Here is a 103,562-nt window from a genome sequence, read left to right as displayed (position 1 = left end):
ATCAAGGCCAAACCAATAACAACCTAACGGCCCAACATAATTCTAAGTGTTAAATAAAATAAAGCCCAATATCAGACAGACCAAAAACCAATAAAAAAATCAAAAAAATTGTAAGTAATTGAGATGCCAAAACATTTCTCATCAAAAACAACAAACTCATTACTCCTGACACAAAAGCGTTTTCAAAAAAGGTACTACCACAAGTTAATAAGTTTTAAAAATGATAATAAAAACATTACCTACAACCACATCTAATAAAACCAAAAAACAATGGAATGACAAAATGAGAAAAAATATTAATAAACCAGAACTAACAACTAAAGCAAGAAAACAAACAATAACTATACAAAACTTAACTTCTAATTCTATATTTTATGAATATAAAAAAATAACATCATGATTTAAATAAATTTTACATTTCTAAAAAGACCACATTATACAAATTTGGCAAAAAAAACACCAAAAAAAAACAACAAAAGAACAAAGGATAATATACGAACAACAGAACCAGACGGAAAGAGGGGAAATAACAAACCAAATAACAAACTAACAAAACAACCAAAATAAAAACAACCTCATCAAACTTCAGCATGTAGCGCGGGTCAACTGCTAGTGTATGAGAAAGTAGGAGAAAATTTTGGTTTAAAAAAATAAGAAAAACTTACCTTCCCATTAAAAAATATTTCTCAATTAAACAAAGTTGAAAGCAGTGTTTTGAATAAATTATTTAAATATGAAACGATCTATGCTTATATAAAAGTGGATATTTATAAAATTTAGAATTAATAATTAACTGTATATTTTCCTTAATCTCTTTTTCTATATTTTTTTGTAGAATTAATAACTAAAAATTAAAAATAAGTAAATAATATTATAATTTCAAATTTTATGAAATATATATATAAAATCTCCTTATAATTATTTTTAAAAAAACTTTGTATTTGTTTTTATAAATTCTGTAATTTTTGATAATTATCTTTCTACATTATTTTTTTTTAAAACAAAACATTTTATTTTTGTTGTAATCAAATTTATCCTATTAAATATAAACTTTTACACATGTTAAAATCTGAGATTGATAACTTGACACATGTCAAAATATTGCTAATGACTAACTTTGAAAATCCAACTTTATATAATAAGATATATATATATATATATATAAACACAACTATTTAGTTTACTTTAATTTTCATCAGTGGTTTTTTTTTAGAATCCTTCTAATGGGCCTCCTAATAATAAAGCCTCTATGCTTCTTATTTTACCAGATATACATGAGCCTTTACCCTTCTTAATTATGTGAATGGAGTTCGAGACATAGGTGGCTTTAGTAGGCCTGGTTAAGAAAAACAAGGTGAAATTTAAATCATACTAAATTTTAACTTGTGATATACCGCGGAGCTATATTTTTACCAAAATTATTAAATTTAAAATTGTAACTATTAGTTAATTTTATTTGTTTTATCTGATGTTTAAGATTGTATTTATATGATTGTATTTGATTGTTAATTTTAGGATTTAACCTGTGATATACTGCACGACAACTTCTTTTTATGTAATTATAATTTAATAATTTTAAATATGTATAATATTTCAATATTGTTGGTGTTAACAAAATAATCAAATGATGATTTACTCTTGTTGTAGCACCAAATTAATAATATTTTAAATTTATATTAATATTGACCCAAACCGTCCCGCCATATAACCTCGTCCCTTTAGTATATTAGTCCTATTTCCAATAGTTTTGAACCATTGCCTAAAATTTTTTACTCGATGTAGAACGTTATATATACACTTTTTTAAAAAAATCGATTGAGTAATATATGTCTGTTAAAAAGAAATTCAAATTGTAACATATGCGAAAAAACTTGTATTTTATTATACATATGTTTTATATAATAAAATAATTTTAAAAACAAATAAAATCATATAAGGACGAAAGGAGAGAAAGAAATTGGAAAATGGTAATTGGGACTTATTACAGACTGATTTTAGGAAATTTTATTAAATATGATAAATATTATTTTTTAATTTTGTCAATAAACAATAAATGTCAATGGCATAGGTTTGTAAATAGTTTAGAAATCCGAGATCTTTTTACAAACTGTACTTGCAAAATGTATATATAGATATTTTATGAGATATGAAAAATGTTGATTTTGATATGCAGTTCATTCGTACATGAATTTTGTCAAAAGAAAACATATAGAGTATTTTACAGTTTCGTTTCTAATCTTAAACCATTTTCTGTTTGATTATTCATATACGTTTTAGGTATTTTGGATTTTTTGGATTTGTTTCAAATATTTTTGGGTTTTATAGTATTTTAAAAATGTTTTTGGATATTTCAAATATTTATTTAATATCCAGTTTTTGAATTTTTAAATTTAATTATCTATTCGATTAATACATCAATTTGAATTCAGTTTCGATTCTTTTAGATTTGATATATATTCAAATTGCTTATTTTGCTCAGGACTAATATGCACGTTATAGCTTTGTTACTGTGAGTAGAAAGTAAATAAGGAGCTAAAGAAATAAGTCTAACGACATTTTGACTTCATATGATGTCAGTTGGCCAACTCTATCTCACTCTTTAATTCCTAGACAACCAAATCATAACTTGCAAGAACCCTGAATCCATAAATAATTTAAGTATTCAAAGTAGTCTCTTCATACTCACTCTTTCATTAATAAAAATGCTCTTTCATATAATTTTTTGCTTTCACTTTTAGTATAGTAGACATGTACGATGGTGTGAGATAGCTACTAATACATGCTGTCGCATATTAGAGTGGACAATAAACCTAAAGGTGAGTGATATGCTGGAATTAACTCTAGATCTACTCTTTCAAATTAACTCTAAAGATCTACTCTTTCAAATTAACTCTAAACCTACTATTTCAAATTAAGAGATCACTATAGTACTTAGAAATCAAATTCTACTGAGAGTCAAGATTACACAATAAAATTAATAATCTTTTAATTATGCTAAGCAAAATAATTTGTATTAAAATAAAAAGAAAGAAAAGCAAATAAAAGTTTTTTAATTCAAGGGATTAAAACTAGGCCTAAGGAAAAATCTCATGAAATTATGGAATATCAAACCAATCAATAAATCAGGATTCAATCAATTAAAATCTTATCTAGAACTATAAACTCTATTGTAAATTAAATCAGTTCTCACTGCAAATATTATTTAAGTTTAAAACCTGAAAATCCAAATCTCTTTGCAAAATTCAAGTTCAAACCAGCTTTGAAAACGAGTTTAGTTTGTTCACAAAATTATTAATTCAAATCTCTTTGTAAAAAGTAATTTTGCTCATCAAAGATTTTCACAGAAAAATCAATTTATTCTCATATCAATTTACTTTCCTATAGTATTATTTCTAGGTGGTCGATCAAGAATTAATATGAAAACAACCAAAGATGTAGATCACATTAGAATAAGAATCCCAAGAAATCAACAGTTCTAATAAATCATAAAAATCCTATGAGAGGGCAGGGGGTCCTAATCAACTTATCAGGTGATGGGAGTTCTCCTGAGAGGACGGGGGTTCCCTAGATACCGATAACTCGAAGGAATGCGGTCCTAAGGGTGGTAGAGGAGATTGGGGTTCTCCTGGTACCAAAATCTCGACGATGACGACCCGAGGGTGAAATAGTATGGCTCAAAGACGGGTGGTCTAAGAGTGTTATCGGTATGACCCGAAGGTTGCAACCTAGGAGTAGAGGATTTGGAGGCAAAAGTGTCAATGACGTGGGAATAAGCATAGTAACCGGATGCAGATCTCAGAGATTGATGGGGTTCAATCTCAGATTTTGACTGGGAGGGTCAAAATTGTGCTGGCCAGGGGGGGCGGATTTGGGTTGAACAGTGGGGTCGGGTTGTGATGCATACTATTGCAATGGTGGTTGGAGGCAACTGGCAGATAGGCTGCGATGGTTTCAGATTCGAAGACGAATCTATTGTTAGAGGGAAAGAATTATAACGCCCGTATCCAGAGAAATATGAAATATTGGATTTATATCGGGAATTAAAGTGGACCCGACCCGTTTTTTTTTTAAATAAATAATAAATAAGCTACAACTAGTGGTTCCATACCCACTAGCCACCTAACCACAATCACAATCAACAGCGGAAATAACCAATAATAAACCAATATTATATCATAAACAATAACCAAATATCAAACATCAGGAAACATAAAACCGGCAACCTAGAAATGTTTCTAATGACCCAACTCTAGAAACCTAGCAATGCCAGACAACAACCAATCGAGTCCCTAGAACATCCTCCTCTTCATTGCCTTGATTCCACGATCACACTTTGCCTTTACCTGCACCACAAACACAAATTGCAATGCATGAGTATTTAATAAACACTCAGTAAGGCAATCCTCCCATCTACTGGGATATACACACAAGCAATAGAGACATCTATAACCATCAACCAACACTCAACAAACAACAAATAACAAACCAGGACTTTGCATCGACCGACACCAACATGCATCGACCGACACCACATGGGGATGCATCGACCGACACAAGGGATGCAAGTTACACATGCATCGACCGACACTCGCACTGCATCGACCGATGCATGCTCGACATAACACAAAAACCCTAAGGTTTTACGCGCCTTCCTCGCACTTACATCGACCGACGCACAGAGTGCATCGACCGATGCAACATGCCAAGCATCGTGTTCCCCAAAGCTTCTCGCTGGATCTTTGTTCCTGCAACCACAAAACTCGATCCCAAGCCACAAGAAAGCTTTCTAACGTCCCAAATAACCATCTAACAAGCCTAACAACACATAAACAAGAAGATCAGAGAAGCTCTAGCTTAGATAAGCCATGGTCCTGCACTTACCTTTGTCAAGACAAATCTGAACCTTAAACCAACAAGAAAACACCTCCAGGAAGCTCCTACAACGATCCCAGCTACAGATCTCTACAGGAACAACTTCCAATCTCCAGAAATCATCAAGAACACTTAAGGAACGTTTTCTCCCTTTTCTTTTGTCTCAAAAACGGCTAAACACGACTAATGAGACAAAAATCGAGTTAAGGGTTTTTCCTAACCCAAAACGGGGCGTTTAACTTAAGTCAAACCGCAGAAAAACGACCTTGCATCGACCGATGCACCTACTGCATCGACCGATGCAATCCCTAACCCGGAATTTCGGTTCGCGGGTGTTACAATTCTCCCCCACCAATATAGATTCGTCCTCAAATCTCGAACAACCATCGACCAAAGACTCTCGTGCGACCGTCTCCATGGCCTGCACTCCTCCGACCAAACTACGAAAGGTCACCTCTAGGCGATAGACTCACGCTCCAGGCATTATTTGCTCTCGACTTTTGGACTTTCCTTTACTCATAGGCCTAAACCTTGAGTTTTTATTGGTTCCTCATCAGACCTAAGTCTGCATGCCATAATGTTGGCTCCTCATCGGGCCTAAGCCTGCATGCCATAATACATAAGGAAAAATCGAACACTCGTCTCTCGGGTTGCCACCCTACAGCGCGCCCCCGGATCGTCATCCGAAGTCGATATACCAACCATACTCCCAAGCCACAAAGTCTCAGAATATGGAAGTACTAGGAGAACCGAAGTTCCCCAAGAGTCGCGAGCAAACAATTCTGAACACGTCTGAGTCCTATTCCTATCCAGGTTTCCTTCTCGTGGCTCCCGTAAGACATCTCAATGTCCCACCAACCACATATCCCCTCACTGGGATACCTCATGACCACACATGAATCATCTCACTGCCACAAGGGCCACCACAAAGGCAAAACAGATGTCCTAAACAAGACCGCCACCAAGGCCAAACAAATGTCCTAACATGACCGCCACCAAAGCCAAACAAATGTCCAAAACAGGACCGCCACCAAGGCCAAACAAATGTCCTAAACAGGACAGTCACAAAGACCATCTGTTCCGAAGGACCGCCTAAACAGGCACTCTGGCTAAACAGCCCGCCATAAAGGCCACACATATGACTAAACAGCCCGCCACAAAGGCCACACATCTGGCTAAACAGCCCGCCACAAAGGCCACACATCTGGCTAAACAGTCCGCCACAAAGGTCACACAATGTCTCAAAAGACCGCCACTAAGGCCACACAGTAACGAAAAAGTCCGCCACTGAGGCCTCACAAGCCCCTCCAAGGCTCTCTCCACTAAAATGGACAAATTTTAACTCACATAAAACTTTCCATTTTTAACACTTTCCACTTTTGGAAACTCCAAGTTCAGGAAACTTTCCTCCAAAAACCCCGCCTCAAGGAAACTTTGTACCCCGAGCACCACCTCATCTTGTTACTTAGTCGCACAACCAACCACCCCAAGCGACCAAGTAAACAAGAGAGATGGGCTGGAATACTCCATTCGCACTCCAGCCACGGATTATAGATGGGACCAGGCTAGACAAGCTCAAGTCGCGGCTTGATTCTCATACCACTTCTTAAACCTTGCCTTCATCCTCGCCTCAGGCTCCCAAGTCTGCTCCTCAACACCATTACAGTCCCAAAGGACTTTCATCAAAGGAATCTTCTTCTTCCGAAGATCCTTAATCCTCCTCTCCAGAACTCTCACTGGTCTCACCTCCAAAGTCATGTTAGGCTGAAGATCCTCAGAAATCTTAGCTAACAACTGATCATCCTCACGGAGACACTTCCTCAACATAGAAACATGGAAAACCTTATGGAATGCACGCATAACCTCAGGTAACTCCAGTCTATAAGCCACTGGTCCAACACGCTCAATCACTCTGAACGGACCCATATACCTCGGACTCAACTTAGTCTCAGTCAATGACCTGTTCGGACCCCATAACATGGCCATCTTGACCTGTACGCATAACTCCTCTGCCGATCCTGAGCCTCCTTCATGTTCAGCTTGAGAATCTGAATCTTCTCTGAGGTCTCATGAACAAAATCTGCCCCGTAAATGCTCCTCTCCCCCACCTGAGTCCAGCATAACGGTGTACGACACGACCTCCCATACAAAGCCTCATAAGGAGCCATCTTAATACTTGCCTGATAATTGTTGTTGTAAGCAAACTCTACCAAGCTCAAGTGATCTGCCCAATGACCTCCTCAATCCAACACACACATTCTCAGCAAATCCTCCAGCGTCTGGATCGTCCTCTCTGACTGTCCATCTGTCAGGGGATGATAAGCTGTACTCATATACACCTTAGTGCTCATCTCTGCCTAAAACGCTCTCCAGAACACCGAAGTGAACTTGGAATCCCTATCAGACACAATGCTCGCTGGCACCCCATGCAACCTGACTACCTCCTTCACATACTTCTTAGCCAAGACCGCTGCTCCATCAGTCTTCTTAATGGCCAGAAAATGTGCTGACTTAGTCAACCTGTCCACAATGACCCAAATAGCATTAAACGTCCTGGACACTGGCAAACCTACCACGAAGTCCATAGTAATCATATCCCACTTTCACTCTGGAATGGGAAGACTCTTCAGTAACCCTCCTAGAACCTGATGCTCAGCCTTCACTAGCTGACACACGTCGCACCTCGCGACCCAACTAGCCACATCCTTCTTCATCCCGACTCAATGATAGTACCTCTCGAGATCAAGGTACATCTTACTCGCTCCTGGATGAATAGAAAACTTGCTCCCATGAGCCTCTCTCAAGATCTCCTGCCTCAACTCCTCATCCTTGGGCCCACAAACCCGACCGTGCACCAAGATAGTACCATTATCTGAGACATGATACTCAGAATCCACATCCTTTGAGGCATTCACCAGCCTCAAGTCCTTCTCCTAAGCCAACCGCATCCTGCTCAGAAGATCTGTTCTATCAAGCGCTTCCAAACCCAACGGTTCCTGAGACACAGCACACAAACTCAACGCACCGATCTCTCCTACAAGAGACTCCATCTCATGCTCTTGAGCCGAAGCTACCCTCTTCCGACTCAGAGCATCTGCAACCAAGTTAGCCTTACCAGGATGATAGGCTATCTCCAAATCATAGTCTGCCACAAGCTCCATCCACCGCCTCTGCCTCAAATTCAGGTCGGGCTGAGTGAATATATACTTTAGGCTCTTATGATCTGTAAACACATGTACCTTTGGATAAGATCTCCAAATCTTCAGGGTAAAAACTACAGCACCCATCCCCAAGTCATGAGTAGGATAGTTGCCCTCATGCTTCCGCAACTGCCGCGAAGCATAGGCAATCACCTTCCCATGCTGTATCAACACACACCCCAAACCAACTCTGGATGCATTTGTATAAACCACGTAGGGTTCTTCCTGCTCAGGCAAAGCCAAACTGGAGTGGTAGTCAACATCTCCTTCAGGCTTGGAAATCCCTCCTCGCACTCCTGTGACCAAACGAAAGGAACATCCTTCCCTGTCAACTTAGTCATAGGACGTGTTTTGTTAGCAAAGCCCTGCACAAACCTCCTGTAATAGCCTGCCAAATCAAGGAAACTCCTGATCTCTGTGGCATTATGCGGTCTAGGCCAATCCCGGATAGCCTGAATATTCTTCGTATCTACCGAAATCCCATCTGCAGAAACTATGTGACCCAGAAAACCCATCTCACGCTGCCAGAAACTGCACTTGCGCAACTTGTCAAACAACTTCTGCTTCCGCAACTTCTCCAGAACTGCCCTCAAATGCACTGCATGTTCCTCAGGACTCTTAGAATAAACCAGGATGTCGCTATTTGATTTCTTTTTTGATTTTATTCCCTTCCATCATTCTTAAGTCCTATAGGTTTGATCCTATAGAATCTGACCCATTTTCGATGAAGATGATGAAAGACACGTCCTGGAACTCCTGAAACACGATGTTTATCAACCTCATAAACACTGCTGGCGCATTTGTCAACCCAAACAGCATCGCTACGAACTCTTAAACCCATATCTCGTCCATCTACTTGACGAACCACACCGACGCTCCCCACGATGAAGTCATAAGATGTAAGAATCCCCTATTTTCTTCTTCAGCTCTACTAGACTAATAATCAAGTATGCTGACATCAATTCACCACCACCCGGATATCAACACCTCTTGTCCATCCAAGAACCTCTAGTAACTTGTCTCTTAAGGAAACTTCCACAAGATAGCTTATTACAAAATTAGCTTCCCGTTTAGCAATTCTCCACAGCAAATCATCAATACGAGCGTAATAAAACAAACAAGTACCATACGTTTGCATATTCAGATTCACCGCATCGAATGCTTTGCAAGCCGCCAACTCAAACCACTTGCCTTGTTTCCCTTAACAAGCTTACTAAAACCTTGAATCTAGCAATCCTGTCCATCTCCAATGAACTTAATCCAACATCGTCGTAACGATTAGATTATCCTGCAATGAAGGCTTCTCGTGAACGTATGTACCTGGCAAACATGCCTTTCCCGGTTCATACCTGCTGCAACTCCCCTTCCTGGGACTCTAGCACCACCGGCCGCACAATCCTAGCGCAACAGCCACACATTCATGACCACTCTGGTCACTAAACCCTGACCCACTAGTCATCACATCCAAAATCCGAGATTAAACCACCGTCAATCCCTCGAGGTCTACATTCAATCGTTATGTTTATACTCACGTCCTAGGCATTGCTTGCTCCCAACTCCTCCACCCTTAGGTCGCAACCTTTGAGCCATACCGATCTCACTCTCAGACCAGCGTCTTTGAGTTATACCGTCTCACTCTTGGACCACAATCCTCAAGATCTCAGTATGAGGGGAACTACTCATCCCCTCAGGGGAACATCATCCCCTCTGCCACTCTCGGAGCCCCCAGCCCCTTGAGCTATCGGTATTCTAGAGAATCACCGTCCCCTCAGAAGCAACAATCCTTAACGACTATAAACATCTCCCGACCAAAAGTACCTCCTGTGGTCCGAGTATAACATTGCAATGTTACACTTGCCCACTCAACTTCTCATATCAACCTAGATTACCCACTAAACAGAGAAGTATCCAATCTAACTGCATATGACCACCTATCTGCCCCTCTAGGCTCGATACCTCTCGAGAAGAATCTCGTACCGATCATCTACAGCTGCTCCATCCTCCTAACAAAAGATGGATAGTCCTCAACATCCGCAGCCCTCGGCTGCATCCCGCCACATACAGTACACTGGAGCCTGCACTAGTACCCCTCTCGGTAACCGCTCCCACAGCACGCCAACAGATCCGCCAAGCGATTATCTCGACCCTGGGCTCCACCTTCTGCAACCCCACACTTGGGTTCCCAGCACCCCTGGCACGCTCAGCGGATAACCCGCTCTGGTCACTCCTGATACGCTTGCGATCCTACGGCGTACCTCTTCGTGGAACTCTGGAACACACACTCGCTGGCTTCGGAAACCCGTCCGACCACGACCACGACAACGCCCACGTCCATGACCAACAACTCAAACACCTTTAACCACTGCACCTCCAAAAACAGAGGCTAACAAGCAATCTTAACATAACACAAAACCACAAAAACATAAACTCACCGTGGAATCTCATTGAAGGCTCGAAGAGGATGTTCTAGGACTCCATGCCACACACAATTAACTAACTCACATAATTAATCAAGAGATGCAATCCCAAACATCTACAACACAAAGCCTAGTGAACCCAAACCTAGAACCGTAAGGGCCCTGATACCAAACTGAAACGACCCGACCTGTTTTTTTTTTTTTTTAAATTAATAATAAATAATAATAATAAATAAGCTACAACTAGTGGTCTCATACCCACTAGCCACCTAACCACAATCACAATCAACAGCGGAAATAACCAATAATAAACCAATATATTATCATAAACAATAACCAAATATCAAACATCAGGAAACATAAAACCGGCAACCTAGCAATGTTTCTAATGACCCAACTCTAGCAACCTAGCAATGCCAGACAACAACCAATCCAGTCCTTAGAACATCCTCCTTTTCATTGCCTTGATTTCACGATCACACTTTGCCTTTACCTGCACCACAAACACAAATTGCAATGCATGAGTATTTAATAAACACTCAGTAAGGCAATCCTCCCATCTACTGGGCTATACACACAAGCAATAGAGACATCTCTAACCATCAACCAACACTCAACAAACAACAAATAACAAACCAGGACTTTGCATTGACCGACACCAACATGCATCGACCGACACCAACATGCATCGACCGATACCACATGGGGATGCATCGACCGACACAAGGGATGCATCGACCGATGCAAGTTACACATGCATCGACCGACACTCGCACTGCATCGACCAACGCATGCTCGACATAACACGAAAACCCTAAGGTTTTATGCGCCATCCTCGCACTTGCATCGACCGACGCACAGAGTGCATCGACCGATGCAACATGCCGAGCGTCGTGTTCCCCGAAACTTCTCACCGGATCTTTTTCCTGCAACCACAAAACTCGATCCCAAGCCACAAGAAAGCTTCCTAACGTCCCAAATAACCATCTAACAAGCCTAACAACACATAAACAAGAAGATCAGAGAAGCTCTAGCTTAGATAAGCCATGGTCCTGCACTTACCTTTGCCAAGACGAATCTGAACCTTAAACCAACAAGAAAATACCTCCAGGAAGCTCCTACAATGATCCCAGCTACAGATCTCTACATGAACAGCTTCCAATCTCCAGAAATCACCAAGAACACTTAAGGAACGTTTTCTCCCATTTCTTTTGTCTCAAAAACGGCTAAACACGACTAATGAGACAAAACTCGAGTTAAGGGTTTTTCCTAACCCAAAACGCGGCGTTTAATTTAAGTCAAACCGCAGAAAAACGACCTTGCATCGACTGATGCACCTACTGCATCGACCGATGCAATCCCTAAACCGGGATTTTGGTTCGCGGGTGTTACATTTATTAACTTGATCGATTAATTGATTAATACAAAAAATGGTTTAGTTAGTTATTGATTTAGCTAATTTTTGGTTTGATTAAACTAAACCTCAAAATCCTAATTCTCTTAAGACATGATGCCTCTTATCTTTTTTTTTGTGTAGCTCTTTGTCGTTGCTGCTCAGAGAGAAAGAGGGAGATAGAGTTGACTTTGTCGTGGGGTGTGAAGGAGACGAAGAAGGGGAGAAAGTGTGACTTTGGTGTGTTAGGCAAGGAAGATAGAATTGTTAGGGTTTGGGGAAAGAAGTTTCGGTATAGCAATAGTACCCAAATGTAATGAAATTTGGTGGAGTAATACATAAGCCTTGTATCTAGATTCTACTTTTTACAGATTTGGATTTGAGCTGATAATCGAGGAGATATCTGTAGTTTTGTCAGGTGTTTTGTCTTAGACGTGAATTGAGACCAGCTGAGATTGTAAGTTCGATCGTGGTCTCGTCTATTATCTGGTCGGCATGAGATTTTGGCGAAGCTCCGTGACGTCTAGGGGTAGCTTTTCACCGTAGGGATTGGATAGTTAACGGTTTGGTTTAAGACTGACTGAAGGTTTCTGTTCTTTATGTCAGTTTTGTTTCAAGGTCGTTTTGGTTGTGTGACTTGTTGTAGGATGTTTTTGGGCTGTTTCAGATGCAAGGAGAGTCTCTCCTGGTTGTTTTTTGTTGTTTGAATCATCTTGATAAGGTGAGTGCGTGACCATGAGATTATCTGTGCGATTGGATCATATGACTTGTTTTGTGTGATGATGTATAGGTGTGGTGAATGTGTTATTGGGTGTTCTGTTTAATTGCTGGTTTCTTATGTTTTATTTTTGGTTATATTCTTGAATTGCTTGTTTGTATAGCTCGTAGATGGAAGGATTGTCTCACTGGATATTTTTGGTAATACTCATGCATTTCATTGTGTTTATAGTGCAGGTAATGTGTAGCGTAGAATCATGGCGATGAGGAAGAGTATGATCTACGGTTTTGGTTTTGTGATGTTGGTTTTTAATGTTGTGTTGTTGGAAGCTTAGATAGATATACGTTAGGTTGTTGATTATGTTTTATGTTGCACTGTTCATATTGTTGGTTTGGTAATTATCGGTTTATGTTGTTATCTCGAACTGATTATAAAATATTTAATTATATTATTATTATAAAAAGAACAGTTCGGATTGTTTTACTTTTCTTAGAAAAGAAAAAGTTAATCATATTCGTCAGTAGTGGGAACAAAATTGAGAATTGAAGAAGATTTGATGTCATTTTTTTCTATCCTATTCTATGTTCTTCTATTAAAATGTTACAAAATATAATTGTTGGAATTATAAAGAACGATTTAAAATCTTTTACATTTCTTGAACATCTGTAATTTACGTCTTTAATTTTTTTTTGAACCACTTTTTTTTCCTTATGTCTTTTATTCTATTCAATAAGATTCTATTAAATTATTTTGTTCAATACACCTCCTATGTATATCTAACCCAAACTAAAAGAAAAAAAAAACAGATTTGCATCAAAATCACAAATGGTCTTTAATGATTCAATTTCTATTTAATTGAAAACAAATAAATAAACAAATAAATATAACCATAACAAACAAGACCTAATCAAATGATAATATAGATTGCCCCCTATAGAATTGTATTGAACAAAACCGAAGTTTGAATACACAGTTGAAATGTTTACGTAAATGTTCAAAACAATTTTTACAAAACGTTGGGAGTCTAACCTAAAGTAGATGTATCACCATCCATATTTTCCCAACCATGATGTTTCTCTAGAAAATTAAATTTTCCAAAACAATCAAAACGTGAATGAATGTAAACATCTAGAAAGTTTATAGTTAAGAAAATAATCACCTAACTAATACGTACAAACTTGTTGTAATGGGCATAATTATAACCAATAGTATAATATATATTTAAAATGAATCCATCATCACTATATATTTGAAACATTCGCTTACATACGTTTTGTCCAAATTAGAGAGATTAAGTAACTCAAGAAAGATTGAAGTTAACACAAAACACAATGATGATCCTAAGGCTGGCTCTAGCGGCTGTCATCTCTGCCTACGCAGCCGCACAACCAGCCTCAACGTCGTCGTCGCTTGTAACTTATATATTCGGCGACTCTCTAACCGAAGTTGGTAACAACAATTATTTGCAATATTCCCTAGCGAGAGCAGACTTTCCATATTATGGGATTGATTTCTCTGGTGGTAAAGCTACCGGAAGATTTACCAACGGTCGGACTATCGGCGATATCATATGTACATTATATCTCTCTCTTTCTCTTTTTACCTATGCTTCTAAATATATGTGGCCATGATCTATATTTTTGTTTATACATATAACTTAAAGTTAAAATAAGTTTTGATTTTGGTTTTGTTTTTTCGAATTTAAATGATTGTTCGGTTTTTATACCCACTGTTACGCATTATTTATAGTTTTGGTTTTCGATAGTCCTACTTTATAGAAATACGCTAAAACTCCACAAACCATTTCTAATCTATATGTTAACATCTCCAAAAACATATTTCTATGTTTGTTATAGCTACAAAGCTTGGGATTCCATCGCCACCACCATATCTATCATTATCACAAAACGATGACGCATATCTCAGTGGTATCAATTACGCATCTGGAGGAGCTGGAATTCTCAATGAAACTGGCATTTACTTCGTATTACTCCTCCTTTTCTATGCATTGTTTTAAGAATTTAATTTTTTAAAGTATTTTAATATTGTATTATTCTATATTCATCGAGCAGATTCAAAGGCTGACGTTCGATGATCAAATAAATTGTTTCAAGAAAACTAAAGAAGTTATTAGAGCGAAAATCGGAGATCGAGCTGCAAGCAAGCATGTCAATGATGCCATGTACTTCATTGGTTTGGGTATAACTTTAACTTTAAACCACTTGGTTTCATCTATAGCTTCTTCTTCCCTTTTTATTCATTTTGTAGAAAGCATGTGATTATATAATTACAATCACAATTACTAGAACTTGCTTCTTTTTCATTTTGAATAGGAAGCAACGATTATGTAAACAATTTCTTGCAGCCATTTATGGCAGATGGGCAACAATATACACATGATGAGTTTGTCGAACTCTTGAGTTCAACCCTACACAACCAGCTTACGGTATTCCCAACAACTTCTACTTCCATTTTCATTTTGGGATATATTTGCTCTATTTTTCTTTCGTTTTTGTTTTTTAATCAAAAATTTCAAAACAGAGATATTCGAGTGAACAAATTGGTTGTCCTATACTGCCCTTTTTCTTATTATTATTGTTGTTATTAAGGCAAAATTCTATTCTTTTTGTCCTACGTTGGAAACTTTTTGTCCTACTTTGGAAAAGTTCATGGTGTTTAAATCTCGTACGTCAAAGGCTTAAAGAAGTTTGTATATGCATGGGTTGAAGCATTTCTCTATGTTCTTTTCTTCCTAATGGATTTCCCTATTTTCCTAGTAACAAGTTTTTTTGGTCATATTATATCTCAATTTTAGTTACAGTGTCGCTTTGAGGTATGTATTATATAACTATGGTTCCTTAGTAAATGACTACAAATGTTAATTAAAATTAAAAAGGTCAAAGATATTTATTTGATTAATCTTAAGTTTGAGGTTATTGTGTCTATAGTCAAACCATGAAATGACTTAGATTTTGTGGAGCAGACAATATACAAATTAGGAGCGAGGAAGGTAATATTTCATGGGATAGGCCCATTGGGGTGTATCCCATCTCAAAGGGTGAAGTCGAAGACAGGCATGTGTCTGAAGCGTGTCAACGAATGGGTATTGGAATTCAACTCAAGAACGACGAAGCTTCTTCAAGATCTCAACAAACGCCTCCCTGGAGCTAAATTCGTCTTTGCCGACACTTATCCCGCAGTTCTTGATCTCATCAACAATCCCACTCACTACGGTAAAAAGAAAAAAGAACTCTTAGCCATTTCTTGGATTCATAATTTTGGATAATTTTGTTCGATAACGTGTAAATATGTGATTTTACAATGAACGCAGGGTTTAAAATAGCAAACACGTCGTGTTGCAATGTGGACACAAGCGTTGGAGGTCTTTGTCTTCCCAATTCCAAGATGTGTAAAAACCGTAAAGACTTTGTCTTCTGGGACGCATTTCATCCGTCCGATTCGGCTAATCAAATCCTAGCCGATCATCTCTTCTCCTCTCTTCTTTCTTCCTCTTCTCCTTCCCCTGCTCCTAAACCTGGTCACCAGTATAGTATTTACAAAAATAATTAACATTAAACCAGTTTCTAGTTAAATTGGACCTGCTTGCTCGATACATGTGTAATTAGGACAAGTGTGTGTGTCTTGTTAGTAGTTGTTACAAAAAGTATTATTTATTCTGAGGTAACTGTGGTTTTGTATGTTCGTGTTTTGGGTTCCTAAAGATTGCGTTATAAATTAATAAAGAAAATACTTTTTCATACAAACAGTTAGATTTTAATGCTTAGACATTGAGTAATTCTCACTCACAGTGGGTACACCTTGTTTTTTTTTGTTTTTTGTATAAAACTAAAATGTAGTGAAAAAAATTATTTCGCAGAAACAAGCCATTATTCATATATATTGTCTATTTTCACATGCATCCCAGTAATAAAACCATTTGATTAAGAAATGTTATGCTGTAACAACTTAAGAATAAAGAAAAATAATTATTTTATGTTGTATGATCATATAAAAAATCAGACGGCATACCGCATATTACTTTTTAGTATTTTATTGTATTTCAGATGTAATAAATAAGAACTAGAATATGAGTCGGATTGAAATTTCTTTTGTAATTTTGTAATTTTTATTTAAAATATCATATATGTGATTATTTTATTTGTTTTAAAAGTTCTTTTTGGATGAAACAATATGCCATGAAAAAATAACATCTATTTTGTAAAATATATTTATGCTGAATATGATTTATGAAAATAACATCTATTTATGATGAATATGATTTATGAAAATAACATCTATTTTGTAAAATATATTCTAGTAGATCGAGTTAAGTTATGTGATAAAAAAATAATTTTTTTTGTTAATTTAATTTGATTTGTTTAATATTTAAAATTATATCTTCTATTTTTTTTGGTTAATTCTATGACTTAACACATAGTGAACCACATATTAATTTTACGACTAAATATGTAACTTATGTTTGTCATAATCATCTTGACCGAGAAAACCTACCGAATAACAGTATTCCAAAACTTTAATTTAATCTGAGAAATCATATTTCTTGAAATTTCAACTCGTGCTCTAGCAAGAAATCATACTTCTTGGAAATCTTTCATATTATAGTGACATATTATTTACCCGTGCCATAACAAATCAAATTAGCGTGTTTAGAAATTTTAACTTTTTGATCTATCATATATTTATGATATTCTTAAAAATATAAAATTAAACTATTTTAAAATATTTCGAATTAAATTATTTTAAAAGTTTATTATAGTATATAAAATTATACAATTCAACAAAATAAATATATGAAATTGAATTTAATATTCAAATTTTGACTCGTTACTCAGTCAAAATTTTAGTTGAATATATATTTTTTAAAAGAATAATATTACTAAAGCTTGAATATTTTATAAATTGAACATCTTTTTTTTGGTATAAATATGGTGTATTTCAGTGAATGTAGATGTCAATGATTTATACTAAAAGTCTAGAAGGGTTTTAGGTAAGATCTTATTTTGTTTGCTTAATCGGAAATCACGCTTAAGCGTATGATTAATTTCCGAGATTTTATTATATTTTTTTTTCTTTAATTGCCTAGTATATATGATTTAACAGTATATGGTTGTTAAATATTTTATTTCTTTAAGTTGTATTATTCTTTGGGATATTCTCTTTAAGTGTATTTAGGTATAACTAAGGAAGCCAACACATATAATCTATTTTGCAACCAACTAGTGAATCAAATAATAACTATAATTTATAACTTATAACTATTAAGAAAAAAGAAGTTATTCCTGATATACTTCTGAAATATTAAATAAGGGATCAAAAAGTTGAAAGTAGATAATATATATATACTAGATGAGGACCCGCCCGATGTGCGGGTTTAAAGGTTTATAAATTAAATTAAATTTAATAAAAATATATTAAAATTTGTTGTATGTTATTACAAATTTTATAATACACTTATTTATATCCACTTACAAATCTTTTATGTATGTTACTATTAAAAGTGTATTTTTTTACACCTAAATATACTATATGTTACAAATATATTCTTTATCACTATCTAGAAAATATCGATATAAACACATTAAGCCAACCATTTTACTTTTACTTTTGCATAGTTTTTTAATTACTAAAATTCTTGGCTCAAAATATATTTTGAATAAAAAATATACTATTACATAATATACTAATCAATGATGTATAATCACAATAATATATGACTGCCATGGAAAAAACCTCAGGCTCCACCCTCATCCCTTATAGAGAGAACCTTGCGTCCAACCTCCTCCACCATGGAGAGAACCTTGGCTCCGCCTTCCTCCCTTGGAGCGATAACCTTGCGTCCAGCCTCCTCCACCTTCCTCCCTTAGGTAGATAATCTTGTGTCCAACCTTCTCCACCATAGAGAGAACCTCGGCTCTGCGCCCTCTTCATGTGTGGAGATTAAATGTCCACGTCATTTTGCTATCTCAAAATGGATTGTCACGACAACCAATGAAAATAAAAACTTTTTTCTAACGTCATAAAATCTTTTGATAATAACTAATGTTAAATTTCCCAATGTATTCGTGAAATTGTCTTTGACACACCATGATGTAGCCTCTGTCTCTGAAACGCCTCAACCGCCACCTTGCTTAGTGAGCCCATGTCCATTATCAGTCCATGGACCCACCTTTCTAAGTGGGCTCTCGTAGACCCACCCATATTCGATGGCCGGTTTGTTACATTTGGGAGGCTTTAAAAACTTGTTTACCGACCTTACAAATCAACAAATGATCTTTTCCTGTGTTTTGTCTTCACTCGCACAGTTCCGACAATCACTTTCAGGAAGATTACCCATCATGAAGTTCTCTCAGGACCCTTGACCGAAAAAAAAGAAGTGCATTTTGGTGACGTATGTGGTCAAATCAATTCTTTTAAATATTTTGGCAAACCAGGGTGACAGAGTCTTTGAGCTCCTATGAATCTATCTACAACGATTTATGTTTTTCCAATCTATCTATCTATGTTTGTTGTACGCTTGTGTTTGATTAGCCTATTTTATTCATTCATTAGGTTGATGAGATTGTACTCGTTATGTCCTTTTGAGATTGAATGAATAATGTTAACAATTATGTTTGCAAAAAAAGAAGAGTTTATGACCAACCAATCAAGGCAAGGTTGATAAATTAGAAGAAAAATAATTTGGCATAATTAAAGAACCAATAGAAAATTATAAACATAGTAATATATGAATTCCAAATAATTAAAAAATGAAAATATAAATTAAATAAAACAATCCAAAAATACTACAATAAATTTTAAAATACTGTATTAGGAAAAGAAGATGCATGTATTAATACTTTTTTGGGTCAACATATTAATCTTACCTATTCCCAACTGAAAAAGTAGAAAGTATGAGAAAATTTTGGTTTAGAAAAATAAGAAAAATTTACCTTCCCATTAGAGAAAAATTCTCAATTAAACAAAGCTGAAAGCAGTGTTTTTGAATAGATTATTTAAATATGAGACGATCTATGTTTATATAGAAGTGAGTATTTTCAAAATTTTAGAATTAATATTTAACTGTATATTTTCCTTAATCTCTTTTTCTATATTTTTTTTGTAGAATTAATAACTTAAAATTAAAAATAAGTAAACAATATTATAATTTGAATTTTATGAAATATATATAATCTCCTTATAATTATTTTAAAAAATTGTATTATTTTTGATAAATTCTGTAATTTTTGATAATTATCTTTTTAAAAACAAAATATTTTATTTTTGTTGAAATCAAAATCTTCTTATTAAATATTAACTTTTACACATGTTAAAATCTAAGATTATAACTCGACATATGTCAAAATCTTGTTAATGACTAACTTTCAAAACTCAACTTTATATAATAAGATATATATATATATATATAAAGTCGATGATATATCAGGAAAATATCAAAAAAAAACATTCATACAATATTGGAGTATTTTGCACCCAAAAAAAAAACAATATTGGAGTACAGTTTTTTTTTTGTGCACCAACAATATTGGAGCGGTGATGATCATAAAACAAATATTGATGGTAATTGTCTTGCAATAAGTGAAATACATGTAATCAAAGGATTTGAATTTTGTTGGCTATAATTATATGGTATGATTTTGGATGCTACTAATACAATAAGCAAGACTTGTTTTGAAGAAACAAAAGATGAAGCCAAAATAATTGCGGTTTATGTGGATGTTGAACCCATTTTACATGTGAGCAGGAATTTCTTACTAAAAGTAAAGAGAAATTTATGATGAAAGCTAAATTTTGAGCTAGCATGAGAGTTTCATAATATATTACTAATCAGATTTATGGAACAATCTCTAGCTTCTCTTCAAATAAGATTGGCACAGTCAACAAACAATAATAGTACTTTGAAGGGATCATATTACCAACCTTTAAAGTTTGGGGTTTCAAAAATACATCTTATTTTATATCACTTTTCAAAAATACATTTTCATCGTGTCTATTTTCAAAAATATCCCTGTAATATATAAAATGATTAAATTCTAAATCCTAAACCCTACCCCATAAAAACTATACACTAAATATAAAATAGAGAACCCAAACATATAAAAAAATCTTATAATTAATTTAACATATTGTAATTTTGTAAAAGAGGGCAAAAATAAAAATGTTAAAAAAAAAAACATTTTTGAAAATGGATATCTCAAAAAAGGTATTTCTAACCAATTCTCTTAAAGTTTCTCTCAAACATGCATGGAGCACAATAAATATGGATATAAATGATTTAGTCTTTGAAATTAAGGTCTTTTGAGTTACTCCAATCTTCAGTTTTTATATAGTGTATGTATATTCTACATCTACATTACCCATGTGGGCTGGTGGTAATTCATGTTTGGGTTTTTGAATTAGCTGCAATTTGAATTATTTACATAATAATCATAAGACCTTAGAAATATTTACTTTATTTTATACTTTTCTCTGTTTCATAATATAAGATGTTTTAGAGGTTTTTTTTTCATAATATAAGATGTTTTTAACTTTCTACACAACTTTTAGATTAATTCGATGTTTGTATTATTTATTTTATGCAGTCTTGTTTATGATCGGTTCAACATTTTAAAAAGAAATATTTTTTATTATACGTGCTTTTAGATAAAACATCTTATATTTTGAAACGAAAGGAGTATAATTTAAACAAAATTTTGAGAAAAAAAAAAAAACTTTTTATCATGTCAAGATTTAAGACACGTTAAGTATCTTATTATATAAAGCTTGGTTCTCAAAGTTAGTAACTCATCAGATCGTGACACATGTTATTTTAATGATCAGAGATCAAAATTAAAGTTCACCAGATTGTAACATGTGTAAGTTCTAACGATTAAATATCCAAGTTAGTAACTCAACAGATCATGACACTTATCATTTTTAACGATCATAAATCACAGCTTTCAAGTTTGGTAAACCGAAGCATAAGATAATTGTAATCTTATTATATTATAAAAAACTTTGTTAATCATAAAAGGAAAATGAATGTAAATACACCCCTCTATATAAGCAAATCGATGATGACATATTTTTCACCAAACAAAATAATTTCGACTAGCTTTATTTTTCTTGATAAATATTATCTTCTTTGTTTTTTATCAACCTTTTGTTTGACATATCATTGTTTTTGAACAAGTCTCGAAGGCAATTTGTTTGTTGTCTAATCGAAACAACTATATAAAAAGATTCCTAGATAATACTACGTGTTTTCGTTATCGTTTCTTTGAATTTTGTTTCGTTTCTCAATTTCATAACGCATACTACGCAATCTTTGACTTTGAAGTGTTAACAAAGTTTCTTATGCATAATAACTAAGGTTTTTGGGATTAACAAATTTTTCACAGTGTTATTATTATTTCTATTAATTTGCAGGACAAGTAGGATATAAAAAAAGATGAATACACAAATGCAAGATAACAACAGAGATTATATAACACTAGATCAACTAAATAGAAAGCTTTCTTATCATCTAACGATAGTACGTCTTACAAGAAAGTGGGAAGCAAGAAATTTAAAAAAAAACAATGAGCTCATTGGAATAAATTTTCTCATAAAATAGGAAAGGAACTGAAGAAAATATACCGAATAATATTAATTCTAAAACTGCAAATATTCACTTCTATATAAACATAGATCGTCTCAAATTATTCATCTAACAAAATAATTTAGTCAAAAATATTACTTTTAACTTTGTTCTATTGGTCAAACTTTTTTAATGGGAAGACAAATTTTCATTATTTTTTAAAATCAAAATATACTCCTAGTTTCTACTTTTGTTTAGTTTGGAATAGGTAAGATTAATAGGTTGACCAAAAAAAAAGGGAAGATTAATATATGCATCTTCTTTTTCTAATACTGTATTTTAAATTTTATTGTAGTAGTTTTAGATTGTTTTATTTAATTTATATTTTCATCTTTAAATTATTTGAGATTCATATATTACCGTGCTTATAATTTTCTATTATTTTACTAATTATGTCAAATTAATTTTCTTCTAAATTCTCAACCTTGATTGGTTGGTCATAGACATTTTTTTGGGGCAAACATAATTGTTACCATTCGTTCAATCACAAAAGAGATAAAGAGGAGAAAGTCATCAATCTAATGGTTGGATAAAATATGCTAATCAAACATAAGCCTACAACAAACATAGACAGATTGGAAAAACATAAATCGTTAATGATAGATCCATAGGAGCTTGGAGACAGAGACTACATCATGGTGTGTCAAAGAAACTTCCATGAATACATTGAGAAATTTAACATTAGTTACTATCAAAAGATTTTGTGACGTTGAAAAATGGTCTTTAGTTTCATTGGTTGCTAGAGCAAGCCACTTTGAGATAGTTAAAAGACGTGAACATGTTCTGTCCACACAGGAGGAGGGCAGAGTCGAGGTTCTCTCTATGGTGGAGGAGGTTGGACGCATGGTTATCTCCCCAAAAAAAGAAAGTGGAGGAGGTTGGACGCAAGTTTATCTTTCCAAGAGAGGAAGGCGAGCAAAGGTTTTCTCAATGGTGGAGGAGGTTGGACGCAAAGTTCTCTCTATAATGGAGGAGGGCAGAACCGAAGTTCTCTCCATGGTTAGTTATACACTATTGTGATGTAATTTATTTTTTATTCAAAATGTTTGAGCCAACAATTTTAGTGATTAAAGAAACTATGCAAAAGTGAATGTAAAAAGACATATAATAGTTGGTTTAATTTGTTCATATAGACATTTCTAGATGGTGGCAAATAATATATTTGTAACATACAATATATCTAGGTATAAAAATACACTTTTAATGGATAATAAAATATTTGTATATGGATATAAATTAGTTTATTATAAAAAAATAAAAATAATGTACAATAAATTTTAATAGATTTTTATTAAATTTTATTTTGTTTACAAAACTTTAAAATGGCACATCGAACATGTCCTTATTAAGTCATAATATGGCTATCATAAGCTTTAATTATGTTATTTTTTTTAAATGCTTGAAATTTATTTCAACATGACCAGCCGACACTTGCAACCAACAACTGTAAACACTCAACATGTTTCACATGTGTAACAGTTGTACTCCATCGTAGATATTTGTTGGAGCATCTCCATCCGATTGGATACGAGAAGAAGATCTCAAAATAAAGTAATAATACTTTTGAATGTAATTTTGTTATTAAATAAAATTTTGAATGATAAAATGAAAATGACCAAATAAATAAATGGGAAGATTCTAAAAAAAAACTTCATGTTATTTTGATTTGGACATTTAATAATTAAATATTTTTATTAAAATAAAAATACATAAAATAATAAAAAGTGTCATTTAAAATTTAAATAAGTGTTTTTATTTTTATACCAATGATTTTAAAACATAATAAAAATTCCAATTTTATTCCAACTATCTAATTAATTATTAATTTTTAATAAAAAAAACTCTGGATTTTCTAATTAATCATATCAAACCAAAACCATCACCGAACAAATGAAGACGTTTGGTGATATTTGTTTGAGGACACGGAGGATTAACCGGAGGTAACTAGAGACAACATAGTTTACTGGGAGATTCACTACAATTGCTTCTTTTTCCGATGAACGGAGAGATTCCAATAAGCTAGGTTAAGAAGAAGCTCTATGCTTAGTAACTCACTTTCAAACGGATTCTCGAACTCATCGGCGATTGTTGAAGGAGGAGGAGCAAAGACCGTTAATTTCAAAGACGATGCTTTGTTTCTTCTTCTTCATTCCTCTAGAAGCGAGTTCTTGCATTAGAGATGATCACTCTCCATATCCAACATCGAAATCGATTATTTGGATTAGTGTATCGGTGTGACACTCCAATTTTAGAGATTTGCGGACAGGTTTAAAAGAATTGATTTGGCCACCTATGTCACCAAAGTGCATTTATCTTTTCGGTCAAGGGTCCTGAGAGAACTCCACAGTTAAGCGTGCTTATGCTGGAGTAGTCTTAGGATGGATGACCTTCCGGGAAGTGATTGTCGGAACTGTGCGAGTGAGGACAAAACACAGGGAAAGATCATGTGGTAATTTGTAGTGACGCTAACAAGTCTTTAAAGCCTCTCGGACGTAACAAACCGGCTGTCGGATATGGATGGGCTCACGGACCTAGTGAGAGGAAGTGAGGCCCATTAAGGAAGGTGGGCTCATGGAATGAGATTGGACATGGGGTCCACTAAGAGGTGGCGTTCAGGGCGTTACGAGTGGTATCAGAGCCGAACCCAGACGCGTGTGGAGTCGAGTGGGCTCACACCGTCAAGGGGTGACGGTCTTGGTGTGCAACGAGGACGTTGCGATCTGTTAGTGGAGGTGAATTGTGACACACCGATTTTAGAGATTTGCAGAGAGGTTTAAAAGAATTGATTTGGCCACTTATGTCACCAAAGTGCACTTATCTTTTCGGTCAAAGGTCCTGAGAGAACTCTACAGTTAAGCGTGCTTATGCTGGAGTAGTCTTATAATGGGTGACCTTCCGGGAAGTGACTGTCGGAACTGTGCGAGTGAAGACAAAATACAGGGAAAGATCATGTGGTGATTTGTAGGGACGGTAACAAGTCTTTAAAGCCTCCCGGACGTAGCAAACCAGCCGTCGGATATGAATGGGCTCACGGACTTTGTGAGAGGACATGATGCCCATTAAGGAAGGTGGGCCCATGGACTGTGATTGGACATAGGACCCACTAAAAAGTGGCGATCGGAGAGTTACAATCGGATATTCCTATCAAACCATAAATCATTACATAATTCAAGAACAAACTGTTTCGCTGTGAAGTTAACGAATTTGAGAAACAATGAGGTTTCAAAGGTTTTAGAGATAGATATATAAGTGGCGATAGGAAGAATCATATTCTCCGGGGTGATTAATGGTGGTGATGATGAGTCGTTCTGGATGAGTGGAAAGGAGATGCTGCTTTCATAGCCACCATTGTGATAAATAATCAGATTCTCCGGCTTGATAAACAATGGTGATTCCCAGCGATGGAACAGTTTTCATGGCCACCACCGTAGAAGAAGACGACGAGATTTGTTATTGTTGTTAGTATTTGATATGGTTAATAAAAAAACCGGAGCTTTTAATATTAAAATTAATTTGATAATCGCGATAAAATTATAATTTTAATTTTGTTGTAAAATTGTCGGTATGAAAATAACAACATTTATTATTTTAGATTTTAAATGGCTCGATTTTATTATGTTATGTATTTTAATTCCATTAAAAATAATTATATATTAAATGTCCATATCAAAATAACATGGAGTTTTCGGTAATTTTCTCTAATTTAAAAGTATGTGGCAAAAAATGATTTTCATAAGTTCTGAAAGGAGATAGACTCTAATTTTCTTTTCTTTTTAAACATATTTATCATTATTTATTACTAAAACCTCCACTAAAAATTATGGAGATGTTCTTAGTTGACATTCAGTTCAATTTATATAAGAAAATAATACAGTATTTATATTTTCTTTTTTCAATATGGAATATGATTATATATTGAATGTTCAAATAAAAATAACATGGATTTTTTTCGGTAATTTTCTTTAATATAAAAATATGTGGCAAAAAATGATTCTCATAAGTTGTGAATGGAGATAGACTCTATTTTCTTTTCTTTTTAAACATATTTATCATTATTTGTTACTAAAACTCCATTAAAAATTATGGAGATGTTCTTAGTTGACTTCCAGTTCAATTTATATAAGAAAATAATAAGGTATTTATATTTTCTTTTTCAATATGTTATAATATTAGTATGTGCTGTCCGAAACAGAAAATCATAAAATTTTGTCGTAGGACTTATATTGTGCTATGAACTAATTATTGCATTTACCTAAGTCTATTAATTAGGTTAATTAACGTTTCCTAGTATTTTATACTACGTGTGTGTTTTGTAATCAGTGAGAAGCATAGAAAGTTGTCCGTTTATAACTCCCACATATGTGACGAAAAGTGTAATAATTTTATTTTTTCACGATTTAAAAAAGTAATTTTACTATTGTTTTTACTAATATTCAAAGTTTTAACATTTATTCATAGTGATATTGGCTCACACTATAAGAAAACAGTCTGCTTCTGACCATTATTTCTGACCAATTCGGTGGTCAGAAAAATTCCAACCATTTTCTGATTAATTTTCGATAAATTTCTAACAAAAATATATTAGTCAAAGATTAGTCAAATTTTTTAAAAAATTTCTGACCAAATGGAGGTAGTAAGAAATTAGTCACAAAATTTGGTCGGAAACCTTGTGCTTTTCTTCGTCGAAAAGCAATTCTCTAATTTTTGGTTTAAAAAAAAAAAAGAACAAAAACAAAAAATTGGCCTAATCAGGCCTCGCTCAATAAATTTGAGGTCCCTGAAATGTGAAAAATGGATCCTTGTTTCCCATGTTTTCTGGGAAAAGAAAATTTTGGACCCTAAATTTTAGTGAATTTTATTTAAACAAAATAAAAATAAAAATTAGGTGGCCTCATCATGGAAAATGGTTCTTTCTGACTTTTATAACCTTTTTATTTTCAACAGTTTTACATTTAATCCTCAAGTTTTTTTTCTTTTTATAATTTTAAATTATCTAACTGTATTTTATTATAGGAAGTGTCGCCATCAAACTACATCTAGACACATCTAAAATTTTTAAATTTGTTAATTATATATATGTAAAGAGAGAGTATAGTTAAGAACTACTTGTTTTTGTTTTTTATTGGTAAACTAATGTGGAGGCTGAAGATCGGAGCTGCTACGGCTAGAGATGATACTCACTTGTTTACCACAAACAACTACGTAGGGAGACAGATTTGGGAGTTTGACACAGAAGCATGCTCTCCTGAAGAACTCGCGGAGGTCGATCATGCTCGCCGGAATTTCTCGCTTAACCGGCCACGTTTCAAAACTAGTCCCGATCTTCTTTGGCGCATGCAGGTGAAACTCTTTTGTACACACATGACACACGCATACTATTACTAGTAACGTCAACTTGATAATATAACAAAAAAAAAAATTGTTTCATTTGGATTCAAACAGTTTATGAGGGAGAAGAAATTTGAGCAGAAAATCCCACGAGTTCGAGTGGAAGATGCAGATAAAATTACATATGAAGATGCAAAGGCAGCAATGAGAAGAGGAATACTCTATCTTGCGGCGTTGCAGGCTGATGATGGACACTGGCCTGCTGATAACCCTGGTGTCATGTTCTTCAACGGCCCCTTCGTAAGTTCATGTCCTTTAATATAACTACGCTTCCGATCGGATTGCTAAAATCACTTAGACAGTTGGATTTACTGTTTGGAGAACGTCGTGACTTCTGGAATAATGGTTGAACATAATTAGCCTTCATTGTATGAAAGATCTGAGATAGATTCTTTAAAGACGTCTAGTAGAAAAATGATGGATGTAGTTTTGGATTTTAGTTTTAAAGGTTAAAGACGTCTAGTAGAAAAATGATGGATGTAGTTTTGGATTTTAGTTTTAGTTTTGGATCTACTATCTCGTGGTTTTAAAAGCTCCATCCATAGATTTTAATCAAAAAATTGAAAAAAAAAAAAGAAAAAAAGGTGAAGATTGAAGAGAGAGACCTAGAGATTTTTTAGACCACTTGGTCCACCTCGAATAGTAGGTTACTGAGTGTGTTTAAAATACAAAAAAGTTATGATAAATTAAGTTTTTAGATACTCACCATTTTGATAGTAATATGAATATCCCTCTATTATACATTCAAACCAAATTAATAACAAAATTAATTATAAAAAATGTTTAAAACACCCATTTTGAGTAATGAGTATCACTAATAAAAAGATCTTCTGATATAGACTCTTCTCTCAAAATAAAAAAAAGGGGAATTTCAAAAATATCCTTTTTGCAATACTATTTTTCAAAAATACTATTTCTTTCAAACTTTACCAAAAAAAACACTAAAAATTTGAAAAATTTCTAAATTTGTGTGTAAGCTTATTAATATATATACAAATTATCTTTATATGTCTGCAAATTTTTTTTATATATTTTACAAATACAATATAAATACTTTTTAAAAACCTTTTAAAAACTATATAAAATTTTTTTAAAACCTTGTAAACTTTTTAAAAACTTTGTTAAAACCTTTTAAAATGTTTTAAACCTTAATAACTATTTGGATCGAATCTCGATGTAGTACTTATTATCTAGAAGTACCTTGTGAACCATATAAAATTTTATAATTTTTCATATTTATAACGGAGTATTTTTAAAAATGGATAGATGAAAGGTGTATTTTTGAAAAGAAATGCATCAAAAAGGATATTTTTCAAATATTTTCGATAAAATAAAAACAATTAATATTTCACTGTAGTTAGTATATTTTAATTGGTTTTTAATAATAAAGCCAATAATTGCTGGCAAATATCAAAAAAATCAGAAACATCTCTCATTTTAGCGACATTTCTCGTTCTTTTCCTAAATTGTTGTTCAGTTTACTAATTTTTAATAAAGAGAGAGACTCCAATGGAACTGCTCCATCAGCTGTCTCATTGTCCTATTGCTTTGATTTTAAAAAATAATTAATTATATAATAAAATTTAATATGAATTTTTTAAGAAACTCTTTTGGGTTACCAATGGAGTTGCTTTTAGAGTTCTCTTTTAATATAACTTCTCATGTTCGACTTGTTATATGGACTTGTCTTAATTTGTAATAAATGATCGAAAAAAATTTCATTTACGTAAAATATTGAAACCACAGTTACTATGTTTATACATAACTGGACATTTGGAAGAAATCTTCACCGTGGAACATCGCAAAGAGTTCCTGCGTTACTTGTACAACCATCAGGTAACACATTTAATCGAACTGACATATATGTATAATTACATATATATATATAATGACAACACAGTAAGATCTTGTAGAGTGAAGATGGTGGTTGGGGATTACACATAGAAAGCCACAGTTGTATGCTTAGCACGGTCCTCAACTACACCTGCCTACGAATTCTAGGAGTAGAACCAGATCAAGGAAGTGCTTGTGCAAGGGCACTTATATGGATACTCGACCATGGTGGAGCTACCTATACTCCATTGTTCGGAAAAGCTTGGCTTTCGGTATACCCCCGGCCCCGGGTTATGAATATAAAATAAAATCTATAAACTATAAAAATATCTAAATTTGCCTTAATCTTGCCAATTTAATAGGTTCTTGGAATGTATGATTGGTCTGGCTGCAAAGCTATACCACCTGAGTTCTGGATGCTCCCTTCGTTTTCTCCTATTAATGGAGGTTGAATTAAACTTGTGATTCCTTTATGTTTTTTAATTTTTTTGTATTTGTGATGAGATTGGGTGCAACTTTGGTTGATCATATATATGTTTTTATAACCAGTGTAGGTACCGTATGGATTAATTTCCGGGAGAGTTTCATGGCATTGTCATACTTATACGGTAAGAAATTTGTAGCTACACCAACATCTCTCATTCTACAGCTCCGTAAAGAGCTTTATCCTCAACCTTACACACAGATCGTTTGGAGCCAAGCCAGAAGCCTATGCGCTAAGGTTATTATTATTATATTTTTTTTTTTTGTCAAGAACTAGTAGCTAGATACCATTAACTTATATGTTGATGATGTGAAATCGTTCTACTATAAATATATACACAAACTGTTTGTAAACTATAGTAAGAATACTATACGTTTAAGTTAACATTGTTTGCTGCAAAATAATGCTATATGCTGCTACAAGTCCGTACGCTTAAGTTAACATTGTTTTGAGTAGAAATCTCATAAAACTTAGTATTCTCCTATTTGATATCATGATGCAAAATAATACATCTCGTGTTCCTAATCATCTACCTCCAATACTATGCCATGTGAATTTAATATAAATTAATGCAGGAAGATGCTTTCAACCAACAATCAAATCTACAAGTTTTGTTTTGGAAAAGTGTTCATATACTCTCCGAGAACATCCTAAACTGTTGGCCTTTCAACAAGCTCATAAGGCAAAGAGCTATTCAAACCACAATAAAACTCATTCACTACCATAATGAAGCAACTCGATACCTTACCGGTGGATGTGTGTCAAAGGTTTTACTCTAAAATGTTTTTCTCTTCCTATATATCTTTCATTTATTCAAACGAGACAAAATTAAAAAATATAATCTAACTATTAACAAATTTTATGTTCGTATTTGGTAGGTATTTTGTATGCTTGCATGTTGGGTAGAAGAGCCAGAGGGTGATTATTTTAAGAAACATCTTGCTCGAGTCCTTGATTTTGTATGGATTGGTGATGATGGTTTGAAGTTCCAGGTTTGTCTCTCTCTCTTTTTTTTTCTTTCTTTTTTTTGGGAACCTATGGAAAAGAACGAGTAATTGCACTCTGTAACATACTTTGAGACAGAAATTAAGAAGTTATATGCTGATAGAACAAGAGTTAGTTTTTTTACTGTCAGAGAAACAATTACCACCAGTATACGAAATATTTAATCAATTTCATATGTTTTATTTTAGATTGCCTTTAAATATGTAGAGAAAAAGCCTAAAATACCATCAAATTATGTTTTTGTTCCAAAAATATATATCATCACTATATTTTTCTTCACAGAATACTACAAACATTTAAGTCCAAAAATATCACAAACCTTAAAAATGATTTTAAGAGTTTATAATTTAAGAATGATTTTAAAAGTTTATGACTTAAAGTTTTTGCGTTTATTAAGTATTTTGGGTTTAACTTTTGTGTTATTTTCAGAAAATATATTTTAGTGATATTTTTGGTATAAAAAAACTAGTGATGGATTTTTTGTGATATTTTTGGGAAAAAAAAAACTAGTGGTGCTTTTTTTGGAACAAAATTAGCTCATTTTAGTGGTACTTTTGATAATTATCCTTGAATATATAACTTAAAGTTTTTGCGTTCATTAAGTATTTTGGGTTTAACTTTTCTGTTATTTTCAAAAAATATATTTTAGTGATTTTTTTTGGCATAAAAAAAACTAGTGATGGTTTTTGTGATATTTTTGGAAAAAAAAAAAACTAGTGATGGTTTTTTGGAACAAAAACTCATTTTAGTGGTACTTTTGATAATTACCTTGAATATATAACACGCTGCTGCTAAAAGATTCAGTTGTATAGATTCACTGCACTTGAAAAATCAGTTATTTACTCGGATTGCTCATATATATAAACATGTTAACAACGTCTACTGCATGTGTGAAATCTCTGGTCTAGCATAAACAATGCTGCCAATAACATATGTGCATGGGTCTTTATATCTGGACGCCATCTCGCCTATAATCATGGGTGATTGATCTTAATTTTGAAAACCGAGGTAATCTTATTCTAACCGGCCGTCAAATATACAACAACGAGTCTAATTACCAATTATACTCCCGAACTAAAAACACATATAAGTCAGCCATATATATTCTAAAACAAGATAAAATCTGATTATCTTAAACGTACATAAAATAGAAAACTTAAGATTTTGTGGGTTAGTCTAGTACTATTCTAGTATTTCTAGCTCGTTGTGCATATATGATGCTGATTCATCAAAAGCATATATATTTACTTGGTGCAGATTTCTGGTCGTCAATTGTGGGATACAGCCTTTTCACTTAAAGTCATTTTAGCTGGTAATGTTGATGACGAGATTACGTCAACCCTGAAAAAAGGATATGACTTTCTGAAGAAATCTCAACTTACACAAAACCCACCTGGTGACCATCATAAAATGTTTAGAAACATTACAAAAGGTGCATGGAGTTTTCCGGACAAAGATCAAGGATTGCCAATTTCAGATTGTACTGCTGAGAGTTTAGAGGTGATTACAAGCATGCGTCTTCTCTGAATTATGAATTTTTTATTTACTTAACATATTGAGGTTAATTAATTAAGAACTCGCTACTACTTCATTATATGCATCTGTGTGTCACGGCTATAGTGCTGCCTAATGTTTGAAACCATACCATTGGAGTTCACTGGTGAGAAAATGGATGTAAAGAGACTATATGATGCAGTCAACTTGATTCTCCATTATCAGGTTATTAATCATATGTAAGAAATTGGTTAATAATGTTCACTAATTTGTTATAATAATTCTCTCAAAGTTCTTTTTCGATATTAATATTAACAGAGCAAGAATGGTGGCTTAGCAGCATGGGAACCAGCGCATGGGAAAACTTGGCTAGAGGTATTGACCATTTTAAATATATTTTGTTTCAAGATTGGCTTATATATGACTGTAACAAATGGCTAAAATCAATCTCATGTAGTGGTTTAGTCCCGTGGAGTTTATGGAAGACGCAATAGTGGAGCATCCGTAATATTTATATATTTTACCTTTTTCAATTTTATAACGCATTATTTTTCTTCTTTTTTTTTCTTTTTGGGTAAATGTATTGGTTATAAACTTTTTTAGGTATGTAGAATGCACAGGGTCATCGATAGTAGCAATGGCTCGTTTCATGAAACAATTTCCAAAACATAGAAGACAGGAGGTGGAACAGTATATCAAAAATGGAACAAAATTTATTGAGGATGTTCAAATGGCAGATGGTTCGTGGTATGGAAACTGGGGAGTGTGCTTCCTCTATGGAACCTTGTTTGCATTAAGAGGATTAGTGGCTGCAGGCAAGACCTACAACAATTGTGAGGCTATCCGTAGAGCAGTTCGATTCCTTCTCGACACGCAAAACGCGGAAGGCGGATGGGGAGAGAGTTATCTCTCTTGTCTCAAAAAGAAATACATTCCTCAAGTTGGAAACAACAAAACGAATGTTGTGAATACAGGGCAAGCACTTATGAGTCTAATTTTGGGTGGTCAAATGGAAAGAGATCCTCGACCGGTTCACCGAGCTGCCAAAGTCTTGATTTATTCACAATTGGATAACGGAGATTTCCCACAAGAGGTATTAATATCTTAACTTAGTTAAGTTTATGAGACATATTTCAAGTTGAAATTTTCAACAAATCTTGTTATAATCATTACATAAACTATACAGAAAATGTTGTTTCTTTGTTTCTTTCTTCTGGAAATGAGTGGGGTGTTCAATGTCAATTTGAAGTTCCATTCTCCTAATTATAGGAACATCTTCACTCTTTGGTCACTCGCAAATTACACGCAGGCCCTTCGAGGTCTGCACCAGTGAGAACTCCACTCTTTATCAACACAGTCACTTTTCAATCTTGATACATTTTCCTTATTATGTGAACAACTTCTTCACGTGTCTAGTTTTTATATATTGGGTTTGTTGTCGTATCTATTGTCAGTGCCGTGCTTACCCTTTATAAAAATTTATTGGTTTATAAATAATGCGTTACCTAAAATTAATAAAACCAATAGTCATTCTCAGCTTAAGTTGCCATTGTTTCTTGTGACGGCAAACTCTGAAACTCATTTTACATAAACTAAAAACATGATTATGTACTTAAGAGTGTAAAAAGGTATGATTGATATTTTAAAAAAACAATTAAAATCACTATCTGTGTAATGGCAAATGGACATATAAAATAATGTAGTAACTATAAAATCATAATGTTAAATGTAATTTGTTAGAAAAGAGTCTTCGAACTTGGTTAAACACTTTAGCTCGCCGGCAAAACACCGAACTAAAAAAAAGTATTTTTTTGAAAGAAAAAAAATCTAAAAAAGATGATTTCTATCAATTTCTCAAGTTTAGCCGTTAACTTTTTTCTTTTAATATTTCTCTAAAAATTTTCAATTTGGAAAGTTTTTATGTTGCATGTGAAAACATTTTTTTTTTCACTATAATCTCATTTTATTGCATCCAAGGTTATAAAGACAAATACGAATACTTAAATTCGTTAACAAATACGGGAAAATACCATAGTCATAAGCCCAAATGAGGGAATCCAAACTCAAACGAGGGAATCAAAGCCCAAAAGAGAGAATCAAAGCCAGAAATATCTAATCTTCCTGAGATAAAAACTGGCTAGTTGAAAGAACTAAACCCCAGAGACAAACCTCAAAAAGGGGAGACAAACCGAGGAATTAAACCTCAAAATCAAATATAAAAGATTGAAATTTGAAATTTCAGATAATTAAAATCAAAAACTCTAATCCATATGCTTTCGATAAAACATTTCCACTAACAGGTATATGTCGGAGAGAAGCTACAGACAGGAGCCTCAAGCAGAACCGATCAAAAGAAAGCCTCCAAAACTGAAAGCCCGAGAAGGGAGCTATATCAAGCTCACACAGCTACAACAACGACGGAAATGAAAACGGCAAAGCAGCAAGGAAAGAGCACATAACCTAACCCATCACAGCCACTTCAAAGAACCAGAAGAATCTAAAAAGCGAAGGTTCAAAGGACGACCTTAAAATCCGATTGGGGAAAACGCCAAAGAGGAAACCCATTCCTTAACACGGACATTCATCGGCCCAGTCAAAGGCCACCTATACACGCCACGCAAGAGAAGGAATAGTGATCGAACTCACCGCATCGTCTTGTAACTAAACCTGACCCCAACAAGAACTTAGAGAAGGGTAGTAGATGCCTTTGCAGAAAATTACCTTCCGAATGATGAACCCACAAATCGAAACCTTAGCCAACGCAAAACACGAGCAACTCAAGAAGAGGCGACAGAGTCGAAGTAATAGGAATCACAAATTGCAACCCAACAACTGAAACTCAGACATAACCCACAACAAACCACAAACAGAAGCAAAGAGCCCCACATAAGCTAAGCCAACAGAAGTAGAGACAAACAGAGAGATTGAGGCCAACGAAAACACCTTCACAACTCCTTCATCAAAGGATGAAGTCGTTGCAAAGTTTGGATCACCATTAAGAACCTTCGCCGGATGCAGATCTGAAATCGTACCACCACACACGGAACCCTAATCTCAACACCACCGCTTAGCCTAGATTTATCGAATCCCAGAGAAAAACCTAAAAACAAAAAGCAATTAAACTAACTAATTCCCCTCACAGCACCGTGGTGGCCGCTAGAGAGGAAGAAACCACCGCAGGATTCTGTTTTTTTTGAAACCAGAAGAAGAAGAGGAGATAGAAGAGAGCGTTCTCTCGAAGAAGGAAAAGGCTATGATGTAATCCCTGTTTTAAAAATTGGCCGATTTGGCCGATTACACGGCATGGAGTCACTAGGCAATGAGGAACCGCCGCGATTATGCGCAAATCGGAAAAAAAAAACTTGATTTTGATTGATTTTTTACCAAAATATGATGTTAATTAGGTGGGGATCTACTATTTCTATGTCATATACAGTTAAAAATATGATAAAATTAGAAGAAATTGAGTTAAAAAGAGTTTGGCAGCCATAAGTTAGGTTTTAGAGCATCGGAATCGTCTGTGAAGAAGTTGATTATCAAATTACCCTTTTCCCTCTTATTAATAAAAGGAAAAAAAATAGACGAAACACATAACTGGGGGTTGAACCCATGACCTCGGCTACTGTTAATGAGTTTTCAACTAGTTGAACTGTCTAATATCTTCTAAATAACTCGGTAAACAATCTATATAACCATATAAACTATATATTATATTATTAATTATAAATAATAATAAAAACCCTAAAACTACTTATTGATTAATCCCCAATTTATATCCGATTATCCGATTAATCGCTAGATTCTCTCTCACCAGCCCAACTAACGTTCTAGCGATTTTTTTAAAATGTGGAATCTAATGCATGTAAAAACTTTTTAATTTGGTAAATAAATTTTATATTCATACAGAAAATATACAAAACTATGTCGCTGAAGTGAAAACAACTATTTCAGTGACGGAGCAAGTGTTTTTTTCTCAATCAATGTTAGTATTCAACATTTTTATTTGCCTTGTGAAGGCAACAATCGCGTGACAGAAGAGTGATGAGACACCGTTTACACAAACTGACAAATTCTGTTACCTTAAGTTAGTATAAGGTCCAAATTCTTCTTCCCTTTTCCTCTTCTCTCATTAACCCCATAAAGTAAATACAACAAATCGAACTAGGGCTACAAATAATTTCGATTCTGATTCAACCAAATCCAGAATTCGAGTGTTAAATCTTCGAAAAAATCGAATCTTTGGAGATGGGTCTTTGGGATGCACTTCTTAACTGGCTCAGGAGGTACTGTTTCTTCTTTTTGTTTGCTCTCTGTTTTGATTTGGTCTCTTTGTTCTTCCATTGAAGTATCTTGTAAAAATCGTTCTCGGTTTAGTAGAAGCTTGGAACTTGTGTTCCATAATCTGTTACTTCTCTTGAGACTCTTTTTATTTCTTAGGCTGTGCAGGTTACATTTTATATGAATTGGTTTTTTTAGAAATCGATTGAGAATTGTATAATTCGTTCATAGTACTGATTCAGGACTTGGTAAAGGTATGTCATAGTAGGGGAAGAAATCGAATGATCGAAATTGCGGAAACACTTGAGATTAATAGAGTTGTAGCAGGAATGCTAAGAAAGGGGTTGGTTGTAGTAGAGTATGAACATCTTCTTCAGACATTAGATTTTGATTCAGTGTTTGTTTATTATATTGCTTTGTCAGCTTGTTCTTCAAACAAGAGATGGAGCTCTCACTCGTTGGGCTTCAGAATGCTGGGAAGACTTCTCTTGTCAATGCTATTGCTGTGAGTAAAAATCAACAAAGGCTTTTTAGTCCATAAATAGTATTATCGAACAAATCTAATCTTATGTGTTTTAACTTCTTGTTTCCTTTGGATTTTTCAAGACTGGAGGTTACAGTGAAGACATGATACCAACTGTAGGATTTAACATAGAGGAAAGTTACAAAAGGAAATGTTACCATAAAGATTTGGGATCTTGGAGGGCAAAGAAGGTTTCGTACCATGTGGGAGCGTTATTGTCGTGGAGTTTCCGCTATTGTGTATATCTTCTTTTCGATATCTTTTTAAAGATTCCCATGTTGCTGTTTGGTTAAAAATCTTGATGATTGTTATGGTAATATTTGCAGGTATGTGATTGATGCTGCAGATAGAGATAGTGTACCGATATCAAGAAGCGAACTGAGTGATCTGTTAACGAAACCGTCTTTAAATGGCATTCCTCTTCTGATTCTTGGCAACAAAATCGACAAGTCTGAAGCTCTTTCTAAGCAAGCTTTGGTTGATCAACTGTAACTTTCTTTCCCTTCAAGTCCATTGAACAAGATCTGAATTCCAAGTATATGACTTGGATTTGTTTTGATGCAGAGGGCTTGAATCTGTAGCAGACAGAGAGGTTTGCTGTTACATGATCTCGTGTAAGGGCTCGATAAACATAGATGCGGTCATCGATTGGCTCATTAAGCACTCGAGAACCGCTAAATAAAACAGCTCATCATCGGTCCAGAGGAAAACAAAGCTTGTTTTGGTTTCTTGATGTTGTTTTATTTGTTGAGAATTTCAATCAGATGTAAATCATCGGCTTTTGGTTTTTCTTTTGTGTTAAAAGTTAAAATCTTGTTTTACAATTCTTCAATGTTCAAATACTTCTGGTTTATGAAGTATATACTGTCCAATTTTATTTAGATCATGTACATCAGAACCCGGCTTAGTCGGTTAAAAATTCTAGCTTCCTGGTGAGATGTAAATAGTAAATCCATCAGCATCTTGTTTCAGTTTGGTTTAAGCCGGTTAAAGCAATATCTAAACAAACTCTGATAGCAATATCAAAATCAGAAACCAGTTAAAGCCGGTTAGAATCAGAGCTTTATGCGTTCTTTGCTCATCTTATCATATAATCTTCTTGTCTAACCAATTCTTAATTATTTCTAAAACATTACATGCTTTATTGAATTTATAAAGTAACAACAAAGTCCAATTTTATTCCAATCTTACGAAAAACCAAAAACCCGGTTAAAACCGGTATAAGACATCAAAGCTTACTAGTAACATTAACATTCCTAATCTTTGACGATTTGGGTGACGTGTCCTTGGGAACAACCACAGTAAGAACACCGTTCTCCACGTAAGCTTTAACTTGGTCGACTTTCACATTCTCCGGTAACTCAACCCGCCGCAAAAACTCACCTTTACCGGCAAAAGCTTCTCTCTCCGCCACGTGCCACACCAAATCCTCTTCTTTCTTCTTGTCTTCCTTCTTTAACCCTTCTCCTCTTATACTCAAAACGTTTCCTTCTTCAATCTGCACTTTTATGTCATCTTTGTTGTAACCAGGAACGTTGATCTTGAAGATATGAGAGTTTGAAGATTCCATCCAATCAATCAGAGCCGTTGATCCTCCTGACCATTCTTGGAATCTTCGAAATGGATAAAAGAATATTCCTCCGTCAGCCATATCCTTCAACCTCTTAGCTAAGCTTGTTGCTAGTCATGTCACATGTGTTGTGTGTAAATATATATATTTGAGTTGAGTGTTAAGTATTTTATCAACAAGTCTAGACTGTTCTTCGTTATCTTGTTCCGTCATGACTCCAGAACATTGGAGAAGATGAAGAGGTACTTGTAAGCTACGGTGCGGTGTATATTGCTATAGTGGATATCGGTTGATTACAACCGTTGGATGAGATTCCAGGATTTTGCAAGTGTTTGTGCCTTTTTTTGACACTACTGTAGTTATTTGTCAATTTTGCTGTATTTCAGCTTTGTTTCCAATATAGTTCTCTTTTAATTTATAGATGTTCTTAAGTGTATAAACCAGTGTGGTTCAATTTAGGAACTTTATGCTTCTTTCATGATTGTTACATTAGATCCAATCGCTCTGTTGAAGTATCCAAAATCTTTGGACCTTATTCACACTAGTATAATAGATGAGTTCTATATGCCTTAGACTTGTTTCTAGTTTATACAATATGATTGTTCAATTAACCATTTTTTTATTACGGGTTTTTAACATATAACTGAGTTTTTGACAAGGCTAGGAGGCTAGGAGTTATATATGTCACACAGAAGACTAGATAGAGAAGCAGAGATGCACAAAACCTTAATTAGCTCTTTGGGCAGAGTTTTGTAATTGATAATTACAACTTTTTCAAGTTGCGATAATTGTAAGTATACACAACAGAAGAAGGCTCTTTGACCTTTACACAACAAATTTTACGATACAACAAGTACCAAAAACAATTTCTGATATTTTACAAGAAAATCATATATGATATATCAAAACGTCGATACAGAAAAAATTCGAGACAGAACGGAATATGTAAGAAGGATTACCCTTAAGAAATCAAACAGAATTCCAAAATCTTCTTAACCGTAACCCTAAATCTTGAGTCTCCTCCTTGTACGGAACTCCGCGACACAAGGGACACGAGTTTTGACGAACAAGCCACTTGAAAACACAATCTTTATGAAACATATGCTCACATTCAGGCATCCGGATGATGATTCCCGAAAAATTCTCAAAACAAATCGAACACGTAGAATCCACACTCTGTTCTTCCGACAACCTCTGCAATACTTCAGCGGAAGCACCTCTCGGAACAGAACCAACAGGCGAGAAAATCACACGACTCTCCAAAATGAATTTCAGACCGACGGTAACGAAAACAGGTTCTCTAAGAGAAACATCATTAGCAAACGAGTGATTGATTTGACGAGCTATTTGTTTACCTATATATCCACAACAAGGAACATCTTCCTCCTCAGTCATGGAAGGAATAGAAACTTGTTCATCACGTAAGAGGTCAGAGAGATGACTTGACGTGAAGCTACGTGGGAACAAGTGGATATGAGATTTTGGTACAAGTGGTTTTTCAGAAGAATTTAAAAATGTTACAATTCCACATTCGTCTTCCATTGATTCTTCGATCAGTATTCCTTGATAGATTTTGACTATGTTCTTAGGGCAACCCCAATGGGAGAATATATTTTAGGGGCTCTTAAATTGTTTATTCATATATTTTGTAGTTTGAGATGATTAAGAACTTTGGTTTTGTTAATTAAAAGTTTCCCCCCTATGGTGGGTCTTATTTTGAGTCTCTTAATTTATTTATTTTTTTAAAATAAAAAATTTAAATAAGAATATGAAATTATTGCATTTGAGATATATGTTTATAAAATTATTGTATTTCATAAAATTTTAAACATAGGAAACATTAAGAGATGTAAAATTCATAAAAAAAAGGAAATGATTAATTGTATTCTCCAAATTTTGCTGTGAAGAATCAAAAGGGCTCTACAATGAAGGTGAAAGTTAGTTAGTCGCATTGTTTTGTTTGCAATCTTGAAACATTCTTTCCATAATAACTTGTAGGTGTGGCTGGTAATGGAACAGAGACTTCGGCTATTGAACTTGCCGATATGTCTGATGATAATAGGCCTCTCGCTTCATCGATCCACAGACTTAGACTCTTCATTCATCGCTAGATTCGAAACCCACACAGTGACTTTAATTGACAGAATCAGAATATTGTTTTCCATTGCGCAGAAAGAAGAATTCAAACCCTAATTTTTTTGGATTGGATTGAAGAGAAAATAATAATCGATTCCTTTAGAACGAGTGACCTTATATTAGAGAGATTAGGGCATCCCCATTGGGGGTTTTAATTTTGAGCCTTTTATGTACTATTTGAATTTTTAATGAATATATTATGTACTGTTTTAACAATAAGAACCTTTTGATCTCTTAATTAAAATTATCCCCTCCAATGGTGGGATATAATTTTGAGTCTCTTTATTTTTTTAAAATATAGATTTTTGAAATTAAAATTTTTCCATCATGAAAAATGTGTAAAACAAAGAAATGCAGTCTGCCTTGAAACAAAAATGAAAACATGCCAAAGTTGTCCAAAACTTAACATGAAAAGAGTGAGAAGAAAAACAGAGCCAAACGCAATCCCAACCGCCATTGTCAACTCCTTTGCTTCTCCCTGACCGTTTGATCAATGGTCTCTCAGAACTACGAACCATTGTACCTCCAGAACAGGGGAGCCTATGTTCCAAACCTCGTTTTGCTCACGGGAAGCACCTATCCAAGTGTGTTTATAAACCAAAGCCAATCTACCTCATAAGTATTATATATTGCTATTAAATGATATTGCTATTAATGATGATGCTTCAGTTACATACCAACATCAAGCACATAGAGGTCATGGAAAGATTCTGAGCATCCGTAAACCCTCCAAAAAGAAATAAGTTGTCTCCTGCTGTGACTGTCCCTAGGAGGAGGAGGTGTGCCATTGATAATTGGTTGAGTCCATATCTGCTTTGCTGCAACATCATCATCACAATAAGAGCAAGTAAATCATAACGGACCAACTCAAAACCAGACCAATACTTTCCTTCCTCAAAAGGGCAAATCAAAATCATTCAAGTACGATGAGATGAGTATAATGAATCAAAAGACAAAGCTTTAAACAGAGAAATGGGGGCATTTGTGATACCACAATCTAACAGATAAAGAACATATCAGAGTGTAATTTATTATCCAAAAGCAAACATGCAGGATGATGGGTGAACAAAAGAAGAGAAAAAAAAATAATAATAACCGGCTAAGATGGGCGGAAGAAAGTCCTGGAACAGAAGACCTTACAAATCATACATACAATACAATTCTTTATTGAATAAAGGGGTATATAATACTTACATATTCCATGATCTCAAACTGATAAACCACATTGCTGTCAAAAGGCGAACGTGGTCCTGAGCGAGTGCAATCAAAGTACTTCATCAATCCAAGATCCAGGTCGCCAACAATAGTAACAGTTTCACCTGTACCGGAGAGAAGACCAAATCATTACACATAGAGATAAACATCTAGATAAGCATTTAGAAGCATAGCAAGTTTTAAGCAGAGAAAGATTAAAGCATAGTCATACATATCTCTCTAAAGCACAGCCAAAAACTTCAAGCAGCTCAGCTCTACTACTTTGAAACATATTTTTAGACTCCATTGGCTAACTCTAGCAGCAGCGATCCAGTAAAGGAAGCAATTAAGAGGCATATAAACACTAAACACAGATAATGGTGGGAAAGTATACGTAAATCAAGAAACCTGTAGCTTTGTGGCGAGGCCTTTGCACGATATTGCGGAAAACAACACGAGGCTCAGTTTCTCCTGCCCAACGTCAAAAACGTGGACCTGATTGATTTGGCAATTATCTCTGCCATAGCCACCGAAAACGTAGAGAAAGCTACCTCCTTTAATGGGTGTTACAAGTGTGCTCCCACCTCTTACCAGGGGCGGAATAAGACTGACCGAGACCCACTTGTTGTTGTTCTTGTCGGACCCTTTCCCACCTCATATTCTCCGGTGAGAAAGTGAGGGGAAAAACAATGAAAATACATAGGAGGAGGAGGAAGAAGAAGAATAATCCGAATTCCAAATCTCCTCCGATTCGATTCGATTCTCCTTTGATTCCAATTTCCTCCGATTGAGAGATTCGCGAGTTTGAGAGAGAGAGTCTTTCGGGAGAGGACGTTTCCTTTTTTCCAATCATATATATTTTCCTTTTCTTTTTTTTTTGTTCGGTTTTCGGATATTTAAGATTTTGAAAAATTCACCGAAATTAATTACGGTTCGGTTCGGTTCGGTTCGGTATCGGGGTGATTGAAAATTCTACCGAAATAACCCGAAATCCGTTGGTACATCCAACGCCATTGCCGTCACCGTCCCCCAACCGTCGTCTTTCACCGCCTCAGAAACTTCTCAGAGTTTCAGATTTGATGGTCGAACAAGAACGACGACTAAAAAAAAGAAGAGAAGAAGACTTCACGGTGAAGAAGAAGATCACGTTTTGAAGAATCGAAAAAGAAACTTTGACGGCTGGTGGAGAAAGTGAGAAGAAGGATTAGGGTTTTTTTTTGATTAATGGGCGCCAGCCCAATTAAATTATTATATTAGATAGATAAAAGTTAAACCAGGCCCATGAACAATATATTTGAACGAAACAAAATTACCTATTTTGACAAGAGGCACAATATATAAATAACAATGAGTTAATAACCTATTTTTACATATGCTATGTTGCATGGAAACTCTTTTTAAAATACGTTTCTCGTTTTGGAAACGTTTCAGAAACGGAAACTTGTGGAAACATGGAAATAACATATGGAAGCACGATTCCTAAAATCTATGTTTGGAAACATGATGGAAACTCCGTTTTCGTTTTGGAAACATGACATAAACTTCTTTTAGCTTAGAAACCTAATAAACAAAGGATAATTCTTGGGTTCACCCTTAGGGGTGAACCTCTCTTATTCTTATCCACTCCTAGAGATGAACCTCTCTTATTCACCCCCTCTTAATTAAGCAAACAAATTATTAATTAAAGAAACAAAATCTGTATTTCATTCAGTTTTAAAATTATCAATTCTTAATATTATATTATAGTTTTTAATTATAACATCTAAATCCAAATTAATTTTTATAAACCCAAAACGACATTTAATTTTGTTTAACTGTGTAATCTAAACCATAACCACTCTTTTATAAACCCAAACTGACATTTATTTTTTTTAATTGTAAAATCTAAACCCTAACAACTTTTTTATAAACCCAAACGACATATAAATTTGTTTGAATGTAAAATCTAAACCCTAACCACTCTTTTGTAAACCCAAACCGACATATAATATCGTTTAATTATAAAATCTAAACCCTAACCACTATTTCGTAAACCCAAACCGACATATAATTTTGTTTAATTGTAAAATCTAAACCCTAATCACTTTTTTTGTAAATCCAAACCGACATATAATTTTGTTTAATTGTAAAATCTACATTCTAACCATTCTTTTATAAACCCAAACCGACATAATTTTCTTATTCAAAAATCTACAGAATTTGTTTTGTCTTTTCATTTTATTTTTAATATATTTTATTAATATGATATGACACGGCGTTTTGTTATATTTTATTAATATAATATATTCTAATTTTTATTGTTTTTTTCTGTGTAAAAATATAGACAGGATTCTGTTTAACCTCTTGGTGTCTTCTAAGGTCATGCTCGATGCTTCAAAACAAACAGGATGCTTGCAGATATTTCATTCTCTTCAAAGAGGTTAACCAAGGTTTGTCAATGTCATTAGTATTTATCTCAGACCACTTACGTAAGCAATGTGTCCAAGAGAATCGATTTGTATTATCTATGTAAAGATAATGTCCTATTGCTAATTTGCTATCACTAATATTAATCGTTTGTTGCAGGTTCTCACAACTTTTTTCCACCATATAACACACTGTAGCCCCGAAAATTCATGTTTTCAGGTTAGGACACAAACCTATTTCTCGCCATGCTTCTATTTAAAGTGGAACCTATGTTGTCGAATGTTTCATACTTAATATTGAATATTTCTTTCGTGTCCAGTTATATATTTTCATTATCCTCTGACAAAATCAAGACGAAGCTAACAAAATTGTGCTGCATACCGTAAAATAATTTTTTTTCAGTCTAGCTTTTTAAAAAAATTTCTCTGCATATCGGTCAGGTTGGAGCATTAATTTTTATGCTTTTCTAATTTACTATTATCATATTGGTGAGAGAAGCTAACCTTGATGAGCTTGATCATACGTAGATAAGATATGCTCTCATGATGGTTTGATAATGGTGCTTGTGTGATTGTTTCATTATCGTTGTGTCATTTCTCTCAGATTCATCTCTACTTATGTGTGTGCAGCTCTGTTGGAGTATAGGAAGTGTTTCAAGAAGAGAGCGAAAAGATTTACGTTATGCTCAATGGAATAATGCAGAGCCTAAGAGAAATTAGGGTTACCTCGATGAATGTAATACATGACTATACAATGTGAAGATTTCTATGTTGTCCTTAAACAAGAACCTGTTTCACTTATATTAAGTTTTCATGTTCTTCGTTACTACTACTAAATAACTTAACCACATGTATCAATAATAGACTCAAGTAATTGAAAAGAGATTAACTATCATTTGTGTTTGTTCAGTTTTTCATGTTTGCTCCAAACAAGTCCAAACTAAATATACTACAATCTTTACAACCAAACACAATCATTTCCTTATTTGATAATATCAATTTCCTAAAATATATCTATCTAATTTAAATCAATATGTTAGATTAAAATATAATTCTCCTGTCATTTTTATTTAATCTTATATTTAATTATTTTAATTACTATTTAAAAGTTAATAAAATTTTAGATTTTTTCCAGGATATAATATGATTTGAATTTTTATAAACGGATATATATTAAAAATTATCTTAGGATATTTGTAACCAAACAAGTATATCTACATATAGATCTTAGAATACATTTTTGGAGTACAATAGAGTGCCAGCTCGGAATACATTTTTGGAGTACAATAGGGTGCAATCACTTTTTGCCAACTTCGGGTCGGGTTTTCACTAAAATTATAACCGATTCAATTATCCGGATCCTCCTTAAGATTGCCGAATATTTTGGGCCGGTTTTTAATCCACAGCATACTTATTTATATCCAATTAATACCAATTAATGCCCATTGTATCTTAGGAAAGATCTAATTTGCATGCCGAAATTTTAGGGCCGAGTTTGACAAAAAGAATTGATAACCCAATTTATGTAATCACATCCTCTTAATCACATCCTTATAATATAATAACTAATTCAAGATGAATACATCTTAAGAAATATCTAATTTGCGTTTAAAAAACGATTACATATTTGGTAAGATCTTATTAGGTTTAAATGTACAATATTAATCCAATAATATCAATTGAGAATCATAATAAGAACATGCCAGATCATTCATTCCTAAATCATAACTAGCAAATCGTAAAATGTATATTCTCAATTTGCGAATCAAGAGTTTCTACAAAACTCTACCTACAACCGTTAACAATATATATATATATATATATATGCAATTCACCATCGACTACAAACACCTCTAAACTATTACAATATCATATCAAAAAAATAATAGATCTGTGGTACACCACGTGGTAAAACCTAGTCTATCTTAACATTTTTGTGCCATCCTCTCTTATTTTTGTATCCAAACAAGTCTCAACTAAATTCTCTACAATCCTTACAACCAAACACAATTATTTCCTTATTTGATAATATTAATTTCTTAAAATATATCTATCTAATTTAAATCAATATATTAGATTAAAATATAATTCTCCTTTCATTTTTATTTAATCTTATATTTAATTATTTTAATTACTATTTAATACATAAAATTAATAAAATTTTAGATTTTTTCCAGCATATAATGTGATTTGAATTTTTATAAACGATTATATATTAAAAATTGTCTTAGGATATTTGTAACCAAACAAGTATATCCACATATAGAGCTCGGAATACATTTTTGGAGTACAATAGGGTGCCATCACTTTTTGCCAACTTCGGGTCGGGTGTAACACCCGTGAACCAAAACTGTGCGTTTTGGGGGAGGGTGTCGATCGACACCAAGGGGGTGTCGGTCGACACCAATGTTTTCTGGTTCGACCAGTTCGATTTAATTATCAATTTGGACCGGTTTGGTTTAGGAAAAACCACTAAACCGAGATATTTAAGTGTTTTGTTGACCAGAAGGGTTTTGAGAAGTTTCTCTTGTCGCCGTTTAACGCTTTTGAGAGAAAAAGGGGGAAAAGAGAGTTCTTGAGATTTTTGGTGAGATTTGTGAATTTCTTAGCTGTTCTTGTGGGATTTGGAGCTTGGAAGGATCTAGAGGCTTGCTAGGAGGGTATGATTCATTACTATTGGTCTGAATCTTCCTGCAAAGAGGTGTGTGCATGACCATGGCTAATCTAAGCCTTGTATTTCCTTGTTCTTGCTTGTGTGTTGCTGTTTTGTGTGTTTTCTTGCTGGGGATTGGTTGTTACAGGTTTCTAAGGATGTTTCCGGCTTGGGTTTTGAGTATTGGACGAGTTGGTGAAGTTTGGGAGCGAGATTCGACTCTCGACTTCGCAGCGGATCGCAGTTGCAGGTGGAGTGTCGATCGACACCACTTGGTGTCGGTCGACACCACTTGGTGTCGGTCGACACCAGCAAAATGGCATCGATCGACACTGTGGGGTAGTGTCGGTCGACACCAATGCCAGTGTCGGTCGACACTTGGCTGGTGTCGGTTGACACCTCCCTTCCAGCGAGACGATGTTTGTTTTCCCTGTTTGTATGTTTTGGTTGCTGTTTGTTTGGAACATTGGAATCACTGTTGCTTGTGTGTATAGCCCAGTAGATGGGAGGATTGCCTCACTGAGTGTTTATCAAATACTCATGCATCTCAATATGTGTTTGTGGTGCAGGTAAAGGCAAAGTGTGATCGTGGACTCAAGGCGATGAAGAGGAGGATGTTCTAGGGACTCGATTGTATGTTGTCTGGCGTTGCTAGGTTGCTAGAGTTGGGTCTTTAAAAACATTGTTAGGTTGCCGGTTTCATGTTTCATGATGTTTGATTATTGGATTGTTGTTATGGATTATTATTGGTTATTTTATTTTGGATATTTATTGGTATTGTTATTTCCGCTGTTGTTTGTGGTTGTGGATAGGTGGCTAGTTGGTATGGGACCACTAGTTGTAGTTTATATTATATTTCTATTTATTATTTATTAATTTTAAAAAAATGGGTCGGGTCGTTTCATCAGTTTTTTAACTAAAATTATAACCGATTCAATTATCCGGATCCTCCTTAAGATTGCCGAATATTTTGGGCCGGTTTTTAATCCATAGCGTACTTATTTACATCCAATCAATGCCAATTAATGCCCATTGTATCTTAGGAAAGATCTAATTTGCATGCCGAATTTTTAGTGCCAAATTTGACAAAAGAAATTGATAACCCAAATTATGTAATCACATCCTCTTAATCACATCCATATAATATAGCAACTAATTCAAGATGAATACATTTTAGGAAATATCTAATTTGTGTTTAATAAACAATTACATATTTGGTAAGATCTTATTAGCTTTAAATGTACATTATTAATCCAATAATATCAATTGAGAATCATAATAAGAATATGCCATATCATTCATTCCTAAATCATAACTAACAAATCGTAAAATGTATATTCTCAACTTGGGAATCAAGAGTTTCTATAAAACTCTACTTACAACTATTAACAGTATATATATCAACAAAATAATAGAACTGTGATGTACCACGGGGTAAAACCTAGTTAAGTATTATTAAATTAGTGATTCAAAAGTATGTATCCAATTTTTTGATTTAAATCAATTTATTCAGGATATATATCATTTTACAATTCATTTTCTTAATATTATAATAAATATATATACTTATAAATAGGAATTTATCATGCAACGAAGTTATATGGTGTGAAGAGTTTGTGTCAATTTCGAGTTCACAAAAAGAATATCTAGATGTTGGTATGCAAATACATATTTAAATTATCATTGAATTGTGTTAAATGGGTAATTCATCCTTTCATTATTTTGCTAACATTATCAATATGAAAATATTAGATATATTTAGTTAAGTTGATAAAATATTGATCATGTAAACTGCAGATTTAAATTCTACAATTAACAATCAAATACAATTATATAATCTTACACTAAACAAAACAAATATATACAATTTCAAATTTTAAAAAACTTAGTTTAAAAAATAGTTACACGGTGTACCGCGCATCAAAATCTAGTTATAATCATATAGTGTAATTCATTTACATATTTCTCTCTCCGACTCCACGTTTGCAATAGACCAATATACAGTTTTATTTTTTTCCTTTTTTACTTTCTTTCCTACTTTTTTGGTGTCAAAAAGTATATGTTTTCCTGTTTTCTTTTATAAATATACTCTCAGTAGTTGTTTTTTTTTCTCTAAATTATAAATTATTTTTGCTAACTTATTATGATAAATTAAAGTTCCTTCTTTTCTTTCAAACATGTAACTACCATTTTCTTAATTTTATGATTTTAGTGTTATTTATTTTTATGAAATAACTAAAAAAAAAAGTTAGACTTTATTTTTAAAGTATATCAAATAATATATTAAATTATTATCTAAACAATACAAGAAATATAAATTTATTATATTAAATAAAAAATTTAAAAATATTAAATTTACATCGTTTAAATTGCTTTAGGCCTCTAAATACCTAGGACCGGCCATGTTGCTAGTCATGTCACATGTATATATATATATATATATACATATATATTTGAGTGTAAAGTAATTTATCCACTAGTCTAGACTGTTCTTCGTTATCTTGTTCCGTCAATTTTTGTTATGACTCCAGAACATTGGAGAAGATGAAAAGGTAGATGTAAGCAGTATATGAAATTCCAGGATTTTACAAGTGTTTGTGACTTTTTTTTTGTTTAACATAGTATTTGGCTCTTTCATCTGTTTTGTCAATTTTGCAGTATTTCAGGATATTGGATTAAGATGTTCTTTAAGTGTGTAAACCTTTGTGAATCATTTTAGGAACTTTATGCTTCTTTCATTATTTACATTAGATCCAATCGCTCTCTGTTGATGCAAAATCTTTGGACCTTCCTATTCTATATAGGTTTATTCAGACTAGAAGAATAATAAGAGATGAGTTATATATAGGGAAATTCTCAAAATAATTTTTTTTCCAAACTTAGCCCAACATCTCTAAAATTCCAAAAATAGCACCAATAAATTATTCAAAATTAATAGGAAATTCTCAAAAATAACACTAATTTAAGTTTTTCTTCCAAACTTAGCACACACTTTTATATTTTCTAAATTTAGCACACAATTCTAATTTAATGATTTAATTATGAATTATAATATTTCATAAAATTCTCACCTTTCTCAATTGTTCATCGTTATCTCTAATCAGAGAATGATAAAACAGTTTCGTAAGAAAATGATCCGAACTCCAAAGCGTGACTAAAAAACCATTTCCATGATTCCTGGGTTCTTTCATGGTTTCGATCTACCTTTTTTGGTTATTTGATAATCAAAGAAGGCCAATTTCAATCACACGCTGCTTAGTCTCCCATCTTTTTTTCTCTACTAGCTTTTCATGGTTCGTCTCTCTCTCTCTCCTCTCTAGATTTTCTTATCTCCTTGTTTTTGTGTTCCGTTTGTGGCTCAATTTCAAAACAGTTGTTTTGAATTTATGATTTTGAGGGGTTTTTTTGCAGGAGAGATGAGTGGTATGTGAATTAGCAGATTTGATTATGAAGGTTTCGATTTCATTTGAAATGACCATCTCTTGGCAGTTCAAGTTTACCGCAGTTTTATGGGCTGGAGAATTGACTTTGCTCACTTCTATGGGTTGATGATGATGAAAATTTCAGGAAGGATTCTACAAAATTCAAGAAGGTTTATTTGAATCTCAGGATGACCTTCATAAAAAATTTGGATTTTAGGATGAATTTCATAATGACTTTTATAAAAAGTCTAAATATTGGTAAAAAAACAGAATATGCACAAAAATGAAATCATTACCTTTTACAATGGAGTACTGACATAATGTGACAAAAATATATAAAAAAGGATTTAGAACACATTTAATTAAATTTAGGAAAGATTAACTAGTATTCATGAAAGACTCCTTGCAATTCTGGATGGCTTTCATAACAAAATTAGGAAGACACAATAGTTGTAGAAGATGGATAATAAGAACACTATCATGATTGAGTTTGCTACATGTTCTCTTTAATTTTAAAGACTCCTTAAAAATTCAGAAAGGATTCTACGAAATTCAGGAAAGTTTCTTTGAATTTCAGGAAGACCATCATAAAAGATTTGAAGTCCAGAACCAAGATAGATCATATGAAGTTCAAGAATCACAATTTGTTACATACAACAACAATATTTCTCGTTTACTATTCATTTCTGAATGCAGATTCATAAACTTTCACGCAATACACAAAACAGTCAATTTTGAAACTAAGAAGCCACAAATTCCAATGAAACCCATCAAAAGGGAAATTATTGATGATTGTGTTCTCGAGACCATGTTTGTAATGACGAGTTCTCCTAAGCTCTTCACCGCCAGCAATCGAAAGTCTCAATCTGAAAATCATGCTCTCATTTCTTCTTTCTCCTGCGTTTCCAATGATGATTGCTCAATGAGCGAGCTTCCAATTGTTGTGTTAGCACTGTACGACTTCGAGAATCGTGATGATTCAGCATTCCATATGACATTGATACACGATTGGTGAAGAACTGATACACGATCAAATCTGAGATTGGAAGCTTTGCCGGAAGAAGAAGAAGAAGATCAAAAGATTGGTGATGAAGATTGCAATTTTGGATTTGTGATTTTGGATTTTCGTTTTTGGTACTGTGTGTATCGAGGAAGGGAGATGAGAGGAAGGAAGATGAGATTGTGATTTTAGGTTTTAATTTTATTGATATTTTATTTTAAGAATTGATATCTCTCTTTCCCTTTAAATTTTGTGCTACTTTTGGAACATTTGAGGATGGGTGCTAAGTTTGGAAGAAAAACTTAGATTAGTGCTATTAGAGGGTATTTCTCAAAATTAAATCTTAAATTCAAAATACTAAACTCTATCTCTCAAAACTATACCCTAAATGTGAAATTGAGAATCCAAACCGAAAAAAACAATTGTAAAAATTAATTTTAAATATTTTTATGTGTTAAATTGTGCTATTTTTGGAAATTTTTGGAATGTGTGCTATAATTGTCCATAAAACTTGTTTTAGTGCTATTTTAGGGTATTTCTCTTATATATATGGCTTAGACTTGTTTTTCGAACAATACTTAGGTTCACCCCTAGGGGTGAACCTCTCCATTCACCTCCTTGTAAAATAAGAAAATAAAATATGTATACATTATTATAAAATTAAAAACTTAAACCACTCTTTTATAAACCCAAACCGACATATAATTTCATTCTAATTGTAAAATCTAAACCCTAACCATCTCATTTGTAAACTCAAACCGACATATAATTTCGTTCTAATTGTAAAATCTAAACCCTAACCATCTCATTTATAACCCAAACCGACATATAATTTTGTTCTAATTGTAAAATCTAAACCCTAACCATCTCATTTGTAAATCCAAACCGACATATAATTTCGTTTTAATTATAAAATCTAAACCCTAACCACCTCATTTGTAAACCCAAACCGACATATAATTTCGTTTTAATTATAAAATCTAAACCCTAACCACCTCATTTGTAAACCCAAACCGACATATAATTTCGTTTTAATTATAAAATATAAACCCTAAACAAATTATTTGTAAACCTAAACAGATATATAATTTCGTTTTGATTGTAAAATCTAAACCCTAAACAATTTATTTGTAAACCCAAACCGACACATAATTTTGTTCTAATTGTAAAATCTAAATCAAGCCAATATTTAATTTTCCTTAATTAAAAGTATACAAAATTTGTTTCCTTAATTGGTTTTGCTTTTTAATTTAATTTTAATTTATTTTTAAAATGAGATAATGTGTAGAAGATTTTGATTGGTTGAAAAGGAGGAGGTGAATGGAGAGGTTCACCTCTAGGGGTGAACCTAAGTATTTTTTCAAAAACACTTAGGTTCACCCCTAGAGGTGAACCTCTCCATTCACCTCCTTGTAAAATAAGGAAATAAAATATGTATACATTATTATAAAATTAAAAACTTAAACCACTCTTTTATAAACCCAAACCGACATATAATTTCATTCTAATTGTAAAATCTAAACCCTAACCATCTCATTTGTAAACCCAAATCGACATATAATTTCGTTCTAATTGCAAAATCTAAACCCTAACCATCTCATTTGTAAACCCAAACCGACATATAATTTTGTTCTAATTGTAAAATCTAAACCCTAACCATCTCATTTGTAAACCCAAACCGACATATAATTTCGTTTTAATTATAAAATCTAAACCCTAACCACCTCATTTGTAAACCCAAACCGACATATAATTTCGTTTTAATTATAAAATCTAAACTCTAACCACCTCATTTGTAAACCCAAACCGACATATAATTTCGTTTTAATTATAAAATCTAAACCCTAACCACCTCATTTGTAAACCCAAACTGACATATAATTTCGTTTTAATTATAAAATCTAAACCCTAACCACCTCATTTGTAAACCCAAACCGACATATAATTTCGTTTTAATTATAAAATATAAACCCTAAACAAATTATTTGTAAACCTAAACAGACATATAATTTCGTTTTGATTGTAAAATCTAAACCCTAAACAATTTATTTGTAAACCCAAACCGACACATAATTTTGTTCTAATTGTAAAATCTAAATCAAGCCAATATTTAATTTTCCTTAATTAAAAGTATACAAAATTTGTTTCCTTAATTGGTTTTGCTTTTTAATTTAATTTTAATTTATTTTTAAAATGAGATAATGTATAGAAGATTTTGATTGGTTGAAAAGGAGGAGGTGAACCTCTCCATTCACCTCCTTGTAAAATAAGGAAATAAAATATGTATACATTATTATACAATTAAAAACTTAAACCACTCTTTTATAAACCCAAACCGACATATAATTTCATTCTAATTGTAAAATCTAAACCCTAACCATCTCATTTGTAAACCCAAACCGACATATAATTTCGTTCTAATTGTAAAATCTAAACCCTAACCATCTCATTTGTAAACCCAAACCGACATATAATTTTGTTCTAATTGTAAAATCTAAACCCTAACCATCTCATTTGTAAACCCAAACCGACATATAATTTCGTTTTAATTATAAAATCTAAACCCTAACCACCTCATTTGTAAACCCAAACTGACATATAATTTCGTTTTAATTATAAAATCTAAACCCTAACCACCTCATTTGTAAACCCAAACCGACATATAATTTCGTTTTAATTATAAAATCTAAACCCTAACCACCTCATTTGTAAACCCAAACCGACATATAATTTCGTTTTAATTATAAAATATAAACCCTAAACAAATTATTTGTAAACCTAAACACACATATAATTTCGTTTTGATTGTAAAATCTAAACCCTAAACAATTTATTTGTAAACCCAAACCGACACATAATTTTGTTCTAATTGTAAAATCTAAATCAAGCCAATATTTAATTTTCCTTAATTAAAAGTACACAAAATTTGTTTCCTTAATTGGTTTTGCTTTTTAATTTAATTTTAATTTATTTTTAAAATGAGATAATGTATAGAAGATTTTGATTGGTTGAAAAGGAGGAGGTGAATGGAGAGGTTCACCCCTAGAGGTGAACCTCTCCATTCACCTCCTTGTAAAATAAGGAAATAAAATATGTATACATTATTATAAAATTAAAAACTTAAACCACTCTTTTATAAACCCAAACCGACATATAATTTCATTCTAATTGTAAAATCTAAACCCTAACCATCTCATTTGTAAACCCAAACCGACATATAATTTCGTTCTAATTGTAAAATCTAAACCCTAACCATCTCATTTGTACACCCAAACCGACATATAATTTTGTTTTAATTGTAAAATCTAAACCCTAACCATCTCATTTGTAAACCCAAACCGACATATAATTTCGTTTTAATTATAAAATCTAAACCCTAACCACCTCATTTGTAAATCCAAACCGACATATAATTTCGTTTTAATTATAAAATCTAAACTCTAACCACCTCATTTGTAAACCCAAACCGACATATAATTTCGTTTTAATTATAAAATATAAACCCTAAACAAATTATTTGTAAACCTAAACAGACATATAATTTCGTTTTGATTGTAAAATCTAAACCCTAAACAATTTATTTGTAAACCCAAACAGACACATAATTTTGTTCTAATGTAAAATCTAAATCAAGCCAATATTTAATTTTCCTTAATTAAAAGTATACATAATTTGTTTTCTTAATTGGTTTTGCTTTTTAATTTAATTTTAATTTATTTTTAAAATGAGATAATGTATAGAAGATTTTGATTGGTTGAAAAGGAGGAGGTGAATGGAGAGGTTCACCTCTAGGGATGAACCTAAGTATTTTTCTTATAAGTTATACAATACTAGTATGTCACTCGTGCTATGCACGGATACCGTTTCCTTTTCATAAAATATAAAATTTTACAAAACAAAAATGTAATTTTGACTGAATTTATAAATTAATGACAAAATTTAAGGTCCAAATTTTTATAAGAAAATATTAGGAAGAGTTACAAATATTTTTCTATAACCATATAAAGGTTTTGCATTGTTCACATTTCTAATTTGATTTTTCATTTTAAGTTTGGAAGTTACAAAAGAAAAGTAAGAGAAGATTTAGTGTACGTAATAGATCGTATTATTCACAGGTTTCAAACATTAAATATTTAAAATGTGTTTTAGTTTGAATTGAACAGTAGATAAAAAAAACTTAGCTCATGGATAATGGATTACGTCATTAACATGATGAACACATAACGCATGCATGCTTTCCAGAATGAACATTTTGCTTCGTTATGACTTGTGAGATGATCAGAGAGGGTTGATTTCCTTCACATCACATTTTCTCTAGGACTGTTTCTTAAGTAAAGAAAAGAGCATGTGCCTTGGCTTTGCTTTCTCATCAGAGTACTGCATCTTTTCCGGTGAAAGATACTTTTGGTGTTGTCTTCAAGTGTTATGAACTGCACCCAAAAAAGAGACAGAAAATCTTATCTTCCCAAAACTTTTAGTGAAAAGAGTAAGAGTTGAATAACACTTGCAAAAAAGGATGAAACAGAAAGAAGCAAAAGATATAAAAATTGTGGATACCGTAAACATATGAAGAACTATGGTTTCCGTCAAATTTTGTCCAACATTTTGTCTTGGCAACCTGCAAAAGGAAGTAGATAGAAAGATTCTTATCTTAGAACCAAAAAGCAAAAAGAATTAAAAATTGTTGATATAAACTGTTTCACGGATATTTGAGTTTCAAATCAAGAGAGTAGAGTGTGGTTATTACATTGCCTCTCGATTGTATCTATAGGCTTTGGTAGCATCGAAAGAGAATATTGATCAGTGATGGCAGTGGGAGGAGAAAAGATGAACTCGAGTATCGTATGTGGAATAGAATCGCGACATCTAACCTTGAAGAACTCTTTTGCGTAAGGAAGCGAAAGAGAAAAGACAGAATAAACAATTTGGAAACCAACAATCAAAACCTTCGGAGGGAGAAGAAGATATATGACACACAAATAGTAGAAACGTGGTCTCTAAAAATCAAAAATTGTGTCAATTGTTTACTATGTCGGAAGTTGAATTAAATTGGAGTTAAATAAGAGATGAATCAGTTATTGATTGTGCCATGATTTATCCCTAATCGTGGTGGTATTAGTGTGAGAAATTTTAGGAATATAGTTTTACAGTTCTTCTCTCATACACGAAAGTTTTGCATCAGAGAAGAAAAAATTGTTTTCCTACTAATAGTTAATAATAACATTTAAAATTTTGTTAATTATCAGATTTTTTTTTGTTTTGCACGATCTTAGCCTCTTAGGTTTTATTTAAAATTATTATGTGGTTTAAATTAGAAAATAAAAATCTATGTGGCAATATACGATTGGTCAAGTGACTTGTGCTTCATTTTGTGTTACGGTGTTTTGACATATGTGGTTCTTTTTCCTATCGCTACATTAACAACCCGCGACTCAAATGATAGGGTACTTAACACACAAGTATGCGGAGTACAACATCAGCTTCTTGTAAAAATAGTCGCAGCAACCAGTATTGGTAGCCGTATTTTCTGGTGACACCAACGACGCCGGCAATGTCTATTAAAAGAGCTGCAGCGATAAGAAAAAAGAACAGGATCATAACTGAGTTTTTGACAAGACTATTGAGTTATTTCACACAGAAGACTAGGAGACGCTGAGATGAAACAAAACCTAATTAGTTCTTTGGAAAGAGTTTTGTAATTGGTGATTACAACTTCTCTCAAGTTGCGATAATTGTAAGTATACACAACAACTTTTATGGTGAACAAGTACCGAAACAATTTCGATATTTCACCAGAAAATCATATGATATATCAAAACGTCGATACAAGAAAATTGAGACAGAACGGATTTCAAAATCTTCTTAACCCTAACCCTAACTTTAGTCCTAAGCCGAAGTTTGAGTCTCCGCCTTGTACGGAACTATGCGACACAAGGGACACGAGTTTTGATGACCAAGCCACTCGAAAAGACAATCTTGATGAAACATATGCAGACATCGAGGCATCCGGATGATGTTTCCCGATAAATTCTCAATACAAATCGAACACGTTGATTCTACTATCTGTTCTTCAACCAACCTCTGTAATACGTCAGCTGGAGCACCTCTCGGAACAGAAACAGCTGGCGGCAAAATCATACGCCTCTCGTAGATGTATTTCACATTGACGGTAACGAAAACAGGTTCTCGAAGAGAAACATCATTAGCAAACGAATGTTTGACTTGAAGAGCGATTTTTTTACCTATATCTCTGCAAAAAGTAACTTGTTCATCACGTAAGAATTGAGATAGATCATGTAGTTGATCTAAATATCCACAACAAGGAACTTGTTCATCACGTAAGAGTTCAAAGAGATGACTTGATGACGTGCAGCAACGCGGAAACAAGTGGATATGAGAATTTGGTTCATGTAGACTTTTAGAAGAATCTATAAGTGTTACAATTCCACTCTCGTCTTCAATTTACTCTTCGGTCTTTACGCCTTGATAGATTTTGACTATGTTCTTAGACTCTTTATTTATTGCTAGATTCGAAACCCACGTAGTGACATCGATTTTCACAGTACGGTTAGCTGCCATTGCACAGAAGAAGAATTCAAACAAAAACTAAACCCTAGGTTTTTGGATCGGATTGAAGGGATCGGTGATTAAGACTTGTCTTTAAGAAAAGAGAAGTGAACAAAACCATATATAACCTCGTTTAATTGTAAAATTTAAAACAACCTAATATTTAACTTTTTTTTAATTAAAAGTATACATATTTTGTTTTTTTGATTGGTTTTGCTTTCTAAAAAAAAAAATTTGTTTTGATTTATTTTTTAAATGTAATATTACATATAAGATTCTAATTGGTTTAAAAATGATAATAGGTGAATAAAAGGGTTCACCCCAAGTATTTTTCAAAATTTATGCCTTCGGGATTAAATTAAGTAATGTTTAAAAGTTTGGAAAATGGTTTGTTACCAATTATATATATATATATACTAGATTTTAACCCAAGGTACACCGCGTGATAATTTTTATAATAAATAAAAAATACATATTTTATATTTTTGAGTTTGTTTTGATTAAATTTAGATTTCATCATTTTAGTTAGATTGTACCTTTTGTGTTGGTTTTGAGTATGTTTCAAAATTATTTAGATGTATAATTTTATTTGGATAATAATATGTGAAATAAATAAATTGATAAATATACCAAAAGAATACATAGATAAATATTATACATTGTATCATTTTCAAAACCTAGAGAAATGAATGACCGGTGGACAATTATTTTATATAACTAAATGGAAGAATATTCGATTGTGCATGTACATATAGATAATTATGTTTATCGTGATTGATTTTGTAAGATTTAAAAGATTTTGCCAAATATCAGTTTCAGAAAATAACTTAACTGTATTAAAAGTATTAGTGAAAAATATAAAAACAATCTGAATTGTATGAAAGTTTATTACCATAATAAAAGCCAAAAATGAGTATCATAGGAAGATATGACATTAAAACGAAAATATAGGAAATAATTTAGATTTAGAGTTTTCTTAAAATAATTAGATTCTCTAAAATAATTATATTTATAATCATGTTATCATTTTGCTTTAATTTCGAGATTTTAGCTATCATATTACAGTAAAACCTCTATAAATTAATATTCTATAAATTAATAATCACTATAAATTAATAAATTTTGCTGGTCCCAAGTCGGGCCAGTGTAAAAATTAACAATATTCGATAAGATAATAAGATAATAATTTTTTTGAAATCTCAATGTAAAATATGGTCCCAATAATATCATAAATTAATAATCATGTAAATATATATATATATATATATACTGATATAATAGTGCATGTTTCTCCTAAAACTCATTTCTATAGAACAATTGTAATGTTGTGTTTTCAAACTATAATGATATCTCTAAAATATTTTATAACATGTCATACAAATAATTAAATTTTAAAGTTTTAATTTTTAGATATGCATCATTTACAATTTGATAATTAGACAGATTATTAAAATATGAGAATTGATATTATTATTATTCATAAATTTGAATTTATGTATGTCATGTGTACAAGTCAATTTGTTTATAGTATTTGTAATTTATTGTCAATAATGCTTTATAAATATTACAAGTTCAATTCCTAAACCATAAAATTTATAACATCCAAAAGTTTAATCTTATGTTGCTATAATTGTTCCAATTCATAATTTAAAAAAAAATAAACAATTAAAAATATATCTATAAATTAATAATTATTAATTTACACTATAAATTAATAATTATTAATTTATATGACTATAAATTAATAAAACGTCTTGGTCCCAACATTATTAATTTATAGAGGTTTTACTGTAACTATCTTTTGTTATAAATCGTCTAATTTGGAAACTAAGAAATTATAACCATAAAAGATTTTAAGTGTAATTACCGATTTATTTATTTAATTAGAGATGTTTCTTATTGTCAACAAATTAAAATGTATTTTTAATATAGATAAAGAATTCGATTCATTATCAAAAAATATAAAATAAATTGAATATAATTTGCATGAATTAAGAAAAATTAAAAAGTATAAAAAACGAAAACTAAACTTTAAACAACCCAAACTATTTGTAAAACTAAAAGCATTAAACATAAAATAAAAGATAATTTTTGTTTGATAAAGTAAAATAAACAATAATGACTTAGCTGTATAAGAAAACCTTATATTTGAGAACTGAAATGAAAACCATTACAAAAAAAGAGAGAATGACTACATTCTAAAATTCCAAGTATATGATATTACAAAATATTGATAGTGCTCTTCAACCAAAAAAAAAAGTATAGTAACCACTACATTGTTTCTCCATCACTATCTTTTTTCTTATAAATATATCCAAGATTTGGAGACAGATTCACCGGTCAACATATGTTGATGCTGATGTAAAAATCATGAACGAAAGAGTGTTTAAGGGTTTTTTTAAGGGTTATGTTGTTCTGATTGCTGAAATAGTAGTTTAGGTGTATAGTATTTAATTATTTATAGAGTGAACATTGGGTTGAGTAAACAAACCTTTCCAAACAATAAAAAATCTGATTTAGTAACTAACTGGGGAGTAAATCACTGTAATCTGTTTTTTTAAAGAATATTGTAGGGATATGATATCTTTTGGTATTTAAATTTGTTTCTTTAATTTGATTCTTAACATATATTATAGGGGAAAAATAATCCTAAATCAATCGAATATCTCAGCTGATTTTTTAGCAATTAATCAATTATTTATTTGGCAGATTTTTTTGGAAATTTAGTTAAGGGGAAAGTTTGTTTCCAAAAATCGAAATCTTAATATTATTTAAATTAATTACGAAGTTATATCATACTATATAATTGATAAGTACAAATATATTACTTAACTAAATTACTAATTTATTTAATTACTAATTTTTTTTTAAAATATAAACCAATCAGAATTTCAACTAAGATTTTATATGCAAGTAGACAATAAAATTATTTTAATAACTAGATTTCGAAGATTTTATTATAATTTTAAATTATGATTTTACTATCATCTTTCTTTTATTTTATTTTATTTCAAAATAAATTTTAAAAGAAATATAACAATAATTTTTCTTATTATATTATAATTTTTTTTTAAATGCTGATCCATGCTTTAAGCATGGGATATCTCCTAGTCTAATAATTAAGCCAATGACATGTTTGTAAATAGGTTTGAACTTCAAGATTTATTTTATAAATGTCTCCAAAAATGTATATATAGACTATGTTTTACCCTGTGGTACACCACTGGTCTATTATTTTGTTGATATGATACTGTAATTGTTTAGATCGATGGTGAATTACATCTATATATAGTGTTAACGGTTGTAAGTAGAGTTTTGTAGAAACTCTTGATTCGCAAGTTGAAAATATACATTTTACGATTTGGTTAGTTATGATTTAGGAATGAATGATATGTCATATTCTTATTATGATTCCCAATTGATATTATTGGATTAATAGTGTATATTTAAAGCTAATAAGATCTTACCAAATATGTAATCGTTTATTAAACACAAATTAGATATTTCCTAAGATGTATTCATCTTGAATTAATTGCTATATTATAGGGATGAGATTAAGAAGATGTGATTACATAATTTGTGTTATCAATTCTTTTTGTCAAACTCGGCCCTAGATTTTTGGCATGCAAATTAGTTCTTTCCTACGATACAATGCGCATTAATTGGCAATATTTGGCATTAATTGGATGTAAATAAGTATGCTATATAATTGAATTAGCTATAATTTTAGTTAAAAAACCGATCCGAAGTTGGCAAAAGTGATGGCACTCTATTGTACTCCAAAAATGTATTCCGAGCTCTATATGTGGATATACTTGTTTGGTTATAAATATAGTAAGACAATTTTCAAAATATATATCCGTTTATAAAAATTCAAATCACATTATATGCTGAAAAAAACTAAATTTTTATTAACTTTATGTATTAAATAATAATTAAAATAATGAAATATAAGATTAAATAAAAGTGAAAGGAGAATTATATTTTAATCTAACATATTGATTTAAATTAGGTAGATAAATTTTAGGAAATTAATATTATCAAATAAGGAAATAATTATGTTTGGTTGTAAGAGTTGTAGAGAATTTAGCTGGGACTTGTTTGGATACAAAGATAAGAGAGGATGTCACAAAAATGTACTTTACTAGGTTCGGACCCGCACGTACGTGAGGGATTATTTTGCGTAAATTGTTTAAACCTGCATGGGTGATATTTAAAAGAAAAAATTAAGATATAATATAGTTAAATGATATTACATGTATATTATTTTAAACTAATCTAAACATTTTCAACAATTTGTTTAGGTGTGTTAAATCAAATTTGGATTCGATCTCGGACGTTTGTACGGGATTATATTCATCGATATAATTATTTGATATAGCATTGAGATAATAATAGTTTCACCAAGAGATACGGATCGACATGACAACAAATTCAGATCAAATGTGAATCCATAAACTATCAACCGGATTAAAAATACCAAAAATTAAAAATTTCCGGTCATATGACCCAACTTGTCAAGTTGGTCAAACACATACCGATAGACCTGTCTCATAATGAATTTTATATGTTTTTACCTGTAGTAAAAATTTTATTAGACTTGTAAATTATGAAATTTATAAAATCAGTAAAAATGATTAAAACGCATGAACTATCAAACCAAATTGATAAAATTAGCAAATATTGATACAAACCAACAACCTAATGACCTAACAAACTGGTTGGTTCTGGTTCAATAATCATTCTTTGAGACATATTTTAGGAATTGTCATATTTTTCCTAACATAACCTAATTCGTTTCATAACATATTAAACGTACAATATTATTATTTAATTAAGTATATTGTATATTTTTATTTATCATAAATCTATACCCATGTAATTTTTTTTTTTAACATTTATTAAAAAGGCCATTGTTAGATAAGAAGATCCCCACATTCCGATTAGATATTGTGTAGGTTCATCGTATCAACCTAAACGACCCTTTTGACTTTTGAGTCACCGTCACCGTGCCGAGAAGAATCATGTCACAGATGTTTCACTTCGTCGATCGATAGTCTCTACCGCCGAACCATCGACTTCTATCTAGCAATTTGAAGTCGACCCGTCGGCTTCTATCTTTCCACGATTACCAGAACCGTCGGCTTCTATTTTGCCGCTAATCGATCAACCATTTGAGCTTCTTCTTTCGTTATAGTTACTAAATAGAAGCCGACGGGTAAAAAATAGTTACTAAAAATATTCGTTTTCAGATCTTCGCTAGGGACTGTATAGAGTCTGGATTAAGATGTAATTAACTAAGTTTACTTCACCACATACTCATGCCATAAATTTAGGAGGATAGTTAAAAAATTTGTGTTAGTCCAAGTTTATGAGATACATGCTTTGACATAACAATAATGTGCCCATAAACTTTCTTTCTTTAGACTGGACGTCTTCGAATTATCTTAGAATATTTAATTTCCATTTTCAATTTGGATAGAAAAATTGATATACCCAATTTGAACCTATGTTGCATGGAAACTCTTTTTGAGGTGCGTTTCCCGTTTCCGAAACGTTTCGGAAACGAAAACTCGTGGAAACTCGGAAACAAGCTACAGAAACACGTTTCCTAAAAAACCTAGTTTGGAAACACGATGGAAACTCTATTTCTGTTTTGGAAACACGTTGGAAACTCCGTTTCCGTTTTGGAAACGCGAAGGAAACTCTTTTTTATAATTTTGAAATTTAATAAATAAATAATATAATTTATAAGAATTCATAAGTCATAACTAGTCGAACCCTAAAAAAGCAAAAGCTATAACCGTAGAAGAGACGACGCCACCGCAAAGGTATGCTTTTCTCTTCCTCAACTAAGGTCAATGAAATAATTAATTTATATGTTGATTGTTGAAGTCGTGGTCTCGTAGATATAAGAAGATAGTTTTGAGTTTTGAGTTTTGACTTTTTGGAGTCTTTGATCTTCTCCTCCTTTGAATTGGAGATTATTAATTGCTTCTTTTTTTTGTCCAATTATAGTGTAGTTTGACGGGTTCTACTTATGAGTTCTCAGAGAATTTATTTTCTTAATTTTCAGTAATATGAGCACATCTAATACACCACCTGACCCTCTACATGATGGTGGAGAAGAAATCAATATTGATGATCTATCTAACATTGATGATAAGGCGCCTTTGTGGATTTATGTGAATAAAATTGAGAAGATGGTTGGAGGAGGATCATGGAGATTTGAATGCAAATTTTGCAATACAAAATATTCTGGTTCTTATTGCAGAGTCACAACTCATTTGTTGAAAGATGGAGCAAAGGGAATTAAAGAGTGTTTGAAGGTTACTTCTCAACAAAGAGCTAACATGAGAAAGTTAGTTGATGAGTGCAAAAAAAGAATACAACGTGCAGCTCCTAAAACAGTTCCGTTGCCGTCATCAACAAGGAACGCGTCTCACTCTTCTCTTGATTATGATATGAGTTATAGTGTTCCGATTGCAAATGAGCTTGATCCGAAGAGGAGAAAGACAATGGATTCACCTTTGGCAAAGGCATTTAAGAATGAGGAAAGGGAGCAATGTGATGGCGAGGTTGCTAGAATGTATTACACAGGTGGTTTATCTTTTAACCTTGCAAGAAATCCTCACTACCAAAATTCATATAAGCGAGCATCAAACATTCCAGGATATGTTCCCCCTGGGTATGAAGCATTGAGGGCTGGACTTCTCCAAAAAGAAAAGAAGAACCTTGAACTGCACTTACAGCCTTTAAAGAATTCATGGAAACAGAAAGGAGTTAGTATATGTAGCGACGGTTGGTCGGATCCACAACGAAGACCAATATTTAACTTGCTTGCTGCAAATGAGAGTGGTCCAATGATGTTAAGGGCGATTAATACCCAAGGTGAAACAAAAACAGGTGAGATGATTGCAGAGTTGATCATAGACTGCATAAAGGAGGTTGGACATGAAAGTGTTGTCCAAGTAGTTACTGATAATGCTGCCAATTGTGTAAAGGCTGGTTCACTTATTTCAGCCAAGTATCCTACCATCTTCTGGACCCCATGTGTGGTGCATACTTTGAACCTTGCTTTGAAGAACATATGTTCACCATTATTAAACACAAGAACAGACGAAGGTGTATATGATTCTTGTTCTTGGATCAAGTCTCTAAGTGAGGATGTGAATTGGATTAAGAACTTCATTATGAACCATGGAATGAGGCTTGTGATGTTTACAGAACATTGTGATCTTAAACTCCTTACAATAGCTTCTACCAGGTTTATTTCTCTTTTGTTAACTATTACTTATGTTTTGTTTATATCAAATATAACACTATTGTATTTTATTAATCTTAACAGATTTGCCTCCACGGTTGTGATGTTCAAAAGGTTCAAGAAAATAAAAACTGGGTTGCAACAAATGGTGATCAGTACTAAGTGGGATGATTATAAAGAAGATAATGTAACTAAAGCATATGCGGTGAAACAAAAGATATTAGATGAGATGTTTTGGGATGAGCTTGAATATGCTTTATCTTTCACTTTGCCCATATATAGTGTGATTAGAGCTGCTGATACTGATAAGCCTTCTCTTCATTTAGTATATGAGTGGTGGGACAATATGATTCAGAATGTGAAGAAGGCTATCTTTAGAAAAGAAAGAAAAAAACTTGACGAAGAATCTGTATTCTGGAATGCTGTGAATTCTGTTTTGATCTCTCGTTGGAATAAGAGCAATACTCCTCTCCATTGCATGGCACATTCTCTGAATCCGAAGTAAGTTTATAACTTTATCATACTTTTACTAGATTTTGTTTTCTTACATTTACATAAACAATAACCTTTTGGTATATTTTTGCTTACAGATATTATAGTTCAGAGTGGCTTGGAGAAGAAACCAATAGAAAATCTCCACATCAAGATTTAGAGGTTACTAGAGAAAGAAAAAATTGCATCATGAGGTATTTTACAGATCCAGATGAAAGAAGAGAAGTTAATGTTGAATATTCCAATTTTTCATTATGCTTGGAAGACTTTGGTACCGTTGATGCAATGCATGATAGGTTCATCCTAGAACCTCTAAAATGGTGGGCAGTTCATGGAGCTTTAGCACCAAAGCTTCAAGCCTTAGCTTTTAAGTTACTTGGACAGCCTTCATCATCCTCATGTTGCGAAAGGAATTGGAGTACTTACAAGTTTATACATTCTGCAACAAGAAACAAGCTTGCTCCACAAAGAGCAGAAGATTTGGTATTTGTCCACACCAATCTTCGTCTTTTATCAAGGAAAAGTTCTGCTTATAAAAATGGTCCTAATCAAATGTGGGATCTTGGAGGTGATCAATTTGATTCACTAGATGAGTCTAATTTAGGGAGACTTGAGTCTGAAGATCTTTCTCTCGACGAACCTGATTTAGAGGCAGTTTTGTTTGGTGAAACCAATGAAAATGAGAATGGCGATGATGGTCAAAAAAATTGATTTTGAACGTTTTAGTTTTTTTTTACAGTTTTTAATTAAACTATTTAATATTTATGTTTTGAATTTGTGTTGTTTCAGAATTTTTTTTATTATGATTTTTATGTTTAGAGATTTATTATATCTATATTATATATATATAGATATATATTATATATCTATATATATATATACGTTTCCTATACGTTTCCATTACCTATTTTTCAAAAAATCCCGTTTTCCGTTTCCGAAACGTTTTGTTTCCGCGTTTCCGTTTCCGTTTCCATGCAACATAGATTTGAACTGAATCCATGACATGCAAGAATTCGATGCTTTAGTATAAAGTATTTCTTTCATTTATTGATTTTTTTTCCAGACACTAAGTCAAAGTAAAAATGTGTTATATGCCTTCATACTTCATTATGATTTTAGATTCATTTTATAAGATTAATTTTGTAGGATTCATTTTATAAGATTCATTTTGTAGGATTCATTATGAATTAAGATCAACTATACCATCGATTTCAAATCTGGAAAAAAATTTCTACGATTGAAAAGATTACCTGAATAATTTGTTTTCCCTTCTGATTGCAGTAGCTCATCAAGTCTATCAAGTATGGAAGTTGATGCTGTCGTACCAAAAGGTGAGATATTAAAAAACTTTAGTGTTTTGAATGGCGTATGGTTACTTAGCAAAAACCAAGATAAAAGTTAGTTATATATGTTTACCTTTTTTTATTGGCAAACCGTTGTATAGAATACGTGGGTAAACCACATAAATCTGTTTGAACCATAAAGAAAACATATTAGAACAAACCAAAAATCTTGTATAGTATGATTCTTACACGAAGCAAAGTAAAAACAAATATTTTGACAGGTTCAATACAATTATAAATTATTGAAATACTAATTAGATTCTTCTTAACATGATTTATTTAAAACAAAATTAGATCTAGTATCGTAGATGAAGATATAAATAAATCGTTACCAATTGTTGATTGTTTGAAAATCCTAAGAGTTGAGAATTCTGATTTACAAACTTATCAATTGTATTTTTCAGCTACAAAATTGTTAGGAACACAAATTAGAAAACTTGAATATTGATGTAAAACATAAGAAAAAGAAATATTAGTAGCTTATCTCTACTATATTCTTACAGACGTACAAATTCATATATCCAGTATGCTTAGTGAATTGCTTCCATGATTGAGGGATCCTGGTTTGGATGCTTGGATTCGCTAACTCGTTTTAAGGGCTTAATGTCATTAAGGTATATGAATCCATCAATCTTTTTGTTTGTTTTGTGATCGATGTTTTTGAGTGAAAGACATTAGAGCTTTAGGCTACTAAAAAGGTAGAACCCCAATGCTATATTTATATACAAAAGTTTGTAAACAATTGTTGACAATAATTAGTTTCTGTTTTAAAGATATTTTCCCATAAATTCAAATATCTTAATTTCGTATTCTATTTAATTTGTAGAAAAATCGAATCATCATTCTGTATTTTTCTCGATTTGATAAGATTATATTCCATATTTGTAGTTACGTTTAAATGTTATTTGGTAAAATATCAATAATATGAGATTTCAATCCTACGTAAACTAATGCCTATATTACAGTTTGTGATTAATGCATTTATTGTAGTTACTAATTATTAGGGATACTGATTTGGTTGTGATATTGATTTGAGATGTAAATATATAGGATGTTTAGGGATATAATTGTTCTAGTTTTTGAAAGTTTTGTTTAAAAAATTATTGTGAAGGCTGATTCGTTGATTCGAGTGATGATTGAGTCTGATTAAATAGCAGATATTGATTAATTGTTTGGTATTATATGGAATGAGATTGATATTGATGATAGTTAAAACAATTCGCTTTTTTTTATAGGAATTTCAATTCAATCATATATTCCTTAACTAACATATCTTTCTGTTTCTGGTTGGTTTAATCCTTTTGTTTTATTTTTTTTGCAGGCAACCGGTGTGATTGGATAAAGGAGTATATATTCCATAGTCAATCTAGCAAAACAGGATCCGAATATGTTTAAACTGGGTCGGTTAGGATCCGAGTTTCATGGCCATTTAATCTTACAAATTTGCCCTTGTCGTTCTCTTTTTGTGTTCTCTAAAGAGTTTTATTTAAGGGGCATTTCATGGCATACTGATTTTATTGTTTTTTTTATCCTAGTGTTCTTCCCAATTAATAGTATAGATATGTGGATCTACTTGTTTGGTTATAAATATAGTAAGACAATTTTCAAAATATATATCTGTTTATAAAAATGCAAATCACATCGTATGCTGAAAAAAACTAAAATTTTATTAATTTTATTTATTAAATAGTAATTAAAATAATGAAATATAAAATTAAATAAAAGTGAAAAAAGAATTATATTTTAATCTAACATATTGATGTTAAGATAGATGTATATATATATATATATATATATATATATATTCCTTTTATTGCAAAATTGGAGATTTTTCTTTTCTATCAAACTTCCAAATATACGTGTGGTACTTGCTCGGTTTGTTCTGGTTTAAGTAGACCAGGCAGATTTTAGTGGACAAGAAGATAACAACCAATGTTGGATAAAGATTAATATTTACGGGAGTTATTTGGACCTCTCTTTGTTTGTCCTTTACTCCTTTTGCCAATACCTAAAATATTTGTATTTTTCTCAAAAGGATTTTAATCATTTTTATCGGTTTTATACCATATTTGATAGATAACGAATTTAATAAAAATTTAACCGATCATTAAACCAGTTCAGTTTGACCATGGTCTAATCGTTAGGTCATTACGAAATTTAAAATATCTGTGCAATCAAATATAACATCCGTGTTCTGAGAAGAAAATTGCGAAGTAAACTACGGGCTTGGATGGAACAACAGATAGTAGAGCATAAGCATTAAGCATTAAGGTGCATAAGCTCTCTAATTAATATAACATATTTAAGTTATTTATATTAAATTAATATAAATATATTAAATGTGTTTAATTAGAAAATCAATAATCACCCATTACTATATAATATTTTTAATATATTTTCTACATTTAATAAATATTATAAATTTTACATATATATATAGATTTGTAATTTAATAATTTTTAAAAATCTATATATATAATATAACACATTAATTACAGAATAATTAATATATATTATAATTTTTATAAACATTATATCTCTATTTACATTTTTAATTTCAATATTTTTTAGTTGGCTCTTTTGAGCTAATTTATTTAAGCTGTTGACAAAAAAATTGCAATATTTTTAAAAATTAATATAATATAACACATTAAACTAAAATAAAATAATAATATAACAAAATTGCAAGAATGACATATAGTCAGAACATATTAGTTTTATGTTATGACATATTTGTTTTTGGTTGTGGAAGATTTAGTTTAGGTTAACAAAAATCTATTGTTTGATAGCAGATTTGTTAATGAAAAAAATTGATCAGTGTACTATATAGTGACAACAAGTTTATGTTATGACCAATTTTTATTTTGAATCCTATAATGAAATATTTTTTTTTTCTTTTTTTTTAATCACTTCAATCAATTTAATAAAAGAACCAAAAGTGTATACACGAACTATAACAATTGACACAAATCAAAATCATATGATTTAAACCAAGGAAATAATCAAAACCTCATTGCCCTCTACAACGTTCCTCCTCAATCCATTCATGCAACCATGCTGGTCCGCCTTTAGCCAGATAACATGTGAACCACCCGTCCTTTGTAACGCTTTGAGCAATATCCCTAGCCAAAGAATTGGCTTTCGGTGAAAAGAGTTTAAAAGAAACCTCTCCCATCACCTGTACTACTCCACCAATCTTGTCTAATTGAGAAAGAAACTTAGGCCAAGCTGACAGCGCAGCCAAAGCCACTAATGTAGCTTAACAATCTGACCAAACTTCAACTGTTGAAAAGCGAAGATCCTTAAGACTTATGAGACACCACAAAATACAATTAAGTTCAGCTGATATTCTATTCAACCGTGGTAAGAAAGCGTCCTAGCATGTTGACTTGCATTCCCTCCCTGATTCCTTAGAAACCAAGCTCTACCACAAAAGGGGGTTGCATTCACCCATGAACAGTGGATATTGCATTTCAGACTCCCTGGGGAAGGCTTAATCCAAAACTGTGGAGCAGTACCATGTCTCATACCATCCCTGGATGTGTCTTGTAACAACATTAGTTGTTGATATAACCACACATCAGAGTCCTCCAATGCGGTAGCAAGCACCACATGATGATCATGTCTTCTATCCGAAAAAACAGAACCATGTCTTCTATCTGAAAAAATAGAACCATTCTGCACTTTCCAGATTCCCAAGGGATCCAAGAAATAGAAGACCAAATTTTACTCGGCAGCTCCATCCTCCTCATTAACTCTAGGACATAATCAATGTTTTTTTATCACACTTTCAGAAAAGCCCTGACTCGGTAAAGGCAGAGAGGTTTCAGTCCACACTCTACTTGCCAGAGTGCACCCAAAAAGAACATGAGCAACTGTCTTTTCTGCAGCTTTGCATTCAGGACATAGAGGATTAACCTGAAAACCATGTCTTCGCATGCACTCTGCAACTGCAATGGCGCCAAATAAAGCTCTCTAAAGGAATATTCTGATTTTGGATTCAGTTAAAATGTCCCAAATCCCCTCGACTTTGTTAACAATTAGAACATTCTCTGGGAAATGCTCCAAACCTTATATCTCCTTTGTGAGAAGCCAATTTCCACTCTTCACCGAATACTTTCCATCGACTGTATAAGCCAAAACATGACTATCCTAAAGAGTCTGACCTGGAGGGAAGGATCTGATTCGTGTGACCTCCAAGAGTTACACATCCCAGTCACCAATTTTAGTTAACAGTGAAGAGACCTGCACCTTCAAGTTTATCATTTGCTCTCTGTTGAAAGGACGTCTTGGCTGATATTCACAGACCCATTTGTCTACCCATACACTTGTGTTTCTTCCATCTCCTATAGATTTCAACATTCCTCTCTCCAGCTACTCCCACCCAAACAAGATACTACGCCACACATAAGAAGGTCTATATCCAATCCTTGCTTCCATGAAGTGTTTTTTCCATGAACTTCAGATTTCCTCCTCTACTGGTTTGGTCTTCTCAGTGTCTTAGCTTGTTTTAGTTTTGTCCTGGTAGAGCCAGTCAAGAAAATAGCTTTTAAATCCGTTGAACAAAAACCTTGACAAGACTCTGTAGCATAGGTGGCTGAGAGGGGTTGTACTGGTTGAGATAAGCGAGTCATTGCCTTGCCAGTGCGAACAGCTGAGGCGATGTGTTTCTCTATAGAGGATGTCATAGAGCTTGCTCCCTCAAAATTAAAAGAAAACCAACCATTTCCCCTTATCGACATCAGATGTAAACTTGGTTGGAGCTTCAAGTCGTAAAAGCATTTTCTGACCATTGAAATCAACCTTCAACTCCCACACAGACTTCCTAACTCTCTCCTTGTGAACTTCTTTTAATATTGGATCTGCAACAGAAAGGTACTTACTCATCTCATCCAATACAACTTTTGCAATCATCAGTCTACCAGAAACATGGTCAATTCCCACATCACCATTTGTCAATACACTAAAAAGAGGATCATCCTTATTGATTCTAAGAATTAGCCGACTTGAAATTATTGATGTTGATTTAACTCCTCCCGTAGCAACTGCTTGCCAATTTGAGGGGTTAAAGGGAAATTTTTCCTTATCATGAGTGAGGCGATGACACTGACAGCATCTCCTCCTAATTCTTTCATACTCAATGCCAATATTAACTATCTCCCCCAAAGGAATTTGTAGCTCCCTAACAGTCTTCAACGGTATGCTAACATCAAAGAGCACTCTTACTCTAACATAACCCTTGCTATGTGGCTTCAACAGATCAAAGGTGACATGTGTAACTTGTCCAATATGCTCTGCTATTTACTTGATCGAATCAGTAATAGTGTGGTTCACCAGGATGTTACGAAGCCTTAACCAAATTGGCAAAACCTTCAGATAGTCAGCCGACGGTTTCTCCACCCATTGCTCCAGTGGTACACTCCAATCATTAAAGGTATCCAGCACAATTGATAGATCTGAATCAAAATCAAAGATAAATTGAAACTAATCATTAGGTAACACTATCTCCTGTGCTCTGTTATACACTCTCCAGGTCTTGGGCATCTCGTGGATTAAGCTAGACATCCTTTGATTTTACGGAAACAATGCCCGACCAATGATATTGCTCATTTCGAATACAAGAACTGAACTGCGGTAAATTCTTCAAGACAATCGGTTTATCTTCTTCCAACGACATTTCCTGTAAAGTCATATCAAGCACATACTCCATCGTACCCATTAGCACTCACAAGTAGACGACACAATCATCTCTAATTGAAAAAACTCAGCTGGCAGTGCTCAAGAAATTGACGAACTAGGTTAAAAACTTCAAAAAAGTCTTCCAAAATCTTCAAAGATCTTCCCAAATATTCGTGAAAAACAGATTAAATCTCTCTAATTTGGCGAAATACAAAAATTTTCCCAGTTGAACCACAGTTTTTCAACCCTCTATTGAAAAAGAAAGACCTAAGCAACATTTTATAGTCCCAGCATATTTGTTTTGAAGTTACATAATTATTTTACGACATTTTAATTTAGTTGGGTTTTCATTTTTGTTTATGAATTGGTTCAGCACTTCAGCTTATTACGATAGACAATAGTCACTACAAAAAAAGTGCATATTATATCAATTTAAATTGTATCAAAAAATTAAGTGATACTAATTTGTATTGCTTATTTATAATTGATACCAAAAAATAAAATTTAGCATTGATTGTAATAATTGATATCGTTATTGACTTGTATTACATCAGTTAACTAAAACTGATGCATCATTTTTATAGAGAAAAGCACATGATGTGGAAAACACGACGAGCAGAGAGAAAAGCAAGATCCAAAACGAAGAGAGAAATTGCGAAGACGGAAACTCCGACTGCTCCACCTAGTAACCTGTAGGTAGAAATAAATCTTAATTTATCGAATATTTCTTAACTTAGTATATGCTATATGTTTTTTTTTTCACAAGTCTGATTTTATATTTCTGTAACAGTGGAAACATCCACATTTCACCTATTACAAAGGTTGGATTATCATACGTAGAAAGATAATCTCATTGTTACTTAACCCAAAAGTGGCCAACGCCTTTTTCTTCCAAAGTTAATTATAGATCAGTAAACTAACCTATTGATCGAAACAAAAAGATGAACAAAGATCAGTAGACACTGATCTGCAACCTTTTTCTTCATCTTCCACCTGCATTGTAGACAAGCAGGATCCAAAAACTGCTAACTATACTTAAAAGGTAAAAAAAACCTCTTACTTTTCCTGCTTTGAAGATATTCCAAGATCTCAAAAAGTGATTGACAGTGATTGTAGAGTGAAATGATCTCTTTTTTACAGGTATCTGAATTCTTCCACCTTTGTTCTCTTGAACATTTTGTTTTAGCTTTCTTTCTCTATCTTTAACTATCTCAGATCTTGGATGTTTGAATGACTCACCTACTTCAAATTTTGATACTTCACCAATTCCGACATTTTTAAAGCTTTTGAAGTGCTTTCATGTTCATTGGATGAAGTCACATTAGAGCAATTGGAGGATTGCATATTCAGATTTGATGCAAGTTTTTGAATTGGTATTGCAAAGTGTTGAACATTTTCGGCTTTCAAATCTGGAATGTAAGGAATAGCAACAGCTATTTCCTCTGGATTAAGAGGATTATCCACTCTTGGAGGTTGTGAGATTGGTGCTGGAAATGATTTATTTGATATATGAGACTTAGAATTGATATCATCCCTATTTAACTCATCATTCTCAACAACTCTATTCTGATCAAGTCTTTCAGAAATTGCAAGATCAACCCTATTAACCGGGAAACTCTGAAGAAACGGAAACTGAAACCTATGGTGAGTCATACTGTAACAGTTACTACAGATTCTCCTAAGACACTCATACTGAAAGCTTATCATTGCTGTTTCTCCAGATCTAAACCTGATTCTTCGAAAGAAACGTAGACAATCAGTAATTCCAAACCTTATTCTGACTCTAATATAGGCAATCTGAGTACCTGTTACTTCATGAAAATCAACTGTCACTATCTATCCAAGTCTTTCAGCTATAAGCTCTATTGTCTCATCAGAAACATATGGCAAAGGGATACCACGAATTTGAACCCAGAGATCGATAGTAGTTAGAAAATCTAAGCTTGGAAAGTTCTCCCATCTTTGGAAAGCAACAAACCAATTATTGAAAACCCATGATTCCCTTCTTTGCACTGAGATAAGATCTACTTCTGACTGAAAAAGAAACTGAATAAAAGTACCATCCAGAACTCTTCCATGAATTCTTGAAGTAAGACCCCATGATCTGGGTAAAGAAGATATCACAGTCTGAAGATTATGAAACCTTGATTCAGTGGTCTAGCGATCAGACTCAACCGGTTACAAGCTATCACTGCTGCATATGCAGAGTGAGGGATGAATATTTCTGGATCATCATGCCCAAGACCAAGTTCTGAATTTCATTCCACATCTCGTAGGCCATGAAGAGGTAATTTAGCAAAAAAAGGAAAAAGAACAAGAGAAATTTGAGGTACAAAACAGAAAGAAGAGAAGGAAATAGTAGAAAAGTTAACTAGGATAAGGTAAAAAAGGTTAACTTAAGGAGTATATATGTAGAAGAGATATAAGTAAAGAAATAAAGAGAATACTTAAGAGGAAGGTTTGAGAATATCTAAGATAAAATAAATAGTTGTAGAAACACTAAAATAATATTGTAAGAAGTTAAAAGAAGAAAAGGTTAAACACCAAAAGAAGATATGGTAGAAGTTTTCTCGTTGATAAAATAACAGTCAACAAAGACCAATTCTCGATCAAGGAGAACACTTAGGATAATATAAAAAAATCTACCTCTTCATGCAATCAGCCAGACAAGAGGACAAAAAAAAACAAACCTTTCACTTTAGGTAACTTTTTAAGTGGAGATACTATTCCTCTCTCTGAAGTTACTTTTTGTCAAACCGACACTGGATGGTCTTTGAAAGTCAAGGAGAACCACCTTTAAGCGTCTACGACACCTACCAGTCAAACCCTACTTGAGATACACTCTTGTTGATACCTAGTCTCCTTTCTATTAACATAATCTTTGGCAAATAACTCTGAAAGCAACTTCGGATGACCACTAGAAACATAGGATTGTAATCGTAATCCTTTTATCACACTGTTTGCTATTTCAAAAGCTCCTTTGTTGCAACTTGGAGGTTCCATTACCATAAACCAATTAGGTTTATCTTTTGTAAAACTTAACAGCTCAGCAATGTGACCTACCATAGCTGGCCAATCTTTTGGTTTATGGAGAGCTTGAATGATTTCAAAAGAAGATGCTCCAAAAGTAACTCTCTGTAAATGATGCTTATTCATGCTATCTAAAGCCCATGTCCAACATTCTAATTTAGCTTCAGTAAGAGAATGTACCTGGGTATAAGCTCTTCGACTATGAAGTAAGACCTTGTCATATGAATCTCTACCCACCCATGATGCTCCAGTTAAAGCTTTTTTCCTAGAACAAGCAAATTCAATGTTGCATTTAAGTTCTCCTATCAAAGGAGGGGTCCAAATATTTTGCTGAGAGTTAATTTTCTTCGTGTGAATTTCTTTGTTTTGAGCAATCCACCATGTGTGACCATCTTCAAACGACCTTTCCACAATTTTATTTGTCCAAGCTCCATCTCTTTCAAATAACATCTTGTTTCTATTTTTCCATAGAATCCACAAAATCCAATGGTTGACAAATCTTATATCTTGCGGAGTAGTTTTCACTTGCGACACTTGAATCAAATGATTCATGTTGGCAAAGATTGAATCACTAAAACCGTGCACTGGGTATGGCACATTATATAAGGCCAATACTTGTCTTGCTAAAGGACACTGAAAGAGAACATGATTGACAGATTCAATATCTTCTTCACACAATTGGCAGCCATTCTTCTCATGAATATTTCTGGTCTTGAGCCTGTCTTCAACTGCAATAGCTCCTCTTAAAACTTTCCACATAAAAACTTTAATTTTTGGAACCGTCTTTATTTTCCAAAGGGTTTCAAATAGAGAACTTAACGAAGGTTCTGTTTCAGCTTCCTTGTAGAGGTTATGATGAGATTTTCTACTACTTAACTCATACCCAAACTTCACAGAGTACCGACCACTATTTGTTCTTGCCCACCAAAAAGAATCTTCTTTAGAGACCAATGGTCTTTGTCTGGAAATGACTTTTATCTCTTCTTCAGGAAACAACGCTTTCAGTCTATTCAAATTCCAGTTTCTAGTGAATGGATCTATAAGATAATTTACTCTCATATCGATATTCATTAAGGAATGAAGACCTTAAGCTCGTCTAGACCTCCCATCAAAGATCCATTTATCTATCCATACACTAGTTTTCTTACCATTGCCAATGACACTCTTTAAACCTTCATTTAGGAGTTCTCTACCATAAAGAATGCTTCTCCAAGCATAAGAAGGTCGAGTTCTAAATGTAGCATTGAGAAAATTTGTGTTGGAAAAATACATGCGTTTAAAGATTTGCGAGAATAGACCATCCTTGTCATTAAGGAATCTCCATGCTTGTTTAGCTAAAAGAGCATGGTTGAAACATTGAAGATCTCTGAAACCAATTCCTCCTAGCTTCTTAGGCATAGATAATTTCTACCAGCTTAACCAGTGAATTTTCTTTGTATTCTGAAAATTATTCCACCAGAAGTCCATCATCACACTTGTCAGATTTTTACAAAGACTAACAGGCAGCTTAAAACATGTCATGGTATAAACTGGGAGATCTATTGCTATAGATTTCAGCAAAATCTCTTTTCCACCTTGAGAAAGTATTTTCGCGTACCATCCACTCATTTTGCCTAAAAGTTTATCTTTAATGAATCCAAACAACTGTTGTGTAGAGCCACTAAGACAATCCGGCAAACCCTAAATATTTACCTGCTCCACCCTCCATCACTATACTAGACTTCATCTTAACCCAATTCTTAATCTCTGTCTTCACATTCACTCCAAAAGTAATTGCTGATTTATCTAAGTTTATCATCTGACCTGATATTCTCTCATACTTAGATAAACGCAACATAATCTCATCACATTCCTCTTTATTAGCTTTGCACATTAGAAGAGTATCATCAGCAAAAAGAAGGTGATTCACTGAAGGACATGTATTGTTGAACTGAATGCCTGTAACTTTTCCGATTCTTTGTGCTTGATGTAGAAGATGAATCAGAGCCTCCGTAATAGTACAAAAAGAAGAGATGATAGAGGATCTCCTTGTCTAATACCTCTTTCTGGTTTAATGAATCCATGTGATTGTCCATTAATCAACACTGAGTAAGTTACAGTTGTAACACAGCCCATGATCCAAGTAATCCACTTCTTATCAAAGCTTAAAGCTATGAAAATTTCCTCCAAAAATTCTCATTCTACTTTATCATAGGCCTTGGACATGTCAGTTTTGAAAGCCGTGAACTCTCTAGATATCTTATCATTAGTTCTTAAGTTGTGCATAATTTCTTGAGCAACTAAAATGTTATTAGAGACTAACCTTTCAGCCACATAAGCAGATTTTGTTGGAGAGATAATATCTGGAAGATGTAATTTTAATCTGCTTATTGGTCTTACTTCTGTCATTTTCTGGGGATTTGGAATCTTTGGGATTAAGCAAAGGTGAGTATGGTTCCATCCTTTAGGAAGTATTCCAGTTTTAAAGATGCCAAGAATCTCCTTTATAACCTGAAATTTCACCACTAACCAGTATTTCTGAAAGAAAAGTCCTGTAAAACCATCAGGACCGGGAGTTTTTTCACTATTAATAGATAAGACTACATTGTAAATCTCCTTCTCAGTTACATCCTTGATTAGATCCTGATTCATTGCTACTGTGATTCTAGGCTGAAACCCCTCCAAATATGAACCCAGATTGATTGGAGACAAAGTTCTAAATATCTTTGCAAAAAAAGAAGAAGCAATCCGTCTTTTTTCTTTGTTTAAATATAGCTCTACTCCATTCTCATCAAGTAAGAACTTAAACAAGTTCCCAATTTGTTTAGATTTAACCGATGCATGAAAAAATGGAGTATTTTTATCACCATCCAGTAACCATTTCTCTGAGCTCTTTTGCCTCCAATATATTTCTTCTTCATGAAAAGCAATACCCAACTGCTCTTTTATGACAGTATCTATTGGCCAACAGGGGTACATGCGACTAACCTGATCATCTAACTCTTTTCTCAACCTCTGAATCTTTTTTTTAGTATTACAATCAGCTGACTTTTCCACTTACTTATAGCTTTCCTACACTCTGCAATACTAAAAATGGATGAATGCTTGCCTTCTGAACTTTTAGTGTTCCAGGAACCTTGAATAACCTTCAACAGAGAGGGGTCATTTGCCATTCTATTATCAAATCTGAATTGTACACGAAATAGTTCTTGATCATTGATGAATTTCACTAGAACTTGCCGATGATCTAAACCTAATTTCTCAAGAAACCATTGATGAGAATTAGGGAACATTGAGAACTAAGCCGAATTTCCAAAAAATTTATCAAGCTTGCATTGAATCCACTGATGATTTCTGGTTCCTGCCCAAGTAAAACTGTTTCTAGTATTGCCCACTTCTTGCACAACACACAAGCTTAACATCGTTCTAAAAGCTCTAAAAGATAATAAGTGTGTAAGTGGACCACCTAACTTATCCTTATTAGAAAGGATATCATTAAAATCACCTATCATACACCAAGCCTATTTCCTATCAACACCAGGATCACTCATTCTTTTCCATAACCGAGGTTTAAGATGTGAAACTGGATTTCCATATACACACGAAACAAACCATCTTTTTTACCTGAAGAGATCTGTAAATCCATCAAGTTCTTATCAGCAGAAAGAAATTTAATATCGAGTTGATCTTTCCAAAAAATAGCCAAACCTCCATTGTTACCCTCTGGTTGAACAGTATGAGATCTATCATAACCAAACTCGCTAAAGATATTTAAAACAAAAGCGTCAAAATTCTGCGTTTCCATGAGGAATAATCTATCTGGGAAATGATCCTTTCTCATTTCCTTAAGATGTCGAATTTTCCAAGGATTCCTCAAACCTTGACAATTCCAACTTAATATGCCTTACTCATACATCGGCGGTTCCTCTGGAACCACCGTATTTTTGTCCAACTTAAGGCATTTTATATGATATATTTCTTGAAATCAAAGTTTTTTCTCTTACAAACTTTATCCAATTGCTTCCCATTAGTATTATTACTAACCTTTTCTTCTTCAGAAATACCAGTTTTTGCTTTGTCTTTTTTTATGCAAGGAGATTTTCTTTTTTGAGGGTTCTTATGTTTCAAACTTAACCCAGAAGAACCAGCATCGAAGTCACCAGAATTACTTTAGAAGGAAAAATCTGAAAATCCTGAGAAGACTTCATCATTTCTTTTCTTCAAAGAGACTAACTGATTCTGAATTGAAGATTCTTTTAAAGCATCAGCCATCAGTTTAGGGTGAGCCTGTTGAGAAACATCATGATCTGACTCGTGTACTAACAACAACCCTTTCTGCTTGTCTAAGCTCTTTGATGTGGAAAGAGATATTTCCAACTCTGCTGGATGATTAAAAGGACACAAAGTCTTTTCATGTGTCAACCTTTGACACTGAAAACATCTTTTTTGGATCCTCTCATAATCAAAACTTATTAAAACTAGCTCTATAGATGGAAGCTGAACTTCTTTTGAATTTCTTAGAGGATTTCAGACATCGATTAGAACTCTAACCCGAACATAGTCTTGAGCTTGAGATTTTTCAGAGTCAAAGAGAACCTGTAAAACTTTACCAGCACACTCTGCTATTTCTTGAATTGTCTCCTTTGTGTAGTAATTATCCGGAACATTTCTAAGACGAATCCAGACTGGAAGAAACATCAGATGATTAGCCGTAGGTTTTTCAACCCACCTTTCCATTACAACACACCAATCGTCTTGTGTCCACACTCTTGCTTTTAAGATATCATCTAAATCATCTTCTGATTTGAAAAAAAACTGGAATTTTTCCTGAGACAAAGCCACACCTCAGACTATATTCTGTATCCTACAAATCCTAGGAATCTCTAATATCCAATTAGACATCCTCCGATTACTGGGATTTAAGAATTTACCCATAATACTACAATAATTCTTTTCAATAGAACATAATTTCGCTTGATCAGAAAGAACCAGAGGTTTGTCATCTAATGACATCTCGTAAATTACTTTATCTAGATCCATTTCTAAACCTTTAGAAGAAACCATAGCACCAACACCAGGAAGAAGTTACAGAAGAACCGATTAAGCAAATCTTCTAGTTATGTGAACAAGAATGATTGAGAAAACCAGAACAACCACAACAAAGATAGAAATAGATGTGAAACTCAAAGTCGAAAGAAAAAAGAGAAATCTTTGGACGAAAGCTCTGCTCCATTAGAGGCAATCTATTTTTGAGAGAGAAGTTCTTAAAGCCCTATCAAAGGGACGACGTTAATAATTGCTGAGTGGGTCTAACGAAAGCTCCGAAAGCTTAAAGAGAAGGAAGAGAAATTTTATAAGATAGAGTAGTTTAGTATATTGATAACAGGATTTTCACCCAGGGTATCAATTCCCTACGCAGTTATAGTACAGTAAAAGATCCAAATGGTTGTGATGTTAACAGATAAGATATGATCAGAACAGTAAAATATAAGCTAAGCAATAATATGGGTTTTGACTATTAACCTAAGATAAACAAAAAGGAAATAAAAACAAGAACCACACACCCAAAGTACACGATGAAAGCAATCGAGTACTGGATCGAGTGGGTGGTCGTGTAACAGATAAATCAAGAACACAAAGATGAACAACTCGAGGGTATACACGAGGCTGGTGATCGAGTACCAGTTCGGGTAAGGGGTCGAGTTTGAGATAAAAGTTTAAACAATTAAATACGAAAGCTCCTAGGGATAGGGTAATCGACTTATAAGTGCTCCTGATCAATTTGGGATGTCTCACATGCCTCAAGCAAAATATTCCCTAGACAATGAATCTGTAAACCTTGTAAATCCACTCTCGTGGTAGAAACAATCAACCTTAATCACTTCCTTACCCAATTCTCGTTGGAGAAACATGACTAAGCAGGCATTAAAATCCGATTCATTATTGTCAATAAACTCCTTACACATCTAATCTCTTAGGCTAAATGAGTAAATCTCTAGCATTAGTTGGTTTAAGCATTTCAACTAACATCTCTTGATGGCAAAACACCCTAGATCTAATGTCAACCTCTCCGTCTGAAACTAGCATTAAGCTTACTAATCTAGAAAGGAATTTTCATAAAATCAATCAAGCTAAGGCATCCTTATTGATCAAGAGCACGTAGTCGCCTATCCTATCCCTAGAAACTTTGACTCACTACTCAGATCTCATGGCAAACAATATGAAAACACAAACGAATGAGAATTGCATTGAATAAAAAGGGAAACTGAAGTAATAAAAATACAGAATTGCAAGTGAAACTGTAGTTAAAAGAAGTGAAAATTGAATCCTAACAAAACTTGAAAAGTGTAAATTGCTCTCTCTCTCTCTCTCTCTCTCAGTAGCTCTCGCTGTTTGGGGTCGTGAGTGTTTGCGGCTCTTAGGGCGAGAAAAAGGAAGGGGGTTTATATATGAAAACCCTTTTGACCTAGCCGCTCAGTTCTGCCCGAAGGTCTGCTCCAGGCTATGTGAAAGACCCTGATGATGTTACTATATTTTACCATATTTAAGGCCTTGTTTAGTTCATGTTTTGCATCATATAGAAATGATTCCTTAGGTATTATAGCCATTTATGTCCAAATATACACTTAGGATGTTTAGAAGCATGCATTGCATACATTTGTGCATTTGGAGTATTATTAGGTGTTATGGAGCTCCAAAAGGGTAAGGAAGGACTTGGTGTTATTTCTGGAGGTAAACAAGAGGACTGAAAGTATCAGGAAGTGGATTCGCAAGGCAACTCGACCACATCACTCGAGCAGGCACATGGTCAAGTACTCGGTCGGATTCATAACGAGCTCCTCAAAGATCGATCCAAATGAAGATCTTCCGTTGCGATTCAGGTTCCGCATCGTTCATGAGAGTTGTAGGAAATTGAGATAAAGTTCTAATGCTGGTGGTTTAAAGGCAATCAGAGGTGTAGTGCAAGAGTTATCCCGATTTTACTGAACGGATATTATTCCAGATCGAAGACTCGAGCTACGTGACGGACCAACCACTCGACCATGCACTCGACCGAGCACATGGTCCAGCTGACCGCCGCCTTTCTGTTTTGTCCTCTAGCTAACTAGGGCTTCTCTCTCTTTACTATATATATGTGTACTGGCACTTGTGGTCGAAGGGAGAGACCCTGGAGACCATGTAGACACCTCATAACCTAGTTTTTGCCATTTTTAGCTTCTTTTACTTTATTGCATCATCTCTTATATTTTCTCTAGATTTTCATAGATTTGTAACCTTCATAACTTTGAATTTGTTGAATATTTGCTTTCACTTCTTTGTTCAATATTGTTCATCTTTATCTCATCTTTCTAATCATGATAGTTTCATTAATTTCTGGGTTTGTGTTCTTCATGATGATTTTTAGATCTTATTAGTGGGTTAGGATCTTAGGGATGGATTAGGCTGGGTAAAGGTTATGGTTGTTTAGATTGGTCAAGGTTGATTGTTATATATCTCTTCTAGATTAGATATGCTCTATGCTATTCTTATAATGAGAGGGTAAGGAAAGATCTTAAGCTTCTTAGCATCACACCAATGTCTAAGTTGTTAGATAAGGCTAATGCTAGAGATTATCATGAAGCATGCTAAGAGATTAGATGTTTAAAGTGATTTTTGACATTGATGATATGGGTTTTAATGCCTGCTTTGATATGTAATAGCTAGTGAGAACTAGGTTTAAGAAGTATCTTGGCTTGATTGTTATTGTCATGAGAATGGATTAACATGTATTAGAAGATCATTGTCTAGAGATAGCTCATTGTTGATTGAGGTTTGTTGACCAATTTAGATAGCCATAGCTTGAGTCCATCCCATGAATCCATGCTTAGGATTTTATTTGTTTATTGATTTCCCTGTTTAAGTATTGTTAATTGCTTGTTGTTTGCTCTGTTTTCATTATTTGCTATGTTTCTGTTCATTCGCTTGTCAACTCGACCTCCGACTCGACCATGCACTCGACCGCGTGCTAGGTCGAGCTCCATTTTACTTTCTTGCTTATGCATTGTTCTGTTCATGTTTTCTTCTGCTTATTAGTTAATTCTGCTTAGTCTTGTTTATTGAACTTGTTCTACAGTTTAATTCAGAATTAGTATTGTCTTTAGTTGCCTTAGTTCATTGCATTTCATTATTGTCATTAGGTTGTTAGAAACAAATCAACTTGATATTTGGTTTAACTTGAATGCATTGATCACATCTTGACTGCTTACATATCACACTCTTTATGGATTGACATCCTTTATGCTACAACATCATAAGGGAATTGAAACACCTTGCATTACATTCTGATCATTCATACTTATGTTTGTTTGTTTGATTGCATCATTCATTCATTCATAAGTACATACTTGAAAAAGTTCTTGTTTCAATTGGCGCCATTGCCATTAGGGTGTTTATATGTTCCAGTCGAGATTTCATTGTTTCAAGATTAAGCTATGTTACTTTTGATTCTATTACTCACCTCTTTGTTGTTCTGGTGTTCTGTTTTGATTCTCAGGTACCACTCGTCTAGGCACTCGGTCGAGTACCTCAAAGCAAACGGTCGAGTGCATGTTCGAGCACCTGGTCGATCACCTGTTCAGAGTCTCAAAATCAAAGAAAAAGAGGTGGCAATGGAACTCCCACATGATCAGACTGAACCTCAAAGGAGAAGGAAGATTGGTGATAGTGATGCTCCCATAACTCATACTCAGAGATTTGGGATAGTGCCTCCTGCTTTCCATAACACAACCTTCACAATCAAGAGTAGTCTTATCTCAAGGGTTCAAAGCATCAAATTTCATGGACTGCCTACTGAGGACCCACTTGCACACCTTGATGAGTTTGATAGGCTCTGTAGTGTCACCAATATAATTGGAGTTAGTGAGGATGCCTTGAAGCTGAGATTGTTCCCTTTTTCTCTAGGAGATAAAGCCCATCAGTGGGAGAAGACTCTACCTCCTGGAAAACCACATCTTGGATTGATTGTAAGAAGGTATTCCTTGCAAAGTTCTTCACTAGCTCAAGGACTGCATATTTGAGGTATGAAAAATTTCAGGATTTCTCCAAAAGAACAATGAGACCTTTTGTGAGGCATGGGAGAGGTTCAAAGGATATCAAACACAATGCCCACATCATGGATTCAGCAGTGAATATTTGTTGTGTACTTTGTATAGAGGTGTTCTTCCCAATATCAAGATGCTCCTAGACACATCCTCCAATGGAAGCTTCATGAATAGAGATGTAGCTGGAGGTTTAGAATTAATAGAGAACTTTGCTCAGTCTATTGGAGATTATAGTGAGGAATATGATAGCAGCTTAAGGGGAGGTGTTGATTATGAGGAAGAGCATAGAAAGTAACTACAAGATTTAGAGGAGAAGCTTGAGAAGCTAGATAACCTCTTTCTAACCCAGCAGAAGCAAGTACATGTTCTTTGTGATGCTGAGCAGTTTATGGTCCCAGTTTACCCTCCACAACAACCCCAAACAGCTCAAGATCATGAGATGAAGAGTATGCTTCAGAAACTCCTACAAGGTCAAGCTAATGGAGCTATGGAAACAAGTAAGAAGCTCACAGATATGAATAACAAGGTGGACTACACATACATTGACCTTAATACCAGGATTGAAGCCTTAACTTGCATAATGCTTCTACTAGAGAGGAAGAATGAATCTTCTTCTTCTAGTCAACTCAATGGGACCACAATTGACAATCTAAAGGAGTTTGCCACTGCCCAAGATATCTCTCTCAAAGAACTACCTTCAAAGCGCACTGAGGACAGTTGCAACCAAGTTGGGGAGGATTTTCTTCAACCAGAGGTGCAGAATGAGAAGAGAACTGAGCTTGAGACACCATTCGACCATACACTCGACCATGCACATGGTCGAGTGCCTGATCGAGTCATTGCTCAAAATTTTAGCAAGCCGGTTTGGTTCATTCCTCCTCCCTATCAGCCACCTTTGCCATTTCCAGGACGGTTTAAAGAGCAAATGCTGAAAAAGTACAAGGCTTATATTGATCAGCAAGCAATGATGGTCTTGAGTCATGAACCTTTATTAGAAGATGTTGAAATGAAGGATAAGCCACAAATTAAAGAGCTTGAGCAGAAGAAGCCAACTATTGATGGGCAGACCTTCAGGATTGAAGAAAAAGGTCATGAAACTGAGTCTGAAATCCTTAAGGGTGTGAATGGGGTAGAAACAGAGATTTTAGGTCACTCGGCCTTCCACTCGACCTACCACTTGACTTACCACTCGACCGAGCACCTTAAGTCACTCGACCGAGTGGTACCAAGTCACCCAAAATGCCTAGACTTCATCCCCAAGCTTCACCAACAACAAGAGCCAAGAAATCCTTCCTTTGATGGTTTGTCTGAGCTTCAAACTGTCAACTTTCTACATGATTCAGTGAGGGAATTAACAACTAAGGATGAGGAGATAAGTGGGCAAATCAAGCAACTCCATGGTAAAGCCAAAAGTTCCTCTCCAAAGAAAGCAAGGGAAGGTCTGAGTATTATTAGCAGACACAGCTCTTTTAGCATTGACCCAGGAATAAGAGGAGCAATACAATCTTTGGGAACAAAGGGGACTTCATCACCTCTCTATGACTCTTCCAAAGCATAAGAAGTATGCAAAGTCAAGTTTAGAGACTTTAAATAAGCTCACTTGGGAGGAAGTCCCAAAGGTATCCTTGTATATATTGGTTTAAGTTTCTTGCTATTTTGATCTTGTTTTCTTTAGTGTTATGGTTGGGCAGGTAGCATGACTGTCCTTTAAGCACTTGGTGGATATCAAATGAATCCCACCCTTAGCCCATCCCAAGTAGTACTCCAACTCTATCTTTGTATATACCATTGCATTTGTTGTTTTTGTGCTCTTTCTTGATTCTTAAATCCTCTTTCAAATTTCTCTTATACAAGGGACTGTGTAATTTAAGTTTGGGGGAGGGTTTGAGATGACATTTGATGTTGTGTTTTGTTTTCTTATTTCAAATTTTTAGCATAATCATGTTAGTACTTGCATTTCATCTATGGCATAGAAAAACCTAAAATTTGAAATTTTTTGCAAAAATCTTTACAAAAAAAAGAGTGTTCATGTAGTTTGCATTGTATATTAGGATCTTGTTAGTATGTTTCATTTAGGACTGTTTCATATTTGCATTAGGGATCTATGATGAGTTCAGCCTAGTTAACTTGTTTAAATTAGCTAGACTAGAATCAATGCCCAAGTTAATAGTACTTTGATGCTAGTTGAGTGAGCTAGAAACATAAGATTGAACCAAGCCTTGAATTCCTATATTGCATTTTGGTCTAAATTGAAGCATATTGTGATTTGATGTCATTTCCTACTTATAAGAACCTAATATTGACTTGTAATTATCTGGTTGTACATTGTTTTAAACTCATAGATACCATACACATATTTGGATCATCATTTTCCTTTTTACCACTCTTGTTGATCCAAGTAGCTGATTTCATTTTTAAATCAGTTTCTCCTACCCTTAACCAACCCTTCTTTCAAGCCATGTTTATTCTTGAGTGTGTGAGGCCTTTTTGGGATTGAGCTTGGTAGAAAGTGTTAGGTTTGAGCTGACAAGAGTAAAGCCTTGTGTAGTTCTAGTTTGCAATTTTCAAACTAGATAGGACTAGGTGGTTTAATTGTTGGGTTTGGGACTTGGTTGTTTTGAAAAAAGAAAAGAAAAGAAAAGAGAAAAAAGAAAGAAAAGGTTAGAGTCTTTAGGAGAGGAATGTGCTTAAGAGAATTTAAGCTCTAGTGAAAGAATGGGAAGTATAAAGATTGTTGAAGATGGTTCTAACCAAAGAAAAGAAGAGTCTAGCAAAAAGCTTTTATGTCTTAAAGATTAAGAAGAAAAGGGAACCATAGCAATAAGAAAGAAGTCCCCATTCCACTAGTTGATTCAAATAAGAAACCTCTCCTAAGGCTTAAAAACAAAAAGAGAAAAAGGGTACTTAATAAGAGAAGAAGACAAAGGATAGAATTAGGACCATTTGGGATTAGAATGTTAGGATCAAACACTTTGAGTGCCTTTGGGTAGACAAGGTTTTGTTCTTGTATGTGTGTATTAGTTCTTACCTTTAGCCTTCTTCTAAAGCTCAATCCATTTTAATGAGAGAACCTTGACTTAACGAGCCCCACTCTAAAAAGAGACCATCCTTGTCTTTAAACCTTTATCTCCAAGCCAAATGAGTTTAAACATTGCACAATCTGATTCATGTTCTTGCTTAATGAATGTTAAAGGAAATGATTGATCTGAATGCATATGGATATCTAAGGCTTGAATCAGTAGAGGTTGTGATAGGTCTGTCTAAAGTTTTTAAGTACAGCTCATTCACCTTGCATCATAGTACTAGTAACTTGGACATTGATTCTAGATAGCTCATTAGTAAGTTGTTAGGTTCTAAGATCCCACTTTCAAACCTCACCTTCCTACTTATGTCTTGTTTATTTGCTTGAGGGCAAGCAAAGACTAAGTTTGGGGGTGTTGATGTTACTATATTTTACCATATTTAAGGCCTTATTTAGTTCATGTTTTGCATCATATAGAAATGATTCCTTAGGTTTTATAGCCATTTATGTCCAAATATACACTTAGGATGTCTAGAAGCATGCATTGCATACATTTGTGCATTTGGAGTATTATTAGGTGTTATGGAGCTCTAAAAGGGTAAGGAAGGACTTGGTGTTATTTCTGGAGCTAAACAAGAGGAATGAAAGTATCAGGAAGTGGATTCGCAAGGCAACTCGACCACATCACTCGAGCAGGCACATGGTCGAGTACTCGGTCGGATTCATAACGAGCTCCTCAAAGATCGATCCAAATGAAGAACTTCCGTTGCGATTCAGGTTCCGCATCCTTCATGAGAGTTGTAGGAAATTGAGATGACGTTCTAATTCCGGTGGTTTAAAGGCAATCAGAGGTGTATTGCAAGAATTATCCCTATTTTACTGAACGGATATCATCCCAGATCGAAGACTCGAGCTACGTGACGGACCAACCGCTCGACCATGCACTCGACCGAGCACATGGTCGAGCTGACCACCGCCTCTCTATTTTTTCCTCTAGATAACTAGGGCTTCTCTCTCTTTACTATATATATATGTACTGGCACTTCTGGCCGAAGGGAGAGACCATGGAGACCATAGACACCTCATAACCTAGTTTTTGCCATTTTTAGCTTCTTTTACTTTATTGCATCACCTCTTATCCTTTCTCTAGATTTTCATAGATTTGTAACCTTCATAACTTTGAATCTGTTGAATATTTGCTTTCTCTTCTTTGTTCAATATTGTTCATCTTTATCTCATCTTTCGAATCATGATAGTTTCATTAATTTTTGGGTTTGTGTTCTTCATGATGATTTTTAGATCTTATTAGTGGGTTAGGATCTTGGGTCAAGCTTGATTGTTATATATCTCTTCTAGATTAGATATGCTCTATGCTATTCTTATACTGAGAGGGTAAAGATAGATCTTAGGCTTCTTAGCATCACACCAATGTCTAAGTTGTTAGATAAGGCTAATGCTAGAGATTATCATGAAGCATGCTAAGAGATTAAATGTTTAAAGTGATTTTTGACATTGATGATCTGGGTTTTAATGCCTGCTTTGATATGTAATAGCTAGTGAGAACTAGGTCTAAGAAGTATCTTGGCTTGATTGTTATTGTCATGAGAATGGATTAACATGTATTAGAAGATCATTGTCTAGAGATAGCTCATTGTTGATTGAGGTTTGTTTAGCAATTTAGATAGTCATAGCTTGAGTCCATCCCATGAATCCATCCTTAGGATTTTATTTGTTTATTGATTTCCCTGTTTAAGTATTGTTAATTGCTTGTTGTTTGCTCTGTTTTCATTATTTGCTATGTTTCTGTTCATTCGCTTGTCAACTTGACCTCCCACTCGACCATGCACTCGACCGGGTGCTAGGTCGAGCTCCATTTTACTTTCTTGCTTATGCATTGTTCTGTTCATGTTTTCTTCTGCTTATTAGTTAATTCTGCTTAGTCTTGTTTATTGCACTTGTTCTATAGTTTAATTCAGCATTAGTATTGTCTTATGTTGCCTTAGTTCATTGCATTTCATTATTGTCATTAGGTTGTTAGAAACAAATCAACTTGATATTTGGCTTAACTTAAATGCATTGATCACATCTTGACTGCTTACATATCACACTCTTTATGGATTGACATCCTTTATGCTACAACATCATAAGGGAATTGAAACACCTTGCATTACGTTCTGATCATTCATACTTATGTTTGTTTGTTTGATTGCATCATTCATTCATTCATAAGTAGATACTTGAAAAAGTTCTTGTTTCACCTGACCCTGGACATTGTAAGGCCGGTGAGATTCTCTCGTCCCTTACTCGCTACTTAGTCATATTCTATGGTCCATTCGCACATTCTGAGATTCAATACTTAGAGTATATATGATATGAACTTAGAGTAAAGCAAACAATCAGGTATTGTATTAAATAATCAAAGGATTTGATACAACTTATGAGTTTGCATATAAGCTCTACAAACTGTATAATCAATCCTAGCTATCCTTAACACCACCCGGCCATGAGTCTCGCGCCTAAGCAGTTCCCTTTCCGCGATCACCCTCTTTTCCTGAGATCCAAGTAGCCATCAATAAAATTTCCTTTAGGTCGTACAATGTCATGCAATGCACGCTAAGTCATAATATTCGTCCAGTATAGCAGTTGGCCGGTAGAGAGTTATCCCGCGCATCAGTTCGGTCATTTCACGGTGAACCTAGTGGTTCCTGATCCACTTCCAAGCTACACCCCTTTTCCTCCGACCAACTGGACCAACCGAAGCATTATAAATGCTTATGCAGATGCATCTACCCCATCCCTTAGAAACCATAAGGTCGGTACTGTACCGTACCTCCGACCCTCTACCTTATTCGCCGAACTCTCAGACTCAGAACCTTCTCCTCTATCTTATGCTTGAACACTCGAGTTTTTATTGTGTTTTTCTGTTTCCGATGGTGTGTTTGGAATGAAGGCCGCACCCTGTATATATAGGGTCCTGGCCAAAATCTAGGCCCCAAAAGGCACCTATCCGACGGAACCGTTTGTGAGTGCGAGGACGGTTTCACAACCCTAAAGTAGATGCTGACTACTACAGCGGTATTGGCATTGCTAGAGCAGGGAAATCCTATGTGGTTTATACAGATGCATCCAGGATTGGCCTGGGGTGTATGTTTATGCAGCATGGGAAGGTAATTGCCTATTCTTTGCGGTAGTTGCGGAAGCAATAGGACAATTACCCTACCCATGACTTGGAGATGGCTGTTGTAGTTTTCGCCCTGAAGATTTGGAGAGCTTATCTGTATGGTTTGAAGGTACATGTATTTACATATCATAAGAGCCTGAAGTATATATTCACTCACTCTAAGCGGAATTTGAGATAGAGGCGGTGGATGGAGCTGGTGGCGGATTATAATCTAGATATAGCCTACCACCCTCGTAAGGCTTGGTTGCAAATGCTCAAAGTCGGAAGCGGGCAGCTTCAGCTCAGGAGTAGGACATGGAGTCTTTGGTAGAAGAGATTAGTGCATTGAGGTTGCAAGCTATCTCTCAAGAGCCGTTGGGTTTCGAGGTGGCTGATCGAGCAGATATTCTAAGCAGAATGTGGTTGGCTTAGGAGAAGGATGTGGGCTGGTGAATGCCTCTAGAGATGTTGATTCGGAGTATCTGGTCTTTGCCAATGGTAACACACTGCCAATGGTACCACACTTGTGCACGGTCAGATCTGTGTGCCCAAGAATGAGGAGTTGAGGCAGGAGATCCTGAGGGACACTCATGCGAGCATGTTCTCTATTCATCCATGAGCGACTAAGATGTACCATGACCTCAAGCGGTACTATCACTGGGTTGGGTTGAAGAAGGATGTAGCTAGTTGGGTCGTGAGGTGCGATGTCTGCCAGCTAGTGAAGGCTTGTTGAAGAGTTTGTCCATTCCAAAGTAGAAGTCGGACACCATTATGCTGGACTCAAGTGGGGGAGAGGAGCATATATGGTGCAAGTTTTGTTCAGGAGATCTCAGAGAAGCTTTGGGTTCTGAAGCTGAACATGAAGAAAGCTCAGGATCGACAGAGGAGTTATGCCAATAAGAGGAGGAGGAGAGATCTTGAGTTTCAGGTGGGAGACAGAGTGTACCTCAAGATGGCCATGTTGCAGGTTCCGAACAGGTCATTGACAGAGACTAAGTTGAGTCTGAGGTATATTTGGTCCGTTCAGGGTGATTGAGCGGGTGGGACGAGTGGCATATAGGCTGGAGTTGCCTGATGTCATGCGTGCGTTCTACAAGGTCTTCCATGTGTCAATGCTGTGGAAGTGTCTCCACGAGGATGATTAGTTGTTGGATAAGATTTCTGTGGATCTTCAGCCCAACATGACTTTGAAGGCGAGACCAGTGAGGGTTCTCGAGAGGAGGGTCAAGGAACTTCGGAAGAAGAAGGTTCCTTTGATGAGAGTCCTTTGGGAATGTGATGGTGTTGAGCAGCAGACTTGTGAGCCAGAGGCGAGGATGAAGGCAAGGTTCAAGAAGTGGTTCGAGAAGTAGGCCGCGACTTGAGATTGTCTAGCATGGTCCTAGTTGTAGACCATGCCTGGAGTGGAATGGAGTATTCAAGTCCATTTCTCTTGTTACTTGGTCGTTTAGGGGTGGTTGGTTGTGCGAATAAGTACCAAGATGAGGTGGTGTTTAGGATATGAGATTCCGTGAAGGTTGTGGTAAAAGAGGAAAGTTTCCTAAAGTGGAAGATTCTAAAAAGTGGAAAGTTTCTAGAAATGGAAAGTGTTAACAATGGAAAGTTTTATTTGAGTTAGAATTTGTCCATTTTTAGTGGTTGTGAGCCTTGGTGGGCCTTGTGTGGCCTTCGTGGCAGACTTTTGAGTCATTGTGTGGCTTGTGTGGCGGGCTGTTTAGGCAATGTTGCCTATTTAGGCGGTCCTTCGGGATGTATAGTCTTCGTGACCGTCCTTTGGAACGTGTGGTCTGTTTAGGCAATCCTTCGGGATGTGTGATCTTCGTGACATCCTTCTCGACAATTGGTCTTTGTGATGGTCCTTCGGGACAAGTGGTCTTCGTGACAGTTCTCCGGGACGAGTGGTCTTCATGATGGTCCTTTGGGACGAGTGGTCTTCATGATGGTCCTTCGGGACGAGTGGTATTTGTGATAGTCTTTCGGGATGTGTGGCCTTGGTGGCGGTCCTTGTTAGGAAAATTTTTTGGCCTTTGTGGCGGTCCTGTTTAGGATATTTGTTTGTCCTTGGTGGCGATCTGTTTAGACATTGTTGGACTTTGTGGCGGTCCTGTTTAGGACATTTGTTGGCCTTAGTGGCTGCCCTTGTGGCATTTTGATGATCCTTGTGTGGTCATGAGGTATTCTAGTTGGGGATATGTGGTTGGTAGGATATTGTGATGTTTTACGTGAGACACGAGAGGGAGACCTGGTTAGGAGATAGGACTCAAACGTGTTCAGAATTGTTTGCTCTACAGACAGTTGGTCCTGAACGACTATTGGAGAACTTTAGTTCTCCTAGTACCGTCTTATTTTCAGACTTTGTGACTTGAGAGTATGGCTAGTATATCGACTTCGGATGACGATCTGGGGGTGCACTGTAGGGCGGAAACCCGAGAGACGAATATTGGACTTTCCTTATATATATTATGGCATGCGGGCTTAGGCCTGATGAGGAGCCAATATTATGGCATGCGGGCTTAGGCCTGATGAGGAGCCAATATTATGGCATGCAGCCTGATGAGGAGCCAATAAAAACTAAAGGTTAAGACCTATGAGTAAAGGAAAGTTCTATGTCGAGATCAAATAATGCATGGAACGTTAGTCTATCGCCTAGAGATAACCTTCATAGATCGGTTGGAGGAGGTGCGGACCGTGGAGTCGGTTGCTTGGCTGATGGTTTTTGAGATTCGAGGACGAATCTAAATTGGTGGGGATGATTTGAAACATCCGTAAACCAAAATCCCGGTTTGGGATGTGCATCGATCGATGCAAGTGTTGCATCGGTCGATGCAAGTTCAGTTTTTTGCAAGACAACTTAACTTAAACGCTCGTTTTGTTGCGTTTTGGTTGGGCAAAAACCTAAGAGTCGAGTATAAAAGGATATCTCGACGTCCTTGGCTGTGTTAGTTGAAACAAGATTTATGTAGTGGTGTGTGAATGATGTATGCAATGGTGAGATATGAATGGAATGATGGATGGGTGTTTCAATTCCCCTTATGCTATTGCACTACAAGAGGTATCAATCCTAAATGAGTGTTTGTGAACAATTAAGATATGCATATGAATCTAAGTTAAGACAAATGTAAAGATTGTTTGTCACTAACAATCCTAGGAAGAAAATGTAAAATGCAGAAAATAAACTACAAGAGCTAACAACTAGATGCAGATGAAACTGAATGACTGAAACAGTGATAAAGCAAGAACAGAAACAGAGACTACTACTAATGAACTAATGCAAGATAATTAATGAACTGAAAACTAAATGTATGCAACTGGAATGAAACAGGAATGAAACAAGACAAACACAAATCATAGACACAGAGTTCTGGGGATGAACTCGAGCAGCACTCGACCGAGTGTAAGTCGAGTGGGTGGTCGAGCTAGGCTAGATGCAGAAACAGAGCAATGCAATAAAAACAGAGTAATGCTAAATCCAATCAAACAACAAGCAAGCAACAAGATTAAGACTAAGATTTCAATAAACAAAGAAGGTCCTGAGGATGGATTCATGGGATGGACTAATCATTGTGGTTATCTAACTTGGTCAACAAATCTCAAGCAAACTTTGAGCTAACCTCTAGACATATTAATCTAAGACAAGTTTCTCCCACTCTCATGGTCAAGAAACAATCAAACCTATGCAATTCTAGACTTGTTCTCACAGAGTAAAGAATCTACACAAGCAGGCATTAAGCAATACATCTCAAACCAAACAAGACCTCTAATCTCTTAGCAAGCCTAATGGTAAGCTCTAGATCTAGCCTTATCTATGCTTCCTAAACATTGGTGTGATGCTAAGAAGCTTGAAATCAGACTCTACCCTCTCAGATATAGAATCAGCATTAAGATCATCTACCCTAGAAGAGATCTACAACAATCAAGCTTGACCAAGTCACACATCAATCCATCCTAACCCATCCTCAAGATCCTAAGGAAACTACTCACAACAATACATGGTGATCAAAGTCAAAAACCCAGAAAATATTGAAACTTGCATTATTAGAAAGATTAAACAAAGATCTTCAATATTGATGAAAGGATGAAACTCAAATTCTCAATATCTTGAAAGTTATAGAACCAACAAAATATAAGAATCTAGTCTTCTTTTTTAAGGAAGTACAAGATCTTAAAAATAAAAATGCAAAAGAAATAAAACTAAAAAAGGTAAAAACTAGGTTTAGGGAATATCTAAAAAGTTGCACACTTTGGTGGCTGCAGGTACAAGGCCTTATATAGGTGAGGAGGTGGAAGCCCTAAAAATAGAAAAAGTCAAAGTAGTCAACGGCTCGGTCAACTCGACCAGTGCTCGGTCGAGTCCATGGTCGAGCTGGCTTCTCTCGTGCACACTCCACTCGGTCGAGTCCATCTACCCACTCGGTCGAGTGCTTGGTCGAGTTGGACTCTGGACCTTGGTTCTTCAGCCTTAACTCTCTTGCTTTCCCTTCAAGATTGCTTCACTTCTCCTCAGGATTGTTTCCATGCTCCTTAAGCTCCAAAATCACCTGTTTATGCATGAAAAGATGCAAATGCAATGCAACTAAACTCTAATGCATGATTAGTCCTAAAGCTACACAATAATGATGAAAATGGCTAGCAAAAGATGTGAATAAACTAAGGGAAAACATGGTAAAATATATGAACATCATTAGTCGTTTTCTATGAGAAAAGAGAGAAAAGAAAAACAGAAGTCGTTCCTAAGAGTTTTTGGTGCCTGTTCTTGAGGGATCTTGCCTATGTAGTTTATATCTGTAGCTGGGATCATTTTAGGAGCTTACCAATAGGATTTTTCATGAGTTTAGATCCATTTTTCATCATTCGCAAAGGTGAGTGCGAACCATGGCTGATCGAAGCGAATTGATGGTTGTTTTCTGTGATTTTTGGTTGTTATTGGCTTGTTTGATTGCTTGTAAATGTTTCTTGTGAGTTTTGTGGCCTTTGGAGGTCGATTTCGGCGTATTGGGATCGAGAGGAGATGGAGGAGCTCGCGTTTGGCATTGTGTCACGTGATTGTGAAGTTAGGGATTTGATGGCAATGCAAGATGTTGCATCGGTCGACGCAAGGAGTGCATTGGTCGATGCAGCTAGTGATTTGGAGTCTTGCATCGATCAATGCAACGATGGTACATCGGTCGACGCAAGGCGTGCATCGGTTGATGCAAGGTTGCGGATGAAATGAACCGACCCATTTTTTTTTAATAATAAATAATAAATAATAATAATAATAATAATATATAAACTACAACTAGTGGTCCCATACCCACTAGCCACCAAACAGCGGAATAACAAATACCAATATCCAAAACAATATCCAATCATCTAAACAACAATAATCATAGAACCAGAAACCTAGAAATGTTCTAATGACCCAACTCTAGCAACCTAGCAATGCCAGAGAACATCCAATCGAGTCCCTAGAACATCCTCCTCTTCATTGCCTTGATTCCACGATCACACTTTGCCTTTCCCTGCACCAGAAAAACAAATTGCAATGCATGAGTATTTTATAAACACTCAGTAAGGCAATCCTCCCATCTACTGGGCTAAACACACAAGCAATAGAGACATCTCTAACCATCAACCAACAATCAACAAACAACAAATAACAAACCAGGGCTCTGCATCGACCGACACCAACATGCATCGACCGACACCATATGGGGATGCATCGACCGACACAAGGGATGCATCGACCGATGCAAGTTACACAAGCATCGACCGACGCACAAAGTGTATCTTCCGATGCATCATGCTGAGCATCGTGTTCCCCGAAGCTTTTTCCTGGATCTTTGTTCCTGCAACCACAAAACTCGATCCCAAGCCACAAGAAAGATTTCTAACGTCCCAAATAACCATCTAACAAGCCTAACAACACACAAACAAGTAGATCAGAGAAGCTCTAGCTTAGATAAGCCATGGTCCTGCACTTACCTTTGCCACAGAAGAATCTGAACCTCAAACAAGCAATAGAACACTCCTAGCAAGCTTCTACAACGTTCTAAGCCTCAGATCTCACCAGGAAACGTCACAAACCAACATAAATCACCAAGAACACCAAAGTCGACTAATGAGACAAAATAATCGACTTAAGGGTGTTCCTCTTCCCTTTGCCCAAAACGCAGAAAACTGAACCTGCATCGACTGATGCAATCCCCCAAACCGGAATTTCGATTCGCGGGTGTTACAATTCTCCCCCACCAAACTAGATTCGTCCTCTAATCTCGAACAACCATCAGCCAAGGACTCCCGTGCAACCGTCTCCACGGCCCGCACTCCTACGATCGATCTACGAAAGGTCACCTCTAGGCGATAGACTCACGCTCCAAGCATTATTTGCTCTCGAATTTTGGACTTTCCTTTACTCATAGGCCTAAACCTTGAGTTTCTATTGGCTCTTCATCAGACCTAAGTCTGCATGCCATAATGTTGGCTCCTCATCGGGCCAAAGCCTGCATGCCATAATACATAAGGAAAAAATTCAAATACTCGTCTCTCGGGTTGCCACCCTACAGCGCGCCCCCGGATCGTCATCCGATGTCGATATACCAACCATACTCCCAAGCCACAAAGTCTCAGAATATGGCAGTACTAGGAGAACCTAAGTTTCCCAAGAGTCGCGAGCAAACAATTTTGAACACGTCTGAGTCCTATCCCTATCCAGGTTTCCTTCCCGTGGCTCGCGTAAGACATCTCAGTGTCCTACCAACCACATATCCCCTCACTGGGATACCTTATGACCACACATGGATCATCTCACTGCCACAAGGGCCACCACAAAGGCCAAACAAATGTCCTAAACAGGACCGCCACCAAGGCCAAACAAATGTTCTAAACAGGACCGCCACCAAGGCCAAACAAATATCCTAAACAGGACAGCCACCGAGGCCAAAAAAATGTCCTAAACAGGACCGTCACAAAGACCATCTGTCCCGAAGGACCGTCACAAAGACAATCTGTCCCAAAGGACCGCCTAAACAGGCACTCTGGCTAAACAGCCCGCCACAAAGGCCACACATCTGGCTAACAGCCCACCACAAAGGCCACACATCTGGCTAAACAGCCCGCCACAAAGGTCACACATCTGGCTAAACAGCCTGCCACAAAGGCCACACAATGTCTCAAAAGACCGCCACTAAGGCCACACAATGACTAAAAAGTCCGCCACTAAGGCCTCACAAGCCCCTCCAAGGCTCTCTCCACTAAAATGGACAAATTTTAACTCACATAAAACTTTCCATTTTTAACACTTTCCACTTTTGGAAACTCCTAATTCAGGAAACTTTCCTCCAATGCTTCTCTCTTCCACCTGAGTCCAGCATAACGGTGTACGACACGACCTCCCATACAAAGCCTCATAAGGAGCCATCTTAATACGTGCCTGATAACTGTTGTTGTAAGCAAACTCTACCAAGCTCAAGTGATCTGCCCAATGGCCTCCCCAATCCAACACACACATCCTCAACAAATCCTCCAGATCTGGATCATCCACTCTGACTGTCCATCTGTCTTGGGATGATAAGCTGTACTCATATGCACCTTAGTGCCCATCTCTACCTAAAACGCTCTCCAGAACACCGAAGTGAACTTAGAATCCCTATCAGACACAATGCTTGCTGGCACCCCATGCAACCTGACTATCTCCTTCACATACTTCTTAGCCAAGACTGCTGCTCCATCAGTCTTCTTAATGGCCAGAAAAAATGTGCTGACTTAGTCAACCGGTCCACAATGACCCAAATAGCATCAAACGTCCTTGACACTGGCAAACCTACCACGAAGTCCATAGTAATCATATCCCACTTCCACTCTGGAATGGGAAGACTATTCAGTAACCCTCCTGGAACCTGATGCTCAGCCTTCACTAGCTGATACACGTCGCACCTCACGACCCAACTAGCTCCTTCTTCATCCCGACCCAATGATAGTACCTCTTGATATCACGGTACATCTTAGTCGCTCCTGGATGTATAGAAAACTTGCTCCCATGAGCCTCTCTCAAGATCTCCTGCCTTAAATCCTAATCCTTGGGCACACATATCCGACCGTGCACCAAGATAGTACCATTATCTGAGAACTGAAACTCTGAATCCACATCTTTTGAGGCATTCACCAGCCCCAAGTCCTTCTCCTGAGAGAACTTCACCCTGCTCAGAAGATCTACTCTATCAACCGCCTCCAAACCCAATGGTTCCTGAGAAACAGCACACAAACTCAAAGCACCGATCTCTCCTACTAGAGACTCCATCTCCTGCTCCTGAGCCGAACCTACCTTCTTCCGGCTCAGAGCATCTGCAACCGAGTTAGCCTTACCAGGGTGGTAGGCTATCTCCAAATCATAATCTGCAACCAGCTCCATCCACCGCCTCTGCCTCAAGTTCAGCTCGGGCTGAGTGAATATATACTTCAGGCTCTTATGATCTGTATACACCTACACCTTTGCACCATAAAGATAAGATCTCCAAATCTTCAGGGCAAAAGCTACAGCACCTATCTCCAAGTCATGAGTAGGATATTTGCCCCCATGCTTCCGCAACTGCCGCGAAGCGTAGGCAATCACCTTCCCATGCTGCATTAACACACATCCTAAACTAACTCTAGATGCATATGTATAAACCACATAGGGTTGTCCCTGGTCAGGCAAAGCCAACATCTCCTTCAGGCTTGCAAAGCCTTCCTCACACTCCTGTGACCAAACAAAAGAAACATCCTTCCCTGTCAACATAGTCATAGGATGTGCTCTGCTCGCAAACCCCTGCACAAATCTCCTGTAGTAACCTGCCAATCCCAGAAAACTCCTGATCTCTGTGGCATTTTGCGGTCTAGGCCAATCTCTGATAGCCTGAATCTTCTCCGGATCTACAGACAGTCCATCTGCAGACACAATATGACCCAGTAAACCCATCTCACGCTGCCAAAAGCTGCACTTGTTCAACTTAGCAAACAACTTCTGCTCCCGCAGTTTCTCCAAAATTTCCCTCAAATGCACTGCATGCTCCTCAAGACTCTTAGAATAAACTAGGATATCGTCGCTGAAAATGATGACAGATACATCCAGAAACTCCTTAAACACACTGTTTATCAATCTCATAAACGTTGCTGGTGCGTTAGTCAACCGAAACGGCATCACCACAAACTCATAATGCCCATACCTCGTCCTGAATGCAGTCTTCCTCACATCTGCCTCATCTATCGGTATCTGATGATAACCCGACGCCAGATCCACCTTGGAGAACCAAGTAGCACCCCTCAACTGATCCAACAACTCATCGATCCTCAGAAGAGGGTACTTGTTCTTCACAGTGACTCGGTTCAAACCCCTGTAATCAATGCACAACCGGAAACTCCCATCCTTCTTGTTGACAAACAACACCGGTGCTTCCCATGGTGATACACTAGGCCGGATAAATCCCTTACTCAACAAATCCTCTATCTGCTTCTTCAGCTCTGCCATCTCTGCTGGAGCCATTCTGTAAGGAGCCTTGGATAACGGCATCGTCCCTGGTTCCAGTTCAATCGTAAAAGGATCAGACCGAGATGGTGGTAACCCCTGCAACGACTGGAACACATCCTTAAACTCCTCTACAACCGGAATACCGCTAACCGTAGACTTCCCCACTGACTCTGGCATAGATATGGTAACCAAATAAGCCTCACGGCCCTTCTCGATCATCTTCCAAGCCTGAATGGCCGAGATCACGAGACTCCCCAAAGTCGGTCCAATACCCTGAAAAACCAACTTCACTCTTGGACGCTCAAACTCCACTCTACCCCGATAGCAATCCAAATGCACCATATGCCGATGCAACCAATCCATCCCGATAATTACATCATACAACTCCACTAGACTGATAAGCAAATCCGCTGGCTACGACTCCCCTGCGATCTGAATATCAATTCCTCTGGCCCGTCCAACTACCCTCAGGAACTTGCCTCCCGCAACTCTGACAACTCCTATACGCTCCCCGGAATGCCCTCTGATTCCCGCGCTTTCCGCACACTCCGGAGTAATGAAGCCGTGAGAAGCTCTGGAATCAAACATAACATGGGACTTAAACCCGCCCACCAACAAGGTTGATACACAGAGTTTTAAACCCTATTTTCCTACTGCAAGTGCCCAGCAAAAAGGTAGTACTTAGGGGTCGAATCCCACGAAGACCAAGTTTTACTCTATGGTTCTATTGGTTCAATTTCAAGCTAAGACAATTCGAAGTTGGGTTTGTTTGGTAACAGTAACATGATTAAAACGGTATAAAAAGGCAATAAGCAAAACACTAGATCAGGGATAATTCTCGGGAATTTCAGAGATAGCAACTAAACAACTATTCAGGGCATAGATTAAGTACCAGTCTAGAACTCAAACATAAATATAAACTGATCCACTGTCGTGGTATCAATAACTCTATCTGATCGATTCTGTGCGGAAACGCGGAGCACATGCTCAGACATCCGGAGCACATGCTCGGCGGTCCATAAACCCTAAACTGTCGTTTGAGCCCAGAATCGCAGACAAGCATTAAAGAACAGGAATGATAAGTTCACAAATCACCTACACATCAACTTTCGCAGGTCTAGGATAATTTGCCCACTAATGTCTTTTCTAGCAACCTATTACACTTTTGATGAATAGATAAACCTAGAATCATAGATTGGGTGATCAAATCAACCTAAGCATTAAGTCTAACAATAGTGAAGACAATCGATTATATAAAGCCCTATTTGTGTTCTGTTGCTAACCCATGAAACCCCTTTTGAAACCCCTAATCTAGCAAAGAAAACTACTCAGACATATAGAAATGAATCATAGCAAAAGATGAGAAATTCAATGACATAAAAATAAAAAGGGTTCAGAGAATGCTTCACAAGGTAGCCGCTCTTCTCCCTCTCCCAAAAGCGTCGCTCAAAAACCAAAAGAAAAGGTATATCCCTCTCTCCTAAAAACCCTAGGTTAAATAGCATACAAGTAGAGAAAAATAAGAAAAGATTCCAAATTCAAATCTCCCTCTTAAAAAACGATCTCAACCCTCTTTCTTTCACAAAGGATCGCCTAAAATAAGGGGAATTAGGCAGGGAATCGGCGCCTAGATGTTTGCCACGTGTCGTCATGAAACCGTAGAGTTGGGAGCATGTGCTCGGAAATCGGGAGCATGTGCTCCTGGGTCTAAAACCAGCTTTTCTGCTCCAATTCAACTCCTTTCTGCTCCGATTGCTCCTGCTGTTCCAATCCTTGCTTTTAGCTTCCTAGCCTCTTATTATAACCTGAAAAGGACTCAAACAACTACAAAACTATCAAATAAACGGGGTCAAAGTGAGTCAAAACCATAACATATCAACTCCCCTGGACTTAGATCTTTGTTTGTCCTCAAACAAACTCAAACCAAGCGCCAAGAGAGCCAAGGTGGGAACTCGCAAAAATCTCAGAAACTGTGAGTAGACCATGACCTGCAGACCACATGTGTTAGAACAAGCTATACCGATAAAATTCTCCAGCAAACATCTCCAAAACCAGAACCATAATTGGCAATCAAACCCAGAAAAAGATCACTTTCCAGACAAAGACTCTTTACATTCAATTAAAATTGGCGTGAGCTTCTCATTAAGGGCATTAAGCTAGTGAAATCGAGGCTTGGTAGATAAAAGGCTGTTTTAATGGTGGAGCTATAGAGTGTTTAGGAGTTACCATTACTTCGAAAGAGATGCAGGATATCACACAAAATGGTAAGTGAGAGTGGACTCATTGATGTCCACAACCTCTAATCACTCTCCTCTTCTTATCTTCTCAAACTCAGCCTCTCTTTTCTCCTCAGGGTACAACGCATGCTCGGGGGTGTGTAACACTAGCTCTGGTCCCTTTCCATCATCCTTAAACGTTTTTTTTTTTTTTTTTTTTTTTTTTTGATGAGACATATGAAGGATGATGGGGGATCTTCTTCTGATATTGCCCCAGGAGCGTGCGGACCGTATCCTAGGCTCTCTCTCTGCTCAAAACAACTCGCGGACTCGGATTTATATAATTTCGGAGCAGGTGCTCGCTGGGTTGGAGCACGTGCTCTGTCCGTCCGGCTTTTTCCTCTTTGGTTCTCCAGCAAGAGCGAGTTAGAGATTGTGTCACTCCTGCTCTCCCTGACCGTTTTGCACATAGCTGCACAGAATGAGAAAACAAAAATACAAGTTCAAGTGGTTTGAAAGGAGGTTAGGCTCGGGGTGGTACTAACTTAAAATGAGCTAGCTATTCAGGATCAGCAAGATTGGCAAAATGAATAAGAAGTACTGAATATGTGACACGTTCCCTAT

The 103,562-nt window shown here is 34.8% G+C and overlaps 5 protein-coding genes, 2 long non-coding RNA genes, 1 other non-coding gene and 3 pseudogenes across 16 annotated transcripts; 5 read left to right on the top strand and 6 right to left on the bottom strand.

Annotated features, from left to right (window-relative positions):
• Nucleotides 1-13,828: 13,828 nt before the first annotated feature.
• LOC104724128 (GDSL esterase/lipase At5g37690) lies at nt 13,829-16,364 on the top strand. Its single transcript, XM_010442577.2, has 6 exons — nt 13,829-14,172; nt 14,457-14,584; nt 14,673-14,799; nt 14,934-15,046; nt 15,584-15,833; nt 15,932-16,364. The coding sequence occupies exons 1-6, from the start codon at nt 13,932-13,934 to the stop codon at nt 16,168-16,170; spliced, it is 1,098 nt and encodes a 365-aa protein (XP_010440879.1). The 5' UTR covers nt 13,829-13,931; the 3' UTR covers nt 16,171-16,364.
• Nucleotides 16,365-27,271: 10,907 nt separating this feature from the next.
• On the top strand, nt 27,272-33,980 carry LOC104724127 (seco-amyrin synthase-like). Of its 8 annotated transcripts, none has more exons than XM_087475612.1 (15): nt 27,323-27,577; nt 27,680-27,865; nt 29,372-29,461; nt 29,539-29,730; nt 29,821-29,905; nt 30,013-30,066; nt 30,144-30,179; nt 30,518-30,709; nt 30,821-30,934; nt 32,205-32,447; nt 32,568-32,666; nt 32,760-32,816; nt 32,899-32,945; nt 33,045-33,534; nt 33,711-33,980. In XM_087475612.1, exons 4-15 carry the CDS (start codon nt 29,684-29,686, stop codon nt 33,813-33,815), a joined length of 1,569 nt encoding a protein of 522 aa, XP_087331738.1. In that variant the 5' UTR covers nt 27,323-27,577; nt 27,680-27,865; nt 29,372-29,461; nt 29,539-29,683; the 3' UTR covers nt 33,816-33,980. The 8 variants fall into 8 exon arrangements, with proteins under 8 accessions (XP_087331739.1, XP_087331734.1, XP_087331741.1 ...); XM_087475614.1 differs by having other exon boundaries at nt 27,337-27,577; nt 30,008-30,066; XM_087475613.1 differs by having other exon boundaries at nt 27,272-27,577; nt 30,008-30,179.
• Nucleotides 33,981-36,420: 2,440 nt separating this feature from the next.
• On the top strand, nt 36,421-38,123 carry LOC104724126 (ADP-ribosylation factor-like protein 8c; annotated as a pseudogene). The gene is made up of 5 exons (XR_015572075.1): nt 36,421-36,724; nt 37,143-37,224; nt 37,326-37,481; nt 37,569-37,730; nt 37,807-38,123. The product of XR_015572075.1 is annotated as an ADP-ribosylation factor-like protein 8c (transcript).
• Nucleotides 38,124-38,338: 215 nt separating this feature from the next.
• Nucleotides 38,339-39,246, bottom strand: LOC104724124 (15.7 kDa heat shock protein, peroxisomal). Its single transcript, XM_010442575.3, has one exon. The coding sequence runs from the start codon at nt 38,891-38,893 to the stop codon at nt 38,471-38,473; it is 423 nt and encodes a 140-aa protein (XP_010440877.1). The 5' UTR covers nt 38,894-39,246; the 3' UTR covers nt 38,339-38,470.
• A 2,004-nt stretch (nt 39,247-41,250) lies between these two features.
• On the bottom strand, nt 41,251-42,463 carry LOC147934413 (uncharacterized). Its single transcript, XR_015570989.1, has 4 exons — nt 42,375-42,463; nt 42,143-42,267; nt 41,626-41,766; nt 41,251-41,524 (listed from the first exon to the last, which is right to left on the bottom strand). It is a non-coding gene; the product is annotated as an uncharacterized LOC147934413 (long non-coding RNA).
• A 7,806-nt stretch (nt 42,464-50,269) lies between these two features.
• On the top strand, nt 50,270-51,979 carry LOC147934412 (uncharacterized). The gene is made up of 2 exons (XR_015570530.1): nt 50,270-50,493; nt 50,612-51,979. It is a non-coding gene; the product is annotated as an uncharacterized LOC147934412 (long non-coding RNA).
• A 5,529-nt stretch (nt 51,980-57,508) lies between these two features.
• Nucleotides 57,509-58,201, bottom strand: LOC104728261 (uncharacterized). The gene is made up of 2 exons (XM_010447268.1): nt 58,089-58,201; nt 57,509-57,872 (listed from the first exon to the last, which is right to left on the bottom strand). Exons 1-2 carry the CDS (start codon nt 58,199-58,201, stop codon nt 57,509-57,511), a joined length of 477 nt encoding a protein of 158 aa, XP_010445570.1.
• A 6,068-nt stretch (nt 58,202-64,269) lies between these two features.
• Nucleotides 64,270-66,656, top strand: LOC104728259 (uncharacterized). Its single transcript, XM_010447267.2, has 3 exons — nt 64,270-65,456; nt 65,538-65,954; nt 66,044-66,656. The coding sequence occupies exons 1-3, from the start codon at nt 64,270-64,272 to the stop codon at nt 66,654-66,656; spliced, it is 2,217 nt and encodes a 738-aa protein (XP_010445569.2).
• Nucleotides 66,657-73,545: 6,889 nt separating this feature from the next.
• On the bottom strand, nt 73,546-75,248 carry LOC104728258 (uncharacterized protein At4g02000 pseudogene; annotated as a pseudogene).
• A 4,632-nt stretch (nt 75,249-79,880) lies between these two features.
• On the bottom strand, nt 79,881-81,016 carry LOC147934411 (uncharacterized; annotated as a pseudogene).
• Nucleotides 81,017-85,032: 4,016 nt separating this feature from the next.
• On the bottom strand, nt 85,033-85,134 carry LOC147934410 (small nucleolar RNA R71). Its single transcript, XR_015573410.1, has one exon. It is a non-coding gene; the product is annotated as a small nucleolar RNA R71 (small nucleolar RNA).
• Nucleotides 85,135-103,562: the final 18,428 nt, after the last annotated feature.

Source organism: Camelina sativa, chromosome 11 (genome assembly GCF_030686135.1).
Source record: "Camelina sativa cultivar CO46 ecotype springtype chromosome 11, ASM3068613v1".
Lineage (NCBI taxonomy): Eukaryota > Viridiplantae > Streptophyta > Magnoliopsida > Brassicales > Brassicaceae > Camelina > Camelina sativa.
This window is presented reverse-complemented; position numbering and strand designations above follow the sequence as displayed.

Coding starts and splice junctions, on each gene's coding strand:
- LOC104728261 (XM_010447268.1), bottom strand. CDS start 58,201: ATGGCAGCTAACCGTACTGTGAAAATCGATGTCACTACGTGGGTTTCG. Junction 57,873..58,088: donor CAAGGCGTAAAGACCGAAGA/GTAAATTGAAGA, acceptor TACTTTTTGCAG/AGATATAGGTAAAAAAATCG.
- LOC104728259 (XM_010447267.2), top strand. CDS start 64,270: ATGAGCACATCTAATACACCACCTGACCCTCTACATGATGGTGGAGAA. Junction 65,457..65,537: donor CTTACAATAGCTTCTACCAG/GTTTATTTCTCT, acceptor TAATCTTAACAG/ATTTGCCTCCACGGTTGTGA. Junction 65,955..66,043: donor GCACATTCTCTGAATCCGAA/GTAAGTTTATAA, acceptor TTTTGCTTACAG/ATATTATAGTTCAGAGTGGC.
- LOC104724124 (XM_010442575.3), bottom strand. CDS start 38,893: ATGGCTGACGGAGGAATATTCTTTTATCCATTTCGAAGATTCCAAGAA.
- LOC104724128 (XM_010442577.2), top strand. CDS start 13,932: ATGATGATCCTAAGGCTGGCTCTAGCGGCTGTCATCTCTGCCTACGCA. Junction 14,173..14,456: donor GACTATCGGCGATATCATAT/GTACATTATATC, acceptor TGTTTGTTATAG/CTACAAAGCTTGGGATTCCA. Junction 14,800..14,933: donor CATGTACTTCATTGGTTTGG/GTATAACTTTAA, acceptor CATTTTGAATAG/GAAGCAACGATTATGTAAAC.
- LOC104724127 (XM_087475615.1), top strand. CDS start 27,371: ATGTGGAGGCTGAAGATCGGAGCTGCTACGGCTAGAGATGATACTCAC. Junction 32,946..33,044: donor GACGCAATAGTGGAGCATCC/GTAATATTTATA, acceptor AAACTTTTTTAG/GTATGTAGAATGCACAGGGT. Junction 33,534..33,656: donor AACGGAGATTTCCCACAAGA/GGTATTAATATC, acceptor TTTCTTTCTTCT/GGAAATGAGTGGGGTGTTCA.